Source organism: Parus major, chromosome 2 (assembly GCF_001522545.3).
Source record: "Parus major isolate Abel chromosome 2, Parus_major1.1, whole genome shotgun sequence".
Taxonomy (NCBI): domain Eukaryota; kingdom Metazoa; phylum Chordata; class Aves; order Passeriformes; family Paridae; genus Parus; species Parus major.
The window spans coordinates 119,368,534-119,512,712 of record NC_031769.1 but is presented as its reverse complement, the minus strand read 5'-3'; the positions used below and the strand labels follow the sequence as shown (position 1 = coordinate 119,512,712).

Below are 144,179 nucleotides of genomic sequence, written 5' to 3'. Positions count from 1 at the left end.
CATACCCCGATTTATTTTTTTTAAGATAAAAAATCTGCTTTTGCAGTTTTTGCAGTCTGAATTCTGCTAAGTATTTCTTCATATAAAATTTTAATTTCAGCAAATATCTTTCATGATGGAATAAGTAGGTACTTGGAGGAAAACAATGAAAAATAAGGGTGTGTGCAATCAGGGCCATGGGGTGTATATGGGGAGGAAGACACAGGCAAAGTGTATGGTAGAGGAGGAGAAGGGAGCAGAGGAGGAGTAAGCAGCAGTGTAACTTCACTTGCTTAGCACTGTTTTGGTAGTCCAGAGGGGCTGTAAATCCAGTCTAACTAGCCAGCATGCCACATGCTTTACATGCTTCCCACCCTGAGCTGCTCTGGCAGACAGAGCTGTGTTGAACAACTTAACCAGTCCTTGGAGTCTGCCTGGAGTGTTGGATGTCTCCTGGTGAGTGTGTGCTGCCCAAGCCCTGCAGCACTGTCATGGAGCTCTACCCGTGGCACATTTCCACTTTTGCTGCTCCTTGTTAGGGGCTGTGCAAGGTTTACCTCACTGACATGTCTAATGGCAGCTCTTATCCACAATATTATGGTCTTTATTGCACTATCAAATCCAATTGAAGATTTCAGGTCCTGATCACTCCAAATATCTCATGAATAGAATAACACAGTGCATGATTTCAACACAATGCATGTTTAATTTTTTGATAATACTGTATTTCAAATGTCATTATTACAAAGCTTCCAAAATAAAAAGAAATAAGATACAGTGAGCCAAGACAAGTAGGAAAATGGGATTCAAGGAAGGCTCTAACCTAGTTTTAATCTGAAAAACAGATAGAGGTTTTTCAAGCTTCTTTTGCCAGGTATTATTTAACAACTGTATTGTAAGAGAATATGTTTAACTAGTAATACTAGCACCTTTTTATGTCAATCCTAATTTTCTACATTTAAATACTTTTTTTTACTCTGAAATGCTTTTTAAAAATGTTGATATTCCCTCCTACTACTGAAATACAGTAGGTGAGGCATTTCTTTATATGAATGGTCTTCTAATATACACATACATGCATGTTTTGTGTCAGAATTGAAAGTGCATAATCATAGAATCATAGAATCATAGAACAGTATCTTGAGTTGGAAGGGAGCTGCAAGGATCACTGACTCCTGGCCCTGCACAGCACCATCTCACAGAGTCACACCATGTGCCCGAGAGCAGTGTCCAAACACTTGAACTCTGTCAGGCTGGGGCTGTGACCACTTCCCTGGGGAGCTGTTCCAGTACCCAAACACCCTCTGGGTGAAAAACCTTTTTCTAATATCCAACATAAACCTCCAGGCCATTCCCTTGGGTTCTGTCACTGGTCAGCACAGAGAGGAGATCAGTGCCTGCCCTTTCTCTTCCCCTCATGAGGGAGTTGTAGGCTGCAGTGAGGTTGTCTGTGTATACTCTATAATTTTCTGTGACTGAGATGGGTTCAAATTCACACGTATAATTCTGCAGCAAAAATTACCCACACTTCTGACAAACTGAGCTTTTCTGAGTAATGACTATACTTTCTTTTGAAGTCAGCATTGCATATGGTTTGAATTATCCTACTGGCTTGAGTATCTTTTGGTCTATAGACATCTATCATGGATGTTAAATAAATTTAGACTTGATCTAAATACAGAGATTCCTTGCCCTGCCAAAATGTGCTTTACTGTGGACAGGCACAGTAAGAGAATTGTAGGAGACAATTTTGTCTGCTGCAGTCCTGCAGGACTGAGCTTGTAGTAATGCTTTGAATACCAGTTTGGGTACCTATCTGCAAAGGGAGCTGTGTCCAGAGCCAGGTCTGAGCCAGCAGTTTCAGCTGGAGTAAGAGTTGATCTGGACCAGCAGAGGAGAAATATTCCTGCATTACTCCTACTTAGCTCTGCTCTTTTTCATTTGTTCAAATGAACAAGACCCTCTTTTGACCATCACTCACTACTTGATTTTTTTAACTTAAATTGGCTTAATTTCTTACAGGGTTTACCCCTGTGTTTTGTGAAAAGCTATGAAAAAAACATGTTGTGAAAATTAATTTCTATCTATCTATCTATCTATGAAAATTTCTATCTCTTACCTTAAATGTTCTTTTAAACTAAGCCAATTCTTCACTATATAAGTAATATAGATTAATAATTTGTTGTGTCAGAGTAACAAGCAAAGGCTTGAGATAAATTTGCAGTTTTTGTTCTGGATGCTGTACTAGAACTTTCTGGAAGACTGTTTTGCTGAAGAAACTATAAACTAAGGTAAGCAGAACTTGTAAATCAAGTGATGGCACATACATGCGATCTTTAAAATATAATCTTTGTGAACCATGTTACAATAAAAACATAGATATGCAGTTAGATTTCAATCCACTTTTTGCTAAATGCCTTGATTACTACCGGTTTTGATCACTCCTTTGTTACTTTCTTTTTTGCTTTCACAAAGCATGCATGATTGAGCAAAATAGGCTATTTTTGCATCGATTATACTTTTCAGAATGCAGATTTTGATTCTTGTGTTTAGTTTCTTCTCATGTTTTCAACCTGAGTCTTCCTGAACCAATATTTTGCAATGGGAATGAACTTCTAACTTTTGCTCAGAAGCTGAGCTTTTGAAGTGAATATATTTTTTTTTCAATAGTAATCTGTTATTCTGAAATAAACCAAATAAATATATTCAGTTTTTCTTCCTATTTTTTTAATGTGATGTTTTTTAACAATATAGATAAGGGTGAGTGGGTAACAGTTGTCCTACATGGGAAATGGAGGGAAATTTGTAGACATATTCCACGTATCCCTGAAGAAAAGCTGGTCATTTCTCTGTCTGGGAGTCAGCATGATGAAATTATTCCTCCACAGATTATTTTTCCCAAGAACTCCTGTTACTTAGCCATCTGCAATGTCTGCTCTTGAAGTGCTGAACTTAAAACCTGTGTGTTTGTAGTACAGAAGTGCTATGAGTTGCTTCTGGGTCTTTAAGACCTTCAGGACCCTATCGAGATGCAAAAGTTCGTGGTGGTGACAGCTCTATCAGACAGAAAGGCTCCTGCAGTAACATGCCGTGGAAATGTTCCTCCTGGTAACACCCTTGTACAAAGTTACACATTGCTGAGGGCTATTGCTCTAGTGTGTTGAAACCATTTTGTTTTAAGCAATTGTGCTTAAACTGAGGTCCAACAATACTACTATTTGTTACATGAAATTTCATTAGAATTGCATCCAGAGCAGGCCTCAGTTGGGAAGAGAAAATAGCCCCTAGTCCAAAAGCTGCTCATTCTCCATCTGGAGCCTTCACAAGTGAACTACAGATCCTGTAATCAATTTATGTTTTGGATGCTGCTGAATATGAAGTTTTAGAGCACATGTCAAGCTATAACCTCTGACAACGATTTGGTCACTTTCTGAAAGTTCACTTAGAAAAAACAAGGCCCTTTTGTGGGGTTCACATTCTAGGAATGACTGGGAAAGGCAGGACACGTGGTTTAGAAGAAAGTAATAACCTAAGCAATAAAAAATAGTTGCAGGTACTCAACACCATGTACTTTTTGGTTGCTTACACAAAACTTGTAGGGACATGGCAGGTGACTGTACCACAGTCAATTTGTAAATGAATCTCTAGATGGAGCCAAAACAGATCTCATGCCTGAGTGCTGCAGACAGAGAAATTATTTTTTTCTATTAAAGGCTTACAGCTATGAGAAAACATTCAATTCCATACCAAATCTTCGTATCCACCTGTAAATTACTTAGGTTCCTTACTGATTTTTTTAATGCTCAAAGCCTAAAACATTGCAGCCTAAAAAATTACATATCAGGATGTTTTACTACATATTAATGGCTAATATAGTGTCAGAATCCCTTATCTCACCATCAATCTTCACCTGTGCATCCATTACATACATAAAATTAGTAGGAGAATCTTATGATGAGTCCTGTAATATTTGCCTGCCCATTAAAGATTTTCTGAATTGTCAGCATTGATAAGCACTAGTCACACATATTCCTTTATGGTGCTGCATTTGTGGTGTGACATCTGTTTTGCCTGTTATTTACTAGCCCACTGTTTTAGAAAAGCATTTACTAGCTTTGTTACATGTGCAGGCTTAAGAATCTCAACACTACTCTTGTCTATGGTATCTATTGACAGGTTAGGACAGAACAATGCTTAAAACCATCTTTTCCTTGAGAAAAGAAATTGAAAACTGCAAATATAACATTGAGGAAAAATAACCCCTGACTGGTTTTATATGTTATTTTTTATTATTTTCATAATATACACTATATGATAACAAAGAAGCTCTTTAAAGCTGTGTTTCCTTTCATTTTTCCTTCATATAACTTCATAAAAATGTGTGATTTTACAGGCTTACAGTGGTAACCGATGTATGTGGAAGGGTAGGAAAGCACCTATGTTAAAACTGACCAAATTAAAACCAACTTGGTTGGTCCTTTTTGGCACAGAGCCTCCTCTATCCTGCTGTCTCACTGGAGCTAAAGGTAGCTGAACTATGGGACATTTTGAATTTGTGCCACATTGGGTGAAGTCTAAGAGAAAACTACAGCTCTCAAATGCACAGCTTTTTGCACTGTCTGTGAGAAACTGCTTAGACTGCATGATCTCAGGTTCATGAGATAATTGCAGCCTCACAATTGCTTTCTTCCTTGGCAAAAAGATAAGATCCCAGCTGTTACTGTGCTCACAGGTACTGCAGAATACCCAGTGAAGCAAGCTGAGAACCGTGAGCTCTGCCTTGCATAAAATCCATCTCGCACTAATCCTTGAAATATTCAAGTAACGCTTAGTTGCTCAGTCAGAAGTCCCACACCACATCATTTTATTTCTGACTTCATTGCACAAGATAACTCCTCTTTTCAGAGAGTATTACATGCTGAGTGACCCAGAAAAGTTTTCCCCCTAATCGTGCAGGATCTTTGCTCATATCATGGGACTGACTGATGGGAGAGCTGCAAGCATTTCCATCTCTCTGCAGACTCAGGACAGTAACTGCCTTTACTCAATGTGTTGCTGATGAAGGGTGTGCATTAGACACAAAACTATGGGAACTTTGTCAAGGTAATAAGCCCTCAGCCTGTTACAGTGACTTATTCCTATCATAGTGGTCTGCAAAGTGAGTATGAGGTAGATCTGGTAAATGTCTGCAGAGAGTGACTTTGCCATTATCTGGTGTTGTTGTGGCCCTTGTCTCTAGGCACAAACAGAGTTTGTGAAGGCAAGGACACTTTTGCTTTCAGAATTCCTGTGGTTTACTGCTGATATCCAAAGACAGTGTCTAAGAGACAGGGATTCTGGGAGGGAAAAATCCCTCAGTTCATACTTCCATGAAGAATTGATTTCCACTGCATTTAATGATTGCAACTGTGTGTTTCATAATTTTCTATGTACCTGCCCGGACATCTCAGTCTGTTACTTGCAAAATCCTCGAGAACTCACAGTAAGAGTAATGGGATCTACATTTTGCATATTAAGGGCTACTCATTGCCTCGAACAAACCAGATCCAGCATGCCTCAGATTAGGCAACCAAAATCAGCAGGTATTTTGAAATGTACCCTTTGTGTGGAACAGCCCCTCTTTTACAACGGTGAAATAATTCACTTGGTGGAACACATGTATGCACTGTAGTGGGAAAAATTCCTAAGAGAATTCATAGCTCCGTCTTCAAAACAATATGTATTAAATCATTGGGAGGGCCACACACTGAGTATCAAAGGGAAAACAGTACTGGATTTTTGTTCATTAAGTGAGCATCCTTCACCCGATGCACCAAAGGAAGCAGGAGTGCTGCTGAATAAAAAGCCTGTGGCTATATAACGACACTACAGCTTATTCTAAGGGTCAATGAAGGAAGAACATGACTTCCACGATACAAATTCTAGTACCAATACATTATGGAGAGTTTATGCTAGATGTAGGCTTCCCATCACAGTCACCACTGGAAAGACTTTGCCTTTTTTGCTGAATGCAGACCAACCCCAGGATGTTTTATACCACTTCCTCAATATACAGCACAACAACACTCTGCACTGTTGCTTCTTAAGAGTTACACCACTAATTGTTTAACAGCCTTCCCTGCCCACCACCATTTACCCACTAATTTTTCCATCCTTCATGCATTAATGACCTTAATTGATCTCAGTAAGATGATGACAATGACAGAAACAGAACTATTGAAAAGAAGCCAGTAAGATCATCAGGCTTGTCAGCTGGAGGAGATGCTGGCTTTCTGGGAGCTAGAATTTGTGACTTTGCGTCTGTCAAACTTGGTCACTTTTGTGAGGATGAAAGCTAAACTAATATTCTCTGCCTTGCTGCCTGAATGGTTACATTTTCATCACAGTCATCACCTTTTTCAAACTTGAGTGAATTTGAGTTTTCTATCCAGAATGAAAGATGGAAAAAGAAGGGAATGATGACAGTTAGCAAGCTGTGACATATCCGCTGAAACATCTTGGCTACCAAAAAGCCAACGTCTCCTCCAGCAGATGATCCTTCTTCCGAGCCTTCACCTTCCACATAATATACACTGTCCTTGTGTATTTAAATTGTACTTAAGTCACTCTATGCCTTTTCATCCTATTACCTTCATTCTTAGGGCGAAACCTGCTTTGCAATGATCCATTGAAGTCAGCCTTTTCTACCAGGAGGAAACAGAATAAACTATATCAGGACCAGAAATCCAGTTTAAGTTGTGTGTTTTTATTTAGTGGATTCCTAACAGGCTCAAGACAGGAACTGAGTGAATTTACACGCTCATGTCAGGTATCCAACTATTATAATGATTGCTACAAAGACTCATGAATCCAGGTTTCCTTTAGCAGTCAAAAAAAAAAAAAAAAGAAAATAAAAGAAAAAATCCCTCAATGCTGGCTCCCTGTCATATGGGATAAGAGACACATATATTTACATGTCTCTTTCCAAAATGGAGGAATATTTCATTTTGAGACAGACGTGTACAAGAAGGAGAAGTCACTTCCCATCATCTTCATACCACATGTTCCTGGAGAACTCAGTATTTGTAATAATTTTTTTTTTTTCCTGTCCACAGAGAAACATAATTAGAGGTTAGGAAAAAAAGACTGTAAGAAAGAAAAACAATCCAGCAAAGCATTAATAATCCTGCTGTATTTCTTGTCCCAAGAAACAAATAACTATTCTTTACTGATGTTGCACCACAGGAAGGGTGCAAGAGCAACAACACAGATCTTGGGCTGATGTCATTGTTTTCCATGACAATAGCTTCTTGAGGTAGTCTCTCTAGCAGTCAGGTCTTATTGCAAGATCTCATCTATTACTGGTGAGAAAGAAAAGAGAACACCCACAGACACTCTCTTCTGGGAAGTGGGCAAAATGATGGTCTGGTTTTCTTCCAACAAATAAACTAACAGCAGCTAGATTTCAGTCTGCTGTAGAGATTTCTCACAGGCAGATTCTCCCTCAGTGGAATCAGGTTAACTCTTTCTGCTTGTTCAGTATTTTCTTTTAAAAACTGCATCACTTTACACTTCTTGGTATTTACAAAATCCTTCCTAAAATAGCAAATATTTTATTTTTGTACTGAGACATGCAATGGTCACTTATTATCTAGAATTATATGGGTTCCATTACTCAAATTTTGAAGCAAAAAGCTTTGAAAACATAGTGTCTAAGAGGAAGGTTATGGATAACATGACATGTGCCTCAGAGTAACTCTTATATGGAGGTTGATTAAGCTGAGCTGAGTGTTTTGGTGTTAGCTCTGCCTTAATATGAAGTAAGTTTTGTAAAGAAGTCCTTGTGGTTCTTCTACATTCTACCTAGTACTCAAAGCAATATTTATTAGTTTATGCAGAATCCCAGACCAGGGCTGCCTGAGACATTCACACAAGGGAGGTCATGAGTAAATAAGCCTTCTGGGACCCTAAACACCAAGGGACATGAGCACAGAGGTCTCCTGCAGAATGACTCTCATCTGAACGTCCAGCAGGGTTGATGCCAAGACTGACCTGTTAGAGCTCCATGCAACCCAACTGGACTCATGTAGAACCTCTGTGCACTCACACTAATCTACAATAAGCCCACCCCTGCAGTATCCTTCTCTGGCTGAGAATGGAACCAGCTCATGGAACAGCCAGGCTAAAGCAGTAACCACGCCGGTGCTGAAATCCAGACAACTGAGTTAGTTCATGTGGGGGCTTCACCAGAAAGCATAGCCAGAAGAAGGCTGGCTCTGTGACACCTGCTGTGCATCTGGGACTTGGTTAAAATCTGTACCACAAGTACACTTGATCACCAGAGGCTGAGTTCAGTGATGAGGATTGCATATTTTCATGATGAGCTGTAAAACATTACTCATGTTTCACTGAGATTCATGCATCTGAAAGTTGCAAAACCAAAATAACTCTCTAGGAGAGACCAGGAAGAGTCACCTGCAGAAGCAAGAAACCAGCAAGAATTATGTGTAGCAGCAAGACACAGAGAAGACAGCTGCACATAGATGTGGCAAGAAAGATTGCATATTATGTCAAGTCACTTCTGAGTTACCTTTGAGTGGTGTCTCTGGGCTGTAGATTAGGTGTACCACAGACACATGTCAGATTGGTTGAAATTACCACGATTTATGGACTACAGATGGGACTGTACTAGCATGGCTGCTCTGCTGCTAGGGCTGGTGTTCAAATGGAAACCAGGTTAATCCCTGGAGCTCAAACAACTCAAAAAATACCCTGCTATTGCCCCATACTGATCTTTGCAAGTAGCTCCCTTTAAAAAGGGCTTATAAATACGGGCTTTACCTAGGTATTCTATATGAACAACACATATCAGTGGAAGGGGAGAAAAAAAAATACCCTTATAGAAAACAGTTATGTTGTAAGAAAGACAGGCAGCAATATGAGGTAGAGCCATTTTATTTTACTTATATTTTTTTTAAAGGTGAAAAAGAAGAGCTTGTGAAGCAATAGGAAAGAAGTCTAACATGTTTTAAGGCTTTTTACCTACAGGAGTCATAAATATTTCAAGTAGTGTTTGATTCAAATGGAAGGTAAACAGTTCTTAAAAGAAAGATAAAATATTTTTCCTATTATTAAATAAATTATTAAATAATTTTAATTTAAAAGAAACCTGCACAGCTCTAATCTTTAACAGAATACCCCTGTCAGGGATGCAAAAGCTGATGTCCTTCCCCTCTGTCACAAAGACCAAGCCAAAGCAGTTCAGGATGGTTTGTCATGATATCATCATCTAAATACACTTCCTCTAGATCTCCTCCATCTTGAGTATCCCCTCTTTCCTATTCTAAGCTTAGGACCAAAAAGTTTGAAGTTTCTTTTTTTTTTTCTACCTTTCCTCGTATCACACATACTTTTCTCAGTTTAGTGACATAATTCACAAGCCTTAAACAGAGCTTTGAAAAACAATGTATTGGTGTCTTTCTAAAGCACTTTCACTCTTTTAGTCATCCAACTAAATCTAAATGCTGCTGCCAGTTATTTATTTGTGAATAACTCAAACCAGAATGATTCAGCTCATACATCTGGCACAGATTCAGGAAAACCAATAGGCTGAACTTGATCAGATTTTTATCAGTTAAAATGTATTGAGCTTTTTAAACATAAAAAAAATATTGCCTAATAAAGGTCAATGCAAAAACCCATCTAATGACAAGAAAAAGTTATTTTTGGATATTAATGTATTGTCTATCAATTCTTTATTTTCCTTGTTTAGCAAAAACCAGAAGAGGCATGCCACAGCACTTATGCATGAAACTAGAGCTAGTGCTCTTTAAACAAAAGAATCAGCATGAGAGCTCTGAGCATGTTCTAAAACTAAAATCATTAAAAATGTTGTTGGGATCTTAAATATTTATTTTAAGGCTGAATCTAATTCTAGCCTTCAGAGACATAAGACTGTTTACCAAATAAGGCATCAGATTGGTTAGTTTCTTTGAGATAAGCCATTTCTTCCAATATTATTTAATGGTATGCAATCAACCAAAACTTGACATATTTGGAGCCAGCTGTTCTGAATTAGAGTCTGCAATTTTCCAGATTCCAGCAAGAAAGTTAGGAACAAAATTATGTTGTTGTTTTTTTTTTCCTGTATTGTCTATTATTATTACAGAATAGCAACTATCTAAGTTAAAAAGCCACCAGATTTTAATAGTGCCAAACCACTCAATCAGCAGCATTAAAAATACTATCTTATGAATCAAATTGACCTATCCATTGGAACCAAACTTTACAAATATTCATCCAAATAATTACGGAATAGGCCTTGACAAGAATGAAATAAATTGATTCTGCTGAAATGACCAAGAAAACGATCTTGGTGTTCAGGCCTTGGTAAAGGCTTTGCATCTTTTAGCTATGGAACCAAGGAGAAGCTTTCCACCTTATCTCAACTAACATCCTAAAGACATAAGTGTTTTCCTGGGTATTCAGGATTTAAAAAATAATTTAGGGGTAATTATGCAATATGCTCTGATATTTGTGTCCTAGAAATTCTAGGAAGGATTCCTAGAAAAAAGGTCTTTGCCACAGGGAACAGCCAAAGAGCCCAGTGCAGGGCAGAATGTCAAGTGCAACCAGCTGCAATCCCTGGCTCAGGGAGCTCTGCCACAAGCATCAGAACTGCTGGACTGATATTTCAAACAAAGTGAAGACATGGCATAGAGAAAACAGTCTAAGGGGTGATGGGAGTGCAGGAGAGGGGCAGCACTGACATCCTGCTGATTGCTTCAGTTCAGATCAAGCCTTAGGCACACAGGATCAGAAGGAGCATTAAGGAGAAATGATTTCTGCACTCTGTTTGATAGAGATGGTCATGTCAAATGGAAAGAAAGTTCCTCAGGAAGAAGAATGTTCTCAGGATCTGTAAGAAGACCTGGTCGTGGCTCAGATTTCTTAGGAGATTCCAGGATGCTGCAGTTGGCCAGCATGATGAGGGATGTATGACTAGATAAATACCTGAAATTGGAAAAAGCCAGAGGAAAAATTATAAATAATTCAGCTCCAGGAAACAACAGTTCTACCTCTCTGAACGAAATATATGAGAAGGAACATACCTGTATTGCTGCAACAGAATGATATCATGGGCCACATATTCAAATATTTGTTACATATTCAAGAGTTTTCTGAACCTCTGGAGGTTCACTCTGCGAAGTTGGACATCCAAATCCCAAAAAAACATTAGTGGAAAACATTAAAAATATATATATTTGACTAGGACTGGAGCATAGACTAATGCAGCTATCTACATTTCTGTTGGTGATTTGGATGTTAGCTGTCAGAGAGAATTAGTTAAATTCATTTAAATGCAAGAAAGAATAAGCCTTTCCATTTTAAGCACCAATTTTGAGTCCCAGTTCAGCAATCCTATCCAAGTACTTGGATCCAGACCGATCCTCTTCAACTAAAACTGTACAAGCTAACAAAACTTTTGGTAAGGCCTCTGAAAACAGAGTCCTGACCAGATAAAGTTACAATGAACTGTCTCAAAAGTAGTGGTTTTCTCATTTTATCTTAACTAAACAGAAAAACTAGTTATTGAGGAAATAGTCTAGGAAAACAGAATAGAGTCCATTAAGCATACAACGTATTTGCAGGATATCAAAACTGAAATATCATGAAAATTTGCAATCTAGTCAAGCAAAAAAAAAATAAAATAAATAAATCTTATCAAAGTCTGATGCAAGTAACCTTCAATATGTTAGAGAATGACCATATCCACCTGGAAGATTCACCCTCTTTGAAACAGAGCCAGATGAAAATACATGAAAACCTTGAGATACATGAGGCAGTTGACAAAATATTAAAACAATACAATACAGGTTTTTCAAATTATAAAATCCAGGCCTGGTTAGCCAGTCAATTCCCTTTATTGGCAAAATGTCCTAAGGGTAGTTTTGAAAATCATCCATAAGTATTCCATTTAGCTACACTGCAAGAGGAAAGAAAAATACATAAAAAGAAAAAGGAAAAAAAAAATACCCCACCAAAACCCCACAGCTTTAACAGCTTAGTCATGAGGATACTCTCTCAGAGGACAGAAGGTTTATAGCCTGATTCCTGAAAACATTTCTTTGCAATAATGAGATACAAAAAACAGATAGTATGGATATTCATATCACAGTTGGCAAGATATCACAGCATAATTTATGTATGGTCAGCTTAATTGACATGGGTTTTACCCATTTCATTCACATCCATGACCCATAGATGCTGATCTGAAGTGGAATAAATCTACTTTCTGATTTAGAACAACTATTTAAAAAGCAAAATGTAACTTCTGTGCTGGACAAGACCTAATGATTTAGCCAGCACAATTTCTTCTTTTGATAGCTGTTGGCATCTAATATTTCAAGGAGAAGGAAAAAATTACCTCCCCAACAATAAATTACCTAACTGTAGGTCTTTTTAGTCTGCACATCTAGTCACTTTAAAAATTCAACCTGTGCCTAAATTTGGGCTGTCTTTCAGATCTCCATTCCAAACTTTGGCATTTAATTTTGTACTACTGTGTTAAAAATAATCTAGATATTTTGTGGACTGATCCCTTCTTCTAACTTTTCACCTGGTAATATTTACATGTATGAAGATGGGTCTAATTTACTATTTCTTTCATATTCTTTAGGTATTGCACTTATGTTGCTTCCTGGGTTCTTTAAGATAATAATTGTTTCATTTCTTCAGAAATATGACCACATTTCTAATTAATTCAATAAAAATGCTTAGAAGGCTTATTGTCCTCTGATTGTTATGTAAACTTGCCTAAATTTTAAAAATGTAGAACACCTGCATCTCCTACACATTTCTTCAGAAATCAGAAGAAAGCTTCATTTTTTTCCTCCAAAGACTGATATCCATGCTGTGAAACTTGGCATATTTGTTTCCCCACACCTTGGCACTACATGTTAAAGGAGATACTAGCATTATCTTCCTAAACCAGCTAAATTTAGGGTGAAATCTTTGACAGTTCTTAAAAGGTCTGAATGGATTTCAAGACAACTATCACATTTTGTCAAGTTTCAGAGCTGGTTTGCATATTGTGACATTTTTCTGCAAATCCTTCAGAATCTTCTACGAATTGAAGGAGATGAAAAAGTAAGTCACTAAAGAGAGTATTTCTTACAAAGTTTTCAGAGTAAAGATGCCAAATTTTTTGGCAATACAATAGTTAGTTGGAATTAGTGTGCTTTACTTAAGGATTAGTTTAATTTCTGAGAGGGAACATTTAACAATGGTATTCACTCATTGCTTTTCTACCCATCTCATCTGGAATACCACCCTGAACCACAAACAGCTACAATACAAAGGGTGTATCAATGGTGAAGTATATATCAAATTTAAACTCAGTTCCTCCAGGTTTTCACACCGACTGGTGCTACACATGATTAAGAAAATTCACAGGAGGTGTTGTCTGCTTGTTTTGTTTTAAATTGTCTGAACATTTTCATCTCTTGCTTTGGAGAACGGAACTGTTGCCTTACAATAGATTTGGATAAAACACTGGGAACAGGGGGAAGAGGGGGAGCGGGGACAGAGCATGCCACCAGTAATTGGAATGTATGGAAAAAAGAATTATCATCAATAATTAGAAAATGAGATGCCACACAAGAACTACACACCAGAAATTGTCTTTTTGTGGGCTCAAAGAGGTTGGTGAGCCATCCAAAGGTCTGGAAACAAACCAGGAAATACCAGATTTCTGTCTGTGCACAATGTCAAGGATCACTTCACCAGGTTTCACTGAAGAATTTGGAGGAACATGTGACACTCAAATAACTTTTAGGCAATTGATGGCTTCTAAAGAGGACTAGGACATTACATGCTTCATGCCAGCATGCTGCCCTGGCACATACCAACAGGGGACTTAAATATTTTGGTTCCCTCTCATCAAGTAGGAACTTCATGTCAAAAATATTATATAGTTACTCTCTAGAAAATTAGGCATCTACTTAGGATTAATTCTTAATATTCAGGTTAAGAATATTCACAAAAAGCTAGATTTAGGCGCAGAATATTGCTTGCTCTAATTGAAAAAAATGTCAGACACATATTCACAATTTTGTTTTAAGTTCTACAGACAATTCAAGGGAGAAGACCCTTGTTGCCCCTTAATTTTATTTTTTAATATTCCTTTTTTTTGGTGATGATTGAAGCTTTTACTTCTCATTTGAGATTCTAAGAATTCTTCCAGAGTGGCTGCAAGGTTTTTTTTATTGCATTTTGCAACCAGCTGTGATCTGTAAATCTATTAGAAAGAGTGTCAAATGCCTATTGTTTGGTCCTTGAACAGCCCAATTCTTACATTTTTTCTTTGTTTCCATTTTCAGTAATACTGTCATCTCCAGAGAAATCTTCATAAATACAATCTGTCCTATACAAATAAATTATGTTGAGCTGTGCTTGTTTCCCCGGATATCTTGGGTGCAAAAGCAGAAAACGAAATGAACCTACCTAGCAATTCTCCTCAGCACAGTCTTAAAATACTCAAGGCAGAGACCATCTGCAGGCAGCCATAAATAGATGGAAGGAACATTCTTCACTGGGAGCATTCTCTTACCATCGGCGCCATCAGTGTGTTAGCCACAGTCGTGGCAGAGAAGCTCAGAGTTTGCTGCAGAATCACATGTACGGGACTTTTTTTTTATGGGAGAAACGGTGCCACCCAGTGGAAATTTAAAATTATGGAACAAAAAGTACTGAGGGGGGAAAAAAGGTTTCCTTGGTATTTCCAGTTAAGAAATTAAATCGTTAAATTTATTTAGCTAAAGGATTCACCATCAAAACGTAGCAAAATTGTATGGAGAAACTACTCTGATACTCACAGTTGATTACTCACAGCTGATTTAATTTGACACTGGACAAAAACAAAACCAAAAACCAAAAACCAAAAACCAAAAACCAAACACCTGAAAACCTCGTGGCAAATAGGACTTTCTAAAGACATCTGACCAGACCTTTGATTGCAGCTCTGTCTGCCATGAGCAGACCTGCTGGAATATGGTGCAGCATCTCCATTACCCTGGAGTTTCTCTTCCAAGGAAAATAAAGCTCTGTGTGTGTGTGTGTGTGTGTGTGTGCCCAGGGAGGGGAGAGAGGACTGAGCAAGCCTGTTCATTGCACAGCACAGAATGAACATGTTTAGGGCAAATCTAGACCCAGAGAGACACAGGCACATCCAGGGCCAACAAAAATACCCAATATTTGCTAAAAGAAATAGTCTGTACAAGTAAAATCTATTGATATAAATAGTGCTACAAAATATATTTTACATAAATATAATTATTGATGTAAAGCCACACAATATACATAAATACAAAATTCTATATTATCAAATTATTGTATATATTAATTGCTTCCATTGGTAGAATTTTAAGGGAACTGTTATTGAGTACTATACTGCACAGGAAGGTAATTTTTGGGTTTCCGTGGTCAGAAACATGTAGTTCCCAGAATAACATTTTGAACAATTTTATTCTTTCCTGCCACTTTGACCACAAGTCTCTCTTCTTTTTGGTATGTAATTTTTTTTGTTTCTTTCCTCATACATATTTCTACATCCTAATAAAGCTATTTCAGAAAGTCCTTAATGGTATTCAGGTGAAGCTTCATTTAAAGGATCTGTGTAATGGTAGTTAAGCAAAAGCCCCAAACCAGGAACTATTTATTACATCACACATAATCAAGCACTTTACAAAATAATTGTTTCTCATTAGAAAGATTTGTGACTTTCTTTTGTTCCTTTAGTGAATGATTAATCTAATACTGAAGTTTGGTATTATGGTTTCAAATTAAACCTTAATATTGGAAAATGAAGTTGCAGCAGAGCTGATAGATTGAAAGAGCCTATCTAACATGATCTTAACAGAGTAACTACCTAGAACCTTGAGGTAAAGACAGAGAACAAGCAAATGCTTTGAAAAACTATGAAAATGTAGTTAAAATATTTTCTATAGACAAAACAAAGATAGTTGAGTTTGAAGCTTCTGTATTTTATTTTGGCCTGTCTCTATTGCTTTGTAGGCACTTATGATCACTTTGAGAAAGTCTACTTTGCCAAAGCACTTGAAAAACCCGCCAACAGTTTCCATTTTATTTGGAGATATTTTTCTTTCATTCATGAGTCACTGTATTGAGTATGGCTGAGATGTAAATTTTCTCCGTAGAAGTTCTCATAAAGCTGTGCTAGCACTGGTAGCTGGAAAGATGTTCATAATAAATTTGTATTTGTATATTTGAGTCTTCTCCATATTAAATTACATTCAAAGTGAATTTCAAATTATTGACCGTCTAATATGTTTAAAGTTGCATAAAAATGTGTGTTTTCATAGTATAGTAAAAATATCCCTTAAATGAATACACATATTATTATAACCAGGGAAACTATTAAAAAAAAATGAAAAAATGGTGTAAAAGGCTGTACCACAAATGATGGTCATTGCAATTATTATAGAATTCTGTTTTCAACAGAATTAAATTAAGAAAGTCTATTGAAACATAAATACTATATGTACCTTCCTTACCAAGTTTGTGGCAGGGTTCTTCTGAAAGTAGGTACATTCTATAAATTTTGTGGATTTATTTGTCTTGCACCTATGTTTGCATTAAACCAAAAAGTCCTGAAATGAATGGACTGTGTAATAGCATCATATTTAAATATAAAATACAAACAAAATTGTCTGCCTCTTTGGGTGTAGCTACACTGCCTCCTCCAGTGCCCATGGCAAAGTGAAGAGTTCCTGTTTTCCTTCCAGTCTGGTGAAAAGGTTTCACTCCTGTACTCCTGTGTCTCCCAGGTATGTGCTGAATCTGTAGGCTACTCTTAGGCATGGTGACAAATAAATTATCATTGTTTAAGAAACTTCCCCAGAGTTTTTGGACATGCCATAAATGTATATCCATGCCATAAGGGAGAAATTGTTGCTTCACCTTTCTCAGTTGCAATAAGCTTAACTTTATTTTTCTGGTGGAATATGTAGGAGATGAAGGATTTTGCAGGGTGGTCAGTATGGCTCCTCGCCTATATAAAGTTACAACCAATTTCCTAGTCAAATTCCAGGGTGGGAAATTACACTACAGTAAACTGCAGTGATTTCTGTATTGCTAAACAGCATGTTAAAGCCAAGCCAAAGATGACAGGATTTTCTATGGTATGTTTTGTATTATCAAAGAATGCACCACCATGGCAATAACAAAAACTATTTTTGTAGGAACTCATCTTTTCTCACAGCTATTCTATTGTGTTTTATACAGATTCTTTTCTCACCTTACCCTTTCCAAATTTTTTTCCAATCCTTAGGATGCAAATATGCAGCCCAGCAAAAGACAGATGGACTGGCATTCCTCTGACCTCAGTGAGCCTGTCTAGAGAAATAAACACAAGCTATTTGTTGTTTCTCTCTGGGAGTCCTTACTTTCCTGAAGTAGCCTAATAACTAATATTCCCTTTCTATATATTAAAAGCTTATTCCCCTATATATACTAAAAATTAGGGACCTTTGGTTTTCCATCTTCCCTTCTACCATGCATGCCTCCAGTCCTCCTAATGCCCAGCTTCAAGGATTCTTCCATCCTCACCTGCAGATCTATCACAGACACAGCTCCCTCACAGAAAATAGTCTCTGAAAAAGTGGTATGAGGGGAAGAGTTTTTTATTTTGATTGCTATTATGAAGAAAACCTGTGGGCATTCTCTTTTTCACCATTATTCCCTTTCTACCAAAACCAGAATGGATGACTGGCATGGGCACACACTTGTCAGTTATTACAAAGAACAGCTTTGAAGTGTAAACTGTTCTATTGTTTCAGTGGGTGGAAATGGAGACACAAAGAAGAAGTCAATATTAGATTACCTAATGTCTAAAACAAGCACGTGAAAAGAAGGGGTTTTATGAAGACCATAACAAAGCCTAACATTTGCCCCAGACCTGAAAGATAGACAGGGGAAGGAATATATAAAGGGATAACTAATGAATAGACAACTGAACAGTTGTTTGCCTGCAGGTTATCTACACCCTGAACACTCCTGGCAGAAGAAGTACAAAGGGTGAGAAGGGCTGAGCTCAACTATTTGGATTTTGTTGGGTAAATATTGTAAGCACAATGTGGCTTCTTGTAATTGTGAGCATGCAAAGGAAGGAGCTGAATCATTTTGGACAGTGAATGATAGTACTGATGGTACTTCCAATGGAGAAGTTACTTCACTGCTACTTGGAACACATGGGGTCTCATGAATATATCTGATCTGTTTTTAGAAAGCTAAGAATATTTCTGCCAAGTGGCAGAAAGGAGAGCAAATTAAAACTGAAACCCTCTCTTTTTAGTGGGATGCCAACTAGTCAAAGGAATGTGTTGTATGTCATGCTGGAAATGGCAACAGAGCACCAAATATTTTTTCATCTGAAGTTCAAGAGATGGGGTGGGTTGACAGCTCTGGAGTCTCTGTGCAAAATTAGGTGTTGCAACCTGTCTTCATTCTGCCTCATGTGAAAGGTTGAAGTAAATTCTGCTAAAAATCAGTGTTAACACACACGTACAAAATATTAGAATCTGATCATAACTAAGGTATTTGGTACAATTCAGAGTTTAACAAATTAATTTATATTAAACTCTTACTATAAATTTAAAATCAGAGGGGTTTCTTTTTAGAGAAAAAAGCATTCACGTAATGGGATGGCAGAGTTAATATAGTAACACGAAAATTAAAAAAAAATCAGGAAATGCAAGATATATTAGTAATCTAAAATAACAGTCCTTTGAATTAATTTGCTGAAGTTCTAAAATGTCCTGGGACTACTGTGCCTTCTGCCATTAATTTCATGCCCAGCACACTGTCCAGCTGACCAGAGTTGTGATCACTCCCCACCTTAATTTCATAAAAAGATTTACAAAGTTAATACAAAGCAGTAAATTTCTGCTAAACTGGCTTATTTCTATCCCTCAGACAGTGGTCAGGGAGTGCTCACATGAAGAATTGGGTGGCAGAATGTGGCAACCTTTAGCAGAGGAGGCAGTGACGCTGCAATTCAAGATGGGTAATTAGCCAGCCCACACAGAACCTGATTACTTTCTAAGGAGAAATGACTTAATGTGGAGAAATGGATTCAGAAAAATGCAGCACTTGTGTCTCATCACCAAGTTCTCCAGTGGAGTCACAGAATTAATATAGGAAGTTGGAAGGGATCAATAAAAACCATGGAGTTCAAATCCCCACTCCTCAGAGAACTACCAAAAATTAAACCACAAAAAGCATTGATCAGACACTCCTTGAACTCTGACAAATTTGATGCCATGCCCACTTCACTGGGGAGCCTCTTCCAGTGACCTACCCCCGTCTTGGTGAAGAAATCTTCTATCTGACTTCCCCTTGATGCATCTTCATTCCAATTCCATGTGCCACCCAAGAGAGATCAGCATTCCTCCTCCACTGCCTCCCTTGAGGAAGTTTTAGACTGTGAGAAGTTTCTAAAGTGACCCACATTGCAGTTCATAAAAGGACAGGTTTATCCATTTACCTTGTTTCATCCTCTGTGGCTTTAACACAGCACTCTTCCAGCTACTTGGAAATGAAAGCACACAAACTATATTCCTGATGCAATCTTTTCAGTCAGATATCTATGACCCGATTTTTGGTCCCCAAATTTTTGAGAAATAAAACCTGATTTTTGTTCCCAAGATGCCCAAGATGAAAATTATATTTTTCAAACATGAAATTCAAAAACATAGAGTAGATGTGCATAACTACTTAAATTTATTTGCATTGGTTTCTTTTTCAAAAGAACATATAATATTTCCCCTTTGTGCAGACATTCTGGGGTAGAGGTTCTCAAAATCTAGTCTTTCTCAGATTACTTTTAAGTGTGTTGAGGTTTTTTTTTTTTTGTCAAACCAACATATATCAGTAAAGGGAAGGTAGAAGTGGAAAGTATGCAAAGAATCAATTGTTCTTCCTCACATTAACACCCCAAAAATCCTTGTCTGCTTGCTTCCTATTCTCTAGAAATAAAAGACTGTATATGCGTATCTGCTCCAAAGATGATATTTGATAGTGCCAATAAATGCAGTAGGCAGACAGAAACCCTTTCACAACACACCTTGGGAAGCATGTCAGCACCTAACAGGCACCCAAATAGGTTCTTCCAAATACCCATGTTTGTTTACTTTGCTTGCCATCCAGCTAATATTTTTTCTTAATGTCTAATGTCATAAATTTTTTCAGTAGTCAGATGATTTGTGGATCACAGTTACACAAGACTGACATTGATGGGTGATATAATTCTATATTTTTAAACACAGAAATTGATTTATGTGTATTGACTGCTGAAGCAAAGAGGATATTTGACATAGTGTAAATGAAAATAGAACTGAACTTACCAATAGTTTTTCTTCTACAGCTGACACTTTTATGTTTACCTCTGTACTCACTGGATAAATAATTTATGTGCACAAATGAAGCATGGCTGAGTATATAATTGCTATGAATACACCGTGGGTATGAATGACCTGCATTGATTCAGAACCCCACAATCCTTCCCATGAAAACTTTCTGTCATGATGAAGTGTTCTCTCCTGTCAGTACAGATTGCCATTAAAAGCATTCAAGAAAAGATTCAGAATAGTGGTACACGAGTGCAATAATCCAGAATAAAATGTGAGTTTGCAAAGAATGGTTTTTGTGGTTTTAGCAAGGAACATTAAAAACCTGTCAAAACTAATTAAAATAACATAAACCTTCCCAATTTTTCTTAAAAAGGAAAAGAAAAAAATTTTCTTACACTGTCACACATCCTGAAATCTTCTGGGTATCGGTTATATTTCTTTATGAGTCAGAACTTGTCTGAGGCTGACTGGGCTTTATACTGTTTTTACTATAATGACAACATACTGTTCCAGCAAGAACACAGGATTCTTAAAGACAGGATTACTCAAGTTACATACTGGGGAAAGAATAGACCAGCACAGAAAATGGTGATATAGCAGCCATTAAGGTGATTTTACATCACCCTCAGATATTAAACAAATAGTTAGAACACTGGCACGTTAATGGAAAATTGTTTAAGTTAATAAAAAGAAAAGCTATTAAAAAACTCATAATGTCAAGAAATTCTTAAAGCTCTTAGTGATGGGAAACAGAATCATCCGGTGGAATGCAAACAAATGTTTCTGTCAGCTATAAAGGGATCTGGTCTCCATTACCAAGGCTGTCATGACATCTTGTATTTGTGAGGTGGACTCTTGTAGAAATCAGGTATCTTTGTCAACATGTGCCTGCTTAAGCTGTAGGTACCACCTGGATCAACCCTATCCCTCTGCAGTGCCCATGCTGCTTTTGATAGAAAGGAGTGTTGCATTTTTAATCATGCTGCCTGTGTTACAGACTCCTGCCTCTTGCCTACCTGTGCAGTAACACCAGACCCTTGCAGCCAGATGAGTCAGATTAATTAGGGCTGGATGGTCTCTCCTTACACATTTAATGTCTCTCTGCACTAATTGCAGCACCCAAAGCAAAGGAAAGCAGAGAAGAGTGCAGATTTCTGAGGTATACCAAAATCAATGAGAGTTCTCCATTCTTTTCATGAGACATGTATTTCATCATGTTCTTTGAGATGTTCTGTCATTATTTTCTTGAGGCTTATAAACTTTACAGGGGAGACAAGACGTGGTGACAGCAACATAGGCAGCACCTTCCTCAAGGTTTTAATATGAATTGTGCTCTCCACTTGTTTTAGTTGTTTAGTTTTGAAAAATGTCTCAAGAGAACAAATATTATTTGTGACTTACTTTAGCATGTGAGAATGTCACTGAAAATGGGTAACTACCCACATGGTATGTGTGCAAAAAGCAAAGGTTCTGCCTCTTACCAATTCAGGTCTATAACTGTATTTCAAAGAAATTAAAAAAAAAAAAAGAAAAAAAGAAAAAAAGAGCAAAGAACCCCTAAACATTGCTGTGTTTTAAATCTAGAAAAGGTGCAGCCACATATGAACTGATCCAAGAGAAACCCTGGCTTGGAAGAAAAGCAGTAAAATAGTTCCCTATGTCATGGGCCACATAAACAGGCTGATCCTAAAACCACACAGTCATTATGCTGGATGGAAATGAAACGGGGAACAGCTGTTATGGCCAGAGCAAGGCTCTGCAGAGGGGTGGCAAGAGCGAGCCTGCTCCTTTGGGCAGCAGCTCCCTGCTACATCATCTCACTGTAACACACACCTCAGCCTGAGGGACACAGTGCAAAAAAACTACAGCAGTGCAGTAAAAGCCTCTTTAAATTTCTAGAATTGTATCACAGCTTTTTGAAAAGGAGATGGTGTGGAGAAATGAGAACCTGGAGAGAGTAAAAAGCAAACTACCCCCTTCTGTATTCCCCTGAGCTAGAGACCACAGGCAGCACGAAGCTGGGACAATCCTCCTGTTCACAGGTGGGGTGGGACAGGGCAGTAAGGCTGAATCACAGCACAGGACAGTGACAGTGCCCACCCAGCCTCCCCTCACTCCTGACAGAGAGCTGCCTCCCTCACTGCACTGTGTGCAGTCTGATAAACTCAGAAAGCAGTGATGTCTGGCTGCAGCACGACAGAGCCTCCATCCCTGTGTGCACTCAAACCAGCAATATTGCAGACAGGGCCAGACTGACACAAGTGGAAACTAATTACAAGAGAAGATGCTCTCTGGCTTCTTAAAAATTCACTTATTTTGTGGGGAAGTATCAAGCTATTTACACTGCACACCGTAATAAAAGACTTACCTTTCAGAAGGAAATTAAGCATCCTGGGTGCTCATTTGTTTTGTGTATGATTCTGAGATGCAAAAGGCTATAAAGACAAAATTTAGAAAACCACCTTTAAATATAAGAAAGAAACATTATTCTTGATAATATTTCAAACAATTTAAATGTTAGTTAGCTTTTAAAGTGAACTCGTCACCTGTGCTCAGTCAGCAGCTTAAGGGTTCATTTTCCTGAAGATCCTGCTTCCTGTGAATGCATACTGATTTCTTTCCCAAATGTCCTGTGCTCTCAGTTGATGATATTCCTTGCTTGATGTGGCCTTTGTTGTGCAGCATGCTCCATGCCACTGCCAAGCCTCCCAGCCCTGTAATGGGCTGGATTTCCAGTTGCTCTTACTTTGCCCTCTCATTACAGCGTTCAGGCCCTTGTTCTCAGTGGCAAGATGCTGCCAGGCAGCCCTAGAATCTCTCACATGAGGAAAGACCATCACTGACTTTCCTAAACCTTGTTTTGTTTATTTTGAGCTAACTGCCTAACCTTCAGGCTTAACCCAGAATTTTTTCTGTATCTAGCATCCTCCCTCACGCCAGCCCTAAGCTTGATCTTTTATGAGCCATTATACTGACCTGATGGCCCTCACAAATTATCACTTTGGGTCTGAGCATGCCTTGGGGACAGTCCATGAAGGGTTTGATCCTGATGGAGCTTTCTTATTCTCCTTTTTAAAAAGCTGCAAGCCAAGATCAAGAGCTGTTGTGGGATGCGGGGATGAAACTGGGCCTGGAGTAAAGGTATCTAAATGAAGGCTGAGTGTTGTCAGGCTGATGAGATCTGTTAATCTGAGGAAAAATAGTAGAGAACAGTTTATACAATTTTTAACAGGCCCATAATCTGATTTCTTTTCATTGTTTTCCCTATGTTCAAATATAAAAGAGATTTATAACATCTTACAGATGAAGTGATGCTCCCACTGTCATGAAGTATTGTAGAATGAGATCTGAGATTCCAGCTACTATCTCTTAATTCATAATCTAGTAAAACATGTTGGAGTTTGTGTATGGTTATCAGACCTTGGTTTTTAACTTGCTGTGTATGCTATAGCAACAACATTTCTTGCACTTGGGACATTGAGAAGAATTTGAGAGAAATAATCAAAAGCAGGTTCTCATTATAAAATGTACTTACATCATTTCCTCAGATTATATTTCAACAAAATATTGTAAATTCCTTGTTTTCACATACTTTGTTTTTGGTAGTATATCAGTGTTATGCCTCTGACCCATGAAAAAATATTTTTCCATTTAACAGGATGTTAATTTTTCCTGGCACCAGCAATTCCTAGGGCTCTTCAGAAGAGGTACCAGGTTCTCCTTGTTCCTTTCTTAAATCCTAGCCTCAGAAGTTGTCTGCTGCAAGATTCTGCCCCTGTAAAAAACTCCTACCTGACTCCAAGAAAACAACAAACTCATACCGAGCTGTGTATGACTGTATTTGTTTATTTCTAACACCTCCAAATAAAAAGCAATTGGTTAAAAGTTGCTTTTAACAGAATTGTAAGCTCATCTTGTTTCTTTTAAATTGAGTCAGCCAAAACCACACTGGCTTTGTGCTGTGCTTTTTGCCCCAGGCAGCCACACTTTGCTTAAGGTGGACACTTGCTAAGAAAATTCATGCCACACAATTTTGCTTGTGCCAGAGAAGTTGTTAATTCTGTTGATTGCACATTCATCAAGGATGAGTTATTCAAGCACTTAGCAACTGCCCTGACAATCTCCTTAAACAGGAAAAAGCATTACTAAAATATGAATGTGACAAGAAGGGAAAGTTACGTGACTACCTTGGTGCTGGTTGCACCGCTGAGTATCTAATTGAGTTTTCTGACTTGTGGAAGCCACTGAGCCTGCAGGGTGAGCATAAATTTGATACCTATAGTTAAATAGGGTGAGCACTTTCCTGTGTGGAAAGGTAACATCAACATAATGTGGCAGTGATAAGGTTCCACATGCTTTATTGCTTTTTATTTGGCTTTAACTGGAAAGCTCAGGAAGTGTCCTGAAGGAAACAAGAGTACCAGAAAGTACAGGGAGAGCAGAAAGGCCCTGCTACAATAGGAGAACTTGCTGCTGTTACAGCTTTTCCCTGCATCCTCACTACATTCCCTTGCATCCCTGCTCTCTCATGAAAATTTCAGACCCAAAGGGGTCCTGTGGTGTGTATGTGCATTCTGGGGGCAGTGTGAAAGGCTGGCTATAGCTTTCTGTGAGGAGGCTGGACAAAACATGGTAGAACAGATCATCCAGGACAGCTTCTGGAGAGTACTGAACAAGATGGGAAACGGGATAAATAAGCAGGAAGATGGAAGGCAAACATTGCATATATAAGGGAAGAAATAAAGATAATAAATGCTTGGTAAGTTTTAAGCTTTCCCGTCTTCCTCCACATAGTATTCAAATGTGATTTCAAACCAAAATTAATCATCAAGGTTAAAACACCACACAAACAGGGTATCCCACTGAAGCGGTGCCTTTCCTCACCAGATTTTTATAGAAGCATCATCTTGTAATTTTCTGCATTATTAATTTTATATCACAGTCCGATTATGCACCTTCTGAAACCTAAAACCAATAAACATTATAAATGCTGCTAAAAATTTTTGTAACAGTTACACTTGGAAAAAGCATCCAAGCTTCCCAGATGAAGCTGGGGAAGCAAATCTCTTGACAAGTTTATAAATGGGGTTCTGGAATACCAAACAACTGCATGGATGGAATTATGGAAAGTAAAGCACAGCTCCTATGTGTTGCCTCATTGTGGCAAGCAGGTAGTTCTTTATTTGGAAAATTATTAGGAAGGCCTGCCTTCTCATGCAAATGATCCTTACAAGTTTCTTTTGAACAATAATACATTTAGTATAAGAATTCAGACTCTGGAGTTACTGAACTTTATGAGGTTGGCTTGGTTTCACTGTGGAACTTTTCGCTTAGAGCATTTCAGAGTTCTGGCTTTGTAAACACATGTGAACAAACTTGCCAAAAATAGAAGTGAGATGCCCCTCTGTTGTTTTTTTGTTTTGTTTTTTTTTTCTTCTCAAAAATTATTTTCTACCATTAAGTGTTTCAAGAATCTTCCTGCCATAGCAACAAAAGAAAAAGTCTTGCTTATTAGATTTTATATGTCACAGAGGGGAAATAAAACCAAACAAGCATTACGCTGCACATCAAACCATGCACATATCCAGCACATTAAATCAGGGGGAAAAAAATCTAATAAAGCTGGATTCTGTCTCATGAAACAGAGAAACAAAATTGTTGGAGATACTGCCCAGATATTCAGATTCAGCCATCCAAGGCTATCCCTGGGAGGCCTGTGCAGTCAAACAGAATAGCTATCCAGAATACTAGTGTGTAAGAAAAATGCTGCATGCACGAAGAAATAGGTGTTGTATGATAGTCTGAATAAAAGATGGGCTTATTCTCCTAAAGAAAAGTCTTCTATGAGTCTTTTTTCTGTAAATAAGAAGCTTATTCAGCAGCCTTTATGCCACTCTCACCAATAGCAGTCTCACTGTGCAAACAGTACTTTGTAAGCAGTATCACTCACATTATGTACTGAAACAAATGTGGGTGGACCCCCATGGTTTTGTCAGCCAGGCTTCACAAGAAGCACTAGGAAAAAGCACTTGGGAAAAGCATTAGGCACAAAATTTGCAGGAAAATAATTTCTTACCAAAGATACTCTAAGAATTACTAGGAAATCTATTTAAATTCAAGGAAATAACAGGTTTAGAGGATTTTAATGTCAGTTTACAGTTTGCAATGTGCTTTAAACGTACAAGAACTTTAGATTTATTTCTCCCACTGTAATTGTTGAGATTAATTTTCACTAATTACTAGCTTCTCTAGTCAGTTCCAGCAGTCCTCTCATCAACATCACTGTAATCTTCTACTGCTTCTTCATTTAGCAGCTAATTTCAGTTATAAAGAACTAGTTCCAGTTTAAGGGGAACCTTACATAGTCATCAGTAGGAAGAATGAGATTTAATGAAAAAAAATTATAAGAATAAGGAGGAGCCTTTCCTCATTTGACCACAGGTCACAAGCTTTCTTTATTAAAACTAGGGATAATAATACCTATCATCTAACTTTCAGGTGAATAGCTAATAACTAGAATGTAACTGCTGAAATAAAGAATGCCTTCAGAAGCTGTATGTTAGCAGTACTCAGCTGAAGGAAAAAAGAGCCTTCAGTATGAAACATTAAAGAGCATAAAAATCCGATGGAAAGTGAACTTAGGTCTGCATTATTGGGAAAATGAAGCAAGGGACTAATGAGTGAGGACCTGATGTACTGAGAAATTAAGAGTTCTCCATGAGGTCAGCATGAGCCTTAGTTGCTTAATATATTTTAAAATCACCTCAAATAATTTTATTTATAAGAAACAGAAGCAATAGCATGTGGGAGGTGAAGAACAACAACTTCATTAGTAAATATAGATGTCTTTGTTACCAAAACTGTAAGAAAGCAGAGTTAAACCTTCAATCATCTGAAATATAACACACTGACAACTTGTTATCTCTCCCAGTGGCTTAAGGGTGGAGGTGGCATGCCTTTTTTCAGCTTTCAGAAATGCTTTGAACAATTTTTTACAAAAGATGGATGTTCAATACTTGGCAGGATAAGACACATTTCTGGATGCTTGAGAAGTTTGAAATTTCTAGTGAACACTGATGCTTTCTGTGCCACAAGGGTTGTACTACTAACATCACTCAAAGGGTATGATTGTCATGTCCTGTGATCACCATTGATTTAAATGCTAATAAAGTGTCTGTGTCTGGATTCACAATTTAATGCTAACTTAATGTTGTTCATGCCAATCTATCAACATGCAGCAGCTAAAATGAAGGTTTCAGTACCTTTGTATTACTGAGACCAGTAGAGAGAAATAGGGTACACATGGGGACTTGACAGGTGGGAGATGTTAAGTTAAACACCTAGTTCTAGAAACCACAGTAATTTTTCAGGTTGAAGGGTGGTGAAAGTATAAGAAGGTGGCTACTTCAGTGTTTCTGTTCCAGTGTGCATTTTATTCCCTGTTTTTCCCAAATCATGCATCACATGCAAGGCTCGACTGAGTCACAGCCAGTACCAGTTTTCCTACAGTGCTGATTCCCAGAACAGCATTGATAGCTGGTTGGGTGGTGGGGAATCAGTTATGGGTGAAAGGCTCTCGCACCTATGGCCTGTGAAAGATACTCCAAAGTCAAAGTATATGGTATAGTATAAAAAATTTGTAAGAAAAGGGTGCAAACAAGAGCAATTGTCACAGGCCAGCCTCTCTTTGCCTCTTTGCAGGCCTGGCAAGAGGGAGAACAATCATAGTGTCTCTTTTGCTGTGACTTTCAAGAGGAGATGCTCACATTCCATTTCAGTTTTCTTTTAGCTGTCAGTAGTTCAGTTAATGCAAACTATCAAGTGAAGGGACTGACATATGAAGTGAAGGAAGCTGGCTGTGGAAGAAATTCAACCTCTTATGGCAACTAAGGATGTAACCAGCACTATTCAGTGTCAGGATATGTATGTTGTTACACACCAGGTCAAATTTCTGGCACAATTTGTGTGCACGGGTGGTTTGAGACATCAAAGGGAGTTGCTGCAGATTTATTTCCACAGAAAATAGGGAGGCTTATCCTGCCAGTTCCACACTGGGCTGACTTACTGACATATGCTGCCCAATTGTTAGCCACACATGTGGAAGACATGGGTAAGCTACTCCAAACCTTTTAGGAATCTTCCTAAAAACCTGCCAGAGTGACAAAATAAAATAAAAATAAAAAATAAAACCAACCAACCAAATAAATAAATAAGGCAAGTTTTCAAAGTAGCAACAACTATATAGTGGATCTAGTTTGTCCTGAATAAGATTTTGCTTAAGGCTCAGCAGTGTATATCAAGTTTTGAAGACTTGCAGACTCATCTTCAAGTTTGTCAGCAGTTGCACACCTTTCATTGACTGCACTAAAAATATTTTGATAAGTAACAGCCCGACAGTGGGAGTAAAGGGTTTGCAATCTTATGAATGTTAATTATTAATTATAAATTGAGATTTAGCTTGCACATTTCAGTTAACTCCTCTGTGGCTGCCTGTCATGACGATACAGCCCCCAGCTTAATTTGGTTAGATCTATGTAGATTTCTATAAACAGTAGGTAGATGCTTTTAGGTGAAAAAGATGCCCATGAACTCCAAGCACTTAATAAACTTCAGGTGTTTTACATACAATGTGTACAGATCACATTTCAGGGACCAGAAGTAGCATAAATCCTGATGTTTTTGAACTTCTTGGAGGACTGCAGTGGAATTACTCACATGAACATTTAACTGAGAACCAAATAACTGTGGCAGTCATGCTCCAGAGAGCATAAAGCATCAGTAATAACCCAACCAGTTTTGACATGCCAGTCTGTCAGTCTGATGGTACTTTTAAACTCTAATACATCTTTCAAGGGAAGAACAAACCACAAAGGAAGTTAAAATGTTTCACTTTGGAATGAAATAGAGGAAAAACTTGGTCTTAATTTTTGTTTTTGTTTACTAAGATACAAAAGAACATTTTTCAAGTTACTTAGTGGTCTCTGATGAACATGGAAAAAAGTATTACAGATCTCAGTCCAAGCCCCACTCAACTTAATGATTTCTGTAACCGCACTGAACAAAAAAAAAAAGACAAGAGTTGAGTTGCTTAGTATTTACATTTGGTTCAGATCAACCCTTTAGGATTCTTTGGAAAATTTATCAGCCTGATAATATGCCCATCTTTCAGCGTGCTGGCAGAAAACAAGGGAAAAAATGGAGATTATTTGCTCCTTAATTGGGGAAAAAAAGCAAGTTGAGAAAAAGTTACTCATTCCTTCCTAACCAACTTTTTTTTCCTAGGCCCAAGTGAATAAATAGAACCATACAAAGATGACAAATTTTTGAGGACTGAGCAGTGTAAACGTGCAGACAATAAGCACAAAGGCTGGTCATTGGCTTACCCATGGATATATGACCTGCAGAACTCAATTCTCCCCTGGTACTGCCACTAAGTGGTTGGAACAATAGTTTTTGCACAGGCCTGAAATTTGTTTTTGTATCCCATTCATTGCAATTCCTGTAGGATTTATCTCTGCATTTTAGTTATACTCTCACACTAGATGGGCAATCTTACATTCATGCTGTGAGGTCCATTTAACCCTGATTTTTTTCATTGCACAGATTATGCGATGCTATTGCAGCTCCCTCACATTTCTGGCACTTGTGTGGACTGAGGCAGTGAATTCAGCTGCACTTTAAGGGTGGAATCACACTTCATCAATACCCATTTTTATGTTTGTTCATTTTATATACCATATGCTTAACCAGTGTGGCCCAACTTCCAGCACACAAGCCAGCTCTGGGTAACTGGATGCTTCCCTCTGGCCCACTGCCTCTTCTGAAGAGCAAGCAGAGGAGAGTTTTTGGTTCCTTTGCTGAAGCTGCCTCTTACTGTGCTTGTAAGTATGTGTTGTGCTCCATGAATAAAGGGCATGTGCTTTGAAATGTATCTCCTGCTGCATGTGAATGCAGGTCTGGCTTCAGAGCCAGGAGCTACTAATGGTACAGTGACTCACAAAGATATTCTCAAGAGGAACCATTGAATTCAGATCTATTCAGTCTAGAAATGCTCAGCCAACTCAGGCACTGACTTGGGAAACTGCATTTTATTTTTCTGAAACAGAAATGCTCCCCAGTCACTGCTAAAAAGACATGCAGTCCTCTAAACTTTGACAAATCTCATCTGATTCCTTTAATTCCTCTTATTCAAGGTCTGGTTGCCTTCTAACATCTTTCCTTTACCAATGGGGCTCTTCTTACCTGTTAGTCAGCCAGTGACCTACTCGACTGCCTTCCCCAGAGGCACACAGGTGTGTGAATTTTCTTTCCTACGTAGGTGTAGATCCAGTGGAACTTATCCAAATATCCTACATTTTCTGCTATGTTACCTCCACTCCTGCCTGCCCTCTCCCTTCCATATAGAAGAAACAGAAGTCTCTCCCTTCCTTGTTTACAACCCTTTATTAACATTACCATTTTTCTTTTTTCTCCTTTGTCTACACCAAAGACAGCCTGTGAAATCTGTCCCTTCCTTCTCCTTGAGCTTCAGTATAAGGAAATTTCAGAAGGTCAGATGTGCATTCTGTCCATACAGCAAGTACCTCTCTACCTTTTTTCATCCTTTTCTTCCCAGTCCTGCTATATCCTTTCATACCAGTTTTCTAGCCCTGTGTCTGGTGCTGGTCTTTGTCAGCAACAGCAGAGTGAACAACATTAATCATGGCTGATTCCTAGATGAGGCAATTCCGTGTTTCTTTTGAACATTTATTTTTATTATTTATGGGAGCCTACATTTTTTTTTTTTTTTTCCAGTGGAGATGTTCCCATACAGTGAGTTCAGAGTTACTGATAATAGTTTTGCTATTTATAGCTATAGATGACTTAGGAGTGGGTCCAGAATGAAACAAGTCCGCATAAAACTTAAAAACCAAAGCTCAGAAATTATATTTGTTTTTGGGCCCAATCCTAGAGAAAGCCCCCATTAAGTTCACCTGCACAAGGAATGGAAGATTATCCCCAATGAAGTTTTATGGGAAGTCTAACACCACCCAGAAAAAGAAAGTGTTTCCAGTCTTTCTTTCATATAATTATTTCTATCTGTCCTCTAAAACATGTGTGTTTCTTATGACTACAGTATATTCAGTCTTACTTTAAACAGTGATAAGTATATTTATAGATCTGTGTAAAACAAAATATTACTAGCATGTCAGCATTTGGTTGATCTTCACATTCTTGGCTTCAGAATGGTTTAAAATAAAACATACACACAAAGCAGGGTTGTTTTTTTGGCTCTGGTTTCCTCATTTTTGCCCACAACAGACCTGGCAGATGTGGGATAGCTGGAATGTGCATATCTAACAATTCTCTTCTGTGCCATCATTTGAAGCTGTAGGAGTGCAGCTATTTGGCTGTAGCATGAAAAAGAGTGATGAATGTGATGAAATACAGATTTCATTTATAACCAGGGGATAAATACTGTTCAGGTCACGAAAACAGATTAGTGCTTGGGGACAGAAAGTTCATGAAGAACTCCTTTTTCGAGGTGGAGGTAGGGACCACAGAACACAGAACCACAGCAGTTAAACTGAAATGACTAGGTACTTACTGAGAGTACATAAAGATAAATATAAAACAGGAACCACAAAAGGATGAAAGCTTGTTAATTGCCCTGGCCTTGTGACAGCCTTGCTGGGGAGTCACAGTCTGATTAATCATGATAACAGATAAACTGGATTGCTTCACAGGAGATTTTATATTCATAGTTTTGTGAAGAAGTTTAAATTTGTTTCAGGGGCCTCATATCCAATATAAAGCCAAAACAGAAAAGAAATCAGATAGCTGTAAAAATGAGTTATGAACCAAGACTTTCTCAGATGACTATTAAGTCTTGATCAGTTTATAACAGATCAAAGAAAGTCCTTCCCAGTGGAGGCAGAACTGTTATAGCAGAAATTATACTCTTATCAGAGCCAAATCCTTACCCTGAATTCAGATGTAGATGCAAGCTTGAGAAATGAATCTGTTTTTAAAGATGACTGCTCAAAAATATAAATTTCAGCAAAGGTGTTTCAAAGATGGGCTCATGGCATATAATGTCCTGCATCTGTGTGTTGGATCAACTTAAAAAACATAAGGCTTAAAAGATACAGGTTTTGAACCTATATAAGGTTCAAAAACCAAGGAAAACTCTCTATTATTTTAGGAATAGTGGGGCATTCTTCATTTTTCATGAACGTGAGTTCATGGGAATTATTCTTCGGGAAGAGTATCACTACTGACTAGAGAGATACAGCAGGTCAGAGAGAAACACATTACTGCTGAAGTCAAAACCACTGAGGTTAAAAACAAACCTGGTTTTCAGTTTGTGTATTGCTGGGGTTTTTTAACAGCTCAATTATTTCTTCCAACAGACTATGTCTGTACAGTATTTTCCTTAGAAAAGGGCTCAGTGGCTGACAAGTCAATGAAATTACAGCTATCCAAGTTCAGAAGCAGGGAAAGAGGAAATGTTTTCTGAAGAACTTTTACTGTATCCCATGTATTTCAAAAAGGGTGTGCCTGACTGGAAAATCTTTCATTTGAGAGAACAACCTGATTGTGTGAGGTCCTTCTCACAGATGTCCAGGTGGGGAATAGGCTTGGAAGTTAATACTGGAATGATATGACCCAGTAAAACTGGGAGACAGATTTTCCTTCCACGCTGGAAAGTTTAAATATTGTTTTGCCTCTGGTCAAAAATTTAGTTGATCTCTGAGGGAAAGAGAACAAGCCTTCACTGACTGTGGGTGTGTGAGGACAAAAAGAAGCGTAGGATTCAGCCTTTTCTGAAATTTCCTGCAGCTTTGGGCTGTGTGTATCTCTGAGGGAGGAGGTATTATTTACCCCAATCCTAGTCAGAGCAGTCTAACAGCTTCAGCAGTCTCACTGGTTCCATTCCCTGAGACAGCTCTTGTATCAGGGACAGGAGCCACAGGCTCTCACCATTCTGAGAACTGTTCCCTGTGTGCAGGGAATATTCTCAAAGGTCAGGTTCCACTAGCATTATGGCCCATTTTCACGTCTCCAGAGACCATCAGAATGGGCAGAAATTATATGACTTACAAAAAGAAAGCTATCCAAAGCCGGAATACATGTGATCTTGCTCTTTGAATATACCATAAAGTACAAGAAGGACATGATTTTGGGCTGAAGGAAATCTGTTAGTTCATAATTTCTCTACTGGCTTTGGTGGAGTTACTCCACTTTTTAATTGAGCAGTTCAGCATCTGGCAAGATTTGCAGAACTTGTCTAATCAGATCCATTCAGATTTGTTGTTTTCAGCAATTGAGACCTTAAACCATTTCACCACAGTCACCAGATTCAGGTTCCATAAGCAGGAAGTGAAGACATCACTTGTTCTACAATGTCACACATTCCCATGGGGAACATGTCTTTCTGGGTGTCTTTTTTTTTCAATTCCTTAAGCTATCCTATGACTTGTGCTCTATAGTTAAATAGTTCAACATGCATTTGTTGCACGACTCCTGAGCCTGAGATATTTTAATCACCTAATGATGATGGCTGTCCTCCTCCAAAACCACTTAAATACAATCCAGTCCAATTGGTCGGCTTTGTCGGAGTGCTGAGCCAGCACGTTGTTTGAGCGCCAAGAGTCAACGAAGCCAAAAATCAGGGTCAAAAGTTGCTGTTAGTTGGCACATACCTCTGGCAGGCTTTATAGAATACCCTGATTAAAGCATTTGTTAAGTCTTGACCGAATGTTTTTTCCCTTTATAGAGTTTTGTCAGATTTCATTTTTTACTCTCAATGGGATTTTGTGAAGAGGTCTGTGATCAGAATGACGGAATAGAAACCCGAAGCAAAAAGCAGGATTTCTGCCATACCAGGGGGATTTGTGTTATTTTACGTTATTACCTAGTCCGGTGACAGGTGCTACCTCCTGCACCAGCCCAAGATCTTTTGCAAGGTCAGCTGGGAGAGCCCCAACCACTGCAGGAACACTGGGAGCTGCTGTTGCACCGACTGCAAGGAACCAGCAGATGGTGCACGGAAATAATTCATGGACTCGTAGCTTTGTGGCATAGTTTGGGTTGGAAAGCACCTTAAAATCGTCTATTTCCACCCCCCCCCCCCGCCACTAGAGAAGGTTGCTCAAAGCCCCATCCAACCTGGACTTGAATCATCATCAGAGGGAAAGTTTCCAGCTGGCCTTGGTCAGGGCTCAGCCACTGCTTGGTGAAGCTTCATCTCAGTTTCGGTAGAGGTAGAAGTGAGTCCCGACTGAGGGAAAATTGATGTGACTTTGTGGTTTTACATCAACCCAGCAGACTTGTAGCTAAGCTAGGTTTGCTTTCAGGAGTTTGGGTGAAAAATTTAGACACTGACACAAGGAAGAGCAATTGACTTAAATTTTTTGAGATTTAAATGGTGTTCATTGCCTGTTGAAGTGTGGAAAGTGGCGCAACAAAAGTACAGTCCAGCTGTGTTTGGTCATCTTTCAAAGTTCAAATCCACAGAGAATCCGGGGCTAATTGATGGATGAACTTTTTGCATCCAAATGGTGAAAAAACTGCTGATTTTTCAGGTCTTGTGCAGTTTTCACTTCCTTGACTTGATCTGGAAAAAATCTGGCAAATGCATTTTTTGTAGTTTGTGCTTGGCCCAAACTCAAAAGTTTGGAGTGAAGTTTTGATCCTTAGGTGTGAGTCCAACCTCTTACCTAGGCATTTGGCATTTGGCTTTTAGGTGCTATTTGGACCTCTAAGTGATCCAAATATGATAGAACACAGCTGAGCATGTGCCATTATTCTGTCACAAGAGGAGGTAATCCAATGGTATGTGTCTTCAGAGCCTTCCTGGTGAACCTGAACACCATTAAAAGTATCACTGATAATGCCTGTCTCTTTAGAATACGTCTGAAATAGCTTATTATTTACCTCGTGTGTTTTACATTTGGATGCTTTACCTGTGTGAGAAACTGGGACTGCATTTCATTACTTGTCCTTGGCTGGGGAATGTTTTCCTCGTGCACAGGGACTCTGAGGTACAGTTTTATGAGCACCTATTATTGCAGGAGAGGGAAGCAACTGGAATCTACTTGTTGCCTGTGATGAAATCTTAACTTTCTAAACTTGTTGAACATCATTTTAAATCTCATTCTTTTTGGAATTTGTAAGGTGCAGAGCCCTTTTTGTACATACAAAGAAGATGAATCCTTGTACAGATTATGGTCATTATGCAATTTGTGCAAGATTTGGCCTGCTGTGAATGCTCCTTAATGGTGGAATTTGGAATAGCTACAGATAATGCAATGACAGCAGCATTTACAGTGGTAATGTTTCTCTATCATAGAATGTAGAAACTAGAGGTGTAGCCTGAAAAAACCCACCCAGGATTGTCCACCCCACCAAAACAGACATCTCTGATATGCAACAGCAACATGAACTGTAGTGAGGATTAGACTACCTATGGATATCGTCTGTAATACAGGCTTCTGAAGAAAAAGAGTCAGAAAAAGGACCATCACTGGACTGAACAAGAAGCCTGGGGAGCATTTGACTACCCAAGTTTTAGGTGGCCAGTTTCATTAAACCCTTTCTTTGCACAATGGAGAAAGACAGGACCTATATGGCTTTGGATTGCTCCCCACAGGGTCTGTACCTCTTCCTGAATCAGGTGGAACAATTTAAGTTTTGACTCTTTTTTTTGGCATCCTAGTAAGGGTCTTTGGCTGTCATGGATACTTCCAGTGATGCACATTTTCTTCCATATTTGGTATGATGTAATTATAGGGAGTACAAGTTATTTTCTTTTGGGAATAGACTTCCTTTCTTTTCTTTAGAAAGAAAAAGTTTCAAATTACATTAAATTAGGATTCTTTTCCCTAGGATTTTGCAGGGCAAACGCTCATGAAGAAACCAACTAAAAAATCCCTCTCCTAGGAGAGTTTACTCCAAACAAGAATATTTTTTTCCATCTTTCCTTTACTGGTTTATTCAGATACAAATTTGCCTGCCTCCTTTGGAAGAACTGTAGAGCAATCAGAAACCATTACAACAGAGCCTGGCCTTTTCCTGTACTGGTAGTATTTTACTGATTTATAGTTTTCCAATAACTAAAACCACTTTCCATGAACATTGAATGCAGTAGTATCAAAAACTCACATGTTGAGAAACAGTTCAATTGTCATAATTTCTATAGCAAGTTACATGTATAAAATTAATTACCTGCTTGGGTAATTAAAAGAATAAGAAAACAAGGCAGCTGCTTGCAAGATTCCACAATTAGAAAGAAGACATGAGATTTGTGGAATAAATTATTCTATTATTCTTTCAAAATAATGTCTTTAGCCCTAGTCTTTAGAAAGTTTCTGTCCACTTAGTTCTTTGAATTGGCTCAGCCCTGGGTAGAAATTCCTAAAATCCTGGATGTAAAACTTCTCTTTGCATTATTATTAGTGCCTGGCTTATGTCCCGCACTAAAAAATCTCAGAATTAAAGGCTTAGTTTTGCAGCAGAACTTTATTCAAAAGGGTGAGATGAAAGGCACTTGAAAAATTACTTTTAGCTACATTACTTGCTCACGTCTTTAAGGAGAACCAGAAAGACAAAATCATGACAGACTACGGATCCAGAGGCCCTTGCTAAATTAAGAACTAACAGGTGTTTCATCATGTTTATCATGAACATCCTTGTTTTCTTACTTCTCTGGAAGTCAAGTTTCCAAGGAGTGTCTTGGATCAAGATCAGTTTCATAGAAAAATTAAGTCACTGCAGCAATATAGCCAGAAAGGATTTTAGAATTGGCTTAAGCTATGCAAATTGTTAATAATACATTAAGGTGTTTGGGGGGTTAGTAGTTTATAGTATCTGTCCCTGAATGTGCATGGGGAGCTTAGTCCCCCCAGGTGTGCCTCTGCTCTACCTTTCAGTGGGGACCTGCCTAAATTCCTCAGATCTTCTTGCCAGGTGACTCCAAAGTGTGATGGATGCATATCCATATGGTGCCTGCCACAAAACTCTAGCTATCAGAAGCATCACAGCTTTTTCTATGCCCAAACTGTATGTCTGAACAGAGGGAGTGTTCTGAGGACTGGAATGGATATTAAGCTCTTGAGTGGTATCTTGAATGGGTATTAAGATTACTGTATTAAATGCTGACTCCAAACAAAGGATTAACTTTAAACCACTCTAAAATATCAACACCATTAATTATTTTTCACTATCAAAGTGCAAATGGTCTCCCTGTAAAAGAAAGACCGACCTTACCATTATCATAAGGTAATCACTCTCTCAGGGACCAGGGCCCTTTGGCTGCAGTTGTGGCCTCCAAGAGCTCAAGGACTGTGGTGATCTCAGGGTATCTGTACTTTCATGTTTACTGCTTCTTCTGCATTGTTTAATAAGCAGCAGAGATACATTCCAAGACTTCTTTTTTTCTATACAACAAACAGCTTAAAGACTACAAGACAGATTCTCAGCTGGCATGCTACCTTACAGAATTCTGCAGTACCCCATTGATTCACATTTCCTGAGGATACAGAGGGCTTACTGGAAATACTTTGCAGAGGGAAGGATTGTTTCCCTAAGCTTTTCTGTTTAAATCACTCAGCCACAAGAATCCTTTGACTGGACTATATTATCTTATTAAAAATATATTCAAATAAAAAAATGCTATGTAATCCTAATAAATGTTATCCTCTGTAGCTCCACCCAGTTAGGATATACAACCTCAGAGGAACTCAGTAACTGCTGTCAGTGTCTACCAAACCCACAAATGAAGTAACTAAAGGCAGAGAACTGGTGAAAATACACAAAGAATTGACCTAAAATCAGCTGCTTGTAGAGAAATATTCAAAACTACAGATGATACTATGTCTTAAGGACCAGCTCACCACCTGTTCTGGAATGAAGCAAAGCCACAAAAACATCAGGATTGTGTTTAAAGAAGCTATTCCCACTCCCCTGTTTATATAACATGTAATCAGATAACTTCAAATAGGATATCATGATTTAATAAAGTTGTGACCACTCGTGATTATAAAGGGAAAATTCTGAAGAGCTTCTAAACACAAACAAAAAACTTCCCTGTCTTATCAATAATTGTTTCTTGCCTAGGTGGCTCCCTGTAAATTGTTTGGCCTGTTGGAACCACTGTAAGGTTAATAAGAATGTATGAGCACTGTGCCTGCAGAACGCAGGGAGAGTTTGTGCATGGTATTAAAAAGCCACAATCTGTATGATCTGGCTGAAGAGCAATGGTCTTGTGAGTGTAGATGGTCCAACCCTCAGCACAATGTGAGAGAAACTGCTGCAGGAGACAGCTGGCTCACATGAGAATGATGTTAACAGGTTTAAGAAAAAGTGATGTCATTCATAGAACCAAGATACAGTAATGCCACTGAAGTAAAAGATGGGTACTCCTACAAAGACCAGAGACAGCAATTTGAAAGGTAAAGGACACTTGTGGGTGCTCTCCACACTGGAATAAAAGGAGTATCCAAGTGCTCAGAACAGCAGTCTGGCTCTACTCCCCAGTGACTTGGTTAGACACCAGACAGCACAGTGGGCCGCTGAGGCTGGTGAAAGTAGAGATCAACTGAGCATACATTTCTTCCTGCAAGTAGTTTTAGCTATAAAAAGGCTCTTTTCCATGTAATGATCTTGCTTATTTAGGAGACAGTATCTACTAATGTTAAGAATTATTGGCACGCAATTGTGTTCAAAGCTAATATTGTATTTTGGCATTATGCGTGCATCTCTCTTCTTCATGGTCAAACCTCCTTCATCACAGTTACTTTTGGAACTTCTGCCTATGCATCTGCAAAAAGTACAACCTGAATGTTTATTTTTTGTTAAATGCTAACCAACATAATTTCATTAAAAGACATACATTTTGTGATCTGACTGGAATATTACTAAATATAATAATATTATATTCATTGAATCATAGAATATCCTGAGTTGGAAGGGGCCCACAAGGATCTGTCTTCAAAGTCCGACTCCTGGCCCTGCCCAGAATCACAAGAATCACATCGTATGTCCGAGAGTGTTGTCCAAGCTCTTGAACTCAGTCAGTTTTGGTGCTGTGACTACATGTCTGGAGGCCTCCTTCCAGTGCCCAAACAGCCTCCTGGTGAAGAGCCCTTTTCTAATACCCAAACTAAACCTTCCCTGACACAACTTCAGGCCATTCTCTTGGGTTCTGTCACTGGTTGCCAGAGAGAAGAGTTCAGTGTCTGACCAATCCCCTCTTCTTCCCCTTGTAAGGAAATGTGGAGAAAGGATGTCAAAACTAATAGTTTGCGTTTCTAACTGTGACAATATCTACCTGTAGCTACCACTATTTAAAAAGTATTTTGGAAACAAACATGAGCTCTTTCTCCCTGTCCTCTCACCTGGCATAAATCCCGTGGTTAAGAGAACTGACAGACATGGTATTATAGTGATAGCTTAGGGATGCATTTAGCATAGTCACATAATTCTTGTTCAGTAGGTAGTGTGAGCTCATGCCCATCCTCAAAGCTTTGTGCAGATATTCTTTCTGCTGTATTTCTCTAAGCCCAAGAAAAAAGTAGAATAATGAACATTGCACAGGAACAAATTTGTAGATCTTAAGGGCTAATCTTATCCCCCCGGTATCTCCAGATCTGAACCAAGTCCCTTTTAAGTTAACATTTCTCACAAAGTATGCTATTCTGATATCTTGTTCATCTTATGTAGCTTTGTCAAATCATGTTTCCATCCTTTGAGATCAGATCAGTTGATCAAAGCCTGGTGCTAAAAATGCCGAGGTTGTGGGTTGGATCTCTGTATGGGCCATTCACTAAGGAGTTGGATTTATCCTTGTGGGTCCCTCCCAGCTCAGAATATTTTGTGAATCTGTGATTCACGTAATGTGAACCAAATGGCTGCCTGTTGAACAGCAAGGAACTCCCATTTAATACAAATTTGACACAGTAGAATAAAGATGCCCCAGTTCAGCAGCATTTAACCACCTCTAAACATAACACTGTAGCCTCCTACTCCTTCCTGCAGGAAGGATGTTTCACTGCTTTCAGTGTTCCACACCCAGAAGTGTAAGTCTGCCAGTAAACTAGACCATCTCTTGTTCTACCTGAAATCAGTACAACTTTTCCTTAATTGAAGGCAGTTTTGAATGCAAGATATAAAATTGTTTGAATGCATTCAGAAAGGTATATTTGAGCAGCAACAGCATAATTTAAAATTCAAACATGTTTCAATATTGCATTTCAGGAAAATTTTCAAGCACTACTTTACTGAGTAATAGCTAAATCTTTATCTCTGCTGACACCTACTCTACCTGAAAGCAACTGGAAGGTCCTTTTCAAATAAGCATTTTGGCAGTTAATGCTGTATTCTAGTATTTTTATTAGCAGTGAATGAACCCCTCAACACACTTCAACAAATAAATTAGAAAAGAATCATTAAACCTATCCATGCAAGTAATAACCCTAACATATTGCAAACAAAAATTATTTTATATTTAGTTGAACAAATAAAGCTTAGTTTCCTAAAGGTTTGCATGTTACATGTCTTCATTCTCTCAGGCCCCTCTCCTCACTGCAGTATCATCAGCTCCTTTTGTTATCCTCTTTAACTGAACAAGAAGTAGCAGGGTGCATTGATTAAATGGATGCTGCACCAGAGTAGAAACAACTGTGTTAAAACTGCCTTTCCTTTTTAGGGGGATTATTTTGGTCTTTCTATTCATCTGCTGATTTTCCCAGATCTTACAGGTACTAAATGTATTGAAGGTTTCTCTCCCTCTCTTCAAACAAATGTTTAGTTTTTCAAATATATGAAAAATCTCCATCTCTTTGTCAAACTGTCTTACCAAAATATACCTTGAAGTTGTCAGAAATGTTCTCCTCAGTTATTCATGTTACTGTGTAATGATGGAAAAATACATTTCAACATTTAACACTTTTATCTGAAACATTTGGAAGATTTCTCCCCACTTTTTATTTTCAAATCAAAATTGGCAGAAGTATATTCCTACTGTTCAATGAAAATGTAATTAAAATTAAATGTAGTGTCAATGCAAGATGTTCAATAATTTATAGCAAAGAAATTGCAAGTTCTTTGGCCATAGTTTTGTGATTTGGCCATCAGCTTCAGCCTGGCCAAAGTCCAGCAGGCCCGTCCCATGAAAATGACTTTAGAACTGCAGCTGGGAAACCCTCAGTGTTTCTTCGTCATTTCCAAAATTAAGAAGTGTGTTCTGCCACTTTTCTTTTAAGCTTTCCAAACTCATTTTCAATATATTGGGGAAGCCTTCTGCTGCTGGCAGAGGAATATAGAAATGGATATATTTTGAGGAGGAAGCAGACATTGGTCCCCTGTGATGCCCTAGGAAGGACTAGGGCTATAGAAAACATGCCAGAAACCTGCTGGGAAGAAAGTGGGCTGTTACGAGGTCCACTCTTAGCTGGACTGAGTGAGCACTTTTTTCCAAAGGTCTGCTGCACTAGAATCAAGCACAGTGGGAATGTTTTGCCCATTTTTAATCCTTGCAGGGAACCATTCACTGTTCCTGGAAGGTATTTGCCTCTGGACTAAGAGGATTCATGTATATCAACTGGATCCAGGACACTCTAGCACAAAAAAAAAAAAAAAGCCAAAATAAGGTTGGAAAAAAGATATTAATTGCTATTCAGAAGAGAAATAGCAACATTATTGGCACATGATTTTCAAAGAGTATTTCAAGAGGTGGTCTGAATCTCATTTGCAGCCTTTTTGAGCAGGCATCAAGCTGGATTTTTTTCTTCATATGATGGACATATGTTACATACAATATGAACTCTCAGCTCAAAATTCCGTTATACTAATGGAAATTTAGAGTTAACTCCACAGGCTTCTGAATCTGGTTTATGGAGCTTAATCAAAAGAGCTGCATAGCTTTTCTCATTCATTTATGGGGATAGCAATATAAATGGAGTGAAGGAAAAAGTGGGTCACAGCTTTGGCACCCTTTTTCCTTCCCTCTATTTTTGGTCTCAGAGTTAAAGCCTTCAACATTTCCTTGTATGGACAAAACAATTAATAAAAAACAAGATCTTTTAGTGGAGGCAACCATACAAATAAAATGACTTGACTTTACCAGTGGTGAAAATACATAAAAATGGGCAACAGCCTGGAAAAGCCCCAATATCATACCACATATGGTGTGAACTGATAAAATTAACATAGTTGATCTACAGATAATGTTTGTGAAATGTTAACAGTAAAACTGTATGTGCTGAAGGCCTCCAAAGTTTAAATAAATATTTTGAGTAAATGTTATGAAAACCTCTACTCTTTCATGAGCACCTGTTCCAAGAAGGTTAAACGAAATATAGTTTATTTATATGAATCCCATTCCAATCTTCAATAAAAATAAAGTACAGGCTGTGTTGGACCGAATGATATTGTACGCCCAGGAGGACAGGGCACAAATCCTGTTAGTCTCAGAGATATGTCCAGCCTGTGGAAAAAAGAGATATTGACCTCCCAGAAAAGTGAGATATATTTTGTTCTACATGTTCCAGTTCTGCAGGCTCCAGAGTGCTTAGAAATGCAGGTTTGATTGATTCTCCTGTAGGAGGAAATCCAATTCAGTTTATTGCCTCTAAGAAAGCTATAAAAAAAACAAAGGGAATGGAATATGTTCTGAAACACTGTACTGAGGGAGGAAGCTGAAGCAGATCCATGCTCTTTCTGGGGCTGGTGGACCTAATGAAGCTTTAGTGCGGATAGATATAAGAAGGGGTTTCAGGCCCTTTCTGTAGTTTCTCAAGAAAAATATTTCTTGAGAAACTAAAGGAACAAGGTTTCTTTCTTCATCTCCCACCTTCTATGAGTGAGAGAAGTCTCACTCATATAAAATACCCAGTCACCCTCCTGTACCTCTCCACTTATGTGGCATGTGTGGTCAAAGGAAAAGCATGGAAGAGGGGAAAAGTAGGGTAGAGAGAGAGGTTCCTTATCAAGGGAGGGACATAAATCTGGCTGGGCCAGTAAGCCATGAGAAGAGCCTCAGAAGGTGCATGTCCTTGCTGGACTCCATGCTGCTACAGAGGACAAAAGCAGCTGGAGGAGGGAGAGGCAGAGGAGGAGGCTTTTTGGCAGCTGGGGATGGGCAGTCTAGGGCTGGAGGGAGCAGTCCCTCTGCAGTCAGAGAGCAATGGCTGGTCTTGTTGCTTGAGAGTCTTCTCAGGATTTCAGCTCAGGCCCCTCCCAGTGAGATGAAAAGACAGCTGGTTGAAGCTTTCCTCTCACTGCTTCTCTCCACCCCTGCTGCACCAGACTTCATTTGTGATTGACTGTAAGTCTCACTGTGTTTTGTGTATAAATTAACAAATTCCTCTAAAGTCCTGGACCAAGATTTCCATAACCCCTGACTTTCAGTGGAAATGGTCCTTTCAACATGGTGGATGACCAATGCATGAGGGTTGTTATTAATGGGCTTAAGCAGTGGGATCAGGACTTTCTACTGTAATTTCAAGACATTTTGGGGTGGTGCAGAGGTGGGGACAATGCAGGAAGCAAAAGCAGGTGCTCAGACTATGGAGAGGGCAGAACTGCCTCCCTCAGGTGTGGCTTGTGCTGTTTTCTGTTTGAGAGAACTAGGCCATTTTGTTCCTCTGGAATATCTTTTTTTATAGACACAAACCATGGCACTACAAAGCAGGTGGAGTCAACCCTGAGTGATCCACATTTTCAGTTCCTGACTTTTAAAGGCTAAAAATCTGAAATTACAACAGAATCACAATCGTCGGGTTTTCATTAAACTGGACATGTTCAACTTCATAAACCAATTTTCTTTTGAGCTGATACTGTGTGTGTTGAGTTTCATATTTATGACTGAGTTAAAGACCTTGAATTAAACAAATGAACCCTGAACTTTCTGTAGCAAATTTTGTTGTAGAAATTAAAAAAAAAAAATTGCATTTGACTAATAAGTTTTAGCTTGGTTGAATAACTGTGTCATTTACTTTTCTTTGTGTTCATTTAGTATAAATTAAGTGGCAGTGAAAACCTATATCTCATGACAGCCATGTAAAATGCTCTAATAAGAATTTATCTGTTTACTAGATAAACAAATTGCTGCTTGGATTTTTGTGCTGCATAAGTTGTAGGGAATACTCAAAGACAGGAAACTTTTATTCTTTGCCAGGCTGTGGGTTGCTCTATAAACAGGTGAAACTGATGGGGGAAATAATAGTGGAGAATGTTCAAAATATTGGTTTTTCACTTTTGGCTTGTGCTTATGCCTGTTTTGTGCATGATTCAGATCTTAAAACCTGAATGCTAATGCAGCCTGTGAATTGTACATTGTCTTTGATAACATAATAAAAAAAAATCAAATTTCTGAGGATTTAGCCCAAATATTAATATTTCAGTGACTAAGTTTGCCACAGGTAGGATAGGATTATCTTTTATTTATATACATTGTTACATATGATATTTCCAGATGATTCACTGAATATGGAAATTTTACTATCATATGAAGTACCTTTGACAGAACAAACAGCAATGTTTAATTTTTGAAAAGCTAGTACTTTCAAAAAACCTCTTTGTAGTATTTATAGATTACCAACCTTGATGACCTAGTGTTAAAAAGAATATTGGACTGAAATAAACTAAAAATATCAACAACTTGGGTATTACTTAAACATCATGTTTCCCTTGACAGAAAATGAATTTCATTCATCTGCACCATTTCCTTTCATTTTTATTAGCTTGGAGTCAGCACTGTAAGTCCCAGTCCTATTTTTTTCAATTTGATAGGTCACACTGAAAACTGATAAAAGATGCCTATGTTTTTCCTGATACATTTGCAGTGCTGCCAACTGCAAACTTAAAGAAAACAAGAATGTAATCCCCATAGCCTTTAAATGGTGTAAAAGTCATGAAGAAGAAAAAGAAAGTGGGCTATTCATAGCTGACTTGGGACTTTTCTGCCCTGAAACTATAATTGTCTCACATTCTTCATACTTTGTCTGCAAGTAAAAAAGACAGAAGCTTTTCTTTGAATGCAGGGGAAGAGTCCCATGAAATTGAAAAGTTTTAGTTTTCTTTCAGCCAGAATCTTGAGGCTTTAAGAAAACACATAAGTAGTGAGACTTGTGATGAAATTGTGAGAGCTGGCAAAACCTCAATCAAGTTTGTTCTTCATTTTCATTGAAGCTGAAAGGAAAAATGCCAAAACCATATTTCTGGTGCAAAAAGTGATAAACCAGCAGGAAATAGTCTTGCCCAGTCAGCTTTTCCCCTGAAATGAAAGACGAGCATCTTGTAAAAGGTCTGCTAGGAGTTCCAGTGAAGTCAAATTGCAGAATCAGCTCTCACTGACTCCAGCATTGAAATAGTTTGCTCACTTAAGGAGTTCTTCAAGGGAAGAGAGGGTACTCTGCTACCAAATGGAAATTTGGATATTCTTCAGCTTGATAAGCCTGTAGCTCTCTAGAAGCTGGCAGACAGACACAGATACTTTTTTATTTCCTCCTTACCGATATGAATTTCTCCTACTGGCTTTGCTATGAAATATTGAAAAGTTATACTGAATACTGTGCTTCTGTTTATTTTTAACAAAAGCTGTATTTATCAAGCTAAGTTAAATGTTTAACTTAGAAGTTGAAGTGAGTCCATTGGGTAAGGGATATAATAGCCTAAGTATAAGGGCAAATATGTCACCATGATAAACAAGCATGTAAAGCTGTATACTCGTTATCTTTAAAACTTTATGGCAATGCTAGTGCCAAGTCATATTCAGCATCACAACATGCTATTAAAGGTGGTTTCTTCATCCAGTTCAAGGCCATATTGCCATCAAAAAATGCCTGTGCAATCATCTGTCCTTCAGCTCTGTGCCTACCACATTTTTCTCATTAGCACTGGCTATTATGCAATCTCAGAAATGTTGGATCTGCTTGCACAGCTGCCTGAAAATAGCCATGCAAAAAAAGGAAAAGAAGTTAACATTTAGCTGAATCAGTAAGCTGACTTGGCTCTCCGTTCATCCCAAAGAACAGACATGGGGGCAGCAGTGGCACTGGGAAGGCAGGATTACCCTTTCCACAAAAGCATGGTCTTAGAAAAATCTCAAGCTATTCTTTAAATTGGACCTCTACATTATGAGTTTGTTCAGGGTACAAGGTCTGTCCCATTCTAATTGTGCTGCCTTTTCACTAACTTGCATTACATTAGGAAACCCTTCCAACCTGGGCTTCAAAACCAGGGCAGGTGAACTGATATTTCTGCATGGGTAGTGTATTCTGTCTACTTTCTGCAGGTTTAAATCACTCCACCATGCACTAAGTAGAAAGTCCGAGGGCTGCATTAATTTTTCTTCCTGATGCCTATTTTGTCTTACCATAGTCAAAATTAATGCAATCATAATAATGTTTGCATAATACCAGAGTGCAGAACATCAAATTTCCATCTATATCTATGAGATTTTAGGTGATCATTTACTCTTTGCTTCATTTCCCCCTCCCTAAATCAAATTAATTTTATGCTAAAGACATGATTTCTATTAGGAATCAAAGCAATAGGCTGAAATAGCTACCAACACATGGTTTTGTTACTTACTGTAGCAGGGAGTTGAATATACTTCACTGAAAATCTTAAGCCATTAAGAGTTTCCATGTCCCAGAAAGAGTTCCCCACTGTGTTGCTTAAGACCAAACAAAAAAATCAGTGCTTAAAAAATTAAGGATGAAGAAAATTCTACAATGTAACATGACACTCTTTGGTGGAACACAAGGACATTGATTATTAGCACAAGCAAATGCCTAACGAGCAGTGCTGTGTCTGTCGCTTTGCCACTTTGCCAGGAACAAAATGGGTGCAGTGAAGTAAAAATTAACTGTATGCTGTAAGTGACTTGTCAAGTCCAGATATACAACTGTTTGATGTGAACAACCAAATACACAGCAGTTCAGAATTACTAGAGAGAAAACAGCTGTTTTGTTTTTTTCTCATCAGAAAGAAATCATGTACTTGATAACAACTAAGCAATTAAAATCCCTTCCATGACAAATCCTTTGCTAACTTAATACTTACCTAGAGAACACAGAAAGGAAATACAGTGTATCTGTAGTTTCCGTCCTTCTTCACTGTATAGCAGGCTCCTGTCTCCCTGCTTTGCCTGTTTCTTTTAATGCAGTATGCAATCCAAAGGAGCAATGTGAGTGAATTCTAAATATCTCCATATAATCTCAGTAAACCCTCAGTGTGCACTGTGCAAGCCCAAGCAGCATGTAAACACCATTATTTTGACTGAGTTCTGATGACTCTGAAACAGACATTATAGTCAAGGTCTTTAAATGCTTCAGAAGCTCTGAAAGGGGTTCACCTCAGTTCCTACCACTACAGACATGTTGTATTGATTTGGTTAAGAAGAGAGCTGTATTTAAAATTATAAAGTAATATTAGTCTAACAGGACATCCAGAGATCTAGGCCAAAGCATGGCCAGGTTCAAAGTTACACTAGGTTGCCTGTGGTCTTGTCCAGACTAATTTTGTGTCTCTCCAAAGACGGTGGTGACACTACAGCCTCTTTGAACAATCACTTCCAGTGTTTCACCACTCTAACTTTGAGGAGGAATGTGTCTGTTCTTCTCCAGAAATTCAGTCCAGAAAAAGAAGGGATTGCATGAAGCCTTAGACTGAAGAAGAGGGACTGCACGTGTGCTGGGCAGGATGCTGGAGGGACAGGTGGCACCAGAGACATGAAGAAGATGGCTCCCAGGGTTGTGAGGTCATTTGGGTCACTGACTGGGTGGTAGCAGTGGGAACACTAGTGCTGTGCAGAACTGGAGGATGGTATCTGGGTCCACGAGTAAGAGAAAAATGCTGGTAGTTTTTGCCTGTATTCTTTTGAAGGTGAAGATCTGTTGGAGGTCACTTCATCTTGTGGTCAAAATGGTAAGTAGCCATTTCTGTAGCTCACACTGACATGAAGGTTGTGTAAAGCGTTTGCACAGACATTGCAACATTCATAAAACCCCTTGTTAACGTGGACTGAATACAGAAAAAGGCCATTTACAGTATTCTCCCTAGCACAGAAATACTGTAGAGCCACCCAAGGTGTGATGAGGCTTGACAAACCACTCCAGGGAACTGCAGTTTCCTTTTTAGTCAGACTGCAGGCTTTTCTGACTCTCCAACACTGCATCAGCTGTTGCAGAGATCTTTCCCTGACACTATGCTGCAGCAGCAGCACTATGGATCTGAGGTTCTCTGCTGGTTGGCAGCTTCATTTTTACCAGCGATAATAATTCTGTCCTATTAACAAACATTCTGACTCCTTGCCTTAGGGCACAAATAGAAGTTGGAATTGCCTTGTGCTGTGTTTTCTCTGTGTCCTCCGCAGAGCCATCTATTACTTGTTCAGGGGATCAGTTTAATCCCACTGCTTTAACTGAGCTATGCAGGGCAGTACTGGACTTATGCTTTTAAATCTGATGTTGTATAAAGAAGTTGAACACCATTTTTGTAATTTTTTTTTTTATTCAATTCCTCACTGAGTGCCTGTTGATTTCAATAGAGTAGTACCAGTGATTAATCTGTGTTTTGTGTACAGTAAGTCCTATCCTGTAAACAAACATCTGTTCCAGGAAAGAGTTCACCACTTGTTTTATCAAGGAAGTTCCAAAGAGAATGTGAATTGATTTGTAAGGAGGTCAAGAAACCAAGCGACAAAACAAAGAAAACGTCTTTTTTTCCTTTAAAAGTTTGCAGAAACACTTGCTGAAAATATCCACTTTAAGAAATTGTGGTTTTTTTCATCTCTAGAAAAACTGCAGCAAAATTTGCTTAAGGCTTTGTGTTTTGCAGCACAATCAGATGCTGCCTGTGGCATAACTTCCAAAGTTCTGAACCAGTTTCTTTTCATCATAAACAATCAAGTCCAGTTTTGTTTGAAGCATTTTATATCCTGTACTAAAGCACTCATCTCATGTACACATTTAAACGTGTACATACAGGAATGTGCTGGGAGATTTTTTTCTCTGAGGCCAGGAAAAGGGAATGGTGGAGACTAAGTCTGAAGCGTCTTGATGTCAGTGATGGAGATTCAAAGGTTACTGAATAAGCTCTGAGCCTCTGTATGAACATATTAGATCAGCTGAAAATGTGTCAAGACCTATAATGTTTCCTTTAAACTTTAAAACCTCTGTGGATTAGGAAAACCATTCCCACGGCTTGCTTTTCTCCATAGGCAAGCACTGTCATCTCAATATTGGATAACATATGGGATGTTACAAGCAATCTAGAGGCTCTAGGATACTTCCTTCTGACAGTGTAATTTGGACCTCATGGGGTATCAGATGATTATTTTTATTTCACTCCTAGCTTTACCTTCATCATCAATCTTTGCAGAATAAGAAGATGAGACAGATCAGTTTTGTACTTATCAGCTGATGCTCCTCTAATTTTAGAAGATAGTTAATTTTGACATACTCTATTCCAGAAATTACATCCAGTCATGAAATGTGGTTTTCTGTTAAGCCTAAGAAGAAATAAATGAGAGAAAAAAGATGTAATTCTGCTAAGAGTTTTGATAATCTTTCCTAGTAGTTAGCATGCAAGAAATAGGAATGAGAATTGGCAATCCTGATACAATAATGATTGCAAACATAGCCCAGTGTTGAACTTCAACTAAAGTAGGATTACAGAAATGAAGGAAAAAACAAATAGGCTAAGAAAAATACAACAAAATTTACCAACTGAAATTATACTCCAAGTTGGAAAAAGCTGTTGTGTGTGAGCTTGTTTGTAAAACAAATGTGTTACCTTTCTTGGGAAAACTGATAATTATATTATTCAACTTTAAATACTCTGATCCCTGGGGAGAAAATGTTTGTTAGAACTTGCTGTATTTCTACCAGACTTTTAATTATCCTACTGGGATGCAGTTTACAGCCCGCCTTTTAGGGTGAGTCTTGCACTTCCCATTAACATTAATGATGTGTGCATGCTGTGAAGATAGCTATAATCCCTTCCCTAGTGTAGATTAAACACTTGGTGCTGTCAAACATTTTCCTAATGTTGAAAATCTGAAGGCATTCAAAATGGGTGTAGGGCTTTTTTTTTTTTTTTTTCCATATGAGTGGCTGCAATATTTTTGATTGCTTTGGATGAACAAAAAAATTCTCCCCAAGACTTCTTGTTGCTTGCCAGAAAGAATAGCTGTGAATGGGTAGCCTGGTTAATGTCAGTGTTCAGAATCTTCAGAAGTCACACCAAAGAGTATCTACAGTATATTCTCATTGGAGCTAATGAAGTTTAAGTGTATAAAAATGTAATTCTTCAATTTAATTTAAATTCACTGTCAGGTTGCTGGTGGCCCATTCTGTATTGATATACATTCAGTCAGCAGGAGGACAGTTCTGCTAGTTTCATGAGTGGTGGATAAAGCTGGAATGTGATCTCTTGAGAAAAGAAATTTCTCTGCTTTCTGAGATATAAGCTTCTCTGTGCTCTAAGTGCAGTATATCTAGTTTTGGTCTCCATGGATATAGCTCTAGCTGAACAAAAAAACAATGTAAAAAATTTCAACATCAAATTTGTAGGCATATTCTGCTGGTCTACAATTAAAATAATGTACAGATAATTGTGCAAAGAATTGATAAATATGTTTCAGACAGAGAGGCCTAACTGCAGGCATCCTCTGCCCTAGAGACCTCTGCTTTGTAGCTAAGCCAATATTGGAATCCAGAGAGAGACAGAAATACAACTCAAGTACTCACATATTCAAGCTAGATAGCAAAATCAGGCATTTAAGAGAAAGATACAAACAAATCAAGACACAATGTAGCCCAAAATTAATAATCTATTTATATATTATTCAGTTACACATATGATATGTACATTTAAACTCAGGGCTACTGAGATAAATTCAGGGTCATGGATAAGTGGGTTTCCCAGGTGGGAAAAGCCCTCACACTTGTAGGCACCAGCTGTTCTGTTTCATTTGTTACAGGCAAAGCTGAGCTGAGTCATCTTGAGTTCAGTGCAGATGCCCTTACCATGCATTTACCCCAACAGAATGTAAAGCCTGGCCACATTTATCAGCTCTGTCTTCTTCCAACTATGCAGTGGTAGTAACTACGTCTTAGACTCTCCTCATAAGCAGGGAAAGTAATTTCTACCATCTTAGATTCCATCTGAAGTATCCTTGAAGGAAATGAATTGTCAAATGTTTGCATTCAAACTGCAACCTGCTGGTGTGTAATACAAAGAATAAAAGTTTCAAAAATGGCACAATAGTAAATTTGTCTTGGGAAGAATTTGGCTCAGGCTGCATAAACTGTTTGTGCTCTTTAGCACTGTTCCATGCTTTATAAACCTTCTGTACATTCTGGGTAATCTCCATTTTAGGTGGCAAAGATGTACCCAGGTGGCATCTACATCAGGCCAGGCTTGGTGCTGTTATTACTGAAGAACAAAAATTCATGAACCCATCCCAAGTTCAAAGTTTGAATTGGAGCCAAATTCAGCACCTCAGTAGAAAAAGATTATTTCTCACTCTTTGTCCTCAATTGGCACTTTCATTTCCTCACCTCTTTCTGCTGTTACTTGGGAAGAAGGTTCCTCCAAATCACATTCATTTGAAAAAAACTTTTGAAAAAGGGAGAGGACATGCAGATATTACACATCAGGAGGAAACACAGATTAATTTAAGGCTATTTTATGAAGTGCAGAACACTCCAGAAATTTCTGAGCATGTGAATTAGACAAAACATGAAAAGGCAGATCTCTGTGTAAAATTTCATATTTCTATGTAAATTACACGGAGTGATGCCAGCTGAGACTTCGGATTGACCTCTTACATAAATCTTACATTATTTGTCTTTAAAACTATGCATGGGGGTTTGTGAGTGGAGCTGCAAAGCACTCAAGAATATTTACATTGCGGCAGAAGGGACTTTTGATTCTATGATCACTGCTCCTGCCTGCAGTCCGAGTGAATGGTTCTACAAATAAGGATATAGCCCCAAAGCAGGAAGCACTGAATAGTCCTCTCAGTGAGGTTAGTGCTAAGAAAACACTAACCCACTCTCAGGCCCTTCACATGCCCTCCCCTGTGAGTCCACGAGAGGCCACTTAGCTCTGCAAGGACAGTCGTAAAAGAAGGAGATGGGAGTGTACCAGCTGAAAAGTCATTCAGGGTTTCTGCAGAAAATTTTTCCCAAGCCAGCTGGCTGCCTCCAGCTGAATTTCCCACATGTCACAAACCCATCAGGTTGTGCAAGGGCAGTGAATGCCCATGGCTGTTAAGGTGGTGCCTGGACACACACAGACAGAAGCAGCCAAGTGGAGAAGGTGGTGGGAGGCTGTTTCGTAGGTGAAGCGGTCTCAGGGACATCTGCAGGGAATTTCCTGAAGGAAGCCTTGAAGTATTGGTGGTAATGGAGGGATCTTCCTAGACTAAATCTTCCTCTTGATGCAAATCTGCAAGGTTAACTGTTTTTTTGGCTGGTGAGGCTCTTTTTTTACCACATGCATGTATTGTGGTTCTGTGGCAACTTAGTCAAAGGCTATTGCTATCAAGACAGGTTTGAACACAAGAAAAAGCATTAACAGTTGGACTAACTGCATTATTTCTGAGCTTCTCTCTACTGCTGAGACACATCCACTGAGGAGCTTCAGGTCCTGGCCCTGGAACTTGCAGGCAGAAAAGGATACTCCAGTCCTGTGGTATTGAAAGACCAGAGTCAGCTGTGGCAGATCTAAAGCAGATCCTCCAGCTGAGGCAAGCTCATCCCCTCACCCTCTCCTCTCTCTATGCAGCCCTGTCCCATTTTGGCTGAAGGTCACAGTGTATTACAACAGCTTTGGTAGTTATGCTGCTGGCAGGATCCAAAGATGGGAGGCTGAAAACGCAGCTGGACACATAAAAACACAACTATTGGGATTATTTTAGGATCTGGTGACTTTTCCATTATTTTTGGTCTCTAAATTAAAGCTCTTTCTGCAGAGGTCAGTGCATCTAATGGAATATTTTAGGGACTCCACCCAGAAAATATTGAAAATGCCTGCTACTTGTAAAGTAGAGCTACTTTAACTGCAAGTCATCTTCCTCTGCAAGGGAACTAACTGGTGAAATGCTAAAAGCCTGCATTGCACTGATGACAGATGACTGGAGATACTATATTTTTCTGAAATACTTGGTTTCTTTTAACGAAAATACTGTCAGGACCCATTTCATATATGCAGCTAGGACAGATTCCAAACAAACATGTCTTGCTTTTCTGGTCACCCTAGTGTTTCATGGATGTGTTTAACAACACAAGTATTAGTTCTCTTTTTCAGAAGTGCAAGTGTGTACACTGGAGTGACGTATTTTGGTAGATTTTGTCAGTCTTTTTGGTAAATACATATGTTTATTTTTAATTAGTTAAAATCAAAGAATGCAGTAGTATTTGGAGTACAAGAGGCACTTGGTTCTTTGGAAGAACTGTTAATTTTTCTGTGGATTTCTCCTCTGATTCCTGTTATGGATAATACTTCCACACAGAGAAGCTTTCCCCTGGCAATGGAACCTTTATTACATTAGAGGAATTTAATGGTTGAATAGTGTAGGACTAGCCTCTGGGCAACCATTAAGAAAATGGTCAAGACTGAGCTTGATTTGAAATTCTGCAGGGAACTGATATGGCTGGGCTTCACATTTTGTCTCGGCTGACACTGTTGCATATGGAAGAGTTTTTTCTATTTCTTCCAGGCTAAATTAGTGGGTCACAAAATCTCACTGCACCTTTACCTGCATGGTACACACATGGGTAGAGCACAGTGTAGCTAGTCTGTCTACAATGCAGGGACTTTAGGATCTCTTAGAGAAGATTAGATGAGTTACAAAGAGGTGCCTTCACAAAAGTCACATTTCCCTAAGTCATCATTGGACTGAAAAGTTTAATTCTTTCAACAAGATATGTGTGGAATTTGTATGGAAAATATAATTCAGAATGCTCTAGATGCTACAGATTCTAGCTGTGTGTGGTATTCCTCTGCAGAATGAAAGCCAAAATCTGCCCTATACACTGACACAGCTACATTCATTTACGTGAAGTGACATGGCTGTAACTAATTGGACTAAACAGGCAAACTTTCACTGCACACAGCCAAGGATAAACTGGCTGCAAATATTTTTCCCTGAAAATATTTTCATGGTACCTGGCCTCATTTCAGTCTGAACAATACATTTTTGTCTCCAAATGCTAAAAATAGTTCAAGTACTAATTAAAAAAAAACAAGCTGTGACAGAAAACAATAAAGGCAAGGAAATGGGAGAGCATTTTTACATAGCCAGCAGCTTTCCTGGCACCATTTCTAGCTATGAAGAGGGTTATTAGCAAGCACAGAATTATATAAACAGTTCCCTCTGCCAGCCAGTGAACACCAGAATCATCATTTACTTTCAAATTATTCAAGTCAGCAGAATCCATCTTTTCATCAGTCCAGTGGAAAGATTGGCAGAGATTCTCAAAAGTGGGATTATGATAAGAAAAAAGTTACTCTTTTCTCAACAGTTCAGTGCCCTAATTTCATAAACTCATAGTTATTCCTGCTTTCTTCACTGACAGAAATGTGTGTTTATTCCTGCTAGCAGGGCGCGCTCATCAGCTGCAGGAGGGGGAGCTGCATTCTCTGCAAAATGCACAGTCATAAGAAACATCCAATAAATCCAAGATGCAGAATATTTGCTGCTGGATGTGATAACTGACAAAGAAAGAAACTGACTGAGTTTTGGACTACACTAATATTGATTATTGTTTTAAACAGCAGGGAAAATCTGATTTGGATTTAATGAGAAATAAACAGTCTTAGCCACTTTTTGCACAAATTTTAACAGTAAATTTGAGGATGAGCTATTCATCTCTTTGGCTTTATATGCTGATGAAAAAGGAGCTGACTGGGCACAAATCAGGGCTAATGTTTGCTCTAGATCTGGCAGAATGACGTGGCTGCTCAGAGGCAGTGCATGGTGGCTGCAGCATACAGCTCAGAGTGAGGGAGCTGAGCCTCAGAGCCCTCCGGCACAGTGGGAGGCCCCGGCTCAGAAAATCCTTCAAGATTTCACAACCTGGAACAAGTGAACAGTCCTATGGTGGTGTTATTATGTGCCTTGGGTTATGCAAGTGCTTAAGTGTTTTGCTGGATAGGTGCCCTAATCTCTCAGTATCTTTTTATCCTGTCTTTAAAACAATAACAACTATTCCTACATTGGGAAGGAAAAGAATAGATTTAGTGATGATTGCAGAAAAGAGGAGGTCTGTAAATACTAAAGAAAATAACCCCAAAGCAGGGGAAACAGGCAAGTATGTGAAATAACATCCTGGGATGCTAATTTTTTAAGAGGCAGTTCTGTTTCAGGAAGTGTTAAACTGCCACCCTCTCTTGCTCTAGCTGATCATGTTCCTTTAAAATGTAAAGCTACCTGGTAAACCCTGCAGGAAGATAGCAAACAAACAGGAGTCAAGTGGACTGTGTTCCTCACACATAATGAATAGATGCCTTCACATCTCAGAAAAGCCTTTGAAAGCACTGGTGTCCTATTTGGCCTGAAGAACCAGAACAGATTGTCTGAATAACAGGCTGACTTTCCAGGATCAGGAGTTTAAAAACACATCACTGGCTCTTCAAATATAGCCAGGTATCACCATGTTACCTTGTGAGTGACCCCTAGTGGGATATTGTTCTCAAAATTACTAAGACAAATGAAAATTGGAACATCAGTAACACTGTTAGATTATACAGCGTTTAGAATTAAGATGAAATAAAAACTAACATAAGAAAATGTACTTATTAATGCAATAGTACTATTCCATAAGCCACAGGCTGTTAATTCAGACAGGAGATGTAGTTGTAGCCCAATAGAGAAAGGGGAATGTTCTACCATGTGCACCAGCTGAACCATTGTCATCTTTAATTGCTGCTGGTGGAGAAGTCCTGCAGCTTTTTGCCTATTCTGCCCTGGGTTACCTCCCCTTCCATATGCTGTCTCAGGTGCTCCATTTCCTTTTGGCTACCTGAGTCTGAAAATGAGAAATTCAGGGGAAAATACAGGAAAATAATGTTTTCCAGTCCTTATATGCTTAGGCTGCACACCGAGATTTGCCTGAATTTTTCTGCATGGAAATTTGACAGCAGCTCTGTGTTCATTGTGCTACTTGGACATTCCTTCAGTAACTTGCAGGGGAGATGAAGGCCTTTAAAAATCAGCTAAAAATATCCTGATAGATAGTTTTTCTTTATTTCCATTTGCCTCTCCAATTCAAGAAATTTTGTGCATCGTTACCAACCCCAACTAAAATCAGTGGTTGTAATTGAGATGCAGCGAGCCAGTGCATCTCCCATGACCCATGACAGGCTTGTGCCTGACAGCACTGCCAAGGCAAAGTGGGTGCACAGCAAATTACCTCCCTCAAATACAGCCAGGTATTCAGCCTGCTCTCTTAGCAGTGATTCAATGTAGAACAGCTCAAGCTACTCATTGAAACAATATCATGCTTTCTGTATAACATCATGGGCCATGAAACTCTAGAAAACCTCTTTTATGTATCTTCTACTGTGTTTCTTTACTGGTTGATCATTAGTGAAGACAAAATACTTCTCATTTCTCTTACATTCAATATGTTGTTATTGCTTTAAGCTGTCAGCTACGCTAGCAAACACCATGATTTGGTTATCCACATTAACAGGGATTATTTCTTATCAGGAGAAAGTCTACTTTTTCAGAACAATGTGAACAAGGGCCTCATATGACAAATCAAGTTGTAGCTGACTGTGGGGTTCTTGGGAAGCTTGGCCCTGTGCAGCAGGATAGAGACAGCCTGTAGCCTTTGTAGTCACATCAGTCACCATGTTGTCTCAATATAAAATGCAAGCAGGTTGCTTTTGGAAGGGTATTTCTCTCAAATAAATAAAGCTGTGTGCAAACATGAGTCTGAAAGAAAAAGAAATGTCCTGCGGGATTTTTGAAGTCCTCTCAGTTTGATGCCATTGGATTAGCTTCCTATCAGCAAAGAAAAATTAGCTCTATTTGTGCAAGTTTGGACCTTCCAGAGAGTTTGCTCATGAGGAGGTGTGGGCATGTGGAATGCTGCTGGCTGACAGATAATATATTTGAAAAAAGACTTTGAAGTTGAGTTGAATAGACCTTACATCAGGTACTCAGAATCACTGTTGCTGTAAGTTCAACTTGAAAAAAATAAGAAAGGTATTTTACTATCAAACATATATTTTCTACCCAGTCTGAAGCATTTCCCAATTGGTGATGCTTTCAGTCTTCTCCATAGTACTATGGGTAGGTAGATGCATGCCACAGGAATGGATGGAGAGTACAAGATTGGCTCTGCTTTACATTCTTTATATAGAGAAAGCACAAACAATCATGGTAAATAATAATACTGGTAAGCATGGTAAATAACAGGGACCAGTTTTCATTCTGATTTACTGTTGGAACACACTTGACTCAGTTTTGTCTTTGTGGTATTTTAAACCAGGGAGAACTCCATGTAAGGCAATGGGGACATTTGGGTTGGAAATAAAACAATGGAACAAAACTCATTGGAACTGTATACATCTTTGAAAAATTAGTTTAAAAAAAAATTTCACAGTCTTGGTTTCTTTTCCCCTCACCATATAATACTGCAAGTTTTAGTTTGGGAATCTGAGTTCACAGATTCCAAAGCTAAAATAGGGCAGAAATAGAGAAAAAAATGGCTGACAACTTGAGCTCAATCATGGTTTTCAAAATCTCAGAGCCAGCAGCAACACCTGCTTTTGAGAGGACTACAATACAGTCCTTAGATTTCTCCTCACCTCCGGGATTAAGAAATATTTTGGCATGAAGTGCACATGTGGAACAGATGCCTGATGACCTCTGCTCCATGCAATGCACCTCTGTGGCTTACAAGAAAGAGCAAAGATTCTGCATGTTCCCTAAGCTTACCTACACGTGCATTTGAAATCTCTGCTTTTCTTGTAAAGTTATTTGCGTGACAAAAAGATAACCAACAGCAGGTACTGCACAACACCTACTTTCTGTGGACCATCTCATGTTAGACTGGAAAGAAATCTCTGCCTGTTTTGCTAGAATTGCCTGTAAGGGTTTATATGTTGAGCCACTGCCAAGAACACATCACTGGGTTTCTTTGTCCTTCTTAGATACCTAGTGCTACTTCTAAAAGAAAGGAATTAACTAAAAGAAAAAAAAAAAACAACCAAAGTATTTGCTGGAACAAACTGGGTGATCTTGTTCTCTCCTTTAATTAGGATTCTTTTTTTCCTGGTTGCTCTGAAGAATCTGCTTTATTATGTCTAGTAGAAATTATAATTTTTTTCATTTGTATTCTGTTTTCTTTTACTAGACTATTGCAGACATATTTTCTTGTTTTTTCTGTAAACATATCCACTAAGAGAAAGCCCTCCTTTGACCTGTTCTGGGCTCATTCAAGTTTTATTGACTTATCATTTCAGCATAAGTCACCTGCACATGATTTATCCACCTACAAAGGTAGTTTCTACTACTATTTGCTGATATTTTGCCTTTCAGGTGAAGCATAGGAATACAATAAAGGAAAGGAAAACATACAGAGGCGTTCCTTCTCTCACTGCTTTTACCAAGGCAGGCTGCAAGTCTTGTTCTCCTCTCACCCATCCCAGGAACTCCCCCAACATTTGCTATTCAGGGGTTCAAGTTTTAGGCTGGCAGAATGCCAGTAAATTCATTAGTGGCACACTGGATAATAGACCAGACCCAATCCTCAGGGATTTAAACAACATTTTCACAGTAACATTTGATGGCTAGAAGAAATTAAACTCTGTCTGGCCTGAGCTGTCTCAGGGGGTCCAAGTACCCACATGTAGTAGATAATATAATAAACTATTACCTCCCCTCATAGGCAGCTTTGGGAGACCAGATGTCTCTTGCTTTAGTAGCTATCTGCAAATTGAAGTGTGCAAAGCTAACATATTTTTACAGTCACCTCACTACTTACTTTTGGGATTTGACTTTTGGCTAAAATTATCAGGTTCCATTAATCTGAAAACCTCTTAGCACTGAAGTGAACTGAAAACAAGAATCCAAACCTCTTGTTACTAAGTAGTTACTTGGGAATCCACCTCGCTTTTCTTGTGCACCTGCAAGTACAGTTTTTTTTGTTTGTTCTGGAAACAAATTTAAAAAATAAAAGAAAAAAAAAAAGAAAAAAAAGAATGAAAATGAGAAACATAAGACACACAAACGCTTTGTAGGACATGCCCTGAAATGGGAAAGTGCCTGTACCAATAAACCACGGCTAGTGGCACCAGATTGTTCCCACCCACGGGGCTGTGTGGAGATGGCTGGGGATGCTCTGGGACAGCTCTGGGTCACTGTGATGTGAGTCACCACTGCACAGGGTCCGGCTGGCCCGTTCACAGCTGTGCAGGACACTGCTGGCTGGGGCACTGCCGTGCAGATCGGTCCCGCGCAGGACATGGCCGTGTGCCACCACTGTGAAGGACATCGTTCTGTGGCTCATCACTGCCTGGGACACTGCTGCACAGGACATGGCTCTGTGAGAGGGACATCATCATGTGAGACCTTGGTGTGGGGGTCACTGGAGTGTGGGACACGGTTGAGGGGGACACTGCTGTAAGAGTCGTCACCATGTGGGAGACGCTGTCATGGGAGGACATGGAAGGTCCTACTGTGTAAGTCGCTGCATTGTGGGGGATGGCAGCGTGAGTCACGGGTGTGCAGGCCATCCTTGTGCAGGACACACTAAGAGACTTATACCTGTGGGGGTCCTGCAGTGTGGGACATGGTTCCTGCTGTGCAGGACATCCTGATACAGACCATCGCTGCGTGGGACATCGCCAGCTGTCCTGTCATGCGGACCCCGCGGGAAACACGCAGCACCTGGCAGGGCACCCCCGGGGACACGTACCCGCCCCGGCTGCCGCTGCCCCCGCACCCCGAAGCTTTGGCACGGCCGGACAGGGCAGGGCAGGGCAGGGCAGGGCCGCCCCCCGCCCCCGCCGCCCGCCCAGCCCGCTCCGCTCCGCTCCGCCGGGTGCCGGAGCCCTCAGGCCCTCACGTCGGGGCGGCGCGGCGGCGATGGGCGGCACGGCGCTGTCGGGAGCGCTGTGGCTGGGGCTGCTGTGGGCCGGCAGCGGGGCCGGGGGCAGCTGCCAGGGAAGGTGCTGCCAGGGCCGGGATGCTGCCTGCGTCGGCGAGGGATGGAGGGAGGGAGGTGGCTACGGGACCTGCTACTGCGACGCAGGCTGCCGGCGAGCCGGGGACTGCTGCCACGACCACAGCCAGGCGTGCCCGGGTAGGTTGGTCCGGCCCTGGCGAGCGGGGCGCGGGTGGAGGGGCCGGCGGGACCCCGCGCCCCCGGCGCTCTCTCCCGGTACGGGAGCTGCCGGCACGGGCTTCGCGGGATGGAGTTTTCGCTGGGTTCCGAGCTGGGGCGGGCGGCCATGGGCTGCGAGAGGGGCAGATCCCTCCCTCCCTCCGCAGCCCCGGGGAGAGGGCATGAGCAAGCACCAGGCTGGGGCAGCGGCAGGCTCAGGAAGGGAGACAGACTTTTCTCGCACTAGAGAGAAAAGGTTTCCGGATCAACTGTAGTACAGTGACAGTCTGAACTTTCCCTCTAAAATATTATGTTACTTACTTTTCACTCAGGCAAGTCCCAAGTACAGTCTGATTGCAGGGGGGCTGTCCCATTACAGAGACAGCAGGGAGATTAATTTAGCACTGCCTGTGTCTTTCAGCTGATTCCTCACATCCTGACAAACAAATATCAGTGAAATAATTGGGGAAGTCCCCACGGTGAGGTTTTGTTTAGGAGCATGAATCCGCAAGAATTTACTATGAAGGCAAAGGCTTTAAAATAAGCGTAGGAGCATGAGTGAGAGAGTCCTCTGCCAGCCCTCGGGGGATAGCACTGCCTGCCAGTGAGCAATGGCAGGAGGCGAAAGCAGCCCAGTTCTACCACACTGAGTATCTGTTTTGTAGGTATTCACAGCGCTTCTTTCTGTGGGATTTGTACCCTTTGCAGTCTTCACAATTTGACCGACCTCTCTGTGCCTGGGATGCAGTACACAGACCTTGCTTTGCAGGTGCAGTACTCGGTCAGCCTAATGTCTCTTCCCATCTGGCTGGATGCATGCCAGCCTACAGCCAAAAAGTTATGAGCCTCTGTTGTACAGTCCTGCTAATTAGCGTGTATTTAGCAGACTCAGTGCCATGCTGACATAGCCACCAAGCTTTGTGACCCAAGTTGGCTTACATCTGTCCAGATTGGGAAGGGGGAGTACAACTCTCGGATGGTGTAGACCCATCCTAAGGGATGTAGAACTGCACAGAAGAACTCAGCAGAGCAGAACTATGACCCCAGGTCTCTAGAAGAAACATGGTCAATTCTCGCATAGCTAAATAATCTTCTCAGAGTAAAAGAAGGGGAAAAAAAATGCACCACAAAGTCTGACAGAAAGTTGCATTTTTGAAATTAGCATATTTAAAATACATTGTTCTTGCATTCAGGAAAATCCGTTGTGGGAGAACTGGCAAGATTCCTATCGTACAACCACAACATATTGTATCTTTTCAGTAAATCAAGTGATTTTTAATATTCAAGCATAAAAGGGGATAGCTGATAAATATGCACAATGTTAGCAAAAAACCCAGAGCTGAAGTCCTTCAGAAAGAAGCTCAAGATTGTGTTTGAGAAGTTCTTGTTTAAACACTTTCATTAGCATGACTTCTGGGGTGACTTCTGGCACCTGGTGATGCCCTGCTTTTATCAAGATGGTATTTTTTGTCTCAGGCTCAATGATGATTGCCTCAAAAGGCATTATATGTCTACAATATAAGCACACCACTCTTGTACCCTGTGTGGGTGGTGGGTGCCCTAGATTTCCAGTGCCCTAACTTCCAGCCAGGAAGATGGAGTCTCAAGGAGCTAAACACACAGGGAACTATTTCTGGTTTTTATTGCCTGTTTCTGCCTGGTTTGACTCCCTGCACTGCCTCACTGCCCACTTGTGTGAGTACAGAGGTTACAGCACATTTTGCATTGATGGGTGTAGCATGGGAGGGCAGAATTTTGGCACCTTGGCAAGGTGGTCCTAGAACTCACACATCCAAAAGCTAAATTTGTAAGAAGTCGTTATTTAAAAGGAAAATTATCATATATACTCTTATGGCAAGCAGTCATTGACTTGTGTTCTGTATAAAGAGAAATTCTAAATAGTTCCAGTGGAAGTTTGTATCAATTTACACAAGTATAACTGAAAATTTTAGAGGTTTTTTTGTTCATATTGGATGTTGAGGTCTCCCTGTTGAGTCTTGCTAAAATCTAAGTGTTTAATGGCACCAGGGGTGTTCACTGGCATAGTTCACTGTTTTGAATGTAGAGTTGAAAATTTTAAAATAGAAATGTGAAGAAAGGTGATCAATGGTTCTCATGCTACACCTTGTTTATCAACCTTTTCACAGCTCATGATTTCAGCACCTGGAGAAATGACTTCTTTTGGGGACTTTTCCCAAAATATTACTTTTCCTTTGGGGAGAGTGTAAAGTGCCCCAAGTGTAAGTAATCAAGAGATGTTAGGATGCAAGAGAGGTTAGGAATCATACAAAAACAATGCTCCAAAATAAAAGAAACCACTGAAAGAAACCACTAAAGCTGCCAGCAGCAGGGTTAAATTCTGTCATGCCTAAAAATCACTGTAGGTTTGGTACTTTATAAACAGATGGCTCAGCAGAAGTTCATGGGTTGCTGAAACCAAGTTCAGCAAACTTTAAAACTTTTTAAAAACCAAGAGTTTTTAAATAAACTTCCTTATAGTTCTAACACTGAAGAATATTTTTGAATAAATAAAGACTATTTTGGAAGAAAGAATATTTTTGTACATAGCATTTTAAATAGGAACTACTGTCCAGTGAGAGCCTGAGAAAGGAATAAGCTCACCATTTGAATCAAAGTGGTTACTATGGGAAAATCTGGAGATCCCTATACATTACAATATATGTTGTACAATGAACATACTAGAATTACCCATTTTTCTTTGTCCAGAAATGAAAAAAAAAATTAAATAGTTTGAATCAGAAATACGGATTTGTGTTTCATAGTGCTGCAAACAGAAGATAAAAACAAAGCTTTGTCTACTCAAGCTGTCTTTCGTAAATTAGCAATGTAATTTTTCTGTGTATTTTTGAAATTCCAAGTCTCTCGTTAGATTCCACATTTTGGTAGGTACCAGAGAACAAATCCCATCCTTCAGTTTCCTTTGACTTGCATCCTCTTCATTGTTTCAATGAATCATCATTTAATATCATTGTGTGAACTAAGCTGAGCAAATACCAACACAGAGAGGGATCCATAAAGATGTAGCTATGGATCCCTGATACTTTTTTTTTTGTGTGTCAAGAAATGGCACTGTTCCTTTTATGTCAGCTCATGGACCCAGTGTCTGTCATGCTGGGGAATTTGACATCTTTCCAACAAGGCACAGAATTGATCTACTGTCCCTTAATAGCTGTTGGGTACTGACTGCAAAAGCGACATTATTATCCCACTTGCCTAAATTCCATTCTAGCAACCCAATATTCTTATTTTTCCACATGTCTAGGGCAATTCATCCTTCTTATTCTAAATCTTGATAACCATAAAATTACCATGTATTTCTGCAGATGACCAATATTTAACTGTCGGCTTGGTTTGATTCCAGTAAGACATGAATCATCACTGTATTTGTTATGCAGTTACTCAGTCCCTTTGGGAGTTTCTTCATGGAAAATGTGATATTAGACTTGATGTTATCTGCATATCAAGGTGCTAGTATGGGATTAAATTTGGAAATTCTTATTTATGCAGGTCATTCATACAGCCAGCTTGGAAGAGAATCAATAGATAAGGAAACAGGCTAGAAAGATGCTTTCTGTCCTTTGGGTACTTGGGTAGAATTAAGATGTGTGATCAGGCATTTGATCAGGCATTGAAGTCTGTGCTTGTGCCATTAAATCGTGTGGGGTTGAGGACTGTGTTTGGACTCTTTGGTGGCAAAAATTGTGAGGTTCATGCTGCGTTTAGCACTTGGCCTGACTATCCCATGGTAGGGTCTAAGACAATTTTACTGTCAGTGGTTTTCTTTTCTAGCTCACTGTTTTTGGAACAAACAGTCTGGGCTGCACTGCAACATGTCAGTGTGGTGCCTTGACAGCCACAGAGGTTGTGTCATGTACTTTGGGGTACCTGGATGTGTCTGAGGGCAGTGCCTGGTGGTGCAGTGTCAGGTGTCTGCATGAGGCAAAGGGAGCTTTTTCTGTGACTTTCCAGCACTGTTCTACAAATCATACTTGGGAAGGTGTTTATCAGTAGGTAGAGGAAAACAGCAGAGAATACTAATTCTCTGAGCAGGATGGACAACTGGTGGCCCAATACCCGGGGCAGCCCTGTGGTTCTGTTTCAGTGAAAATCCTCAGGGCGTGGGATGCAGCGTCCTCAGCCACAATACACCTGGTGCTGTCAGGACACTCAAAAGTGGGCGGGTTTGGTCAGAACAGCTGGTGTGCAGTGAGAACAGAGGAAGGGAATTTTAGTAGATTGGTAAGGACATCTGCCAAGCAGCCTTTTTCAGAGGTTTTATCTGCTCTATGATATTGGTAGTAGTCCAAGAAATTAGAGATGTAATGACAGAGCAAACAGTGCTATTTCTATGTTTTATGAGAAGAGTTACAAATCCCAAGGAGGTTATCACATTCTACTCTTTCTTCCCAATGTCTTGTACCGGCAGAATCCCAGAGGGTATAAATTATTTTCCTGAAAGACTAGTTTGGTCCCATCACTTTCCTGCAATACTGATGCAAGGATGTAACTAGTGGTTAAGCAGTAAAGCTTCTTGGGGATTTAAATTGTAATCCAGAAATGTGGGAAAAAATTGAAAGCATGTGATATGTTCCATTATAAGCTAATGAGAAATAGTACACATAGGAAATTAAAAAGTTTTATTTAACTAGGTAACAGGAAGCATGACAAAACAATCCAGAACCAGGTTAAGGTAGCCCACCCATAGATGAAAATGTGCATTTTGTACCATTTTCTAACCTGGAGCACCTACCAGGTGGCCTCCAGGAAAAAAGGCTACCAGAAATGGACCGCCACTCGGATTAAATGTCCTTGTAGGCCACAAATTGTGGATGACACATGTAGGGAAATGATTGCTTATCCTCAGAGAATTCTTCTATTTGATGGATGCCTGTGTGCGAGACATTTTTCTTGTTGCTCTCTCACTGCTCCTCCTGCCAAGGCTGTGCAGATTTGAAGTTCCCGGGTGGAGGGGTTGTGTTTGTTCCATCAGTGAGCATCCAGAGATCATCCTACTCCAACCCCTCAGGGCTCAGCTTGCAGTACAATTTTGAAAAGCCGTAGTATTCATTCTAACTGCTAAAGAGAAAATTTTTAGGTGATACAGTTTTCAAAAACAGGGACTTGGTTTTTCTGGAGATGAGGCTGAGGAAATCAGTTTAATGGAGATATGAAATGGCTGTGTGTTCTTTACAGTTGCATATTGTTTTAATGGAAAAATAAAGTGAAGACTTCTGTGTTATGTGGCTTCTCACTCAGGAATAATGTATCTATCACCTGATTTGTATTCTGAGAATGACATCACAGAACCTTTTCTTTCCCTGCTCGAGGGAAATGCAGTTTCTTATGATTCAAAGTTTACTTTAAAAATAATGGTACTTTTCCCAAAATTTTTGATTAAGTTCAGAGGAAATTTGTGATCCCTGAGAACTGAAATTCAAATATCCAGTGGACTGTTCTGTAACTGGAAATGAGCAGGACCTTTGTTAAAACAGGGAAGCAAAGCCGTGGCAGTGGATACAGTTTAATGTTGAGGAAAAAGGAGTTAGAAATTGATCTGAAGGGAATCAAGCATACTGCTACTTAATGTTCCAGCCTTTAAACAAAATCCAGTGATATAAGAGCTGCCAAGGAAGGTCAGACCAGTCTGGTGTAGGTAATCCATGAGCTGGTCTCCTTTGAGGCTAATGTTTTATGCTTCAGAAGAGGGTATGGAAGAACCTCACAGCTGTAGAGAAAGGTCTTGATTGAGGGGCTGTTTCTTTGTGGACAAGGGATGGGATAGTGAGCCAAGCATTGCAGGCAGGTTTGAATTTGCAATTTGAATATGCAAAATCCTGGAAGAATGGTTTAAACCCATATAAATAAAGGTAGAAAGTAAAAACACCCAAACCAAACAAAAAGCCCTTCAGTATAATCTTACTATCTCAAGCCTTTGAGAGCAATTAGATAAAACTGAAGTCTTGACTATTAATAATGTTTTAATACTGCTTTGCAGCTATTCCCTGTGTTGTGGGGGAGTGGAGTCATTGGAGTGGCTGTGCAGAGCAGTGTCATCCTGGGCTGCGGATCCGTAGGCGCTATGTACAACAGGAACCTAAAAACGGTGGGGAACCGTGTCCAGCTCTGGAGGAAAAGGCTGGCTGCCTGGAATACCTCACTTACCAGGGGGAGGAATGTGGCCATGAACATGGTATTCTCAATTTCATCTCTCTGCTTACATTGTGTCCATTACAGCCATCATAAATTTTACTGATGTCAATGAACAGCAAAAAACCAAGCATCCATCTACAGTTATCTGGTTAAAATTATAATTTAGAAGTTTACTTTCTACCGTCATATTGATTTTCATTCAATAATTTGTTTTCCTGCTCTGTCTTTTCTTAATTTCTATTAAGCAAACAACTAAGCTGTGTGCATTCTTTCGGCTGAATGTAAGTATCAAATTATCTCTGTGCGAAATTAGAACACAAATTCAGTGTGAAACAGGAAACAGTACTCCTTGTGGGATCCCAGGACATCCTCTTTCCTCACTGACTAGATGGCATGCATTGTCAGATATTTTTCTCCTTAATAAAGAGAGAGCTTAGCTGTAGGGGATGGGGTTGAGGTCCAATGTTGGCAACATTTTATCACTTTTTCAATAAAGTGAGCCAGCATTGCCATCCACAAGCTCCTGATTCATTCACCCACTGTTACAGTAATTTAACTATGACTCAGCTGTGCCTTGCTGTTTACCATAACTGTTTTTTTCCCCAGTCCCTGCTTTCATAACTACCTCTGAATACGGTAAAGAAAGAAAAAGAAGACCAGCATCTTCTCTCTGGCCTTCAGACAAAGAGGCAGCAGGGTAATCTATTTATCATATGTATGTGGGTCATCTTGTTCAGTAGAAAGGAGCTGGCTACAGAGAAAAATATAATTAAATTTGCAATCATTAAACAATAAGCTATAGCTTGTACTGATTTTCTTTCCTGCAGCTCATTTGCATGTTCTAGATGTTTTTTTTTATTACTTGCTAATTGTCCTGAATTAGACATTGGGATCATTGCAAATCTGATGACAGCTGCTTTTGAAAGCCAACAGTAAACAATGCTGAAACAAAGATGAATGTATCCTAAGTGTAAGTCTGAGAACTTAGATGTAGGTCTCTGAACAAAATGGGCTGAATGGGATTGGTCACAAGAGACCTTTTTTTATTAAACTATTTGACACAAGCAGTAAGAAATTTTGTTTAGTTACCAGTAGAGATAGCAATGAAGTTTAAATTAGGCTATTACTGGGTCTGTAATGCTCATAATGCTTTGTCCTGTGCTATTTTTTCCTAGAATAATAAAACTCATTGATATTCTTAAAGTCTCTTCCAATTTCTTTCAGCAGCATAGGAGAAAAAAATATGAGTTACTGAGATCAGTTTTTCAAAATAATTTAATACCGAACACTACCAGAAAGTGAGATTATACATAAATTACTGGACTGGGGCATAGAATGAGAAATAGTTTACGTAATGCTTTTAAGAATCCACTGACTGGGTTAGGGCCAAAAAGAGATTTGTTAGCAATGACAATGTCTGACTTGCACTTCACAAACATACCCTTACGATATGCAAGTCCATTCAAAGCGCCTACTTAGCTCATGCTTTCTCATAATTTGGTACTTTTCCTTCTGAGCAGATACTGTGTGGAGTTCAGGACAGAATCTCTTTCCCAGCACTGCGCTCTGGAGACGCGTCCACACGCGCGCTGGATGCAGTACCTGCGCGAGGGACACACCGTGTGCGTCGCCTGCCAGCCCCCGGCCATGAGCACGGCCACACAGCGCTGCTCCGGAGATGGCCATAATGCACATGGGTAAACCAAAACCCAAAAAGAGTTAAAACTTCTCAAGATATCATTAAAAGCTGCATTTATTGTACCTAAAAAATGGAACAGCTCAAATCGCTTGAAGAGAGCTCAGGTTTTACCCTTTAAGTTCTCATAGAAATTGCTTTTAAAACATAGATAAAATCGGGAAATAATTTCAGTATAAGAGTTCAGTGCTTTGCATGCTTTATTCACAATTGTGAAGTGATGGAATTTGTGTAGTGGAAGAGGACTTCTAACAGCTATGGCACTTTTACCTAAAAATGATATTTCCTGCCATAGTCCAAATCTGATTGCAGATTTAACAGTGGTGGATTGGTACTTCCCTCAAGTCTGTATACCTGTTTTTTTAGAAAAGTAATTGTGAAAGTAAATATTTAGTATTCAGAAGTGATTTTTATTTGATTCATACATTTATTAATATGCATACTAAATACCTGTACAACCAGCTACACAACCCACCATCCTGGATACTCCACACAGGAATATGTCTGCTCCAGAAAGAATTTTAAGAGCTAGATGAGTTTAATAAGATCTTACATGATTAAACAAATCCAATCTTCTGACATTTTATACAACACCATTTGATAATACTAAATTCACAGCTTTTACTTGTCTAATTTCTCATTTATTGTCTCATTGCAGAGATAAAATCTTACACTGGGAAGCAATTGGCAACTCTCAGTGCCAAGGAACCTGGAAGAAGATCCGGCAACTGGAACACTGTTCCTGTCCCCTGGTGCATAGTTTTATTTTTACATAAAAGTTTAAAAGACCTTTAAAATGGCAACAAAAAGAATAAGAACACTAACAACAATGCCAAGAAACCAACATATTTCTGCTGCATTTTCTGGAGCCTTAAATTTTACACGAGTCAGACCTTTGGCAGAAGCATTTCAGGAAATGCTCTCTGCCTTAATACAAAATGCAAAGACTGATCTCTATCAGAACACTAGAAGCATGTTTCCATGTTTGTCTTTTGTAATTAAAGAGCTAATGTTTCTAACCATAGTTGTTACTTTTCCTGAAGTTTTCCATCTTTACTGGCCACAGCCCAGACTATAGGCACTGCTCCTAAGTAGTGAGACAGCCAAGTATTTTCAAGTCTGAGAATAGTGACTGTCAGCATTTAAGAGCAAGGGTGAATAAAAATTAAGATTTGAGAGCTAAAACCAATTTCAGTTTAGGTCCTTTTTTCCTCTCCAGTATCATCTAGACAACTTTTTACACTACATCTCCATAAGTATTCTTCCTCTACACTGCAGTTTTCACGTTCAGCCACCTTCATGAAGACATACTTAGTGCTGTTAAGGAATTGGTCTCCTCAGAACTTCATGTCAATAATACAAAGTATTAAAGTAACTTTCCTTGCAGGTGAACCTAGGCAAGGCTTTGTGAGTAAGGTAAAAAAATTACTTATTACTAGTTAAAAATGCTCAGCTACAATGATGAACATAGAACCTGCAACATCTGAGCTCTGACAAGACTACTATGCAGGTTGAGAAAATTTCCTGTTAAGACAGACAGTATCTCCATGCAACATAAAGACTTCCTAGAAGAAATCATAGTGGTTTCTTGGCAAGAATGAGGAAGGTGATCTTCTTGAGGTTCTGTCAAGAATGTGTTGTGGCACAAGCCTTTGAACTGTATTTTACCATTTTATCGTAATGAAAGCAGGCGTCCAAAACAGAAAAGAGATTATTTTAATGCTTTCTGAACATTGCAGACTTCAAGAATATATGTTTTCCTTTTTAATGGGGAAAATTGTCTCAGAGAGCTTTGTTTTATTATGACCAATTCAGACAGCTGCTTTTGCTTGTAAGGTTATTGGAAAATAAAAACCTTAGCCAAGAAAAAAAGGCACCAAAAAATCTGAATTTAGGGGATTTCACTTTTAAAAGAATGCTGTATTATGTTAGTTCAAGGCACTAGATTCACACCAGTATGGAAAGAGTGAGTTTCCTGAGATTGTGGAAGTCTCTTCCAAATGATCTGAATCCAGAGAGACGGGCTAGTGCCATCATCCATCTGTTCCAATCTCCCATGAGCAGGAGGTTGCAGTGGCCAGCAGAGACCTTGATAGTGACCCCCAAAGTGTATCTTTGCTGTCACTGAGAGTGTAGACTCGTTACTGATCCTCACTTTGGCCATGTGGTATTGAACTTTCCCTTTCCTGCTGGTCTGGAAGAAGTCACTTGTCATGACAAGGTAGGTGGCACAAGCTAACCAAGAGATGCTAAGTGCTAGTATAATACTGCTCCTGTCCATGTAAAAAATAAACTAATCCCTTTGTTACTTACAACAGTATATGAATTTACACATTTTTAGCTGCAGAAAAAAACAACAAACCATCAGCTCATAAAATCAGCAATACTAATACATACATACTTTTTTACAGAGATGACAAGTCTGACCAAATTTTCAAAGTCAAGCAAAACAGATTAGAATGGATTATATGGCAGGAAGTAAAATTATGCAAAGATCAATCTAAAAAGAGATACAGCCCTTTAAAATACAGAACATTTGACCTTTTATAGCCTCCATCAAACTAAAGATGTCACCATTCAGATCTAATACACCCATTTACATAACAGACATTTCCTAAATCACTGCAAACATTTTCACACTTCAGAATCTAGGCCATCTACTATTGCATGTAGCAAAAAAGGCCAGACTTTACATTTAAGTCATCAATACCAGAGCAAATGTGCTTACTTGAGTGTTCTATACCAATTAGTATTCTGTTTCATGTTTTATGACAGCAGCACTGCTGGACAGTGAGACTAAAATAAGATGTTATTCTGAAAATAACATTTTCAGAATAGTAACAGAGAACGTCCTCATGTAGGGAAAGGTCAAGAAGAGTTGTTTCCTGTAGTCCAAATCAGTTTTGCTTCATCTTGTTCAATGTTCTCCACCGGTCTTTCAACATGACACTTGTTCGGTTGTTGAAGTTACCATGGACTAAAATTTTAGCCCAGTTACCCACTCCAAACTCCCTTACTCCCAATTTCAGCTCCAAGTCTTCTTTGTGAGTCCATCGCTGGGGCAAGAGCAGAGACAAATACCAGATAAATGAACAGAGGAAGATATTAATGTCAGCAATTATAGCAAATATAAAAGCAAGTTTTCAAACAGCTCTCTAGTTATTAGAATACAGTTGTCAGAGGGCTTTTCTTTAAGCACCGTATCTTGAAACTAGAGATAAATGATAAATTTGTAACTGAACCTGTAGAGCTTTATGGGGGCTAACAAAGGGGACCTGTGTTAATAAAACCTTGGGTTAATTGGAGTAACTGGATTGGAAGTAAAAAATGTTAATAGAATTACAGGAGCCATAAGAATTGTAAATGGCTAAATCCAAAGGCCTAAAATTTATATCTTGGTGGAATAAAAGAAAGGTTGGTTTCCCAGAATATGAATAAAACCTCCTTCTGTAAGTAACAGATCACTTCCAGCTATCAAGTAGATAAATGGTGTTTGCTATAAAGCAGAAGGGAACATTAGAGAATCATGTTATGGCTCACCTTTACAACTGAAAGCTTCAAAATTGTAAAGAACTGGGCAGAAAGGGAAATGCAAGTGCAAAGGAATAGCCTCAGCTTAAAGGCAACTAGTAGATCTGATAAGTGCAAGGAAATGTGAATTACAAGGAAACAAACATCACTTAACTATGAAAACAATGTACCCAATGGAAATGTAAATCTTATGGCTGCTGTCATTACACAAATGCATATCCTCCTGCTTGTGCACAAAGGAGGATGAGCAGCAGGAACACCCAGTCAGTACGACTGTCAGTGGCACAAGAACCCACATCCATGGAAATAAGAAGAAAAAATAAATTTATTTCTTAATGATGTGGAATCCTTCTGGGACCTTTACAAGATTCTGCTCTTCTGAGTATCATCAGTTCAGTCTCTGGCCAGGTGACAATTTTGAGTGCTATTCTGCATTGTTCCACCCTTCTGTTAAATTTAAGTTTCTAAAAGTTGCAGCAGGGCTCAGAAACGAAAGATGGGGGGGAAGTCTCTGATGGGAAACAAGCTTACATAATATTCAGCCTCAAAACTGTGACAGATGAAAACTGTATCCTGGTTATTCTCCAAAAAGGGAAAATGTGGCATCTACACAAAGTCTGAGGTATGTAAAGACCAAGCTTCACATCTCAAAGTTGAATTTATTCCAGCTTAATGCAAGTATCAGGGCCTCTTCAGTAAACTTTGATCACTGACAAACTTCACTAAGCAGTGAAAGAATTAAAAGTAATAGTAGTTCAACTGTATTTCTAAACAGTTAGGAACCTAAAACTTCTCTAAAGTAGTATAACCTTTATCAAAAATACTTTTTCTGAGTCTTCCCGTTCCACAGATCTTTTGCAATATTAGCAGTGAATAGCTTTTTTTTCTACTATACTAAAAGGCCAGAGATTCCATTGGAATCATGTAGTTCATGTCATTTCAGAGCATGCCAGAAAACTTTCCTAAATAAAATCTTTATTCAAGTAACACAGTTATGCTTGACCTACAACACCAGATAATTCAAATACTTTCATCAAAAGAGACAATCACAACCCATATTACTTGCAATGATTAATTATATTTGCTGTTAAAAAGGTTGGTTTTAGCTTGTTTTGATTTTTAATTACTTACATTGACCTTTTTTAAAAAATAAATTTCTTCCATTTATTGTATAAATGAGGGCCTGCTTTACTGGTAAATCAGGGACAGATTAATTTTCTTTTCACTGTAACTTGCTCCCTGCCCCACTCACTGACAAGCTGTCATCCTCTCTGGGACACAATTTATGTAGATGTCCACTTTGCACTGTTACAAGACTGGTTGAAAGCCTGGACATAAAGCAGCACTACGCTTGAGCTCACATCAGCACAGTGCCTGGTCCACAGCAATGTGACATCTGGCCAGCCCTGAACACCAGCAGAGCAAACTTGAGTTTGTCAGGCAGAATGTGAAGACACCCCCTCACACATATCAAAAGATCTTGCTGTTCCTTAGAGTTGGTTCTGCTCTAGTAATCTGTCTTCCTTTATGCATTATGGGACTCTGCTCAAGCAAAGTTTTCTCCTTTAGCTTTAAATATATGTATTTTTTTTCCATAAAAGTCTAACTAAATTCTGAACACTCAGATTTTCAGACACATTGTTTAATTTAAATAAAGTATCATCCACATTTTAGACAACTCAAAGGACTTGCCATATACTTACTGGGTATAAAATTGAGTACAAATTCTTCCCTAAATTCTGTGACACTTGCATCCCCTAATTTAGGAATGAGAAAATAAAGTATGTGTCCTTTCAATAGCACTGCAGATTGTTCTATGCTAACTGAAAACACTGCAATGAAAAGCTGAAAATGGGCACTGAACCATTGCAATGAAATGCCATTTACAAAACAAGAGCAAACAATGCCAACATTGAATGAGGGACTACATGGAAAAGGAAGTTCTAGAAGTCAACAGCTCTGACATTCATTGCATTCTTTCAAGCATGTGGACAATTTTATAACCCAGATGATTAAGCAGAGAAGCAGATTTATTGTTTAAAAGGCCAATTATCATTGCTTTCCATAAAACATTTATGACGTTTCAGTGGTAGGGAGTAAGGCATAAATATTTCAGAGGGACAAAATGCCTACAACTTTTCTAAGTGTTGAAAGAAACACAGTTTTGAATCTTAAGCTTCATTTAAGTTCTTTTAAAATTTTCAATGCCACTGTCAGATTCAGTTCTCTACAAATTTAGTCTTTATATTTCAATTAAGGTTGAACTATAAGAACATAATTAAGCAAACAACTCCTATTTTTTTTTCTAACAAGATGTGTATGTAAGCCCTAGACCTAGACACAGTGCTTGTAGGTGACCCCATAACAAACTAGCTCAGCATTAAAATATGTGAATACAAAGCTTTCATTACCTCTGTGTCACTGTGGTCCAAATAGTTTAATTCTGGATGTTGAAAACAAACTCAATGGAAGTGTTCATGCTTACCAGCAATTGGCTAACAAGGTACCTATCCAAGTATATGCTGGAATAAAGTAATTATGTCTTTAAATGCAAAAAGCAAATCCAGTAAGGGCTTCTTTTTTTTTTAGGACTCTGGTTTTATCTGCAGCTTTTAAAGAGGCTGTCAGTGATTTAACCATTCCTGAGATTTGTGAGAAAGTGAAAAACTCTTTTTAGAGGCTTAAGTTTCAAGGATAGATGAGGTATAATTAGGACTTCAACCAATTTGAAGACAGCATGTAACTGAAGATTTAACCAATACTTCAACTTCAGTAAAAATGCTTAAAGAAACAGGAATAAGTACAACTCTCTTCTAGAAAAAAAAAAAACAACAAAAACAAACATACACCAATTTGGTCTTCCCTGTCATATGAAAATGAAATATCAAAATGGACCAGAAAAATTAAACAGCTCATATCAAAATGGATATATGACTATAACTTGCATTATTATCTAAACAGAAAGACTCCACATTGCTTCCTAAAATATATTATAAAGAGGAATCTAACAATGGCAATACATTTATTTAATGTTAATTTCTTCACTTATCATGATAAAATGCTGAACACTTAGGAGAGAAAATTGGCTATAAGAAAAAATTAGCTTGAAAGACCCCAACATCAAATCAACTTCAAATTGCATTCTATTAAGGTATACACTTCTGCATTTCCCACCAATGGGAATTCCAGCACTAGTGAACTCAGTAGAGTTATTTTACTATAATTCAGTGAAGTAGGCTTACCCACGAAGAGAGCACAGGATCATTTGAAATGTAGCATCGTAAGAAGACCCTACCATTTGGTTTATAAAACTATAGAGTAGCTTCCCAAGTGAATATATTTTTACATCACATAAACAAAGTATTGAATTATAAAATTGCTAAATCTTTAACCTCCTAAACTGGAAAACAAATTGCCTCTGATATTTGGCCAAAATTCTCACAGGCAAATGACATCCTGAATTCTTTAATCAAAACTGTGGAAAGAATATTTTGTATCACAGTGAGCTTTGGTAACAGTGTAGTTCAACAAATAAAGGCTTGGAAGCATTAGCAACAATATTTGAAACAGCAAAAATATGTTTTATTTCCTGTCTTTGAAAAGAAAAGGACTGTAACTATTTCAGGAGCTGTAGCACTTGAGTAATCTACAGAACCTAAAATCTAAGCACTAGATTTAAAAATTAGATTGAATAAAGCTGAGAAAAAACTCTGTGCATTCATTTTCATTCTATCTACATTTAGAAAAGAGAATAGGTACAAACCTGTCTTCTTCGGCTACATTCAGCTACAAAAGAAACTCCATTTTTTCCCACATTTTGCATGTTGTTAAGACCTAGAAGACAGTTAATATAAGTCCAGAACAATGAGGACTCAACATCAAGGAAGCAGTTTTGCATTTTACCATTTACAAGTGAGAAGAATGTACACTATTTTGATTTGCTTTGACAGACTGGGAAAGTTTCAGTGTCTGTTTACATACAAGTATACTTTAATATATCAATGCACATGAATCTTGCCATAATCCAGGGGCTTAAAAAAATAAGCTATTCAAAAAACCCACTGTATTTTCTATACAGTAGAGCTCACAGAAGAATTATATTTTAAACACTTAGGTAAAAATTGCTGCCTAACAATAAAACATTGCATTGTGATAAAAACATTTTTACTATATGCACTAGTCTCGTTTTAGATAGAATGAGAAGTAACAACCAGAGCTATGATTCTTTGTATACAAATCCCATCATTTCCAAGTAAGTGTATCAGGTTTTAACTGTGGCAAGCATTCAAGGCATCATAAGAGTTTGTCCTTCCATAGGCAACACATGGACACGTGCAGGAACTATATCACCATCTCTCTGTGGTAAGAGGGTGCTAATGGTCTTAAGAACTTGCAAGTATAATATTATCTGTTTTTAGGTTTTTAAGAAGCAATACCAGGAAAATGCACAAACATCCTGACTTTGTGCATTTTAGAATACAATTTGCTTTTCCCATTAGCTAACTTCATTAGTCCCTTCCAAATCAAGTTATCTAGCACAGAATTCAGAAATAAATGAATTTCAGTACTCCGCTGTCAGTTTTCTTTTGCACAAAAGAACCCTAAGTACCATAAAACAACCAAGCAAACTAGAAAATAGTGAATGATTTTGCAAAATTAATTGCTAGAGAACCTTAAGCCACTTCACAGCTTCCTAAATATGCATATATTCTGCATTTGTGCAGAAACTACATACAACTTGGAGTGGTTTTATCCACCACAATCATTTCTGCATTAATCCAATCACATTTCATAGCAGTTAGAAATAAGTGTTTGACATGACTGTGTTGAAATACTCACTCTGAAGAGCTCTGGTCTCTTTGGGTTTCTGTCCTGAACTTCTCCTGCAAAGAACACAAATCTGAAATCAAAATACAAAGAACTTGACGAACAGTCTGTGATCAGAGCAACAACAAATTTTTTTACCTTACTGTGGGTTTTCTTATGTTTCCAGATGACTGATTTCTGATATACCGCTCCTCTTTCATCGATCTTAAAATCAAAAGACAAAAAAAGTAATTTCCTAGGCAGCAACTTGCCTTTTATATGATTCAGCAATATTTAAACAAAAGAAAATCCTAAGACTTCTCAGAAGTGGTATACAATAACTAACTGCATCAATGCATTCATCCTCTTAACCTTGCCTCCCTACACCTGGAAAGGAAATACAAAATCTGCTGAGTTGGAAGGGACCCACAAGGTTCACTGAGTTCAGCTTTTAGCCCTGAAAAGGCATCCCCAGAAGTCACACCATGTGCCTGAGACCACTGTGACAAGGGTTCTTGAGCTGTCAGATTTGGTGCTGTGACAACTTCCTTTGGGTAGCCTGTTCCCAAGACCTTTAAGCTGAAGATAAGAGGCATTTTGCACTTCTATTTTTCATCAGGAATTATTTCCATAGTTTTTTTTCAATAAGACTTTCATCATATCTCTCAGATGCGTCAGGAGTTGCCCTTCTAAAAAAATACACTGAAAAATCTTAAGGCTTGTCTTCCTCTATACTGTCTGCATCAGCCAATTTTCTTAACTAAATAATACCAACTATTCCTAGTACAAAAAGGAAGAAATACAGACTATCCCAGCTAAAGACTGCAACTTATTCTCCCTGAAAAACAAGTGGTGATAAACCTATAATATGAGCATTTTCCAAAATAATCATGTAATTGTTCTGAAGGTTTGCACTGTCAGAATCATGAAGCAACATAAATATTTCCCTTCACACTAGTATGATTAAGGGGTCAGCTGTAAGAAAAATGTAAGACTGATTCCATTTCCTTATTCTTTTTCTTCTTGAGATGATCTATGGCCTGAAATTAGAACTAAAAAGAGTTCAATCAAGCATTAAAAAAGCAAAGTATTTTTGTGCTTTTAATATTATAGACTGACAGCTGTTTAAACTACAAATTGTGCAGCCTCACAAATAATTAAACTTAATGACAAGCTATTTGATGTAAATGCCAAAAGTAACAACCACAGAAGAGCACAAAAAAAAAATAGGTAATGTGCTTGTAGCTAATTTTCTATAGGACAACAGTTTGGAATTTAACATCCCTCCTTCTACCTACTCTTTGGTCTACAAGTTTCATGTTACTGTCCAAACATATCCCTTGGCAGTATAATAATACAAACCTTCGTTTTGTTTCCAAATCACTTTTGTCATTTTCATTAACTTCCACAGGTCTCTTTTGCAATGCTATTGCTCCCAACCCTTTAGATGCTACGTGTTTTGTGGCTTCCTGTGAGAAATGGAATTGATATCTTAAAATTAAAGTCAGGCAATACCTAGATAGGAGTTTGCACTAAGATTAATATGTATAATTTTTATTAGAACTAGCAGTGCTTATTTGACAGACATTTCAAAGGTATTAACATTAAACTAAGTAAGTAAACTAAGCTAAGTAGTTTCAAAACAACTTTAGCATGTTTAGTTGAAATCCATAACGATCTTTATCAACTGATAACTTGGAGAAATTTTAGTCATAGCTGGAACTGATTTTTATATGGACACAAAGAAATACAACAAATAGTTGCATAATGAATGAACTTAAAAATGTGTGAAGTAAATTGCAGAGCTTAACTGACTGCAAAATCTATCAAAGTACTCCAAAGTTAGGTTTTTATAACTAGGTTAGAAACTAAAACTGACAGATGTCAAGTTTATCTATTCTGTACCATATGGCAGGACAAAGCATACATGTAACACGTTCAAAAGACATGTCTAAACAGACCTTAGGCTTGTAATCTCTTTTCCACTGGCAAAAAATATTTCAACATCCTGCTCAAACTTTCAGCTACAAACCATGATTATTTCTCTTTTATTGCCAAGAGAAGGAAGTAGTAATTCATTACTCCTTATAGAGTACCTAAAAGGGGCCTCCTACACTGAATAAAGTTGGGACAGACTCCTTAGCAGGGCCTGTAGTGGTAGGACAAGAGTTAATGGTTTTAAACTAAAAGAGGGTAGATTTGGACTAGATATAAGGAAGAAATTTGTTTTATTTGTGATGAGAGTGGCAAAACATGGAATAGGCTGCCCCGCAAGGTGTTTGGATGCCTGATCCCTGAAAACCTTCAAGGCCAGGTTGAATGGGGTCAAAACAACCTGATCTAATTGAAGATGTCCCTGCTTATTGCAAGGAAGTTGGACTAAACTACCTTTAAAGGTTCCTTCCAATCCAAACTGTTCTATGATTATACTTCTACACATGGCACTAGAAGAAAGAGAAGAGAAATTAACAGTTAAAGCTAGAGTGTTCTTCTGCAGAGGAGTCAGGGTACCCTGCTGGGAAACCTGTGTGCTGCACAGGAGTGGGAATTCTTCACGAAGTTGTCCCCTCCATGTGCCAGAACAACTCTGTTCAAAGTTGTTCAAAGATTTGCAATGTGGGTGCAGACAGTAGGACAAATGTGCAGGCAGTAAGGACCTTAGGCATGCTACTATGGAGTTCTGGGCCTTCTCTGACACCTCAAAGCCTCACTTCCTCTTAAACTCAAAGAGAGAGACTTGAAAAATAAACTTGAAAACTGACAATCATGTGAAACCATTAAAAGATATTCCTTGTATTATACTTTGACTGCATTTAATAAGTTGTCTCTCTGGTAAGAAAATAAAAAACAAAGAGGAACTTCAGGATTGTTTATTTAAAATTTGATTCTTATTACCTTTAGATGTCTGTGCTTTTGTAATTGAATAATTCAATATTCTTTTATACGAAGTAAACATAAGAGAAATTCTTTACAATCCTCTTGAAGATGAACTGAAGAAGGAATGTTGTTCTTGCCAATTTTAAATCACTTTTGAACAAGACTGTTTGTAAGGAGCATTTGTATTTACAGGAAAACAGTAATAATAGTTTTCTATTTCCTAACTCCTGACATTCCTAAAACTTTTAGCCAAATTAACAGGTCTTGATTTTATTTTTAATATGAGAAGTTATGTAGGCTTAAATAAAATAAGCATTAAATATAAAGCTACGTTTTTTAAGGAGTCCAATATCAGAACTGCTTCCCTTAAACAGATCTTGTTTTAATTACACTATTTTCCTAACTATTTTTCTAATCAAAACAGTTGTGGGAAAACCATTCATAGAAGATACTTTAGAGGAGTCTCTTTCCTACTAACTTTCTCCAAGACATAGTACTTAAAACAAAAATGTTGAATATAAGACAATCCAAAGGAAGGTAAAGTTTCCTTTTTATCTAATACAGTAATGTAATATTGCCTAAACAACTCCCTTCAAAGGATAAATCTATTTAATTGTATCAGGTAAGTTTTTACAAAAGTTTTTAAAATATTTTCAACATACCTGTATTAAGAAGTTAGTTTCATTTTCTTTCATGAAAAGTTCAATGTAAGACTTGATTTTACTTATCAAAAGACTGTAACTGAAGCTTTGGAGAAGAGGAACATATGGATCCTTGGTTTTAATTACAGTTGCCAGCTTCACCCTTAAAGGCTAAGAAAAGCACAGCTTTATACAACACAAATCCTACAGTAAACTTGGTATCTATGCTAAACAGGAAATACAGAAAGCTAAATATGATTATATAGTTTCCTGAATATCCCTATACAGCTTCATGCAACAGTTTGAAAGAGTTCTGGAGTCAACTAGACATAATACCAGCTATTTACTTTATGTGCTCAGTAAATGGTGAAATGTAACTGACCAGAGATTCACAGGTTCATTTCCTTTACGGATAACACTGAAAGCAGCTTCTCAGTGGAGGAAAAACACACAGATGAAGTCACCCATTACTCAATTCTCTCTTCTCATTTGCTGCCTCAAGAAAGACTGCCATTGGAAGGGGTGTACAGTGTTCAGGAAGAGGATAACTTAGTACAGCAGCATTAAGGACACATCAATACTGATAATCAGAAATTCACATTTTGTCTACCAATCCCTCTGAATTTTACCAAAGCCAATATAGCTGTGTAGAGGCTGCATTTTTATTTATGAACTTGAGTACTATTACTACAATCTAGATTTTCCAAACCTCCAAATCCTCTGAATGGAAGTGTATCTGAAGATTAAGATATACACAGGCTACTACTTATGAAGAACACGTGTCCTAATATTCCAGCTGAAGATATAGGCAGCATTTTTAACTTCTTTTCACCTGCACCTCTTCTATTGCTCTTTTCTCCACCTTAGCAAATTCAAATGTGTGCATTAACTGTTATATTAAAGAGATATTCACTCAAGTTTGTAACTTTCTGAATGATAGTCAACTTCAAACCAGGAGGCAGCCTGACATATATGTTGACTTTTTCAGGCAGAGGCATAATAGCATTCAGTCTATACTGCAGAAGCTAATGAGTTTTCCTTCCCTGGGATGCTTTGGTACATAGAACACTAATCAGAGGTAACAGAGTCCACTACAATAGAAATCAGCAAACTGGCTGTTAATAACCAGCACTATCAAATTCCCAGAATTTGTAGTGCCATCTCACTCCTCATATGAAGTGGGAGAGGGGATGAAGAACAGCTGCTGCTAAAAACATTTTACTCCCACAAATTATCCAGTATTTCTATCGGTCTCCTAGACAGAAATTTCCTTTTATATTTTAAAGTGACAAAAGTGTGAAAGTGACTGCATAGACAATAATGAGATTGAAGTTATGCAGGTAGGATTTGGTAGCTTTGAAAACCGACTCCCCTCTTTCTCCTCTGAAAATCAAGAGCTTTTAATGCAATTTAAGCAAGTTACTACCTTATCTGATTCAGAGTCTGTGAACAGCCTTTCAAGAACTTCAGCAGCTTCCTTGAAGTATCTGTTTTCCATATGGACTGCTACAATCTACAAGAAACATAATTACAAGGTATGATGAAATACTTTCCACCTGAGATTCAGAAAAAACAAGAGAATTCACAATTCTACAGTTTTCTACGACTCCCAAAATTCAGATGATTATATTTAAGGGTTACTGACACTTATCTACTTCTAACAATTCTGAGATTGGTTTTGGAATTTATTTCAATTAACATCTTTTTCAGATTGGCAGCTTTTGAAACAAATTCGAACTGGTACAAACAGGAACCATATGAGATAGAAAAAGGTTCCCTGTGCAGATCAATTTACTCTGTACTAAAACTGAAAATGCCATTCAGTGTGCTAATAGCCCAAGCTTTTTGTAAAAAGGGCTCTGTTTTAGCAGGATAGACTAGAATTTTTAAGGTTGGAGAAGACCTTTAAAGTCATCAAGTCCTACCACAAACCTAGCACCCACCACCATATTCACCACTAAACCATGTCCTCAAGTGCCATATCCATGTTTTTTTCAAACACTTCTAGGGATAGTGTCTCCACCACTTCCCTGGGCAGCCTGTTCCAATGTTGTGCAACCATTTGTGTGTAAAAGCTTTTCTTTATGCCAAATCTAAACCTTCCATGACAATTTGAGGCCATTTCCTCTCATCCTGTCACTGGTCACCTGGGAGAAGAGAACAACCCCCACCACCACTGCCCCTACAGCTTCCTTTCAGGCAGTTGTAGAGTGTGATAAGGTCCCCCCTGAGCCTCCTTTTCTCCAGGCTAAACAACTCCTAGCTCCCTCAGCTGCTCCTTGTAGGACTCGTGCTCCAGACCCTTCACCAGCTCTGTTGCCCTTCTCTGGACACTCTCCAGCACCTCAAAGTCTTTCTTTTCCTGAGGGGCCCAGAACTGAATACAGGATTCAAGGTGTGGCCTCATCAATGCTGAACATAGCAGGTATTCACTGCCCTGGTCCTGTTGGCCACACTGTTCTGGATATAAGCCAGGATGTCATTTGCCTTCTTGGCCACCTGGGCACATTCTGGCTGTTGTTTAGCTGCTGTTGACCAGCACCCCCAGGTCCTTTCCTGCCAGGCAGCATTCCAGCTACTCATTCCCAATGAGTAGGTAGCATCCTGAAGCATTATGAGTAAGTTGCACAGACCTGAATTTGAATCAAACGACGAATATCTTCATGAAGCTTTTCCAGTTTCATTTCTTCCCTTTCAAGTAAAGTCCAGAAAGACAGAGCAGATTCCAAAGGTGAAATTCTTTGATCATTTTCAAAATGTAATCCTTAGAGAAGGAAAAAAACAAAGTACTTAAAAAATTAAAGAATAAAGTTAAACAGATTACATTATTTATATGCAGTAAAGTGATACGTAGTACACAATTTCAATTCTTTTTCCCTCAATTTTTAGGTGTGTTTAAGAAACCTGAAGCAACTGTCTTCTTTTCAGAGAGACTGGTTCTTCCTACCCTTGCTAATAACATTACTGCTGCATTTTCAGGGGGTATTATGTCAGCTAATCATTGTTCCCTTAAAGTACCACTTGCAATTAGGTATTTGGGCTAGCATTAATGATACATTAAACTTAGCATCAGATATCACAACATTTGATACTGATACTATTGATTTTGTTATATAATCACCATGCTAAGTAGGTTTATTTTTTTCCCTGAGTTTATCAGTATTTCCATGTCTTAACTTTTTTGTTGTATTTGAAGCGTTCAAACTGAGAGGGAAACTCAGATGTACATGAGTGTCACTGAAAAAGCAGAAACAGCCTCCCACACCAGGGTACTGCTGTGCCAGCACCAAGGCTTGTCCAAACTCCCAGCAAAGGTTCAGTGACCAGTTCTGGCAGAAATCTAGCCTAGCAAAATATTTATTCCCTCAACACCCTCAAGCAGTTTCCCAGTCTGGTCCCTGCACACCTGCACAAGTGGCTGTGCCGATGTAACAGATGCAGGAGGAGCTGGCAGGTGCACAAGTGCTTTTTTGCCAGCTTAATTCAAGATATTCACTGAACTTATGCCTTCATTTTATGGCATTGGCAGAATCTCTCTTAACAACTTATTACTTTCATGAAGTATTTTTCAGACAAAAGGTAAACAATTTACTCAATAATGTAGAGAGAAAAATTATTCTATACCTGCTACAATGTCAAACAATGACATTTCAAACAGGATTATGTACATATATATACACACACACAACTAAAACAAAAACACATCTTTCTCTAATTATTGTCTCAATCAAGTAACATGACACTTCATATTTTTCATTTTAATAGTGTAAAACCAAAGTATTTAGCTCTTAGAGTTGAAACAGCCTACTCTGTGTGATCAGCATAGATCAAATATTTTAATAACTAGAAAAAATAGGAAAGCTACCATATATTAGCTTTCCATGTACATTGTACAGCTACACCTGATGTAATACCTACTACACACATGCAATCTTCCTCACCACACAGATCATTCTCTACTGATAAGATAAAAACAGAATGAATGAATGCATATTCTCAAGTGTTATATACAATAATTTAGAGCATTAGCACAAAAATTTCATAGTTTGTATACTATTTAAAATAATTTGATGAACTATTTTAAATGTTAGAATTTGATTCTCAAGCTAAATTAAATCAGGATGACGTAATACTTGATAAGCAACATAGGAAATTTAATTCTTTAAAAACAAGATTTTGTGACATTGCTAGGCTAGAATACACTTTTTTTTTCCCATGCTCAGGCTTTCAAGACTGCTTCTAAAGTCCTTAAATTCCAAAAAGTTTTATCAAACAGTGGAAAAAAAAAAGTTAATGCCTTGCCTTACAGAAACTTGAACAAAATTATTGTGGCTAAACCAATAAATTGCAAATGTAGCCAAAGAGAAGGTATGGTAGTGAATAAGAGCCCCAAGGACTTGCTGCCAGCTGGAAGTCTTACAGTCTTCTGTAGGAAACATGGGCAGTCATCCTTTTCATTCATGTTCTCATTCCTGCTGTCTGTCCTACTTTAACCTCTAAAGTTAAATGTGCAGAAAAGAACACATATATTGAGTTTTAACATACATCCTGAGTTGCAAGTATTGCTCACTAAGAGCTAGTCACGTCTTTCCAGTGTATTTCTTTTGTCGATACTACTCTGACAAAAAACCCCCATGTAATTTAAGAAGTATATGGTTGTTCAAACTCCATGCAGCTATGTCAGTCAGCAGAGAATAACACCAGTCCTGCAGACAGCTCAGTCACGTGTAATAAAGGTAGTCCAGAATGTGAAATTGATTCAATTCATTTATATATAGACATATCTATATAAATATATACATATATTGATATGCACAGAAAAGGCTATGTTTAAGCATACCTAATACACCTCTGTAGAAGTTCATGCAACTATTTTTAAACAAATGAAGAAAAGAACCTGAATATTTACCAAGGCTTTTTCCTTGTGCAATTCTTATCAAAAGCTGGCAGAGGTATACTGTTTTTTTCTGATGCGGAGGTATTTGGGGGAGGCCATTAATAAGAGCTGGAAAAGAAAAGTTAAGTGAGTATTGCTCCCACACCGCCACAGTGTGGTTAGACATATACTAGACAGTGTGTTATCAGATTTCACCAGATTTTGAATTTCTTAAGAAACCAATGAAGCACACTTAATTAGTATTCTCCCATGCTAAAACAACTTAATTATATTTAATTATATTTAATTATATTTAAGAGCTTGACCAGAAGAAGATATCCTTTCCAGAAGAAACATCAGAATTATTCACAGGTTATAGTCATCCAATTTAAAGACCGTAGTATCAAATTTAGGGATTTTTTTGGGAAGTAGGTTACTACAAAAGACAGCTGTCTGCTCCAAGAAACATTTCCAGGGAATGCCCACAAAATATGAGCCACAGGCAGACTGGTAGCACATGTTGCTATAGCAACTTACTATGGCAGTAAAAACGACAGGGAAAGCTTACTCAGAAATGTAAATTTACAAGGGAAATCCTCCGTGCAAGGCTGGAAGGTCACAGGGATTATTACATATTTTAAAATGGGAGCAATAATGAGTTTATTCCCACCATGAAGGTAACTGTGAATTTCTTATGCTAATGTGCTGGATATAGTAATTCATCTTCACACCATAATACAGAACCATTCAAAGTGAAAAGTGAATCACAGAATAGTTGGGGTTCGAAGGAGTCACTGGGTATCATTTGGAACCACTACCTGCCTATCTTTCTGCATTTGCTTCAGTTTGAATTGACTTTCTTGTTGACAGACAATCATTATTTCTGCAGGGTCTCCCTTTGATGCACGCAAGAGTAATTGTTCTGTTTTTGTGAAAAAAACACACCCACTTTTCTCTTAGTCTTGCGGCTGTGCTTAGCTTTTCCCATAGACTTTTGCAATATTGACTTTATAATCTTACACTGCCAAACTCTTTCCTCTGTTGCAAAACAGAGTAGGAACAAGTTCAAAATTTTCTATTACTTCTAATTTCCATACGGCCTTGAATTCTGTACTATTTAATTAATAGTTTCTACTGATATACTCAGTTCTCCCAGTTCTTCTCAGGACATATTTTCAATTTGCTTTTGCATTGACAGTGCCTCTGCTCCCCACCCTCACGAAACTTCAGAACAATTCTCCCTCCGAGTAGCAGTGCAAAGGCCACACATCGAGAAACAACGAAAATAATTTAATCTAGCAGCCCCCCATTCAAAGCACTTTATTGGGTTATCGTTTGATTTCTTATCTCTTACCATATCCCATATCAATCTCTTTAATAATCATTCTGCATGCCTTTGTATTCCATTCGTTGCAGAAGTTTAAACAAGTCATACTACTCCATTCACTTGAGTCGAGAACATATACAAAGACAAAATATCCCCCAAACCTTTAACCTGGTATCCTCAGTTAAATTGCTTTTAACAGATGAAACTATCATAAATCCATCAAATTCATCTGAGACTTACACATTTACTTCCAGTTGCCAACCATTCTCACTCTAAAGTTTATTTCTCTTTTTAAATATGTTTTTCCATTCAAAATCCAGCCACCAGATTTCATTTCATTTCATCTCATACAGACTCTAGGTCTCTGAAGTATTTCTAGCACTGCTGTACTATCACCGTGTGCGAGTGCTGCCGATACCACCCGAGCGCTCCTCAGGCCGTCCCGGGAGCGGCTGTGCCAGAGCCCCGAACCGCCCACCGCTGCTCACCCTGCGCAACGTCCCTCCACCGCCAGAACTCCGCCCCGCTCTGCTCCGCGAAGTGCCGGCACAGGCAGGAGCAGGCGAACTCCAGCATCCACTCCGCGGCCACGGCCTCCACGGCCGCAGGTAGGGCCGGACTGACAGAGCTGCTGCCGCCGCCGGCCGCCGGTCCCGGCGCACCCTCGGCCGCCATCGCCATCTTCAAACCGCGCGCCAACGGCTGCCAGCCCTGACTTTCACTGCTCCGCAGCCAATCAGAGAGATCGCTCCGCCCTGCCCTGCTCTGCATCCAATCAACACAGCCTTTACGCCAGGCCCCGCCCTCCTCCCCGAGTTGCAACCAATCAGCGCGGGTCCCCCCTCACGGCCTAGGTCGTTGTCGCCGCGTGGTTGTTTGGTCTCAGATGCTTTTGGGTGCCGGAGGGGGAAGGTTGAGGGAGTGCGGTCCCATATGGAGCGGTGGCATTGAGAGCTGCGGTCTCCCGCGCTTCCCGGAGAGAAAAAGGCGAAACGTGGGTGTTTTGCGGGAGGGACGGAGGGAGGGAGGGAGGAACCAACCTGGAAAAACTGCAAAGTCTGAGCTTTGACTTGGCAACAAAGCCCAAGCTGGAAAGTGAAGAGGGATGGTAATAGCTGGAGTGTGTCTATCTGAGAAGGCAACATGTTAAAATGTAAAACCCAGGGAGGAAGAAGGTAGTGTCTGAAGGGCTGAATTTAAGGCAGGTGTGGAAGTACTGAACAGTTTTCCTCTCAGAGATATGATGGAGGGTCAAGCAATGCCGTGGCAGATCTTGTGAAAGGCTTTAATCTGAGCTTTATTTCACTTCAGGGAGGAACAGTGTGGTATCAGAGAGCAGGAGTTATTAGCTGCGGAGCCTTTACCTCCTTTGGCTCCCGTGCTCAGGCTAAATTGCACCCACAGCAGTCTTGTTTTGGCATTAATAAATTGAGGTCAGAGACAAGAAAACACATAATTTAACTTAAAAGACTCTTCTATTTGGACAGCTGTATTAATAGAGTGCAAGACTTAGATTTGCACTTTGAAAGAGATTGTGACAGCTTGCTGCTGATAATCTCAGGAATCAAAATTCTTAGTGTTTGACATGAACCACGTAGATATAAAAAATAGATTATTATGAATTAATGTTTAATTGAGCAGGCATTTTATGAATTTTGTAGTAGAAAGTGACAGGAAGGTGGATCTGAGCTTGAAAATTACCATGATAAACAACAGCAGGATGAGGTTCCTGAGTTCTGCTCAGTTCTAACAAAATCATCTTTGTTATCATCCATGTGTTCAGCACAAATCCAAAACATAGCTCCTTACCAAGCCACCATAAAGAAAACTAACTCTGGTGTGGTAAAAATTGTTTTATTCTTATGAATGAGGTTTAAAATCACAGTAGGTAATTCCTAAACCAGTTTTTTTCTTTCTCTTGCAGGTGTTTCTACCAGTTCCGTCTGTGATGGTGGCAATATTTTTCTTCCCAGTTTTAGCTCCTGTAGCCTGGTATCCAAGCCTGCAACACGTTTACTTTCCTTTTTATGCTGGGAATTGTTATTGTTTATCTGCCTTTTATACATTTTATATTGCACTTTGCATTTCTTGATAAAATTATTTGTTACTCAGAGCTCCTGCTATAAATCTCTTCTGCTCATGAATTTGCAGAGGGCAAATGTGAATGGTGTTTAATCCCAGTATAACTAAGAGCCAACTGAGGATTTTGTTTAACTGAGAGTATAAAAGGTACAAGCTATATGTGATACATAGGTGTGCATGTATATGTACATATGGATATAATGTACATGTATTGCATACCTATATACATATATATCTATACACTTATATAGGCATTATATTATATTTATATGGGCTTTGGCATAGGGAATTTGTATGTTTATATTTTTGTCTCTGTGTATACATACCTATATATAAATGTATATATGTAGCAATTTAATAAGTACAGAGAGTCTGACTCAAACTTGTAAAATCTGTAAAATGCTGTCTCTTGCTCCTGAAGACAGTTGAAATAAGACTAAATTATAACACAGATAATTATCAGTATTATAAAATAATAAATGAGTTAATACATACTTAACAGCATCATTTTGTCAATACACTTAGTCTCCAGACTCAATAGTCTGGATTATTCTTGGTTCATTCATTAGAACTTCCAGTTTAAAAAGCTTTAGTCTTCTAAAGTGTTCATCTGCTAAATTTTTTTGGTTTGGATTTATTTTTAGTAAGAATCTTTAAGGAACATCATAAAAATGACAGATCTTTTTTTTAATCCACCAAAAATATGCATTTTAGCATTTAGCTATTTCAGAACAACATATACAAATTCAGGATGAAATTTTACACAGCATTAAATAAGGCAATAAGAATGACTTGCCCTCTTCATCACAGTAATACTACTAAAGATATGTGGATTACTTTACTAAATTGTTTAAATATTAGCATTAATGTTCTTTATTCTTCATTTTATTTTTGGTGTTATTGGGAAGTAGGAGGCCCCTTTTCCCCCGTTTTATTTTGTTTATGGAAGCACAATAAATTCTTTTTTCTTTTGATAATCAGGCCATATTAAGTTCATGCAATATTTAATCTTAAAAGCAAAGAGCCATTGCACAAGAAACATCACATACTTTAGGTGATTAATCTATTAATATATGCTGTTATTTTTATAACTGTAATAGAATTACATGTGTAAAGCAGTTTTTCAAATTTGTCGATGAAAGCTCAGCAATACAACCAGTAGGTGGCCCCAGCCTAACATCTTCCTTACACAGTGGTGCTCTGGTTTGCTGGATTGGTGGAAAAGCTCTTGCTAGAACATTCAGTGCACTGAAGTGTAAGAAAATAAGGATCAGAATGATGGATAAAGACTTTATTCATAGCTGCCCAAATTATTGGGTACTGTTCTATAAAGCTGGGAACGAAGTGAACATTAAACTGAACATTTAAGGAGATTTGACTTAGCACAAATGAAAACAAGTACGAGAAGAAAGTGCCTTTTCTCACAGGTGGTAATGCACACAGAAGGAAAATTTGAAGTGAAATTTAGAACATTTAAAATTCTGTAGGGAGTAAAGTCTGTACAAGTGAGAAGCTGAGGTGGAGATTGGATCCTGCTAAAAGCAGGATAAGAATTAATCTGTAATTTCCTTCAATATTGCTATTGGAAAAAAACATTTCTCTTGCTATTTAAATTAAGAAAATCACAGGACTCAACAAAGTTTTCCAGCAGTAATATTTTAAGAATTGAATTCTACTGGGTAATAAAATGAAGGAAGGATTTTATTGTGACCAAAGCACCTACCAGGGATTTATAAATGCAGGTGGTGCGTAGCAGCACCACAGATTTTCAGGCGATCTTTATGAAATAATTTATTCAAGCACGTATATTAACATGGAAATAGAAATGAAATTCATAAGGAACAAAAAGTGTATGTGACAATAATATTGTGCTGTAGAAAAAGCAAGCATCAGGGGAAAGTTGCTCAACTGGATGTGCAGTTTCTTTATCTGATTGAGCTTGTTTATACACTAGTTCTGTGAACTGTTCAGTACCTAGTGAATACATATGTTGGGGTATGTTTGGGTAATTGGAGCATGTATCTGTTAAACCTACAAACTTTGAATTGAGAGATTTAGCAGTTTAAACACATGAGGGAACTAGAAAGTCCCAATAAAATGTAATACAAAATAAAGTGTATTCATGGATCCATTCATGCTGTTTTAGATGGAAACAAAGGAAGTATAGCCATAATTATTCACTGACTTTGGATGCCTTGGACCATAGCCTTGCCTATTTCAAGGTATGAAATACCATGCCTTGGTATTTCATAGTAGTTCATAACTTTAGATTGTTTATAGTCCTCTAGAATTAAGTTCCAGGAGTACTAAAAGAGGAAAGAAGGATCTCAGTCAGTTTGGTTTAGATGAAGAGCAGGTATCCTAAAGCTCAACTTCTGACTGTGGATAGCTGCAATTCTTTTATGATCTAAAGTGTATGAAATGTTAAATTACAACAACGAGATTTTAAAATTCCACAACCCAAGCTGGGAGGATTTAAAACAGGTTATGGAAAATGAGGAAAACAGAATTAATGACAATTTTTAAAAATAATGTTTTAAATTATTCCAGTATGGTCTTGGATTTTATAGAGAAAGAGAAGTTTGAATTTTTCTTGGCGGTACTCAAATTCCTTAATCTGACAACTTTTCTGTAAGTCCTACCTTATTCATTATATCAAATTACTCATCTAAAGCAAATGAGGGATTGGCTACCTCACATTTAGTGTCTTCTTCAGCACAAACTGTTCACTTATTCCAAGATCAAAGTGAGATGGGAATCTTCTAAAAAAATCCCTCTCATTAAATGACCTGAAAAGATATTCATACAACTGACATTAATTAACATAATAAAAGCAATCTCAGATATTTCTAATCTCCTGAATGAGTCACTGATATTCTCTTAACGCAGCCTTTCTTTGGCATGAGTTTTTTTTGAATGTGGAATCACAAAGAAGCAAATGCAGAATTTAATTTATAAAGTTTTCCTATTCCTGGATCATTCCAGATTTTCAAACACTAATTATGAAGAACAGAATTCAATATTTTAACTAATATTAAGTACTGTAGCCAAGGGCATTTCAATATTTTAATATTACAGCTTGTTTCAGTGACACTAGTGGATCTCAGCTGCTTTGAACATACTGCAGAAAATACTATATAGAAATGTGACTATTTTAGTTCTAGAATACATCAGACATTAATTTATATTTTTAATTATTTTTTTCCTGTGACTTAATATTTTAATTATTTTGCATATTTTCATTTTTATCTATTTATATATGATGTTTTTATATTTATGTTTTATGTATTTATATATATTATTTTAATATTTTGCATATTTTATAAGTTCAACTACACAACAAATAAAGTGTGGATTTTTTTTTTCAGTACTGTACTGGCCCAGTTTGACATGTAACTTCCCTAGCTGCTGGTTTTTTTTGTTTCCTGTCGCAATATTTTTATGTGTGTCTGCATTACCTTTCTTTTGTTTTTTGTCTCTTAAAAAACACAGCTTAAAAAAAGTTTTATTATCAGGCCTATTTTTAAAAATTACTTTTAGTTATACATCATGTTAACTCCATGTGTGTTGACTGCTTTATAAAAACAAAAATCATAGGCAAAGCCCAGCCACTGTACGGAAGAAATAAAAAAAATACTTGGAAAAATAATGGAACAGCTAATATGAAACTAATCAATAAATGATTAAAAGTGAATAGCAGAATTAATGCAAATTCATTTGTGTTTATGGAAAGTAATCTGTATTGGGTCTGGCTGAGATAGAGTTTATTTTTCCACAGCAGTCACACGTGTGCTTTGGCTACTGCTGAGCTGCACAAACTTTAGCTTTTCTTTTTTTTTTTGCTTTGGTAAACGGTCTTATCTCAAGCTACTAATTGTTTCCCATTGTATTTTCTCTGCCCTGTCACCCAGGGAGTAGCTTGGTGGGCACCTGGCTTCTGGCAAGATCAACCCACTGTATACTCCTATCAAACCATCTTCACATTATATTTTCTGTAATACTGGTTGCTAAAAGGATGAAGAAAATTGGGATGTAGGGATCAATTGAAGCTGTAGACTTCAACAAAATTTTACACCACTATAAATCAGTCTATTTTGTTTTGCAATTGTAGAGCAAAGTAAGTTGAGGGTTTTTTTCATCATGGAGAGCTACTAAAATGAGCCTTATTAGCATGCCTTTGTGCCAGGCATAATATTGGCTTGAGTCTTCCTTTTGTCAGCAGAGGTAGATGTTTTTGCTCCTGGCAGCAAGTGGTAAATACATGCTTTGTTTGGGCTGAGACCTCCCTACGTGCCACTATGTGTAAGTCCTTGTTGTGAGGGTGATAAGGTTGTCCAGGGAACCTGTGGATGCCCCACCTGTGGAAGTGTTAAGGCCAGGCTGAATGAGGCTGGGAGCATCCTGGCCTAGTGGAAGGTGTCCTTATCCATGGCAGGGGTGTTGAACTAAATGGTCGCTAGAGGTCCCTTCTAACCCAGGCCGTTCTGTGATTGCCAAGTGTTGGGCATCAGGTGCCCTCCACACTAGAGTCTCACTTGGGGGTTGAACATGATCAAGCTTGGAACTTTGAGGGGACACTGCTGAGCAACCTGACAAACACTCCATAAACATTCCACTGCAGTTGGTTAGGTGGTGAGGTTGGTCTTCTGCTTGTGGTTTGGCTAAAGATTTACAATTCAAAGACTGTGCACAGGAGGATGTATTTTTCAGGTGCTTCACGTGTAAAGATTTTGGACACAGCCGATGTTTAAATTGGCCACCAGTGTCTTCCTTTTGGGATTGTCAGTTGTAGAGAGATCTTCACGCCAGGGCACCTTTTATATATGGGCTGGCTTCTTGTGAACTGAAATGATCATTTCATGTTGTGACTTCCAGTAGATTTAACTTGCCCTCTAAATTGATCTTCATGGCACAATAATTGCCTTCATGTTTAATTAACTTTTCTTTTATGCTTGTGAATAATTTTATAATGTCCTGTAATGAAATGGCAGAAAGTTGGATACAAGCAAAGTGAAGCAGTCTTAGCCTTTCTGCTTGTGTGTCTGTGGCTTAATTCTCTCTGCCCAAATTGAAGCCCAAACCGATACTGTTTTCTGAAAGGTTTTCAAAGTATATCAGCAGGGAGATATTTTTTTTTCTATCATACATATTCACAGAAGATCAGCATGAGACCTTAATTCCATTTAAGAGAAGACTAAGCAACCTGTTGTCTGAGGATGGCTGTGAACTAAAAATCACTCAATGCCATCATGCTGAGCAACTTAAGTGCTATGAAAAACTGCCATCATTTCTTTTTATCTTCCTGTGATTTTCCAAATTCTTTTTTTTCCTACTAAGTGAAATTTTTTTTGTACTGTGTGTTTAGCAAGAAGGGAAAATTAACTGAAAACAATGTACGTTTGCAAATCCTCAAATGCTTGTTTTTAATCCTCTATATAAAAAACTAGACATTTGACCCAATTTTTACTTAGTGTTGAAAAACCTGGTAAAGTGTCAATGACTTGCTCTGTGCACACTATATTAAAATATCATGCTGACTATGTATGTTGTTTTCAGTGGGTTTTTTTTGTACTCACCTGTCTTTGCTCTTACACGTCAACTTTGTGTCTTAGTATTGCAGAAGCAGTCTTGCAAAAAAAAGGGATGACATGGAAAAGACACCTAGACAGCAAAGAATGGGAAACTGTGGGGTGTTCCACGGCGCAGAAGAAGTACATACTGTAAAGAAATTACTTAGTTATCATTTTAATTTAGCTGAAAAAAACCCCTTTTTCCAAAGCATAGTGTAGTCTAAACTAATATTTTGTTCATGCTCTCTAATTGAAATTTAACATCTTACTGTTACAGTCATGCCACAGCTACATTCTAAGGTGGAGGAAATACCTTCTTCAGAAGACATGAAAGAGTAGTGATATGCTGAAACACATCATATACTATGCTTGCTGAATTGCCTCAGGATTTTTGAATGGATAAATAAAACCCCCAACTTTTTACCAAGAGCTGTCTCAGGGCTTGGGCTTTCATTCAAATCTTACTAAAAAGTGAATTGACTGATACCTGCTTTATCTGTGTTTGTTCTTGTGCCAGCCTTGCCTGTGAGATCAAGTAGTCCCCTGTCCCAGGTGGAACTCCCAGTAAAATTATAGATATCAATCATATTTCCTCTGACTTGGCTTTTCTCAAATCAAATTAGCAAATTTTGCTAATTAAATAAATTTTCAATTAACTGAAATCAAGTTAGTCCACTGTCCTCTTGAATGCCAGGTACTTTGTATTTTAAACATATCCATAGCCTGCTTTCGTAGTTGTTTTTGGTCAGATATGAATTCCTTTTTGTTTTGTTTCAACCAGAATTGACAATCATACTTTCTAAATCATCACTAAAATGCCAGTATGATTTTTTTTTGCTAAGAATTGCTTTGTCCTGGGTTTTATCACACTCCTGGATACTTAATCTGTGACTTATTGTTACAGTCAGTTTTATATCTGGCCAAGTGTTTCAAGTTTCCCATCTACTAAACCCTATTTTAGAGTAGAAATCCTTGTTATTAGTCCTGAGTTCCACAGTGATGTTCCTATTCTATATTTCTGTGTGTTAATTTAATCTTTTGTATTTATGGAGTACCTTGAAAATGATATTCTAAAGGCACCAGATATGCCCACAGGTTTTCTGCATGTTTGTGTCTGATTTTTCCTGTTTCTTTTAAACAGGAAAATCTAGATATGGAAACAACGGGTGAAGAAACAGCTGACAATCCAGGTAGCATTGTAGGCTACTTCTGTTCTAAGTTTGCTTGACTATACCCTAGCCAAAAGCTTCTTATTAAGCAGTTGAGATGGACTGAACTACTGGGTATTTTTCATCTGTTAAAAAAAATCTCTCTTTCTTTTGACATTACAAGCCATACCCACAGATTTTAGGGCAGTACTGGTAAAGAGCTCAAAGGTATTCAGACAAAAAAGGCTCAAACCCCAGTGTTTTTCCAAAACACATGCATGATAAAAGGCTGTGGACAGGTGGGAATACCTGTCATGTAGCGCATTTTGAATATATCATTATTTGCAACAGTACTTAAAGAGTTTAATGTTGTGTGCAGTAATTTCATCATAAGGAAGTGAACCAAAAGGAAAAATGCTTTGCTTTGTTGAGTGATTACCAGATACATTGGAAAGTAGGTTTTAGGCACCTAAAGGCACTTATTAGCTCTTAAGAGCTAATTTCTCACATGGAAACAATTTTTTTTTTAAATGGAAATATATGCATATTTAAATTTCTTACCTTCATTCTGCCAGTAACTTTTCTTAAACATGTGTATCCTGTGCACATTTTATTAATTTTTTCTTTTTGGGATCCTTATTGTTTTCCAGTAAAAAAATGACCTATCCAGTGTTGAAAGAATAGTAATTAAAGAGACTTTATAATCTTACTCATACGTTTAACAGTTTTCCTTAAAAATCAGCTGCATGTTTTTTCACTTTTGTGCACTGATTAACCCTGCCTGCCTTGAAACTTCCCCTGAACATGGAGATGGGTGATACACATCCTGTTTTCTGCCTCTGACTATCCTGCTTTAACTTGTTTGTGACATTATTCTAAATTCTTTGCTTTCAGCAGAGCCTAAAAAATGTGAGACAGATTCTTCAGTCCAATCTTCATCTGTCTCGGAGAAAAAGTCATGCAAAAGGAATAAAAGGTTTGTGTATGGCTGATAGTTTTTGCTTCTCAGTAGTTTCTCAGTAACGCTTTCAATGAATTTTGGACTGGTGGCAACTACAGATAAATGTTATGATTATTATTGTGGTAGTCTGAGAATATAAAGTAAACAAACACTGGCAGGGGTAGGCCATTATTTTTACTAGCCATCAGATCTTATTTGAAAATGCAGTATTTATGGTCACTGATAAGGTGATGATAAGGGTTGTGGCTGAGACTGCGTAACTGAAATTTATCTGTTCTGTAACTGAAGCCAGACTCTCCCTCTGAAAACCTTAGACTATCTAATTTTGAGAGATGAAAGTTATTTTCTTAAAATTAAAGACAGTTTACTTAGAGGGAGAGTCTGTGTGGAAGTTTTAATGGGTTGTTTTTTTTTAATATCATTCAAACACTGATTCTGATGTCTCTTCGGAATCAGTTAATGTTTCTGTATGAAACTATCCTTAAACCAGAAAAATGTTAAATGAAATCCTAATTTATGTATTGCAATAGTAATGACAAAGGAGTGTCAAATCATGTAAAGAGAGCATGGGGAGTGCCTTCCCTTGCTAGATAGGAACACTTTGTTTAGTATCCTGGAAAGCCGACGATTATGTAAAGAAGGGGTTTTGAAGTCAAATTTTTAAATAAGTTTAAAATGTTTCACAGCGTGGCTGCCTAATGCTAAGTGAAATCATTTTGTGTGTGATTTGTGTGTCAGAGAGAGAGACTGGACAAAAGGAGTAACTTGATTAAGAAGTTTCTTTGCACACTAGTGATACATTTTACCTTCCTAAGAAAAATTAAATGTTGTTGTCACAAGGAAAATCACATCATGTGCTTTGAAATCAGATAAAATTTCCAATGGTCTGAAAACTTACTAGATTTCAAAGTAAACTCTGAGATAGCATTCACTTAAATTTTGGTTACTTAAGAGTGCATTTTAATTTTTTGCTTGTTTGAATGTTTGCAGACAGAGATATGGAGTCCCCAGCAGTGATTCCCTTTCCAGTTCTGATGATGATGATGTTGAGGATTTTGAAATACCGAACAAGAAGAGAAATATAAGGAGGTTAATGAAATTAGAGAATAGGGGAGGGAGGAGTGTATCTGGGAGGACTTTGCATATGCCTAACTATGAAGTGTTGCCATCTCCATCTTGTACCCTTTCTAAATTGGGGCAATATTTAATCATACCTGTTGGTATTGACAACTGTACTTGGAGTTTCTAAAACTGGATTTCTGGAACTGACTTTTAATAAGAAATTTGATTTCTAGGTGAGAGTGGGAGGAAATTTAGAGATAGATGCTTTGATGTATTCTCTTGATGTAGAACTTCACTGCTTCTGTGCTTTAGCATTGTTTTTTCAAAACAAAAACCTCTACAAGAGAAAATGTTCTAAGTAGGGGAAATAGATTTTATTACTTAACAAATGCTCTAGAAATATTAATTTAATAACATTCCAACAAATGAGAGTCTAACAAATTTTCAGCCTGACATCTTTCAGATGTGTATCTTCTGGCACACACATTCCAAAGTTCCCAGGAGTTGTGAGCAGCCTTTATAATATTAACACCCACTAAAATAAGTGTTCTCCTGGGTTGTAACTTTTTGAACGTAAAAGCTAAAACTATTTGAAAGATGTCAGTGTGTTTGAGAAAGGGAGAAATTCTTCCATCATACTAATCAAGGTCAGTGCATGGTTTCCACATATTGTTCTAAGCTTGTATTCCTATATGTGCTGTGTTGACTGGCTTGGCTATTCATAAGTGCTATTGTTAAAATAATTAACTCAATTTAATGTCTGGAGTGACCATTTTCCTTTATCTATTCATAGCCATTAAATGTAAAACACTGGAATGAAGATTTACCTATTTAGGAAGTTCATGCTGATTTATAAGGTCTTCTGCATTCACTTGCTATCATTAGAAAATCAGAAATCTTCCATCTGCATTGTAAGTTAGAAAGCTTACAATGCAGATGTTTTTCCTTAATTCAAATCAGATCTCTTCTGGTCAGCTTTCAGAAGTTTGCCTCAAAGGGGGTTGACAAAGATACCATGAAAATTGGAGGAAGTCTGGGTGGTGTGGAGCACATGCAAATAGATGGTTCAGTAAGTATTTTTGATTCATCGTGGCAGTAAGATGTTTGCAGTATTTATGAAAGCTTCCAGTAATGGGCCATCTACAACTCCCTTGGTTTGCAGTTTTCTCTCAAGCAATCTAGCTTCTCATGTAACCTTACCAAGGCTGAAGCTTTCTTTAACGCACAAAATATGTTCTGTTGACTTTAGGTACAATTTGACGCCGTGGGTGGTCTTTCTGACCACATTTCGTCTTTGAAAGAGATGGTCATTTTTCCATTGCTTTATCCTGAAATCTTTGAGAGATTGAAAATTGAACCTCCAAGGTAACAGATACTGTGTTAATTAAACTCTAAGTTCTAATTTACCTGTTTTCAGGAGAATTCGACTGGGGCACCAATATGTTTTAATGCTCCAAAATTCTCAGCAGTACTGATTTTTTTTTTTTTTTTTTAACAGTAGTAAAATGTAATTTAAAAAAAAAATTGGTGGAATCCAGTATATATGTAGATCCAAAGATTTATTGTATGGTGAGACCATCCTTTCAAAATGTCTTGCCTTTCAAAGGCGGAGTTGGGGATTTTTTCTTTAAAGCTCTATATGGAAGTGGACTTGATTGGTTTGTAAGCAGGAAATACTTTCTACTTGAAGTCAAATGTTTATTTAGCAAAAGTCCACTTGTCTCTGCCACCAGCTCTTTTTTTTTTTTTTTAAGTTCTCAGGTATCAGTTTTACAACTGATAGGATATACAACTCGAAACTTCTAGTGTTTGTTTTGCTTGAGCTAAAATAAAAGTCTGTCCTCTTTGTACACAGCTAAGTGGCTTCTGTGTTCAAAAAAGATTTAAAAATCAGTGATTTAATTGTTAGCTTTATATATTCTTGGTCAACAAAACTCAGTCATGGCATATTGAACTAGGACCTAAAATTCTTTGCCTTCAGTAACTTCAAAAGTATTTCAAAATAGAAAGAAAATATTTCTGTGCTTTGCTTCTTAATTCATCGAAATTCTTTTTTTGAAGCAGCAGTGTACTGGCTTTTCTAGTTGATGTAAATGCAGAAATGCAGGATATCTTTCCAGCTTTAGAATACTTCTTCCTTTATTACCAGCAAAGGGAATTCCAGTAACTCAAAGCTTTTCAAAGGACAATCAAATGTTTTACTATAAAATCTTGCCTTATGTGTAAACAAGAATGAATATGGAGTACATAATTGAAAAATGAATAATTCCTAAGTTAGCCTAGTCTCAGATTCTGCACTGGAAGCTTGCTCTTGTTTGGCTCCAGTCACCCCAGCTGGATTGTCAGAAGTTTTGAAAGTGTCTTTTTGGAATGCTGCAAGTTTGTAATCAAGGTTTTGTACTTCTGCATTATCCTCTTTACTGATTTGGTTTGCTGCCTTGAAGAACTGTGTAGGAAAACTTTTGACTTTGCTCATACTTCAGTTGTTGCTGCTATCTTATCCATGAGGTGTTTTGTTTAGGAGAGCAGAGTTGTGTGTTTTAAGGATGGGGTTTGTAATAGGTGCTTTTCCATGTGTTTTTCCTACGTGAATTTTTTTTAATTTATTTTTTTTTAAATTGCAGAGGCTGTCTATTCTATGGCCCTCCAGGGACGGGAAAGACACTGCTTGCTCGTGCACTTGCTAATGAATGCAGTCAAGGTAACACGAGAGTAACCTTTTTTATGAAAAAAGGTGCTGAGTGCCTGAGTAAATGGATAGGAGAATCTGAACGACAGCTTCGTTTATTATTTGAGCAGGTAAGGTTGAAATGTGCCGTGTGTTCTGAGTTGGAATTAATATTCTATGGTCTACAACATGTTTTTTCAGCTCTTTTCACTGAAATGGGATTGCCACTGTTTCCTTTTTCAGTGAAGTTTTAGAGGCTTGAGATCTTGAGATGTATTTGGAAAGGTCTGTAAAGGAAATAAGAAAATCCCGCAAAGCACCACCACTACTACCCCCTCTTCCCCAAAACAACAAACCCAAAAACCTCCCAAAAATTCTCAAAAAACATTTCAAGAAGTAAGAGGGGGTGGCTTAAGATTAGAGGGAAAGAGATGCAAGCTGAAGGCATGGTCATTTAGACTGGTAACAGAAGGTTGCTTCCAGAACCTGTAACTCAGCTGAGTCCTGTCTCTATTCTTGTGGTTGCCAGGTAGATGTCAAAACTACTGGTGTGGTTTGTTTCTTGTCACCCAGTCTCCTTGGGTTGACATTAGGCTGCTGTCTTCAGTTACTCTTGCCACTTTACTCTGTTAGCTCAATTAACAGAGTCTGAAAAATCTAGTTAGTGCCTTTCCAACCATGATCTTTTTTCATGTATTTTCTCTTCAAATAGGGCTGTTTTCTTGATGTTAGTATTCCTGTGTTTTCATTGTAGGCCTACAATATGCGACCTTCAATTATTTTCTTTGATGAGATTGATGCTTTGGCTCCTGTACGGTCTGATAAACAAGACCAAATTCATAGGTAGAACATGTTTTATATTTACATAGAAGCTGCTTGATCTTTGTGAAAAAAAAGATGGCAATTTATTTAACTTCAAGTGATGTATTCATTTTTCTTGAAAATTAGTAATTCCATGTAATTGAATCTCAGAGATTTTTAAACAGTAATTGAAAACAATTTGCTGAGCTTGATATCAGCGAAAGGTCTGTATTACCTTGTCTGTATTTTATTATGACTTAAAATGAGTCTTCTGCTGAACAGCATCTCATCAATAAAAACTTGTCCTTTTTGAGTGATCATTGGACAAGGTTATGTGTAACTGAAGAAAATTTATTAAGCCAGTAAATGAAAACCATATTTTTCTGTTAGCTCTGTTGTGGGGACACTTCTGTCGCTTATGGATGGCTTAGCCAGCAGAGGAGAGGTTGTGGTAATAGGAGCCACCAACAGACTGGATTCTATAGATCCTGCTTTACGAAGACCTGGGCGCTTTGAACGAGAATTCCGCTTCAGTTTGCCAAACAAAGAGGTCAGAACTTCCTCTCAGCCTTAGGCTTATGTTGCAAAGTCCATCTTTCAAACAAACCTCTGTAATACAGCAGCATTGTGCAGCAGCACAAGTCTCCATCCATAGTGTACAGCTTGGACAAAAGCTGTAGGGACACAAAAGGGATATCTGGAGAAATTGCACTGTACTGTGCATGGCAGACCTGGCACTGAATATATATGATTAGGGTGATTTCAGTAAGTAGTTAATTCTCTAGTTAGCTTTGATTTCTCTGTGACTGGTGAAGAAAATGAGATGTTGATAACTGAAATGTTTAAGAATGAATGGGTATATTAATTAGTTATAAACTACCCCTATAGCATCTTGAAAATAAAAGAAAGGGTGAGAGAATTCCTCCTTGGTAGCAAAAACTTTGATCAAGGCAAATGTTAGAGCAAATTAAGTATGTTGGGATCTTACTGGAAGTTATTGACAGGGACTTGGATAAAGATGTGAAGGATACTGCACAGGTGCAGGGCTTGGGAAGCTTCTAGTTCAATAACAATAGTTAAGCAATATAAAAATGGATATTTAGCAACCAAAAAATATTGAAGGGGGTAAGATAGCATGCAAAACTGAAGACCTCTTTTTTGTATTTTCTCTTTGGTTGTCTCTGATATTTCTTATCCTGCTTGGAAAAAGGATAAAAAAGCTTATTGAAATGAAAGCTGGTAAAAGTGCACAAAAGTTTTTCTCCAATATTCATCTACTCTCAGGAGCAGTAGATCAGGTGTCATTAAAAAGATACAATACATGATTCCCTACTATGGTAGAGTTCTAGAAATCTGCTGTACTTAATCTCTGTACCAAGAAATACTTCAAGAAATTTTGCTAAATTTGAGAGATTTTTCTTTGATGAAAAAAAATCTCTGTTTGCCGATAAGGATTTTGCAATGCTTTTTTTATAATCATTAGGTCTCAAATGTGGAAAAACTCACTTTTATGGAAAATGTAAATGCCTTTCATTTTACTGCAGCCTCCAGCAAGAGTTTAATGTAACAAGTTCAGAAGCAGACAGTGTATTAGTAACTGACCTTTAAAATACTAAAAGATTAAGCAGATAAGGAAAATATATGTATTGGTAGACAGGGTTTTGTGGGTTTGTGTTGTCATTGTTCTTTTAAGAGAAAACTTAGAGCAAGCTGACATGCAACTCTTTTCAGGCAAGAAAAGAAATTTTCAAAATTCACACGCGCGACTGGAACCCAAAGCCGTCAGACAACTTACTTGAAGTGCTGGCTGAAGAATGTGTTGGTGAGTTTGAAAACAGTGTGGGTTACAACATGTGACTTGAGTCCTAGGGAACCTGAGCTTGTACCAGGCAGTACTCAAGCTCTTGTACCTTGTGGCAGATAGAGGCAGTGAGAAGGCATTTGGCATGTGAGAAAATTTAGGCACAGCTTTCAATTTTCTTTTTGTCTCTCAAAACATTGAATGGGTTTGGGACGTCTTTCCCAGGGACAAAGTTTTGACCAGCAGGCTGCTGCCTAAGTGCAGGATATCAGGCTGTGAGTCACGTAACAGAATTTTCCTGTTCTGTGTAACTCAGTACAGTAACTCTTTAAATTATCTGTTAGCCTGGCAATTTTTGGCTGCATGAAATCTTTCAGTGTTGCACTTTAGAAGTAATTGAATTCTGTTTTGAGATTGACATAACATTTGATTCTTGTTTTGTTTATTAGGATACTGTGGTGCTGATATTAAAGCCTTATGTGCTGAAACTGGTCTCTGTGCTCTGCGGCATCGCTATCCTCAGCTATATCAAAGCAGAGAGAGACTGCAGATAAACATGGATTCAGTTAAAATAAAAGCAAATTATTTTTCCATGGCCATGATGAAGACTGTTCCAGCTTCACAGAGGGTTGTGCCTTCTCCTGGGAGAGCTCTATCAGCTATTTCAAAGCCACTGTTAGAAAACACATTGGAAAGGATTTTACAAACCTTGCAGAGAGTATTTCCCCACGCAGAGCTTGCACTAAAGAGGGATCAACATCAAGGTATAACATCTACATCCACTTGTTTAAAAATCTGCCAGAGCAAAAGCTTGTGATCTGTCCAATCAACATACACAAATGTACTCAGCTGAACTGGCAGCACAATTTTATACTTCATGCATGCACAGTGCAGAGTGGGAGCTGTGAGTGACTTGCAAAGGCAGTCAAGAACTGTGCATTCTTTGCTGGAGCACCCTATTTCTGACAGGAGCTAACACCACATCTATCACTTGCAGAGAGGAATCTTTAAATTATTAGCACCTCTTTTCGAATAAATGCTTAAAGCAGGAGAAAAGTGTCTGGGGAACTACAAAAGTTGCTCATAACCATCTTTATTTTAAAGAGAAAACCTCAAAAGTTTTTGTTAACAGAGAGGTAACACACCCAATGCAAATCATGGGACATAGGACAGCTTTGTAGAGACTTGTACATTCTCCTTTGATTTGTGGTAGAATGAACTCTTCAGAAAACAGCATTCAAATGAAGAAATACAAGAGAATTGTTTTGCAGCACTGGTTTTGAAGATGTATTAATGCAAGAGACAGATGGACTATACAGGAAAATTAACAAACCTCTCTTCTCTTTAAATCCTATTTTAGGAAATTATGTGGTTGACAGTGATGAGGAGTCACCATCAATCTCTGAAGAGAAGCCGAATCATGAAACACCTGATTGCAAAAAGGCAGAATTCCGCAATTTCAGCAGGTACATTTGTCCCTGTTATGGCTCCGTTAAAGATGGCTGAGTGTGTAAACTGTTTTGGTGTGAAGGATGCTAGATGAAGGATTTGAAAGTGTGTTTGGGGGGGTGATAAATATTTGCCAGACTTAAGTGTTAAGGTTCAACTGGTTACTTCTGTTCTGAGTACACTTCCCTGACCCATCAGACTGAACTGTTGTGTGGGTATTTGGCTGGACAGTCCCACTGTGGGATTTAAGAGCTATTACTTAACCCAGCCAAAAGAGTAGCAGATACGTTGGAGACTGGCAGGATTTCTTGCAGAGGCAGAGTACTAGTTTGTGAGAAAATAGGCTTTGATAGTCTTCCTGTTCATGAAACAGTTTATAATTTTGTGGAATAGGGAGAGTATTTACAAAACAAAGTGCATAGGAAAAAGCTTTAATGTCTGTTTTCCTATTCATCACTCATTTTTAAACTAGTTTTCTTCTTCTTATTGCTGTAGAAATCCTCGTGACCATCCAACATCTTACAGGCCACGGTTCTTACTAATTGAAGAGCCAGGATCTGGGCAAGCTTCTGATTTGGCAGCTGCAGTAATACATTCTCTGGAAAAGTTTCCAATTTATACACTAGATACACCAACTTTGTTTGCTAGCACATCACCAGATGAAACATGTGTACAGGTAGCTTTTTTTCTCATTAATCTCATAGGATTAGTGTATAAACTAGTGAAGGAAGCAAAAATCATTGTCAATATTTAAGTGTCCTGATTTAAATGTGCAGCTTTGTTTACTTTTATCTAAAAATCCACTTTTCTGATGGAATGATGCCACGTAAGGATTTTATACATTTTTCCATTTGAAATATAACAGGGAGAATATTACTAGCAGCTCAGGAAGATGGGAAGTGCTGCTAATAAACTACTCTATGTGGCAAGAAATCCTTCAGGTATCATGTGGGATTTAGAAAGTTGTTTTTGTTACTTCTAAAGACTCTGTGCTACCAGTAGGTGGCTCTGCATCCACCTCACAGCATGTCAATGCATATTCTGTAGTCTCTTTTTTAATTGTGTTTGTAGGGCAGACAAGGTTTTGAGGAAAATAATTCTTTTGTTTGGTTGGTTTGGTTTTTTTTTTTTTTTTACATATACATTTACAGCTTTTACTGATGCAGTACTTGCAGCAAAAGTGTTAAAATTCATGGAGTACTTAGATTTGACTTATGTTGAGTTTTCATTAACTAGGAAAAGGAAATATAAGCAGTTTAGTGCTGTTTTGCTTATTTACTTTTGGGCAGTAAACCCACTTAGTTTTTTGGCATCACTGCATTAAAATATTTTGATCTCTAGTAGCAGCATTTGAGAGCTGTACATGTTAGAGCAGACATATTATGTGACTGGATACTCATTTGTCACATAGAAGGAGCAAGTCCTTTGCAGATTGTTAATCTGAAATGTTGCACGGAGACATTTGTTGTGTGAAAGGACTGTTCCACTCCCTTCATGCCGTAGATATGTGTTGTCTTCTGTGATTGAGGTGCCATCTGTTGGCAGTGGCTTGTGGTTTTCCAAAGCCCACCTTTGGTAATGAGAGGCAGTGAGTGATTTAGCTCTTCAGACAGTCTAAGGACTGGTTACCTCTTAGAAAATGTGCTTGAAGTTATGAATTATAGCCAGGCATCTTATGCTGTATTAACCCTCATCTTTTCACATAGGCATTTGTTTGCTCAGACTGTGCTTCAGGGTGTGTGTCCCTACTGAACTGAAAATAGTGTCGATGCAGCTGTGTAGTGATTTCTCCAAGCAATTACACCTTTCTGAAGGGTTAGCTTTGGTTTTTTTTCAGGCACACTACTACATTAGCTGAGTTCAAAGGCTCTTTAGGAGTTACCTTATACCTCAGTAGTTTTGAAATCAGGCCGAGATTCAGGTCTGTTTCTGTCTGCATAAAAATGTCTACATTTGAATCAAAGTGAAAATTTTACCTGATTATTATGGACTCATTTATTGATCTGTCTTGATGTCTTGCCTTTATACCTCCTATTTCATAATATAATTTGAGTGATTTGTAGTTCTTTAGTAGTCTGTTCTACATGATGTAGTTTTCTTATCCAAGCTTTCATTTTACCAGTTGATGCGAGAAGCTCAAAGATCAGCACCGAGTATCCTATATGTCCCACAAATTCCCTCATGGTGGGACACTGTTGGACCTACACTGAGATCTGTTTTTATAGCACTACTGCAGAGCATCCCAAGGTTTACTCCAGTTTTACTCCTTGCAACATCTAATGTACAACTGAGAGATCTCCCAGAAGAGGTATTTCAGTAAATAGTATTCTTCCTTCGTTACTCAATTTCTTGTTAATTTATAACTCCCTGAAGCATTAGAGTTACATGCCACTCTTAAGCAAATTCAAAGTTATTACTCAGGCATCCAAACCCAGTCCCTTAAAACTTGCTAAGACTAAACAATGCTGAAAGCATTTGCCTAAAGTGTTTTCTGAGTAGAGTTTGACTTTGACCCAACTTTGTTGCCCTTCTCACATACTCAAGTTTATTAGACAGATGTATGGACTTGCTTCATACAATGATTTTCATGGCTTTAAGATGGTTAGGTGTGTCCTTTGTGAAGAATGTGGTGCTTGAAAGGTAGCTAGGAAAAAATCCTTGTTTTTCTGAAAACATTTTATCTGAAAAGTCAAGAGGTATTTTTGCTGAAAAAATAGAGAGGTCACATTGTTAATGATGGAATGTAATTTCAAATTTAAATTATATTTTAATAAATTGAATTACTTTATTCATCTGGGTGAAAATGTAACAAATTAGAAAGCTAAGATGCTGTTTAAGCAACTTGGAAATAAATTTTTAGGTGTATTCTTTAACAAAATTCTTCAAGAGGACATGCTGAGCTTTGTAGACATGTGACAGTGTGCATTAAAGGAAGGTGTTCAAAATGTGACTGTGTTGCTCTGATTGTTTTGTCTCAGTAACAGATGTTTTCATACTGTTAATAAGTGCCTTTTAAAACAAGGATTGAAATCCCTTCCATACTTTCTGGTGGTAGAAATTGAAAAATGGAACACAATTGGAAGTATTCAAATTGAGACACTTCATTTAAATTAATTAAAAATAAAATTAGAGAAGGCCCAAACACCTTTGTAGCTGCCATAAAGATTCAAGCCAGAGGACAGCAAGGCACATAAATGCAAAATAAGCATCCTTGAGGGTGGTGAATCCCCAGTCATCCTTTTCTCAGTTGTTTAGCACACAGTTTCTTCCTGGAACGTAAAATCTAGAAGGTGATCCTTAGAGAAGGCATTTTGAATTGCTGTGCTATAAAAACCCAGTCTTTTAAGGCCACAAAGATAACTTTTCATTCATAGTCTTATCCAGATAAGTAGTCAGTTTAATTCAGAGAGGTACTCATCTTTTTTGGAACAGAATATAAGAAGCTTGCATGGCCCTCTATAACTGAAATATATTTTCTCTTCATGTTTTAGATAAAAGCATTGTTTAATAATGAATATGAAGAAGTTTTCAGAATCCCCCGTCCTACCTGTGTTGAGAGAAGACATTTTTTTGAGGACTTAGTTATGAAGCAAGCTGCTCAACCTCCTGCATTAAAAAACAAGACAAGTGAGAAGATATTCTACATATAAAACTTTACTAACTCTAGATAAACCACTAATACAGTATATGCTTTGGTGATAATTTTCTATCAATCATTTTTAATGTGCTTGTGTATGAGTACCATCAATTAACTTCAATTTTCTGATTCAATTAAGCTTGCCAGCCTTTGGAAGTCCTGCCTGTAGCACCATCACCACCACCTCGAAAGCTGACAGAAGAAGAAATCAGACAGATAGAAGAGCAGGAAGAGGATACATTGTGTGAACTTAGGATTTATTTAAGAGATGTGGCTGAAAGACTTGTCATTGACAAACGTTTCAAAGCATTTACAAAGCCCATTGACCCAGAGGAGGTTATTATTGACTTATAATACCATTATAACTGTGTGTATTCATAATTCCTCTGTGTTTATGTTTCTTGGTGGTTTTGTGCTCTTTCTTGGAAGGTTTATCTTTGGTGCTAGGACTGTACTATTCTAATTTTCCAAGAAGGAAGTGAATTTTGCTTTTACTTGACTCCTTGAGGTTCTCAAATGTTTATTATTTGAGTATTCATTGAGAGCAATATGTTCTTTCTAAAAGGTCTTTAAAACTTTAGATTATTTTAGTTAGAAGTGATCTACAAGGATGATCTAGTCCAAGTGCCAGTTACACCAAATGTCAACACAATTTGCCTGTGGAAGGGCTTGGATACATAGATGTGGTACAGCACTAAAAAGCAGAGAGATCACTTTATATTTTCAAAAAGTACGTATAGAGCCATTTAAATAAAGTCTAAAGCTCTTTGATTAATTATCAATAGTTTCTGTGAGAACAGGAGTAGAAGAAGCAGTTTGTCAAATAAATTTTTAGATGCTATTCTCAGTTTCATCTGGGGTTTTCCTCAGTACATAATCAACTATAATGGCTGTATGGTTTTCTTTCTAGCTCCCGTACACTTCCCATTGAATTTATTGAATAAGTCTAAGCTAGGGACATGTACTTCAAAGTCAAGCTGTAGTTTTAAGATAGCTTTGCATTTTGGAAATGTCCCATTCCCCTAAGCATCCACTCACTTGTCTTCTCCTTTCCTTGTAGTTTCCAAGATGTGAATAACCTACTAACACATACAAGATCTCATCTAAAGTAGTCATTAGGCTCGTTTTAAGCTCTGAGTAAAGAAATCAACATCTCTGGGTCCATTTATCTCATTCTAGAGTAGATGTTTAGGACAGGTACTTCAAAGGTGGAAATCCTGCAGATTTTTTCTTACTGCCAACAGCAAAGAAAATCCAAGGTGGTATTACTGAGAAAGGTTTCTCTGCTGTGATTTTCTGAAAGGAAATGAAATGAATCCTGCCAATTCCTCTCTCTGCTCCACACACATACTTCTGACCACCATGCTTCTTCTTCCCCCTCTCCTGGTCTGTCTCTTCAAAGACACCTGAAATACATTTTCAATTTTCAAGGAGCTGATTGGTTATTTTCTGCATCTTTGAGGGTGTTATAAATATTTGGGGCTCTTAAGAACTCCTTTATATGACTTTATGAACATGATTAATTTTTGTGGGTTAAATCTCTGAGCATGCATGTTTAATTTGTAGGCACCCAGTTACAAGGCTGGTATTAAACGTCCGATGGACCTCTCGACAGTTCTCTCTAAGATTGACATGCACCAGTACCTAACTGCAAGAGATTTTCTAAAGGACATCGATCTAATCCGTAGCAATGCTTTAAAGTACAAACCAAACAGAGGGCCTGCAGGTGAGGGTGGATTTTTTAGCCTTAATTTGGAAAAAATTCAGATGTATAAGTTGATAGATTTTATCTGTGAAAATGTAGTAATCCCACAGTGGATATGGGATCAAATAATTTTAGACCACCCCGTTAGATAATTTTAAACAAATCCAGACAGCATTTCTTGCCAGGTTGTAAATGTTTTAGCATTAGATATATTGTTTGGGCCTGGAATTGTGATAGATGTGTTGATTAGTAACTAGTACTTTTTCTTAAATATTTAACCTTTCTGTTTTTATGCTGAAAATACTGACTAAGATAACCTTTCAGAACCTGCCTATGAAAAAATAGTCTACTATGACTGGTAGAAAATATTCAGTTCTGGCTGTAAAATTTCAGATCACCTGAGGCACAAAGCTTGCATTTTGAGTGATACTGCATATTCCATAGTGAGGCACGAAATGGATGAAGGTTTTGAGCAACGCTGCCAAAGAATTAAAGAATCTCGTAAGGAAAGAGGTACGTTTTTTGGTGCTGATGATTGTAAGACTTGTCTCATGCTTTGTAACCAGCCACACAAGACACAATTCTTTGCCTTGCGGCTGTAAGAAAGCAGACCCAAAGTTTAACAAAAATGGAAGATGCCTGCAGCTCCTGTGGACAGCAGTACCTCCTGCTCTAATGGCAAGTTGCATTTTATTCAGACTTTCTTGGAGAAGATGCTAAAGTCACTGGTACCTTACTTGTTCCTGTGGCCTAAAAGCAGGTTCTTGTTATGCTTGGTTCTTCATGCCAGAGGCATTGAATTTTTCATTATGCTACTTCAAATTGTGGGGTAAATCCTGAGGTAATTCATTCAGTATGGTTATGAATTCAAAATGCACTGGCTGCATGACATTGTAAGAGACTGCCTTGATGGCCCAACTGACATTTAATGGCACCTACATCTTAAAGTCCAAAACATTGTCTGTGGCTGTTTTGAATATTCAGCTAGTTTTCAGTTACTTGAAACAGTGTTTTCCCCTTCCCTGCCTATAATATATCTAATAGAAAACTGATCTCATTAACTTGCAGCCTTTTTTCTAGACACATGTAGGGAGATGGTACTGAAGCTCCTCTGGTTATTTTCTTTGCAAGATGCTGCTGCTGTGTTTTGAAGAAAGAACTGCTTTGGCAATGTTTTGGATTCCTTTTTTTTTTTGGTATCTCTTTGTAGATAAGTTGAAAAGAAAATGGAAAATGAAGGAAGACTCTTCAAGTATCACAGTAAAGAGGGCGAATGTTCAGTTTACATCCTCCCAGGACAGTCCTATGGAAGGACATGAAAATGTACTTCAAGGACAACAGAAGAATGGGACAGAAAATGAAAGTGAGAGAGAGACCCTTGTGGCTAAATCCCCTGTTGAAGAAAAAAGTGTCATGCTTCCTGAATGTTCAGACTTAAGAGAGGAGAGTGAAATGCCGGATTGCCAAATATCTAAAACTTCTGAAGATGCGGTTTTGAATGGTAAGTGAAAGGTCAAACAGGTAATTTAGCTCCTTTTGGTTCTTGAGGAGGGTTACACTATTTATTAGGTTTTAGCCTTCCTGAATTTCATTTTGTTGGTTCTTTTGTCTCTCTCTCAAATCAACATACAGTGTTCCTTGCATAATGATGCTGCTTCTCTAGTTATGCTGGCTACAGTCATGGTTTTGTGCAGTGGCTGGTTTTCTTTGATTCTGCAGATTGTTTTTCAAATGGTACCAAATGGTACAAGATACTGGTACAAGTATCTTCCCAGTAATAAGCAGCCTAAGTGTAAACTGTACTGCTATACTTAAAGCAGTGTGGACCCAGAGACCTCTGTGGAATAGAAGAATGATGTCCTAATGTTTGAAATGTAAGACGTGTAGATATGTTTCCTAACCTAAAATACTTTTTTTTAAGACCATGTTTGTTTTTTTTTAACTTCAGGTTTACTGTGCAGTGTTGGAGTGACAGCATGAATATTTTTTCTAAGTTTTACCTTGCCTTTTTTCTCTAGTGCTTTTTTTTCATGTCCGAGTTGCTAGTTTTTACGGAGCAAATCTAGAAAGATAGAAGTCAAGCATTTCTCAGTAAAAAAATTGGTAACAGTTCTGTCTCTCTTATTGCAGAGGGCTACTGTTTTCCAAGTACAGGATACTTCACTGATACTGTATCCCAGATAATGAGAAATCCTGATTTAAAAAATGTGTGTAATTCCAGATTCACAAGTACATCATACAACTTATGTGGGACATTCTCAGGTGGATGAGCAACCACGAGTATGTGACGGGAAAGAAAAGAATATTCACACACGGGAGGTGTTTGTGAATTACTCTGAGCTCAGAGTAAGTCTAATTTCAATTTTGTTAATACTGAAGTAGGATGTTTTCTTGCTACCTGTACAGTTGTCAATTAAGTCACTCATTAACCAATGCCAATTCAAACAATTCATAGCTTGAAATAATTCAGCCTGTAGTGACTGTTGTTTCCACAGCTGGTGTAGATGTGTGCTCTTGCTTTTGGTGAACTGAATTTTCAGAGACTGTTCTCTTCCTAATTTCCAATGTAAAAGGGCCTGTTAAATTCTAAGATAGCCCCCTGTCAACCTGCTACTGCTGTTAGCAGTTTTAATGATGGACTGGAGAGATGGGTATTTTGGTTTGCTGTTTACATGTTTTCATTAATTACGAACTAGAAAAGGACCTTGGTTTTAGCAGTGATGACTTTAAACCTGAAATTAGAAAGTTGGCCAAAAGATCTAGATATCAATAGATAAAATACTAACATCTGCTTTTCTCAAATGCTTTCAAAATTCAGTGCCAAAAATTACAGTGTTACACGATTTTTTCAGGTCCCTATAGAATAGAAGTTGTTATCTTGGGGAATAGTTGCAGAAAGGATCAAACATGTGCCTAGCTGCAGGGGGAAAAAGAGGTTCCTTTGCAAGAACTGGAGAGGGTAGAAGAATGACCAGTTCTTCAGGGAATATAGCTGTGAGAAAAAATCAGGAAATTGCTAGATTGAAATCCTGGAGGTTGTTCAAAGCAGAGGAAGCTGCTGTTTGCCTGCCATGATGAGAAAAGAAGTATTATTTGGTTGTTTCCCTTATGTGGGGAGAAAACCCCCTTTGGTAAAAGGGCTCATCAGCACAATTTCTGTCACATTTTTAAGTGTTGATCTGTACTGGGGAGGTTAAATTCACTTTCCAAAATAGCTTCCCAAGGAAGCAAATTTCAGTGGGTTGTGTTGTTCATGTCTGCTTTATATTGAAAGAAGCTACATAGGTTTTTCTAGAATCTGGATGCTAATGAGATGTAATCTGAAGTTATTGTCTACTGACTGGAGAAGTGGTAGGGTAGAGCCTTTACAGATGTTTCTGCTCATATGTTTCAACTGTGAGGAGAGAGCCACAGTCATGAAACACATCTTTCAGACTTGTTTCCTTAACATGAGTGTCACTGGAATTCTGGTACTACTTGTACCAGAGAGCCCCTCCAAAATGGATCTGCTTGGTTTTGTATGGGGTCTTTGTTTGGTTGATTTTGCTTTTTTTCTTGGAAGCTTCTTTTGGATATGTGTTTGATATTCAGCATAGAACTCAAATCTTGCAGTAGCTGATCTAAGGGAGGCTGAGTCTGACAGCAAGCAGTTATGAGGCAGTAATATTTTTGTTTGGTGTGGCTACTCTCTTCAGCTACATTTGTATAGCCTCCCACAACAAACAGCTACTGAGCAGCTCCAGCAGTGCTGCTGCTAGCTTGTTATTAGTGTTGCTTTCCCCAGATTACCACATTCACATCTTTGGTAACACAAGGAACTGTGTGAGAGATTGGTAATTTCCTACAGACTGCTCTGGCAGTTCATCCACTCTTGAGTTGAAAGGTAGGAGCTGACTTATGTTAGTCACAGTACAGATTCAGCTCATGGGTAGAGGTAAGCACCTAAGGATGCTTCTGCTTCCATCTGGCACAGCTCTGTCTGGAAGATCTGTAGGCTTGTTTCTGAAAACACGTTTTCCATGATCCTGTATTGCATTTCTAGTGAAATCCAACCATGGCTTCCCCATGTGTGACAAAATGGATCGTGTCATTCCCTTCTGTTCTTGAAGTAGTTGATTAGCAGATATGACCACTGATGTCATATAGTGATGAGTAAGAAAATACTTTCTGAAATGTAAGCCTTTTCTCTGGAAATTGTGGAATATTAATTTGCTTCCTCCAGTTAAATCTTTTGAGACATGTAATCAGTTTTCTGACATGCCACTTCTATTTAGCAATATAGGAAAGTAGGATGTATCTTGTGCTATTCTGAATTGTAGTTTCCATTTTTTTGCTTCAGCAAGTGCTGGATTTGGTCATTGTTGCAACTGAGAATGTCAGTATATCTCGCATGGAAAGACTATATGCTCTTCTTAGCCAGTGCATTTACCGACATCGGGAAGATGATGACAAAACTGAATTAGTGAAGGTAAATTTTTTGTCTTGTAGCCCTTTCTGTCACATGCTGTTTTACATGAGTGTGCATGGTTTGTTTATGTATGTGTGCACTGTGAACATCACGCTTACTTGGCATTACACTTTACAGCTCAGTTGCCTGTTTCACAAGGCTTTCATTTCAGCCTGGAATAAATTTATCCATATTGCAAAACCATTGTTGTACGTAGCATAATTGTTGGCAGTTTCAGCAGGAAAAGGCTTGAAGACAATGGGTCCACCCACTCAGGCCTCTCAAACCAGTTAACCTCAGTCTGTCAATAGTTTTCTCCAGAAGCCTTTCAGGGGTGGGAGGCTGTGAAAGGAGGGTGCATTTCTCAGTGTGTCGCTTCCACTTTCTCCCCTTGCAGGCAGGCACACATGGTAATGCTTGTATAGTAGTCATTCCATTATTGGAAAGAAATTTATGAAGCATAACAAGAACTCCAGACTTTTTTCTAGTCTCACCAGATTTTCTTTTTAACTAGCATGGCTCAAGCATCTTTAATTTGACAAATGGTGAGTTTTCTGCCTATGATAGTTTGCTAATGAGTCAAATTCTCTAATCTTTGCCTCTAAGAGAGGATTTCTGAGTTGTCAGAACTAGACAGAAATCTTCCACAGGCACCCATGGTCCCAGTTGGGCATTCCCAGTATTGAGTTCATTAAGATATGTTGGATATCCAATCTTCAGCTTCAAGGCCCTTGAATCCATTTGTCTTTCAGATGCTCGTGTCTGAGAATAGATAAAATTCTTTATGCCTCTCAGTCTGCCTTAAAAAAAATGAGCAAGCCTGTTCTCTTTGGCCCTGGTCATCTCAATTTCTTCTTCCACATCTGATAAAGAGTTAGAACAGACTCTCTTCTGATTGTGCAGGCCATTCCTGAAAAATGCACTCACCCTTCTCTCATCTAGCATAATGATGTGGTTTAGTATGAAAAGGGACCTGTTTATGTTATCTCAGTGCTTTTGAGCTTTTGTGACTGGACTTGATTTTTTTGTTTTCTACTTCTACCTTAACCTTAAGAAGCAAACACGGTTCTCTTGCTTGGTTCACACTGTGACTTCTAATTTGTCTTTTTTTCTTGTTAGGCAATGAAGAAAGAAATTTCAACGTTAAGTTATCTGTGATACTTGACTTCAGTATATTCTAATGCTGATGTACTTCTCCCAAATGGAAAAATTATGTTTAGTGTCTCAGTAATTGCAGCAACTATAGAACCAAGACTAGAAGAAAGAAACTTATTTTTCCATATGAAGGAAGCCAGACATAACCTCTGCCCTGACTATGGATCATCCCCTTGCACACTGGGTGAAAGAGCCCACTTCATGACAACAATGTTTTCTTTCCACGGAAACAGCATGAAATTCTTCTAGAGGGTCCTGATTCTGACTCCTGATGTTGTCACAAAGAGTCCAAATATTTTTGTCACTGTAAGATGTGAGAACTGATTTTTTTTTCCTTTCATTTCTTCCTCTTATTTCTAGTGAAGAGAAGTGAGCTGGGAGTTTCTGGGTTCTGCACCTTGGACTCAAAAACCCTGTTTGTGTGTACAGACTGGAGAATGAGGTGCTAAAAGCAGTTGCACCAAAAAGGACCTGGGTCCCGGTTGATGGTTGAATCTGAGTCAGCAGATCCCTGGCAGCCAGGAGGGCCTGACCCTGGGGTGCATCAGGCACAGCATGGCCAACTGAGCAAGGGAGGGGATTGTCCCTCTCTGCTCTGCTCTGGGATGGCCTTATCTTGAGCTGTGTGTGCAGTGTTGGGATCCTCAATATAAAAAAAGACACTAAACTATTAAAGAGTGTCCAAAGGAGAGCAACCAAAATGGTGAAGGGCCTGGAGGGGAAGCTATATGAGGAGCGGCTGAGGTGACTTGGTCTGTTCAGCCTGGAGGACACTTAGGGGGCAGCTCACTTCATTCTACAACTTCCTTGTTAGGGGAAGAGGAGGGGCAGACACTGATCTCTATGGTGACCAGTGGCAGAACCTGAGGGAATGGCCTGAAGTTGTGTCAGGGGAGGTTTAGGTTGGATATTAGGAAAAACTTCTCCACCCAAAGGATGGTTGGGCACTGGAATGGGGTCCCCATGGAAATGGTCACAGCATCAAGCCTGATGAAATTCAAAAAGAGTTTGGACGATGCTGTCATGCATGTGTTGGGGTTCTTGGGGCTGTCTTGTCCAAAGCCAGGAGGTGGACTTGATGATCCTTGTGAATCCCTTCCAAGTTAGAATATTCTGTGATTCTGTGAGAGGCCAGTACTGAGATCAGCCTCCCAGCTGTGGGACAGGTTGGCAGAGGATGCCACTCCTCCTTGTGCCTCTGGCTACCCTGTCACCTGACAGGAGTGAGGGGAGCATTCACCTGCCCCATCCTTGGCCCCCAGCAGCCCTTACCAACAGCAGCTGGTGCAGGCATGGGCAGGATGGGGCCACACTGCTGCCTTGCAGGTCGCTGGCACAGGGGTGTTGGAAGTAGATGGTCTTTTAAGATCCTTTTCGACCCAAACCATTCCATGGATAACCAAACCATTCCATCTGTATATATGTATGTATTTGAATATATGTGTATAGCTCTGGTACATACCTGTGGTCTCTCTGCATGTGCCTACTGAGAATGTTGTATGACAGAGCTACTTCTTGGATCACAAATTAATTCATCCTAGGTGTGACAGCACAAGTTCTTTTTTTATAAAATCTTACTAGCAGTGCTGAGCCATGAGGTAAATTGAACCGGTAGACTTTAGAATGAGATATATTAAAATTCTCACCACCATGAAGCATGCATTTAGTTATAATAGGGGTTATATAGTATTATATCCAGTTACCTAGGAACAAAGGGGAAGGAAATTGTTTAATGCTCTTGACATATGTGTAATCAGTTAAAATGCTGCTCTACTGTAATTATCTTTCTGTATTAGTCAATGGCAATAGTTACGAGGTATAGAATGATGGAAACATCAAAGTAACAGGACTCAAAAGTTCTTTTAAAATAACTGAAATTATTCATCATATATAGAAATACAGGACAGGCAGACTCCTGGTAGAATACTGACTAAAATAACAGATTTTTCAAAATCACATCTGCCTAGAAACTACTGGCAGTAAATTTCCATCTGGTGGAGGATTTCAGTTACAAATATGCCAAGATCATGCAAGGATAATACCACATAGACATTTCACAGATTTATGGGTGTTGTTCCTGAGCCAATAATACAGAAGCAATTAGATGCAGTAAACTTCTGAGAAGGCAAAAAAGACATGGGTGAGGCTGGTCTGCAATAGAAAACAGTTGTAGTTCTGAAACCATGTTCTGTCTCCTTGATCCTCTGGGCATGCATCTGCTGTCTTTTAAAACAGTTTGGACTTTACAAAAGTAGCAAGGCTGAATCAATGACTCCCTTGTCACATTCACTGTCCATGTGAGTGTGGGGAGTTCCCATGGTGAGGTCTAAACCCAACATTTCTGTATTTCAACTGCCTCTTTGGGAGATCTGGAGGTCTCTGCCAAAGCACATGACCCCTTTGTGAATATTTTTTCTTCCAAGGGGACAGATTTCCTTATGGATTCTGATCAGTGGGAAGGGAAGAATTTTCTTATTATTTGACCAGAGAAAGTAAAAGAGAAAATGAGTCTAATTTCCTGGGACCTGATTAGGATCAGGATATTATCCAACATATATGCTCCCATTTTGCTTTTTCTAACTTAGATTACTGGATTCATTTCAACTGCCTTCTTTGTATATAAATGCAATTTATGGAATAAAATGAAAGAGCGATTTAAAAATAAATGAAAGGCTAAATTTCTCCTGTTGAGAGTACTATTGGCACTTGTAAGATATTTGGATGACTTCTGAAGCTTAAACTATAGATCTTTTTGTATGCTTTAAATACTAGACACTTTAATGGCTCATTAAGCTAATATATGTATGAAAGAATAAAAGCTACATTATTCTCAGTTAATGTAATGCAGTTTTTGAGACAAATGTATTACGGTATTCAATATTATAAACTCAGCAGGGTCTCCTCCCCTTTGCTTAGATTAATTCATACACAGAAAAGGAACTGATAGGTATTTTATTCCATCCCAGCTGAAGAACTACATATAAGACTTGAGTTAAAGACAATGCAGTTGCTACATTATCACCAGCTGTGTTCATTAGCACATTCACATCACTGAATGTCAAACCATTGTGTTGCCCTAGTGTCTGGGACTCCCTCTAGAAAGAAGAATGGTAAATTGGAATGCTGTGTAGCACTGACTGTGGTCCACCTTGCTTGTTACCAGAAGCAAATACTTCTCACATTTTGTCTTGATGTCTCTTGTTTTAACCAGGGACATGTTCTTATAGCCCTTACACAAAACTCCTGATGAAGGTATGTGGAATTCTCCTTGGCTAAGATCACAGAATCATAGAATGGCTTGGATTGGAAGAGACCTTAAAGAACATCTAGTTGCAACCCCCTGTTATGTGTAGGAATACCGTCAGCTAGGCCAGGTTGCTCAAGGCCACATCCATCTTGGTCTTGAACAATTCCAGGGATGCGCAGTCCACAGCTTTTCTGGGTAACCTGTTCCAGTGCCTCATAAAGAATTTATGAGATTCATAAATTCTCAGAGTAAAGAATTTATTCCTAATGTTTTATCTAAACCTGCCCTTCTTCAGCTTACCACCATTCCCCATTGTCCTATCACTATATGCCCTCGGGAAAATTCTGTCTCCAGGTCTCTGGTACCTTTAGGTACTTGATGTCTTCTATAAGGTGTCCTCTGAGCCTTCTCTTCTCCAGGCTGAAAAAGCCCACTATCTCAGCCCTGTCTTCATAGGAGAGGTGCTCCAGCCCTCTGATCAACCAATGCATTTATGTAAATTAAGCAAATCCATAGTGTTTACAAGCTTTAATGAACTTCAATTATGTTTACAAATTATCTCTCATGTAAATGCAGATTTTCTAACAAAAACACACAGAAAGAGTCCCTAAGTTACTGGCCAAATACTCGTATCTCTGGTATACTGAGTAATGACTGACATTTGACACTGTTTTCTGTGGAATAATACCTGAGATACACAATTGCAGCTTAGGTAACTGTATTTCTATGAAATGATCATTAGAGACCTCTCAGAAACTTTGCTTGTTTAGAAGTAATAATTTATTTACATGTTTATTCATTTACTAAATATGCCAGAATTAATAAATATGTTACTAGGAAGTAACAGCTTTGCAACTGTTCCCACTGTGAAAATAAGATCTTGGAAATACGGTTCTCTGGCTCTTCTGATTAGCTGACCATTGAATGTGTTTAGAAATCTGGAAGAAAGAGGATGAACTTGGAACAATGTTGAATACTGTGAAAATATTAGAGAAATGCACTTCATTGTATATCTGTAGAAGCATCAGAAAAGATCAATTGTAGTGAATACCAGAAAATCTGAGATTCATGTGAATGGGTGAAAGTAAACCTGGTGCTGTTTTCAACTCAAGCTTCCAAACAAAGAGAAAATAATTTACTGTTGTGCAAAAATGAGAGATTGGTAGATTTCATTAGATTTCTAAAGCTATGTAAATAGCTATTATGACAGACAATACCTCTGAACACATGCACAACAGCAAAGTAGTTTGCCTTGATCACTCATCACAATGAATGTCAAATTAATTTGCAACATCAGTACATTCCTGGAATTACAATTTTATTCATTCTGAGCTCTGGATACATTGCTGACAGTCCCTGAGTTTTAATTCTGCAGAAGTCATGACTAGAAATTCCAAGGAAACAAAACAGGCTGATTATACAAAAATCAATTTCATTGTTAACTGGGAAGAAACACCGAAGTGAGACTGTACTCAGAAAGCAGAGGTGGTGGAATATTTATGCAGTGGTGCCTGTTCCTTCTTTATTCATTTTTGTGGGTGAGAATGAGATCTCAGACATGAAAAACAGCTACTTTTTTTCTGGTATTTTATTAACACTATAAAATTGATTTTCTTTCTGTATGTACTAAGGTCTTTATTTCTTTTGATTACTGGGAATCTTTATCCTCCCCAAGAAATGTGAATAGCTTGACTTAGTTTTGAAATATTTAATAGAAAAGTTGGAGCTTTTCTTCCACCTTGCAAGGTAAATATGTGTAACCTGCTTAAAGTTATTAAACAGGATTTGCTTATGTGCTTCTGATGAGAAGGGTGGTCAGGCAAGCAGGAGTAGCTGGTAATTAAACCAGTAGTTGTATTGTTGCTGCTATAAGAAACTTCTTCTTTGGAGATGTAACTGTTCATACTAGAATGGAATTATTCCAGTCTATGTATGTCTTAATTTACTGCCAGGTATACAAGCCTTGTAACAATCCCAGTAATGTGCAGGTGTTAACACTTCCATTCTTCTGTGTGAACGGAAAATGATGCTCTGGATATGTGACTTACTTTGTTTTGAGTATGAATTAGAGTTGTGAGAACTATGAGATCTTTCTGCTGTGCCTTGGTGAACTGAGAAATCTCCTTAGATTGTAGCTATATTGTAGCACAAATGCAAAGTATTGCAGAGTTTTGGTTTGCAGACTGGTGCTGAGAGAGTGCCACATTCCATATGTGCTCTGTGTGTGTGTGGGTGTTTCGTGTATGTGTATATATATATCTATATGCAATGCTCAAGTGGTCAGCAGACTTGCCACTGGAAGATGAGTCACAGGTTTAAGATGTTTCTGTTAACATCCTGCTAAAGGATTGAATAACTGAAAACCCAGTTCCTTTCTAAGAATGGTACAATTATGCCAGCCTCTGTATATATTATAATGAAATTATTAAATCAATACCAGTAAGAGATTAAACTGGAAAATTGGTAAATACTAATTTACCGAAAACAAGACTGTTTTTTGAGTGGCTGAGCAAATGAATTCTGCTTTATGGATCTGTGTTTTTGATCATTGAATGCCTTAGTGTTTAATAAGTTAGGAGTACTTCCTGCAGTTGGGTATTCGTAGTGGCTCTTTTAATCTCTGGATTGTCCAGAGTCTAACTGGACTAAAAGTTCACTTTAAGCTCTTTTCCATAATGAATGCACTAAATTGCAAAAATATCTGAAGAAGCTTTAGTAGCTTTCATAGCATGGATATGAATAATGTACTGCTGCTTGACAGCTGACAGCTCACCTCTTGCTATCCAGTAGAAACAAACTGTCGTGGGAAGATATTTTGAAGAATAATAGCCATTTGAAAACTGCAACATAAGAGAACAAATAATGAAAACAGATTTCTTTTGCAAAGTAAAGCAATAGTTTCCTTAGTAGTTTCAATACCAGTGAATGACAACATATCTCAACCTGAATGTTTTACAGTAGGAATACCTAAATTGTAATTTAGCAATGATTCACAATAAATTGTTGCTGTGCTGTCAAGATGATAATCTGTAGAATGCATGAGAATGAATGGTGAGAAATAACAAATCAAACTTACTTACAATAACATAAAAATGTTACTGAATGGCATCATTCCTTCTGATGTCATACCCTTGATATATTCTTACTTTCTGCAAATAAGACATATTTTATAATTATGGTAGTTCAACATTATTAAGTACTTTTTAAGACCAAAAATACTTTTTTAGCAGCATTGAGTAAACTCTTGTTCCCTCTGGGTTCCCTGATGTTAGCTAACAAAACTGCAGGTAGTTTTTCCTCATCATCTGATTAATAGTGTCTATTTTTCACTCAATGAAAATTTGCGTTCAGAGAATCAACAGAACATGGTTTAAGCCTATACAGTAAATTAAGATTAAACATGATATCCTGAGCATTTAGGATGCTTACTTTCCTAATATTTATATCTAAAAATGCTAGGGATTTTTTTTTTCTCTGAATAGATTATGGCGGGATACTTTTTATGCTAACCTAATGCTATCTCAGTATTTTGTCAGTATCAACTCTATTGACCTGCTCTACTGGTCTGCCAAGAATACTTAGTTCTTTAGGACCTGACCCCAACCACATATCACACTTGCAGGTTATCATAAAATAGTTTTCCTGCTTTCTAGCTGCATTTGTGTTCAGCCATATATCAAGTTGCACCAATAAAATAGTAGATATTTTCTATATTTTATTTTCTCACTAGCATCAAGTCAGTTCCTTTCTTAGGCTGCTCTGGATCTCAGATGAGATGCTGGGATTCTTGACTTTTTTTTTCTTTTTTTTTTTTAATGTGCTCTACAAGAAAAAATAAAGGGAGAGGAGAAGATGGGAAAAGATGAAATGGTTAGAACAGAAAGATTTTCTAAGCTCATGGCATGACCGTAAAGATGTTGAGCTAGGAACTACAGTGGTGTATCTTGGTCCCTTGACTTCAGTTTTTGGAAAATGCTCCCACTTTTTTTCTTCTAAGGGAATTAGTCTCCTTTCTGCACAGCCAAACTCTGAAGAGGCCCAGGTCTTGCTGCAGGATGGAACTGTGTGTCAGCTGGAATGTGCCTGTAGAATTGCAGTCTTGCAAATACGCGGGTACCATGATTAGATGTGTGAGCTGCTTGGTTATTGAATAATATATAACCCCCCAAATCCTTTCCTTAAAATGCAATTACTCACATGAATGCCAAAAAGAAGAGATTTGGACAAGCAACAGGAAGGATGTGGTGTTTTTTTTTGTTTTTTTTTTTTTTTAAGGAAAAAGGAAGTTGGGAATGTGTTTGAGGTAGAATAGAAAGATAGAACAAATTTAATTTATGTACAGTGCTGCACATTCATAGAGGGAACCCTTAGATTAAAAGCTGAAAGGGTAGAAGTTCTGAAATATAGTGAATGCTGTATTAAGAGATGTACAGCATAGTGAGGTTGTGAAAATAAAGTGTCTATGCTCTCATCAGAGGGATGAGCTTAGACTTCCATTTTTGCTCCACTGCAGTGCTGTTCAGATGTTGACAGCAAAAAAAAAAATCTTTCTAATTTGAAGGTGAGGGAATTATATTCCTAATTTTCTGAATGGCAGAGTTTCTCCATTATAGGTGGATTTGCAGCAAAATTTTGTCTGTAAAAAAAATCAGTGAATTTCATGACTCATCTTAAAGGAGTAAAATAATTTCCACTGTAACCTAGATTTTTTCTTGCAGTTTTAAGGTGGACAAGAGATTGGTTTATCCACTCTGAATAATAGGCTGAGGTACCTAGGTTTGACTAGCCAAAAAAAAGGATGCTAAATCTTTCCATGCTTCTGCTTTCCATCCTGCAGGCAATACTGTTTACTCACCCTCAAAAGTCATTTGAGGCTTTGTATCTATGACAGTGGGAGTAGTAATTACCAGTAATTCTGAACAGAGAGGGAAGAAAAAGGCTTAGAATCACTACATTTAATTTTTTTTTTTTTAAAAAGAATGGATTCTGACTTTATTTGCATAGACAAGTGATTTATTTCTGTACACACCGTCTGCCAGAGATCCCTGTATAATTTTGAGTAATGACACCTAAAGACAAGTATGGATTATTGTTTTGGTATATATGCAATGTTCAATGTAAAGCGGTTTCATGAAGAGAACTGAAATGAGACACAAATGATTCATTTACACATTTATTTACTATCCTGCTTATTCTATCAGACTGAAATGGAGAACAATGCATTTATTTTAAAGACATTTGACATAAATTAAACAGGTATTTTGATGTTGAACAATTGTACAGACTACAACATGCATATTAATATGTAGATTGGTGCAGAAATACTTAGTTGATCAGCAAAATCTAGTATGACAAAAATAATAATCACATTTCCTTTTTTATGAAGTTAAAATGCAGCTGATATGGAAACATTGATACGAATACCACTAAATGTGAGAAATTATTAGTCTAATGAAATCAAATGTTTAGTTGAAAAAATAAAGCTATTGTCAAAGTTTTATCTACGGAAAGAAACTAAATCAAAATGTTTCTAACAAATACAATAATAATGAAAAAAAGCATGGTTGATGCAATTACCATTGCAAAATGCCCTATTATTCCCCTGCCCCACCCCCAAATACAAACAATGCATGAAGCAAAAGCAGCATATTCTCCCACAAAATGTCTGGGGCATTTTGTAAAGGCAGATGAATGAGATTAGACAAGACTTATCACATATGCTTTTATCTCCTAGTGACAGTGCTTTTAAAGAAAGATACATTATTAGTAGAGTAATGTATGATGAAATGTTGCTAAATCTGTAAAACTGAACAATAGTGAAGACACTGCTATTGCCCCAAGAGAACTTGAAAAAATACTGTTGTGCTTTTTTTGTTTGCAGCATTCAGAGCATTCACAGAGGAATACAAAGTAAAGTTCATTAAACTCCATAAAACTAGTAATAGTCATGCTACTGTATCTGTGAAACTAACACAGTAATAACATATAAACATGAATAAGTACATATTTAATTTGATATTTACAGTGATCTTAAAGCAATAGGCTATGTATTCAATGATCAGCTTCTTTGTACACTAATCCCTCCATGTTTCAGCTTATCAGCATGGCTCCTTTGATTTTTGAAAGAGTTGTACAGGTGAAACTCTGCAGAACTCTGATAATATAGACATATAAATCCAGAACTCTACATCCTAGTAGAAGTACCCATGATTGTCCCCAACAGTAGGTTGTTTTTTTGTTTAATGTGTTCGTAGTGTTCCTTTTGCCTAACACTATAATATATTGCTCCATCCTTCAGTTTTGTACAGGCAGAATTCCCACTGGTGTTCTGCTTAAGGACTTCAAGAACAGGCATAAATGTTTTGTATTCTGAACCTTCACAGAGAGATGCTATCTGAGCAAAACTTAGAGCAAAAATATCACTACAAGACTTACGTCCTCCACCTTGAAATGGTTAAAAGAAGTAAGTTAAGGAACTGGCTTTTTGTTCCTTGCATTACTGTACAAGGTATGCCCCAGACATCAGAGCAACAAAGCACACAACCAAAACCTTACTAGTTTCTCAATTTAAATAAATTTAGCTGTTGATTCAAGTAGGAAGATATCTAGACATGGAAAATAGGCACAAAATACTCAACCTGGGCTTCTGATCCTCCATCAATGCACAACAATTTGCTTTTATTCATAGTGGTATAAAGTAAGGGTTACTGTTAAGTGAAATAAAGCTACTTGCAATCAGTTTAATCATTCCACTGATTCTGGAGTAAGTCTAGTGCTGTCTGTACTGTCTTCATCAAGTGTAACACCAACTTTAGAGTAAATTGACTGAAGAAATATCCAGTATACAGAGTTTGGTCCAAACTACAAAACACTACTATCCAAAGGGTATCAGGAATTTGTTGTTTAAATGATTTTATGTGGGTTGACTTGGGGAACACACTGGGAACAATTTAATCTTTGGCTATGTATTGTTTTTTTTATGCAATACCACTGATGGAAACGGCAAAATTTGCTTGAGTAAGTGATTTAGCCAAGAGCTACATGGGCTGAAGACAGTAACCATGGTAGAGATCTATGTATACATTAGCAAGTTGTACAATACAAGCAGATTTGTTGAGGAAAACAGTTTGTGCTGACAGTTTACACTATCCAGGTACAATTTTTGGACTCATTCTCATCTGGTATCAGGGCCTGAATGCTTTGTCCTGCCTGCAGCATAGCTGGTGCATGGAAGAAGTTTTCTGGTACAGCCTCACCTAAAAGTAGCAGCAATTTGCATGGTGCAGGATTGCTTGGTTGTGTGAAGCAAAGCATGAGAAGCAGGGGTAGCTGAGGGATTCATGTCAAGAGAACTCTCCTGATTTTCTCTAAGATGCCAGTGTAAACATAGCCAGAGACTTCCAGATTTAGAAACATACATTATTCCTGTTGATGCTAAATATGTATTTAAATAGTTATTTGAGTTAAAAATTACCCTAATGAAATTAATTACACAGACTGCTCTTAGATGCATGGTTTATGTTAATCACAGGACTATAGTCAATGTCTCAGGTAATGACAGGTCACCATTCTGTTTAGTTGATAAGTATAATCAACTAATAGTCTTATAATAATATTTTTGTATTAAATGTTAGCTAATACTATGTTTTTTAGTTACTTTTAAGTAAAAAGAACAGTAATATTTGTGTGCTGCTTCCTTGTTCCAAAGTGGTATTCATCAGGATATGCATTATTTGTCAAAAAGAAAACTAAGTATCAATCAATAATAATATAGGATTACCACTGCTGTTTTGGTGGAAATCTCAATTTTACTAAATTTTACTAATTCTTCCTAAATATCATAATTCAGCATTCAAAAAAATACTGTTTAAACCTGGAACAAAATAAATACAAAAACAAGTATACTACCCCCCTGCAGATGTCCCATGGTGTATGATCACTGAACAAGAAACCATCACACAATGCAAACAAATTTTTTCTTTCATTTTTGCCTGCCAGTTACCTAAGGAAATTGAAAGAGGACCTGCAAAGGGTTTGGCTCCCAGAACACCTGATTTGTTTTAGAAAGTATTTCAGCTGGAATTAAAGCTGAGTGCCACTAATAAAACCAGTCTGGACAAAAGACAAGTATTCACACTTAGACCAATGGCTCTCTTAATAGCATTTACCAGTCAACTGCTTTTAAAAAAGTTATTGCAAGAACACTGAAAGCTCTTGCATGAGGGGTGATCCTCCAGTGGGTACACTGGAGAATTCAGAGCACTTTACAACTAGAAAACAGGGAGAAGTGACACTCAGTTCTTGTTCCTTGGTTCAAATGCAGCATCTACCACACTACCAAAACACTTTCCTGACAAGCAAGACGCACCTATCATCTTGTTGGGTGGGTTGCTTTCTGACCACTCCCTAGAAGAAGAGAAGGTTGATATTGGGAGGGAAAGGGCAAGAGATCCAAAGATCAACAGAGACACCAACATGTGATACCTTATTTTTCAGCAAAGTTTTCTGAAAAATGATTACAGGTCAGATATTCATGTGACAGGTGACTGGAAAATAGCATTGCTGAACCTGTTGGTTCTAGGTTAAAAATTATGATGGAGAAGGAGTGGAATTAAATCTTTTGTTACCGGCATTTTTACTTCATTTAGTGTGAACAAGGATTCCTTTATATTTTGTCTCTTTTTATATAGTACACTAAAATGTGCCTTGTTTACTTACAGTTTTCTGCCCTTCTTTCCCCCTTTGTTGTATTTGCATTTCTTGCTTGATCTGTGCTGGATACTTAGGAAAACAAAGGCATATTTGTTGCATTATTTTACTTCTAATATATGTTTGCCTGATCAAAATATATATTTTCTATCCAAGTGATTCAAAAGTTATTTGAATCAAAAAGCCAATCAGTTAAACTCTGGACATTCTTACCAATCTGACTGTATGCAGTAGAGACTCAAGAATTAAAACTGGCTTTTTTACTGGACTGCGGTTTAGAGATGAGATTGAAGCACTTATTTAAATAACTTGAAGGTAAATCTTGAAGGAGACAGAAGCTCAGACAACATGTAGGGGAAGGGGTCTACTTTTAAAAGAACTCATTGTTTTTCAAGAAATACAAATACATTGCCCAGTATTACCTGTTAGGAAGTGACTCATGAAGCCAATTGTTATTTTGATTTATGAATGTTATAGGCAAATATACAACTGTCTATACACATTCTGAGTTACATAATAGTGTGCTAAAAGGCTCTTCATGTCCATTGCTCTAGTGTTAGATCAGATATCACCTCTCTAACAACACTAATGTTTGAATTTTGAGACCAATTGTGAAGTTGAGGACACAGTGCATTAGACTGCTGCATTAGCACAGAGGCTTCTATATTCTATACAATGTAGCATTAAAAGGCCTTTTGTGTTTTCATTTTAAAAAAGTGTATTTTATATAAATTCGGTAGTGCAAAAACTTCCTACACCGTGTTACATTCTTTACATTACATACTTCCCCTGTAAACAGCTTTCCTGTAGGAACTTCCTTTGCAGTTTGTGCGATACATTATTCCCCCCCCACCCACCACCCAGATTTGGATTAATGTGATTATTACTCAAAAACTCTTCTAATTACTCATTAGAACATATTTTAAATATGTGCATTTGGTTTCATCATTGAAAAAGGAATTAAAACTTTGATTCAGGATTCTGCAGTTAGTAAAAAATATAAAAAATAGATCAATTGCAAAGCTATCTCCCTGAACATTCTTCATTTTCCAGTGATGCAAGGAGTCAGACCCCTTTCAGATGCACAAAGGAGTCACTTCTTTCTGAGACTCCTTAAGTTGTTTTGAAATTGCACAGCTGGCATTAGAGACTGACTCCAGAACTCAGACACATTCTCCCCTTACTGTGGTGAATGGGTAGTAAGTCTGAAATGGCTTCAAAGTTTTAGAAAAACCAGAAAAATATACTTGTGTAATTTTACATAATTTGCTGCATATCAATTCATGATGAATGGAGTGATCCCAGCCTGCACTTACACCTGCTGTACTGGATAGAAAGCTAGATCCAGTCCTGCAACTGCTCAAGTCGATGTTTTAATCAGGAATTATACAAGTCAGGTATTCAGAGGTGGATCCTGTGCATGCAGTCAAGACTGGAAAAACCACATGTCTAAACCTGTGCTTCTGGAAATAGTTTTCAGCATAGTCAAAAGTAGATAACAAAATTATACCAATAGCACTTCTAAAGCTTAATCATTTTGCTTCCAGTATTTAAAAAAAATAAAGCATCTGTTAATAAAGTGAATTGCATTTCTTTTGCTTTCAAAATAAATGTGCTTCTCTGAAAACATTTAAAATACAGCAGCAAATAAGGGCCTGGTCTTTCATCTGATTTATATAGTTAAAGCTCCTGTTGGTTTTCATCAAGAGGGAGAGACTATCATTCCTCTCATTCATATTTCAGTCAGTCCCTTTTTCCACCAGACTCCCATTGGTTTCAGGGGGAAATTCATCTGCACAAGGATTGAGGCCTTGACTTTACTCCTTTTAAACTTTTAGTGATTTTAATAGGCCAGATCAGGTTTATATGAAGTTTAGCTCGGGAGACCTTAAGGAATGAAATCTCTGTTCCTGCAATACGTTTCCTATGGCTGGACTCCTGCTCTTGCCATTTCCAAGTGACGTAGGTCTAAGGGGCTTTTCCAAAGTGTAAGGGTCACCTGGGAGAAAAAGCACACAGAAGGAACATGACACAGACCTCAGTCTTGCCAGAACAGCGTCATTGTCTTGAATGGGAATTTTCTGTGGATCCAGAGCATGGGATCAGGTCCCATTTAGTCTTAATTTGGACTTCAACAGTTCACTAGGATGTAAAGGCAGATCAAACAGGCCCATGTGATTTCATAAAACTGCACATAGAAAATACAAACCAACACTTCAGGCATATAAAAATTGACTGGCATTTAGTTTTAGTCACCAAAAATATCTAGAAACTAAAAAATAAATGTAGAAGATTAATGACTATAAAATATTAAAGAGCTAAGTTTGGGACAGTGAGACATAACATGATTGAAAAGTGTTACGGAGAATACAATATAAATACATAAAACTGAATGCAGCAACAAGTTGAAATCAACTCCAATTAAAGACAAAAAATAATCATTTTTATTTTGAGAATTAATGACCAGACATTGTTTGAAAAAAAAAAAGACATATTCTTAATTACTCAAACGACTGAAGAGACAACTCAATTTTATCTTGTTACAGAAATAAGAAAACTGATGGAAATATAGAAGAAAACTTTTTTAAAAAAAACCCACCTAAATGATTGTGCTGTGCTCATTGTTTGGCCCAGCTACCAGGATAAATATTTTGGGGGTCTTCAAACTTGCCTCTTTTCTATGTGCCAGGTTTGAGTGAGATCTGTGGAATCAGCCCAGCCATTTCAAGCAAAGGGCAACGTTGTAACAATAAAATGCTTGTTCCTTTACACTAAATGCATTAGGTGCCTGGTTGTTACATATTCAAGTGACAGAAAAACATACAAGTAAAAATTAACGTAGCTCCACTATGGTAAGTAGAAGCCTGCTGTTCCAAACTGTGCATTGATTGGTCTAAAGTACTTTTAAATCTTCCTTACAAAAAAACAAAAAATAAAAAAAAAAGGAGGAACATATTTTAGGACATGTCTGTGTAACTACATACATTTGATAATGATTAAAATTCATGAATTGAATAAACTTTTTATGACTTAGGGCATTAAAGCAATCTACAAGCTTTTTTAAAAAACAGTTTGTAGCGCAGGAATTTATGGATTCTGGATAAAATAAAAAATAGCTTTTTTGAGACAGCAGTTAGATGAGTACTTTGTAATGAAGGCTTTGGTTCAGCATCTTTCTTTTACTGGAAAGCTGGAGAAATCAGAGAAATGAAAAATGCTTTGGCAGTTGTCAGTGAAATGATTGACTTTTTCCTTTATTTAAGTATAGTGGAAATCCTGCACTTCATTTCAGAACAGCTATGGAAGGATGGGTTGAGGCAAAGTTGGTGAGTCAAGTGATATCTTCTGTCAGTCCAAATGATTGAAAAGAAAAACACAAATAAGCTTTGGAGCATGGAAGACCTGAGGCAAATCACATATATTTGAAGTCTTTTTCTCCAGCTATATGATTTGTGATAACAAAAGGTACCACTTTGCCCCATCTCATATGTCCTTACACCATAGCAGCTTCAACAACATTGCCATTAGTGAAGTATGAGCACTGTGTGGAGAACAAAAGTTAAGAGATCAAAGATCATGTAGAAGCAAATAGTGTTAAATCAAAGGAAAAATAAGAGTGTGGGAAATATTTTTTTTAATACCAAGGTATATTCTATGAGGCTGAAAAACTTTTGGTTGTATCTGAATAGCCATTTGGCACTATTTATTGCCGCAGAAATAACTATGATTTTTAAATTTTAAAATGGATTTTTTTTTTCCTCAGTTATGAAATGTTGGCAGTTTTCTATAAAAATATCAAATGCTTCATGTTCTGGTCATTAAATCTTTACTTTTCCTCACAGGGTCATTAATTAAACTGACAAATGCAATAACTGAAGTTCTGCAAGTAAAAAAACCAAAAACATCATGATTTATAGCACAGGTAAACTAAAATACTGTAGTCCTTAATTAACAGATATACTCATGAGCTTTTTAACAGAAAGCAAGAGACGTAAGATGCTTTAAGTAGAAGTTGCAATTTTGCAACATAAGTCTGTACAAAACCTCCAGGCAGCACGCTGTGAAGGAAGTACCTGTGTCCCAGGAAATGCTTTTTCCATAAATCCTTGTTAACAGTAGCTTTCCCCCCAACCCCAAACTATTTACAAGTATATGCATTTTGCAAGCTCAAAGCACCTTGTTTCACATCCTTATGAATGCATGCATTGACATTTCATCCTTTCATGTGCAAATTCTAAAATTCATTGTAACCAAGGAAAAAAAAAAGTTAACAGAGTTCAAAACCTGTCTACAATCATAAGTGAAAGGATCAAAAATGTCAGATGTTGCAGACCACTGGCTCCTAATAAAGCTCTCTTTATTGTATTCACCATTCTTGAGTAATTTTTTCCCTGTTTTTTTCAGTTTGTTACAAAAGCAGTCTTTTTTTTAATTAAACAGTATTTAAACTAAACAACTCTTCATGCCATGCAAAAATAACATTTTATGCACTTTTGTGGAGGCTTTCCATGTTTTAGTTCATAGGCATTACTAACTGTTTTAAGAAAAGATGTTTTTATTGCTTCTGTAACTAGTCACATGCTAGTTTCACGTGTAGGACAATAACCAGTTTCTCCTGGACTTGAATGAATTTCTGGAGCAAATAAATGATTTTCCATTTTGTGACCTTCTTGGTTATTGTCTGGCTTTACCTCACCCACAGCACGGTAAATGTCTTGAGTACAGTTGTGGCTCATGCTTTTGGGTGAAGAGCTGACCTGTGGCTCCCCTGTTAAATTGTTGCCATCACTGTGTTTATCCCCACAGCAATTTGTCTTGATATCCTGTTTTTTCTCATGTTTCACACCATGTAACTCCATAAACTCTTCTTCTTCTCCAGTGTCTATTTCAGTGAAGCTCCTCCCCTCTTTTGAAGGGAAAGTGAAAATTTTTTGTTTGGGAAAGAGTGGGGATGATTTTTTAGCAGGTCCCTGACAAAGTGCAGATGCATCAGCACCAAGTAGAGGCCGTTCACCTTGGGGGGAATTTTCTTCTAGGAGAATGGTGCTGATGTGCTGAGGGGTGGCCTGTGTGAAGTCTGCTGCTGCTGTCACTGGCAGTGGCCTTGCAGTGCTTGGTGGAGTTTGTGGAGCACCACCTCTATTGTCTTTAAAATTAACTTTAAGGGATCTAGATTTTAATGGGTTGCTACCTTTCAGGGAGCTTTTGGGGCTTTCCATGGCAGTGTCAAAATGAAAATGACCATGTGAAACAGTTTGGGACCCACTGCCATCACTGATAACAGCTCTGTTGATTGGATTATAGTCAAAGGTGACATCGGTTGGAGAAAATCCTCTGTCTTTTGCAAATGGTATGAACTGAGAACTTCTTGCTCTTTGGTTTTCTTCCAGGTTAACGGCATCTGTTGGAAATCTCATTTGCAAGTGAGAGCCAGGAAACAGAGAGAGGGGAGACCTCTCTGTTTCTGTGAAGTCAGTTGCACAACTGGCAAAGCTGTCGATACTGGATGTGCTTCTCATGTCCATGACAACGTCCGCAGGCCCAGTTGGCAATGGATCTCTCTGACCTATGACTTCTTCCATTTCTATTTCTTCCTCGTACCTGGGTGGCTTTGCTGACTGGTCTTGGTAACCAGCATTGAGATTAGGCTGAGACTGAGTTTTAGTAATTTCATTATACAGCATCTCCAGTTTTTGGGCACTGAGGTGCTGTGGGCTGGAGGATGCTGCAGCGTTGTTCAATTGCTCATGGGAGTCTTGTTGACTAACTTCTTGGTACTTGTTTTCGTAAGATTTGTTTGAGCTTGTTTCAGACATTGTCCTTCTGGCCCATTTCCACCGGCTTGGGGACAGGTGGCTGTCATCAGGTGTCTCCTTTGGACTGAGTGGTTCTCCAAGCTTTCCTGAATCTACTGCTACATCTATCATTTCCATACTGCGAGCAAAGGCATCTTTCAGATTCATGGAGACAATACTGCCATTTCTTTTAGCTCGCTCAAGTGCTTCTCTCCTCTTAATTGCCTTCTCCTGTCTTTTCTGCTCCTTATAAAACTCTGAGAAATTGTTCACAATAATTGGTATGGGCAAGGCTATGACCAGCACTCCAGCAATACAGCAAAGTCCTCCAACTATTTTACCTAATAAGGTCTTAGGATAAATGTCACCATATCCTACAGTAGTCATAGTGATTGTTGCCCACCAGAATGATGCAGGAATACTTGTAAATTTTGTAGCATCCTCGTCCTTTTCAGCAAAGAATACAAGACTTGAAAATATCATTATGCCCATGGCTAAAAATAATATCAACAAGCCCAATTCATTGTAACTCCGCCTGAGTGTAAAGCCTAAAGACTGAAGGCCTGTTGAATGTCTGGCGAGCTTAAGAATCCTTAGGATCCTCATAATTCGAAATATCTGAACCACACGTCTGACATTTTGGAACTGCAGGACACTTTTGTTGGACTCTGTGAGAAAAATGGTGACATAGTACGGCAAGATAGCCAGTAAGTCAATGACATTTAATGGGCCTTTGAAGAACTTCCACTTATTTGGTGAGGACAGAAAACGCAAAAGATACTCCATGGTAAACCAAGCAATACACACAGCTTCAACGTGTGCTAGCTGAGGGTTGTCATTTGGCTGCCCAAATTCATCTATTTCTTGAAGTTCTGGCAGTGTGTTAAGAGACAAAGCAATAGTGGACAGGACGATGAACAGAATGGACACAATGGCCAAAATCTGTAAAACAAAATAAAAAATGTTTTTGGTTAGACTGATACAAGTGTACTTGTCAGGGTTTGATTAGATCCTTTCAAGTATACATGTGTCAAATAAACACAGAATGGTGGAAGCTGTTTTCATGGCTGCATTCATTGTTTTGTTTTATTGTTTTGAATTTTGCACAGAGAAAACATTAGACTCATCTTAGACATGGCCAAAACCTGATTGCTCTACTGCCTGCAGTAAGCCAATTCATTTCAGAAAGCAGGCCATGACTGGTCTTACCATTTTTAAATTACAATAGGAGGTGATGTTTATTAGTGCAAGTCACCAAGTGAAAAATATATAGTTCTTGCTAATGTGCAGGATTATGCATTATGAATTTTCTGCATTAATTGTAATTATGTCAAACTTTACATAGTGTGGAGAATTGATTTGGGAATACCATGTGTACAAAGGTAATTCAGCACTTCATAGGGCACATTTTCCTAGACAAGCATAAATTTATGACCTGAAAAGAAGAAAAAGAAAAAAAACACAGGAAGCAGTGTTCAGGAGACTAGTCCTGCTGAATTGTCATGTCTGGACAAATTTCAGATGCTACAAGAATTGAAGGTTTTGGTCCTGAATTAGGTTGAGAGCAAGATTTTAAAAGGTAAGAAGTATGAAGGAGAACTGAGTTTCTCATAATTATTAAGATGTGTAAGTAGACAAAGGCTTCCAAGAAATAAAATTTTGCTTTCTGTCTAAGAAGATAGGTTTTATAATATATTTCATCACTCACATTCATAGAATCTTAGAATCACAGAATCACAGAAACATTAATGCTGAAAGAGATCTCCAAGACCCTCAAGTCCAATGCTTGACTGAACACCACCATGCCAACTAAACCATAGCACTAAGTGCCACACCACTTGTTTCCTGAATGCTTCAAGACCTGCTGACTCCTTAGGCAGCCTGTTCAAATGCCTGTCAAGCCTTTGAGTGAAGAAATTCTTCCTGATGTTCAACCTGAACTTCCCCTGGCACAGCTTGAGGCCATATCCTTTCATCCTGCCACTAGTTGCCTGTGAGGACAGGCTGACCCCCACATGGCTACAGCCTCCTTTCAGGCATTTATAAGGAGTGATAAAGTCTCTCCTGACCCTCCTTTTTTCCAGGCTAAACAACTCCAGCTCCCTCAGCTGCTCATCATAACACTGCTCTGTGCTCCAGACCCTCCACCAGCTCTGTTGCCCTTCTCTGGACACACTCCAGCATCTCAAAGTGTTTCTTGTAGTGAGGGACTCAGAACTGAACACAGGACTTAAGGTAAGGCCTCACCAGTGCCAAGTACAGGATTGCTGCCCTGGTCCTGCTGGCTACACTATTCCTGACACAAGCCAGGATTTCATTGGTGGTGTTGGCCACCAGGGCTCACTGCTGGCTCATGTTCAGCCTGCTGTTGAGTACCAATCCCAGGTCCTTTTCCACTAGACAGCTTTCCAGACACTCTTTCCCAAGTCTGTAGCACCACATGCAGTTGTTGTGACCGAAGTGCAGGACCCAGCAGTTTGTCATGTTGATACATATATCATATCATATCATATCATATCATATCATATCATATCATATCATACCGTACAGCTGGTCTTGGCCCATTGATTCAGCTTGTTCATATCCCTCTGTAGAGCCTTCCTGACCTCCAGCAGATCAACACTCCTGCCCAACATTGTGCTGAATGACAACTTACAACAATCCCTTCATCCAGATCAGGGATAAAAATCTTAAACAGCACTGGCCTCAATACTGAGCCTTGGGAAGCCCCACTAGTAACCAGATGCCAGCTGGATGTAGCACCATGAACCCCCACAGCTCCCTGGCCGCAGCCATCCAGCCAGGCCTGCACACAGTGAAGAGTGCACCTGTGCAAGCCGTGGGCTGCCGGTTCTGGAGAATGCTGTGGGAGACAGTGTCAAAGGCTTCACTGAAGTCCAGGCAGACAGCATCCACAGCCTTTCCTTCATCCACTAGGCAGGTCTCCTGGTCAGAAAAACAGATCAGGTTGGTCAGGCAGGACCTGTCTTTCCTAAACCCATTGAGGCTGGGCCTGATCCTCTGGTTGTCCTGTTTGTGATGTGTGATTGTACTTGAGATAATCTGTCTCGTAACCTTACCCAGCATCAAGGTCAGGCTGAGAGACCTGTAGTTCCCTGGACCGTTCTTCTGACCCTTCTTGTAGATGTCAGATGTCTTGTAGGTGTCACATTGGCCAACCTCCAATTTCAGTTTCTGAGCTCTACACAGTTGAAACACTCCCTAATCTACAGACACACCCCACACCTTTCATTCCTCACCTGTTCTTTCTGAAGAGCTTATAACCATCCATTGCCACACTTCATTCATGTGAGTGTTCCCACCATGGTTTGTGATGGCAACCACATCATTGCTCTCCTGCTGCACCATGGCTTCCAGCTCCTCCTGTTTGTTATCCATACTGTGTTCTGCCATGTACATGCATTTCAGGTGGGTTATTGATTTCATACCCAACACTGGCATGTTCTCCCCAGGCTCATCTCTAGTGGGCCTGGACCTATTCTCTTCCCCCTTCAAACCTAGTTTAAAGCTCTCTCAATCAGTCCTGCTACAATCCTTTTCCCCCTTTTAGACAGGTGAATCCCATCTGTCTCCAGAAGGCTGAATTCTATATAAATTGCCCCATGACTGAAAAAAGATATTTTGATAAAGTTCAGTTCTCCGTACCTCACAGTCTCCCACTTTCCCTGGAATAGCTGATTATTGCCTTTTACAGAACCAACATTATGAGAAAAAAATGAAAATCAGAAAACCTCACAGCCTTACCAGAAAGTTTAGTTATTTATACTCTAAGGAATATGAGCAGCTTTGAGACAGTGAGCAGTGTTAAAATGGCACAAAAATCATTATAACACTTAGAAAAAAATATATTGTTTTGGAAGTCCTAATTAAATCCAAGTTTTTATTAGAAATAATAAAATAAATTGTTTTTCTGTTTTAAAGCCCAGTTTAAGCTCATTCATAAAAGCATTTACTTTCATTTCTCAGAAATGGTACTGTTAAATCCATTTGGTGATGTTCCAAAGACACATTAGGTCTGACAAAATTGCTGGAACACCCAAGAAGAGTGAAAAGCAGCTGAGAAGAATACAAGTATGAGGAGTGTATGCAGAGAGACTGGTCACAGTGGTGATAGAGGCTCTAGAGATAGAAAGGCCTCCTCACTGTAGCTTTGAGAAAAATGGCAGTTAACTTGTTTCATCTATGGGTTATTAAGAGGCTATTCAGCTCTCTAAGCACAAACAGAAATTGCTCATGGTGTGGTGTGTATTTGGCATCATGTTGTAATTATGTACTATCTTTGGCCTTTTTCAGCTACTAATAGTACAGAACAGGTATACAGGTATCACCTTTCATATTCTAAAGCATTGAAACAATTATTTGAATTTTTCTCTACCAGTGCTGCTTCTGTCTTTTTTTTTTTAAACTATATTTATTGGAGAAATAAGATCCATCCATTTCTCCTGCCGAGTGAGTGACCATCTGTCTTCATCCTTCATACAGCCCATTCACAAAACATCCTTAGGTTAATCTATCCTATTTAGGTGGGCTATACAGTCCTTTAAAACTTCTGATACCAACATCAGCAAAAGAAGCCTACCTTATGGCTAAAAAGAATGAGGACAATAACAATGCATATGTAGGCAGGGCTGATTAATGAAATTTGTAGCTAGGACTGAGGCAAAGGACAGCACTGTAAATGAGCAATAACTACCTTTCAAACTGTGAAAGTCACCTGTATCAGATTTCACTGGAAACTTAAATAAGGTATACTAGGTTATCCACTTCACCTAAATGACTGTGAAATAGCTAATGCAGGCTTGAGTTCTCTAAAGTACTCAACAGCATAATTATACTTTCAGAATCTACAGAACAAATGAAAAAGGCATAGGTCTGAACAGTTGAGTTTGCAGTTTCTCTCAAGCTGATGGAGCCTCACTGGGACCAGAATCAGAATGTAAATAACAGGATTGGAAAAAGCTGCATAATACCAGGACCCAATTGCTTGACATGCATTGTTCTTAGAAAAAAAGAAAACTGTAAGAGTGTATCTGCCCAACTGTCATCAAACTGATTTTAATTAGGAAACACTGGCATTTCAGTTTGTCATAAGGGATTTATTTCATGCCTAAATGTTGACCAGCATATGAAAGGTCCTAGAAAAGAGATGAGTCAGTGAATAGCACCCCCTCTTGCACCATGTGACGTTGTTAAAACTCCATGCATTTTATAGACCTTGGACACAAAACTTTCCTGTTCAGAGTTGCCACCCAGGGTGTTTTATTGAAAAGAAGCAACTATTTGTTTGTTCCAGCCATTCCTTCGTGGCTGCTTCATATGCTGCTAACACACAAGCCTGACCTCGCCCAGATCTTTTAATAAAATACGCAGTATAGCAAGCCTGGAATTTTAAGTGTTTTATACATACCATCTATAAGCATGAGTCTGCTCTTCATGAAAAAAAAAATACAGCAAAGTAAAGCAGTTTGGTTTCTTCTAATGTAAGAATCTCAAGCTTTTATTTGTTGGGGACTTTGTTGTGTAATTAAAGTGGTGCATCATTCTACACACAGTATGTTTTAATTATTGCAATTGATTAGATTTCACAACTCATTAGGCAAAAAATGCCAGGGGAAAACTTGGAAGAACAAGAGCAACTATGAAAAAAAAGAAGTTAAAATGAACTCCATATTCTGAGTCTACATAAGGAACACTTTGCAGACATAACTATGCCTGTAAATTCTCATAGAACAGATGCAGATTGTATTAAGAGAAGCAGAGTTTGTAAGAAAGACTTGTAGCAAACTGCTAGGCTGGTTATGCTGATACAGAAGTGTAAAGAAACCATCACTGACTGAATCTTTCCCAGCAGAACTTCCTGTTATGTGATATTTCTAAACCATATTTTGGACTGAAAGGCCCAGAAAATTTGCATGCTCCAAGTGATTAATCTATGACCACAGTTCTTGACATAATATTTTTAACCTGCATTTCAGAATACATTCTGTTAAATGACAGATTCTGGCAGGTTATGTAATTTAGCTATGGTACTACAAAAGCACATGAAAATCCAGATCCTCTTAATCTTTAAAAATATTTCCTTTTAAATGGCATGTTTTCCTAAAAGAATGGACAGATTTAAATTCCTTTCCCTATGGGCTGGACATGAGGCATTTGAATCTGTTGATGCAATGAATAGTAAAACATTCCTTGAGTTAATGATGCAGTCTTAACAGCCTCCGCCAGATGCTGTTTTTTCTAGGTTTTGGGGTACAAGGACTGGTAGCAATCTCCTGAAAATGTAGTTGTTTCCCACTATTTTCACTAATTTTCACGAAAAAGTGGCTTTTTTTCCCCGTGCACCATCTCATTACTTATTACTGCCAGCAGTGTGAGGAATTCTGCATAAAATGAGCATACAACTGAGGCAGAAAATAAAGGTGCAATGGAATAGCCTTCAAATTATTCCTTGCTATCCTGCAAGAACTGATACGATAAGTGAAATGCCACAGTATTTGAAAAGGCTTCTGCCAATACTGAATAAGCCAGAGTAATTTTTATGTAAAGCAGATTAAAAGTATGCATCAGGTTCACATTAAAATATAGCTGCTGAGGGGAATTTCAGCTGAGCCCTACTGATCAGTACAGTATGTTTGATTAATATGGGTTTCAGTTTGGAATCAGGTAAGAGTGTACTAGCAACAGTGTTTTCTTAGCCTTTTTTTTTCCCTAGGGTGGGACCTAGCACAGGATCTAGACCATTTAAATAATAGACAGCAGTAGAGTCTCATACTTTTCAAATTTCTAGCCTCCACAGACACTGAAAATTATCAGGCTGTCATATATGCCTCTCTTTCTGCATTTAAATGCATGATATTGTCTTCACATGAAGTTCCCTGGCAGTATCTTTAACTCTGCCTTTAGAAAATCTCAGAAAAAATTGCTGTTGTTCAGCTTTTGAAAGGCTTCTGGAGAACTCTATCAACTTTCTTGGGCACTTAGCTATAGCCTCAGAAGCATCTGCTCTTGGGAAAGAGGTGTTCTGAGCTTGATTTGAGCAGGTAGGTACCTGGAGTTGGTCTAGGTTCTTCAGATCAACCTGAGAGCTACCAAGTGCTGTAGCCTGCAGATCGTGGTGGATCTTGCATGGAAGGGAAACTTGTAGCACAGAGCTCCCAGCTCTGGCCAGACAATCCACACACTCACAGCCACACTGGCAGGAGCAGAAGGTCAGATAATGAATGTTTTCGTTTTTTCTGAGGGAGGAAGCCCATGAAAGTGGAAGACATATTATTAAGCTTGATGAGAAGTTTATAAAAATTAGTTTACTTCAGCAGCATCCTTTACTGTAAAGTGTCTTCAGATTGTGATATTGAGTTTGCAACTGAACGGACAAAAAGTCTTGCTCAGTAAGAGTGCCATCTTGTACATCTGTCTAAATCTGTGTGCACTCTGTTCTTGACATCTGGGATTATCCAAATTAGATGCACACTGGAGAAGCAAAGACAGCACTACAGATTGAGTCACCTTGCAACTATAACTGTTTCCACACGAGAAATTTTAAGATTAGTCAGGACATCAGTCTGTAGACATTTAGGAGAAGGGGCCATTAAAATATTCTTCTGTGATTCAAAGGACAAGAAGAAAGTCATGATACAACATCTCACTCCCTGGTTGCTCCATTTTCTCCTTCCATTGTATCCCTGGGACTTCCCAGTTATGGGCATCACCTCTTCCTTCTGACCCACAATTCTGTATCATGCTGCTTTGCAGAGGGGATTGTACTCAGCTCACACCTGTATTTCTGCATTCCCTACAGGTATCAGTGTGTCAAAAATCACATCATAAACAGTCTGACAGACCTAAAATTACTTTGAATCTAAGGTTTCAACGGACCACACTGAAAAGGTTCAACAAAAGGCAAGATATTTTGCTACAGTCCTTTTCTGGCTAGTGCTCTTTTTTAACATTAAGTCCTTAGCCATGGGACATAAAAAAGGAGACAAATAAATCCTACTTGATGTACTCCAAACTAGAACACAATGGAGCTATGGAAAGCCTTAAGCATGCCAAATCTAACCAATCTCAATAGTCCTGCAACACTGAGAATTATCTAAGAATAGAACTATATGTTTGTAAATGCTAGTTGTTTTAAGTGATGGAAAAAATTATTTCCAGTTACTAGAAGTTTAATTTTTGGAAAATAAGAGAGGGGAATAATTTAACAGAACAACATAAATGTAGTGCAGCTTACACCTCTATCAATGTTGCCCTTTCAGAAACACATCTCATAATAACTCTGACAGCCCGTGTGATCACTGAACAGCTTCTCTCTGCTGCTCTCAGTCTCCTTCCTTGATGACATTATTTAGAATTCTGACCTTTCATTTCCCACTTTTTCCTAGATTAGTATTATTATTAATATCTTTAAGGACTTGATTTGAATGCTCTTCATTGCTCTGTCAGGGATATTCATTAAGCCTCACATTAACCACATATATGAAGGTTAAGTTCTGAGTGTTGTATTTATCTGGTGCACAGCCTTTTCCTTTGGTCTCTTTGCACTGGGATGACTCTCACTTAAGAAGCTTGGTTTAGAAATACCCATTTAGGAGGTTTTCACTTAAGATTTCATGACTAGCTCCATAAACACTCATCATATTTTTATGTATGAGAATTATCTACTAGTTCATCAGTAGATGAAAAAGCTCGTGTTTCCAGTTTAGCTTGACAGACAAGTTCCTATGAAGATAGTGAATGCATGTGCAATGTTTATTCATGATTCTATGAAGTTTACCTAAGGAGTGGCACATGTCCAGGGATGTGCTTTCCTATCAAGCTCACCCAGACTGGGAGCCAACATCTGGGACCACCTTTGTTTCTGTAATGTAGTGTCCTTCAAGTCTCTGTCTGAGGAGGTTTCAGGCAGGTGGAGTTTGCTGCCTGCCAGTTCCAGTATGCATGGCAGATTGGTGATGATAACATCAGCAGAACCATCATCATGGTAATTCTAGTGGAAGGCGTAATAACAGGTAGTAAAAGCTCAAATTTTGCCACTAGGCAACTCAAACTATTCCAAGCACAGCTGTAGTCAAGCTAGGTATTTTGAAACTGGCTAAGGTAGGTCTACCTGACCAGAGAAAATGCTTCTGTCTTGGCAAAACCTTCACTTCAGAAGTTCAGTCATAAAGCCATGGTCTGTAGCTGATATACTTCCTGCTGGAGAGCACTGAATAAATTTCATTTTTTTTCACAAAGCCTTTCCACCACTTTGTTCTGACATTCCCACTCCATAGATGAATATTTGCCTTAGAAGATCTAGAATCTCAGAGGGAATAAACCTGCTTAGGAAAAGGTATTTTATTCTTTGAGATTAGCAAGCATCCTTCTGGCTTAAAGTAACAATAATAAAATGCCTCTCTCCTACATTAGATGCAGGTAGATTACTGTTTATTGTATTTATACTATTAGGATAACAGTAATAGAATACACCCCTCCTGCATTCTGGGGTGAACAAACTGCATTTACTTAATGACATGATTATTGTTTTAGGGAAGGGTAACCTTGGGGTTTGTGCCACCAAGATTTTCAGCATAAGAATTTAGTTTGAGAATTTGATTATGGCTGAGTAGTGAGGTGGTTTTGCATAAGGCAACTCAGTGGGTAATATGGCAAATGAGAACCCTGGGAATGGACTGAGCCTCTGTGAATCTGAACAAAAGAACAATTCAAGCCTCTTAGAACACTAGGGACACATTAGACACACAGTAGAAAACTAAGTACAATACTGCAAACATTTGCAGGATGTATTTACTAAATATTGCAACCAAAAAGTGATATTGGAGACCAGAGAAATTGCGATATGCACAAGTAATAGGCAATGGATTGCAAATGGCACTGTCAGCTTGATCTTTAGCACAGCCCTGATGAAACCTGCTGTGTTTCATTATAGGCAAGAGCTGAGGATAATACTGAGGGCATTTGTTGGACTGGCAAAGATGGGAGACCTTAAGTAGTCACAGATGAAGACAATCTTCATAGTTTGGAAGAGACATATGTATTCAATTTAGCATCAATGGAGACAACCTTGAATACTGAATCAGCACAGAGTTAATGAGAATATTTTTTTTAACATATTAAGATCCATATCAAGTCAGCTCTAATATTATTTTGCTGTTGTTCAACAGCAAAAATCTATTTCAGCTGGAGACATGAAATCAATTATTTAATGATAAATAGCAAACTGTCCTCTAGGAATTAATGTAGAAGAAATGGCAGATGCAGAGTAAATGTAGGTGAATTGCTTTGTGTTCTTTTCACTATGAAATTGGATTAGCCCATGAATTTGACTGTCATATATTGACAGATATAGAGCTAGTACCTGCTTGAAATTATAGTGTGGCTAGTTTAATCAATTAACTAATTTAATGTAAGGTAGTTTACTGTGAAAATAAAAATTTTATTTAGCTAATGCTTTCTTTGTTTTATAATAATGTGAGAGATTTAACTGCCTTACATATGATCACAAAAAATTAACTTAAAGAGTCGTCTCAAAGGCTTTATTTATACATAGCTTTTTGGCCTCCTAAGTATTATTTCTAAATGGAACATTTTGCTTGTGTGTGCAAGAAAAGTTATCTAAATTTATCAAAAATGAATGTGATGTCTTTATTAAAGTTTCTGCCTACCCTTATTCAGAAGTTTTCTAAACCTTTTACATATTTCTTACATTTAAGTTGTGTTTTGTACTATTTGCCTAAATTTTTTTTGGTAGTGAAAGCTGAGTATTATTACTTAGATTAATGTACCAGAGTCTTCAAAATTTGCATCGAAGTCATGACAAGGAGCTTGCAGTTTCCAATCCTTTTGCATAGCAAACCATATGCAAGATCTGTTCTGTGCTACTTCACGCACGAAAACATTGGCCTCATTACAGGAATTTCATTAAAAAACCCCAACAAACCAAAGAAACAGGGGAAAAACCCCACAGCAAATCATCCCAGCCTCCAGAACCAAACAGAGAGGTGGTCTGCAGCACGGTGTGGGCTGGCTGTGGGAGCCAAGGGAGCGGGGCTGGAGCGGGGCTGGGGCGGGCGGAGGCACCCGGGAGCTGTCCCCCGGCCCGGTGCTGAACGCGGGGCCGCCGCAAAGAGGATGCGGCACATGTGGTGAGCCCACAAACACTGCAAACCCCTCTCATTCTGTCACGTTACTTACATGAAGGGAGGAAAATTATGCAGTCTAAAAGATAAGTCTGGGAAAAGGAAGATACTCTGGCATAATATTTGTTTCT

At 38.2% G+C, this 144,179-nt stretch overlaps 5 protein-coding genes and 1 long non-coding RNA gene across 6 annotated transcripts in view; 3 read left to right on the top strand and 3 right to left on the bottom strand.

The window, feature by feature from the left end:
* Positions 1 to 9,291: 9,291 nt before the first annotated feature.
* Positions 9,292 to 11,158, bottom strand: LOC109022375. Its single transcript, XR_002001250.1, has 2 exons — positions 11,070 to 11,158; positions 9,292 to 10,971 (listed from the first exon to the last, which is right to left on the bottom strand). It is a non-coding gene; the product is annotated as an uncharacterized LOC109022375 (long non-coding RNA).
* A 49,291-nt stretch (positions 11,159 to 60,449) lies between these two features.
* SBSPON (somatomedin B and thrombospondin type 1 domain containing) lies at positions 60,450 to 69,394 on the top strand. Its single transcript, XM_015619973.3, has 5 exons — positions 60,450 to 60,703; positions 66,741 to 66,935; positions 67,502 to 67,592; positions 68,416 to 68,592; positions 69,250 to 69,394. The coding sequence occupies exons 1-5, from the start codon at positions 60,487 to 60,489 to the stop codon at positions 69,365 to 69,367; spliced, it is 798 nt and encodes a 265-aa protein (XP_015475459.1). The 5' UTR covers positions 60,450 to 60,486; the 3' UTR covers positions 69,368 to 69,394.
* Positions 68,774 to 87,349, bottom strand: TERF1 (telomeric repeat binding factor 1). The gene is made up of 10 exons (XM_015619972.3): positions 87,138 to 87,349; positions 85,356 to 85,451; positions 83,080 to 83,210; positions 81,873 to 81,959; positions 80,468 to 80,617; positions 78,291 to 78,397; positions 77,088 to 77,153; positions 76,962 to 77,005; positions 75,886 to 75,956; positions 68,774 to 71,647 (listed from the first exon to the last, which is right to left on the bottom strand). The coding sequence occupies exons 1-10, from the start codon at positions 87,328 to 87,330 to the stop codon at positions 71,489 to 71,491; spliced, it is 1,104 nt and encodes a 367-aa protein (XP_015475458.1). The 5' UTR covers positions 87,331 to 87,349; the 3' UTR covers positions 68,774 to 71,488.
* Positions 87,350 to 100,018: 12,669 nt separating this feature from the next.
* LOC107200666 (ATPase family AAA domain-containing protein 2-like) lies at positions 100,019 to 108,531 on the top strand. Its single transcript, XM_033519430.1, has 11 exons — positions 100,019 to 100,023; positions 100,097 to 100,271; positions 100,895 to 100,983; positions 101,332 to 101,491; positions 102,673 to 102,763; positions 103,192 to 103,506; positions 104,103 to 104,208; positions 104,687 to 104,867; positions 106,314 to 106,499; positions 107,683 to 107,818; positions 107,968 to 108,531. The coding sequence occupies exons 1-11, from the start codon at positions 100,019 to 100,021 to the stop codon at positions 108,180 to 108,182; spliced, it is 1,659 nt and encodes a 552-aa protein (XP_033375321.1). The 3' UTR covers positions 108,183 to 108,531.
* Positions 108,532 to 108,871: 340 nt separating this feature from the next.
* Positions 108,872 to 115,711, top strand: LOC117243957 (ATPase family AAA domain-containing protein 2B-like). The gene is made up of 6 exons (XM_033512295.1): positions 108,872 to 109,554; positions 109,927 to 110,046; positions 110,744 to 111,034; positions 111,755 to 111,879; positions 113,873 to 114,001; positions 115,100 to 115,711. Exons 1-6 carry the CDS (start codon positions 109,428 to 109,430, stop codon positions 115,136 to 115,138), a joined length of 831 nt encoding a protein of 276 aa, XP_033368186.1. The 5' UTR covers positions 108,872 to 109,427; the 3' UTR covers positions 115,139 to 115,711.
* A 7,831-nt stretch (positions 115,712 to 123,542) lies between these two features.
* Positions 123,543 to 144,179, bottom strand: part of KCNB2 (potassium voltage-gated channel subfamily B member 2) — a 188,155-nt gene continuing 167,518 nt past the window's right edge. The window contains exon 3 of the mRNA XM_015619469.2: positions 123,543 to 133,828. Within this exon, the coding sequence (XP_015474955.1) occupies positions 131,666 to 133,828 (2,163 nt within the window). The 3' untranslated portion in view covers positions 123,543 to 131,665. The remainder of the gene's footprint in view (positions 133,829 to 144,179) is intronic.

What these genes read in the sequence shown, in the direction of transcription:
- TERF1 (XM_015619972.3), bottom strand. Translation starts at nt 87,330, where the DNA reads ATGGCGATGGCGGCCGAGGGTGCGCCGGGACCGGCGGCCGGCGGCGGC. An exon ending in GTGGAGGGACGTTGCGCAGG is followed by an intron (nt 85,452 to 87,137) that starts GTGAGCAGCGGT and finishes TTTCTTTTCCAG; the next exon opens with CTCTTATTAATGGCCTCCCC. An exon ending in GTCGTTTGATTCAAATTCAG is followed by an intron (nt 81,960 to 83,079) that starts GTCTGTGCAACT and finishes TGTTTCTTGTAG; the next exon opens with ATTGTAGCAGTCCATATGGA.
- SBSPON (XM_015619973.3), top strand. Translation starts at nt 60,487, where the DNA reads ATGGGCGGCACGGCGCTGTCGGGAGCGCTGTGGCTGGGGCTGCTGTGG. An exon ending in CCACAGCCAGGCGTGCCCGG is followed by an intron (nt 60,704 to 66,740) that starts GTAGGTTGGTCC and finishes ACTGCTTTGCAG; the next exon opens with CTATTCCCTGTGTTGTGGGG. An exon ending in GGAATGTGGCCATGAACATG is followed by an intron (nt 66,936 to 67,501) that starts GTATTCTCAATT and finishes TTTTTTCCCCAG; the next exon opens with TCCCTGCTTTCATAACTACC.
- LOC107200666 (XM_033519430.1), top strand. An exon ending in TGAGAGATCTCCCAGAAGAG is followed by an intron (nt 106,500 to 107,682) that starts GTATTTCAGTAA and finishes TTCATGTTTTAG; the next exon opens with ATAAAAGCATTGTTTAATAA. An exon ending in TGCATTAAAAAACAAGACAA is followed by an intron (nt 107,819 to 107,967) that starts GTGAGAAGATAT and finishes GATTCAATTAAG; the next exon opens with CTTGCCAGCCTTTGGAAGTC.
- LOC117243957 (XM_033512295.1), top strand. Translation starts at nt 109,428, where the DNA reads ATGGACCTCTCGACAGTTCTCTCTAAGATTGACATGCACCAGTACCTA. An exon ending in ACCAAACAGAGGGCCTGCAG is followed by an intron (nt 109,555 to 109,926) that starts GTGAGGGTGGAT and finishes GTAAAATTTCAG; the next exon opens with ATCACCTGAGGCACAAAGCT. An exon ending in AGAATCTCGTAAGGAAAGAG is followed by an intron (nt 110,047 to 110,743) that starts GTACGTTTTTTG and finishes ATCTCTTTGTAG; the next exon opens with ATAAGTTGAAAAGAAAATGG.